Source organism: Schistocerca cancellata, chromosome 9 (genome assembly GCF_023864275.1).
Source record: "Schistocerca cancellata isolate TAMUIC-IGC-003103 chromosome 9, iqSchCanc2.1, whole genome shotgun sequence".
In the NCBI taxonomy this organism is placed as follows: domain Eukaryota; kingdom Metazoa; phylum Arthropoda; class Insecta; order Orthoptera; family Acrididae; genus Schistocerca; species Schistocerca cancellata.
The window spans coordinates 422,003,753-422,147,931 of NC_064634.1; the positions used below are offsets into that span (position 1 = coordinate 422,003,753).

General features: G+C 39.5%; 3 protein-coding genes across 10 annotated transcripts; 1 reads left to right on the forward strand and 2 right to left on the reverse strand.

Annotated features, from left to right (window-relative positions):
- Positions 1-22,394: 22,394 nt before the first annotated feature.
- On the reverse strand, positions 22,395-24,259 carry LOC126100283 (mediator of RNA polymerase II transcription subunit 8). Its single transcript, XM_049910883.1, has one exon. The coding sequence runs from the start codon at positions 24,117-24,119 to the stop codon at positions 23,337-23,339; it is 783 nt and encodes a 260-aa protein (XP_049766840.1). The 5' UTR covers positions 24,120-24,259; the 3' UTR covers positions 22,395-23,336.
- A 39-nt stretch (positions 24,260-24,298) lies between these two features.
- Positions 24,299-87,111, forward strand: LOC126100282 (histidine protein methyltransferase 1 homolog). Its single transcript, XM_049910882.1, has 5 exons — positions 24,299-24,843; positions 39,905-40,077; positions 46,334-46,578; positions 63,560-63,675; positions 86,029-87,111. Exons 1-5 carry the CDS (start codon positions 24,567-24,569, stop codon positions 86,073-86,075), a joined length of 858 nt encoding a protein of 285 aa, XP_049766839.1. The 5' UTR covers positions 24,299-24,566; the 3' UTR covers positions 86,076-87,111.
- Positions 87,112-90,664: 3,553 nt separating this feature from the next.
- Positions 90,665-115,175, reverse strand: LOC126100881 (sodium/bile acid cotransporter 7-like). 8 transcript variants are annotated; one of them, XR_007522223.1, is made up of 8 exons: positions 115,034-115,175; positions 114,720-114,939; positions 114,499-114,646; positions 114,174-114,420; positions 107,320-107,445; positions 106,751-106,838; positions 105,336-105,465; positions 99,916-100,051 (listed from the first exon to the last, which is right to left on the reverse strand). XR_007522223.1 is itself a non-coding variant. In XM_049911549.1 (7 exons), the coding sequence occupies exons 1-6, from the start codon at positions 115,173-115,175 to the stop codon at positions 106,771-106,773; spliced, it is 951 nt and encodes a 316-aa protein (XP_049767506.1). In that variant the 3' UTR covers positions 99,914-100,051; positions 106,751-106,770. The 8 variants fall into 8 exon arrangements, 4 of the variants coding, with proteins under 4 accessions (XP_049767505.1, XP_049767504.1, XP_049767506.1 ...); XR_007522225.1 differs by having other exon boundaries at positions 106,664-106,838; XR_007522222.1 differs by lacking the exons at positions 105,336-105,465; positions 106,751-106,838 and adding an exon at positions 90,665-92,001 and having other exon boundaries at positions 99,778-100,051.
- Positions 115,176-144,179: the final 29,004 nt, after the last annotated feature.

Below are 144,179 nucleotides of genomic sequence, written 5' to 3' on the forward strand. Positions count from 1 at the left end.
CAGAAATGAGGAATGTTGCTTCGTTTGGAAATTAAAATAGTCATTGCCAGCACTTGTGGAGGCCAACAAAGAACATATGAGTGCACACCATTTGGCAGCAATGCTTGGACCAATTGCATTTTGTATCCAAAAATCAGAGAAGTACCTGTGATGTGGAAGTCATTTAAGAACTGTAGTGGCAACAACCCATCACAACTTCGACAATGTCATAATTTACACAGTAGAAATTGGAAGTACGGACTCACCATTATCAGCATTTCACTTAGTACCAGAGCTATGAACATGCATCTCCAGGCTGTTGTTATTGCGCACTGTTGTGAAAATGTGATGGATGCCGTTTCTTTTAGTATTTTCTGCAGCATTCAGGAAAGGTCAATCTCCATTTTTCACCCTCCTCTGTTGACTCATGAACATTACCAAATCTTCTTCAATAATGACAAATGCTGAGGAATCAATTAAAATTTGTGCCACAGCTGGGACTTGAGCCTGGGTCTACTGCTTATTAGGCAGATGTGCTACTAACCATTACACTACCACAGAATTGTGGCCACCGCAACTGCATTGACTACCTTTGTCTAATGCCCTCCCTAACACAAAGTCACGTATCTCCGGGCAAACGTAATTCTATCAGATCAATCAATCACCTATGCTTGAGGTACAGGCAACGTTTCTCCATTATGTACAAGCCTGGAATGTTATTCTAATATTGGAGAGCCTCAGCAATACTGACAACTTAAAAAGGGGAAAATGGGCTGAAGGCATGAATTGAAGTTTGCTTTAGAAAAGGCACTGGAGTAAGATAATCCATGCAGCTGTGAGGACCACAATGATACAGTGAGATAATGGTTAGCACATCTGCCTAGTAAGCAGAAGACCCACCTGTGACACAAATTTTAATTCATTCCTTCAGCTTCTATCCTTATTGAAGATGAGGTTGGGACTCTTATGTTTCCAGGACAATATAGCTCCATCAGATCAGTTGTCAGATTTGTTGTTGGCAGCAGCTGAACATCTGCCTCAAGTGGATACCTTTGCCCAGGTGAAATGTTTTTTGTAGCCACTCAGAAATACCTTGGAAACTGATGTAACTAGGAATAGAAACGTTTTAAGTATGACATTGTACAATATTAGACAACCTTCTGAAATCCCCTTCATTAAGAGTTATCTACAAATAACCTCCACTATCATGAGGACCAAGTGTGTAGCCTTAACACCATTTACAACAATCATCACCTGACTATGTGGATATCATTCACATGAAAAGAGGGACAACAATGAGAATGTGACTGAGGATGTGTATCACATTGATTCTGATCTTCTTGTGGCACTGAGTGTTTTATGACTGTGACCTCTTTAGTCCCACAACAATTGCTCTGCAATGTGACTGTTGCTGTTCATTAGAGGCTTTAATTTGCAGTAATGGCTGCAGCACATCAGCATCTCGGCATCAGTATTGAAAATGTATTAACAAGAGAAAATGATATCCATTTTGCTCTCTGTTAGCAATTCCAGTATTGTGATAACTTCAGTCAAATTAGTATGTCCTCTATCCGATGTATGACTGATGAAAAATGTGCAATGTAATAGATATTTACAGCTTATTCCACACAGCTAGACTATACTGCATCAAAGCAATCAGATAGAATAAAGAATCTTCTTCTTACAACCAACCTCCTTCCTCCATTGGATTTTAAATTTGAATGCATTAGGAAACACATAAATCTTGCTTCCATAGGCAAAAGACTTACATGCTTTAAATGTCAGTTTAGTTTCCCTTTCCATTCAGCTGAATATTGATTTCTTCCTCTTATGAAATAAACGTAGGTAAATCACTTCCATATTTGTTAACAGTTCATAAGATCATGCCAAGCTATTACTCTTAATTACCTTATACACTGATGAGTCAAGACTTTATGAGCACTGCCTACTGCGGAACTGGATGTAGCCTGGTGTCATTGCGGGCATGTGACATGGTAAGGAAAGTATATAAGCAGAGTGGGGACGAGTGGGAAATCAATTTGGTGATGATACTGCCTGCAAATCTGGAAATTCACTGACATAAGTGAGTTTGACGAAAGGCATATTGGTGGCTGGGAATGAGCAACTCAGAAATGATGAAGCTGACCAGTTGTTCACATGCTACTGTTATGAGCATCTATGGAGAGTAGTTGAAGGAGGGTGAAACTATATGTAGGCAACAAGGTCTTAGAGGTAAACAATTTATCATATTTACATGACATGTGCATAGACATCTAATGCCACAAACTACTGGAAACCTACCAACGACTTGTCAAACCCAAATCACTGTTGTATTTCATTCCAAAGAATGATCAGTGTGGTATTATGCAGGGGTCATAATGTATGGCTTGTCAGTGTATAAAAAAAACACAGTTACTTAAATTTCAGACATATAAAATTATTACTTCATATTCAGGTCAATGCTATTAACTTTTAAAAATCTTTAAATTTTAACATGAATAATTAACTTTAGGCCCCAATCATTGTTCCTCTTTAACTCCACAAACAACATTTTACATGAAACTTCCTGGCAGATTAAAACTGTGTGCCGGACCGAGACTCGAACTCGAGACCTTTGCCTTTCGCGGGCAAGTGCTCTACTGACTGAGCAACCCAAGCATTTTAACATGAATAATTAACTTTAGGCCCCAATCATTGTTCCTCTTTAACTGCACAAACAACATTTTACATGAAACTTCCTGGCAGATTAAAACTGTGTACCGGACCGAGACTCGAACTCAAGACCTTTGCCTTTCGCAGGCAAGTGCTCTACTGACTGAGCTACCCAAGCACGACTCATGCCCCATCCTCACAGCTTTACTTCTGCCAGTACCTTGTCTCCTACCTTCCAAACTTTACAGGAGCTCTCCTGCGAACCTTGCAGAACTAGCACTCCTGAAAGAAAGGATATTGTGGAGACATGGCTTAGCCACAGCCTGGGGGATGTTTCCAGAATGAGATTTTCACTCTGCAGCAGAGTGTGTGCTGATATGAAGCTTCCTGGCAGATTAAAACTGTGTGCCGGACCGAGACTCGAACTCGGGACCTTTGCCTTTCGCGGGCAGGTGCTCTACCGACTGAACTACCCAAGCACGACCCACGCCCCGTCCTCACAGCTTTACTTCTGCCAGTACCTCGTATCCTACTTTCCAAACTTTCCAGAAGCTCTCCTGTGAACCTTGCAGAACTAGCACTCCTGAAAGAAAGGATATTGCGGAGACATGGCTTAGCCACAGCCTGGGGGATGTTTCCAGAATGAGATTCTGGAAACATTTTACATGTTTTCATATACCTACCTGCGGCAAAACATAAAACTGAAGTTATTCAAATTCCAATTATAGTTCATTTATTATGTACAATAGTGACACAGCTCTTGGATATACTATTTTCTGTGCTCATGGCCATTGGTATATCACCAAATTTTTTTTGTGAAGAGAAAGCTTTTCTTTAAATTTGTAAAATTTCCATTGACCAAGCTATAATTTCCTTGTGCTAAAAACTGCAGTTAGCATCACTGTTACTGCAATTTTTTCTGCATATCCTTATCAATATATATTGAACTATAGGGACTTGGATGACGACTACTAAACTTTGTTGCTTAAACAGTGAATAATGATTTATCGTGTTAGTCACGGCAATTTAATAGATGATGACATTTCAGTAAAATCTATTTCTAATGAAACAAGATTTATTTATTTATTTACCCGTCCTTAAACAGTATACATTGTATGGATGTCGTTAGTGAGTGTACAAATTATGGTATGAAGTCTAAATATTTTCTTAGCAAATGCCAGTTTACATTGTTTAATAAGCATAGATATTTTGATGTGTAACATACATAAATACAAAGCCCTGCGTACATATTACATTAATGAGAAAAGATAATTTATATTGTTTAAATAAATATACCTACTAGGTCCCCCCCATGAACCATGGACCTAGCCGCTGGTGGGGAGGCTTGTGTGCCTCAGCGATACAGATGGCCATACAGTAGGTGCAACCACAACGGAGGGGTATCTGTTGAGAGGCCAAACAAACGTGTGGTTCCTGAAGAGGGGCAGCAGCCTTTTCAGTAGTTACAGGGGCAACAGTCTGGATGATTGACTGATCTGGCCTTGTAACACTAACCAAAACGGCCTTGCTGTGCTGGTACTGCGAACAGCTGAAAGCAAGGGGAAACTACAGCCGTAATTTTTCCCGAGGGCGTGCAGCTTTACTGTATGGTTAAATGATGATGGCGTCCTCTTGGGTAAAATATTCCGGAGGTAAAATAGTCCCCCATTCCGATCTCCGGGCGAGGACTACTCAAGAGGACATTGTTATCAGGAGAAAGAAAACTGGTGTTCTACGGATCGGAGCGTGGAATGTCAGATCCCTTAATCGGGCAGATAAGTTAGAAAATTTAAAAAGGGAAATGGATAGGTTAAAGTTAGATATAGTGGAAATTAGTGAAGTTCAGTGGCAGGAGGAACAAGACTTTTGGTCAGGTGAATACAGGGTTATAAATACAAAATTAAATAAGGATAATGCAGGAGTAGGTTTAGTAATGTATAAAAAAATAGGAGTGCGGGTAAGCTACTACCAACAGCATAGTGAACGCATTATTGTGGCCAAGATAGACACAAAGCCCACGCTTACTACAGTAGTACAAGTTTATATGCTAACTAGCTCTGCAGATGATGAAGAAATTGATGAAATGTATGATTAAATAAAAGAAATTATTCAGATAGTGAAGGGAGATGAAAATTTAATAGTCATGGGTGACTTGAATTTGAGCGTAGGAAAAGGGAGAGAAGGAAACATAGTAGGTGAATATGGATTGGGGGTAAGAAATGAAAGAGGAAGCCGTCTGTTAGAATTTTGCACAGAGCATAACTTAATCATAGCTAACACTTGGTTCAAGAATACTATAAGAAGGTTGTATACATGGAAGAATCCCGGAGATACTAAAAGGTATCAGATAGATTATACACTCCTGGAAATTGAAATAAGAACACCGTGAATTCATTGTCCCAGGAAGGGGAAACTTTATTGACACATTCCTGGGGTCAGATACATCACATGATCACACTGACAGAACCACAGGCACATAGACACAGGCAACAGAGCATGCACAATGTCGGCACTAGTACAGTGTATATCCACCTTTCGCAGCAATGCAGGCTGCTATTCTCCCATGGAGACGATCGTAGAGATGCTGCATGTAGTCCTATGGAACGGCTTGCCATGCCATTTCCACCTGGCGCCTCAGTTGGACCAGCGTTCGTGCTGGACGTGCAGACCGCGTGAGACGACGCTTCATCCAATCCCAAACATGCTCAATGGGGGACAGATCTGGAGATCTTGCTGGCCAGGGTAGTTGACTTACACCTTCTAGAGCACGTTGGGTGGCACGGGATACATGCGGACGTGCATTGTCCTGTTGGAACAGCAAGTTCCCTTGCCGGTCTAGGAATGGTAGAACGATGGGTTCGATGACGGTTTGGATGTACCGTGCACTATTCAGTGTCCCCTCGATGATCACCAGTGGTGTACGGCCAGTGTAGGAGATCGCTCCCCACACTATGATGCCGGGTGTTGGCCCTGTGTGCCTCGGTCGTATGCAGTCCTGATTGTGGCGCTCACCTGCACGGCGCCAAACACGCATATGACCATCATTGGCACCAAGGCAGGAGCGACTCTCATCGCTGAAGACGACACATCTCCATTCGTCCCTCCATTCACGCCTGTCGCGACACCGCTGGAGGCGGGCTGCACGATGTTGGGGCGTGAGCGGAAGACAGCCTAACGGTGTGCGGGACCGTAGCCCAGCTTCACGGAGACGGTTGCGAATGGTCCTCGCCGATACCTCAGGAGCAACAGTGTCCCTAATTTGCTGGGAAGTGGCGGTGCGGTCCCCTACGGCACTGCGTAGGATCCTACGGTCTTGGCGTGCATCCGTGCGTCGCTGCGGTCCGGTCCCAGGTCGACGGGCACGTGCACCTTCCGCCGACCACTGGCGGCAACATCTATGTACTGTGGAGACCTCACGCCCCACGTGTTGAGCAATTCGGCGGTACGTCCACCCGGCCTCCCGCATGCCCACTATACGCCCTCGCTCAAAGTCAGTCAACTGCACATACAGTTCACGTCCACGCTGTCGCGGCATGCTACCAGTGTTAAAGACTGCGATGGAGCTCCGTATGCCATGGCAAACTGGCTGACACTGACGGCGGCGGTGCACAAATGCTGCGCAGCTAGCGCCATTCGACGGCCAACACCGCGGTTCCTGGTGTGTCCGCTGAGCCGTGCGTGTGATCATTGCTTGTACAGCCCTCTCGCAGTGTCCGGAGCAAGTATGGTGGGTCTGACACACCGGTGTCAATGTGTTCTTTTTTCCATTTCCAGGAGTGTATAATGGTAAGACAGAGACTTAGGAACTAGGTTTTAAATTGTAAGACTACAATCTATTGGTTATCAACTGCAGATTAGAATTGAAGAAACTGCAAAAAGGTAGGAATTTAAGGAGATGGGACCTGGATAAACTGACTAAACCAGAGGTTGTGCAGAGTTTCAGGGAGAGCATAAGGGAACAATTGACAGCAGTGGGGGAAAGAAGTACAGTAGAAGAAGAATGGGTAGCTCTGAGGGATGAAGTAGTGAAGGCAGCAGAGGATCAAGTAGGTAAAAAGACGAGGGCTAGTAGAAATCCTTGGGTAACAGAAGAAATATTGAATTTAATTGATGAAAGGAGGAAACATAAAAACGCAGTAAATGAAGCAGGCAAAAAGGAATACAAACGTCTCAAAAATGAGATCGACAGAAAGGGCAAAATGGCTAAGTAGGGATGGCTAGAGGACAAAGTAAGGATGTAGAGGCTTATCTCACTAGGGGTAAGATAGATACTGCCTACAGGAAAATTAAAGAGACCTTTGGAGAAAAGAGAACCACTTGTATGAATATCAAGTGCTCAGATGGAACCCAGTCCTAACCAAAGAAGGGAAAGCAGAAAGGTGGAAGGAGTATATAGAGGGTCTATACAAGGGCAATGTACTTGAGGACAATATTATAGAAATGGAAGAGAATGTAGATGAAGATGAAATGGGAGATACGATACTGGGTGAAGAGTTTGACAGAGCATTGAAAGACCTGAGCCGAAACAAGGCCCCGGGAGTAGACAACATTCCATTAGAACTACTGACAGCCTTGGGAGAGCCAGTCCTGACAAAACTCTACCATCTGGTGAGCACGATGTATGAGACAGGCGAAATACCCTCAGACTTTAAGAAGAATATAATAATTCCAATCCCAAAGAAAGCAGGTGTTGACAGATGTGAAAATTGCCGAACTATCAGTTTAATAAGTCACAGCTGCAAAATACTAACGCGAATTCTTTACAGACGAATGGAAAAACTGGTAGAAGCTGACCTTGGGGAAGATCAGTTTGGATTCCGTAGAAATACTGGAACACATGAGGCAATACTGACCTTACGACTTATCTTAGAAGAAATATTAAGGAAAGGCAAACCTACGTTTCTAGCATTTGTAGACTTAGAGAAAGCTTTTGACAATGTTGACTGGAATACTCTCTTTCAAATTCTAAAGGTGGCAGGGGTAAAATACAGGGAGTGAAAGGCGATTTACAATTTATACAGAAACCAGATGGCAATTATAAGAGTCGAGGGGCATGAAAGGGAAGCAGTGGTTGGGAAGGGAGTGAGACAGGGTTGTAGCCTCTCCCCAATGTTGTTCAATCTGTATATTGAGCAAGCCATAAAGGAAACAAAAGAAAAATTCGGAGTAGGTATTAAAATCCATGGAGAAGAAATAAAAACTTTGAGGTTCGCCGATGACATTGTAATTCTGTCAGAGACAGCAAAGGACTTGGAAGAGCAGTTAAACGGAATGGACAGTGTCTTGAAAGGAGGATATAAGATGAACCTCAACAAAAGCAAAATGAGGATAATGGAATGTAGTTGAATTAAGTCAGGTGATGCTGAGGGAATTAGATTAGGAAATGAGACACTTAAAGTAGTAAAGGAGTTTTGCTATTTGGGGAGCAAAATAACTGATGATGGTCGAAGTAGAGAAGATATAAAATGTAGACTGGCAATGGCAAGGGAAGCATTTCTGAAGAAGAGAAATTTGTTAACATCGAGTATAGATTTAAGTGTCAGGAAGCCGTTTCTGAAAGTATTTGTATGGAGTGTAGCCATGTATGGAAGTGAAACATGGACAATAAATATTTTGGACAGGAAGAGAATAGAAGCTTTCGAAATGTGGTGCTACAGAAGAATGCTGAAGATTAGATGGACAGATCACATAACTAATGAGGAGGTATTGAATAGAATTGGGGAGAAGAGGAGTTTGTGGCACAACTTGATGAGAAGAAGGGACCAGTTGGTAGGACATGTTCTGAGGCATCAAGGGATCACAAATTTAGCATTGGAGGGCAGCGTGGAGGGTAAAAATCGTAGAGGGAGACCAAGAGATGAATACACTAAGCAGATTGAGAAGGATGTAGGTTGCAGTAGGTACTGGGAGATGAAGAAACTTGCACAGGATAGGGTAGCATGGAGAGCTGCATCAAACCAGTCTCAGGACTGAAGACCACAACAACAACACCTACTAGGTGTGTTGATATGGAACTAGCAGACATAAATACATAATACATGAATGAGAATATATATGATTATTCTTTCTTTATAAATGGAGGCAATGACTCAACCTTGTGTTATGATCATGAATAATGTTATTCAAGCTATAATTGTCAAGATTTTTTCTGATATACATTATGGTCTGAAAAATAGACTCACAAGAACAGTCAGAATGCCCAGGTTTTTAAATAATTCTTTGCAATGAGCCCATTTATTGCATTTTATCATTATTCTTACCACTCTCTTCTGTAATCTGAAAACTCTTTGTAGAGTCTGGGTACTATTTCCCCAAAAGCTTATTTCATAGCTAAGGGTGGCATGCACATAACAGAAATAAGCTGACCTTACACAGATGTCACTCCATACTGATGCAAGAGCTCTAAGCACGCATCATGCCATGGAGACCCTCTTTGAGATAATCATGACATATTCATTCCATTTTAGTTGGCTGTCAATGTACAGTCCTAGGAATTTAGTGTTAGTTACATCTGTTATTGAAGTGTTGTGTAGTTTTAAATTTATGGACTTGTACATCTTGTTTATTCTAAAGTACATGCTGTTTGTTTTCTTAAGGTTGAGAGTTACTCCATTCTCTGTAGACCATTTGTAAACATCTGCTAGTGCTTCATTGGCTTTTTCCAGTAGCAGGTCAGGTGTCTTGCTGGTAATCAGTATATTACTGTCATCAGCAAAAAGTACTTTTTCTCCATGCTCCACACATTGTGGGAAATCATTACTATAAATTGAAAACAATATTGGGCACAGACCACTTCCTTGTGGGACTCCTATATTAACATACTGTGGGTTGGATAAGTAATTTACCACATATTTGGATGTGCTATGTGAAATTTCTACTCTCTGCACTCTGCTGTTTAGGTAAGATTGGAACAATTTATTGACCACTCACCTGATTCCCAGAGACTTCAACTTGTGTAGAAGAATGTCATGATCAACGGTACTGAAGGCCTTTGACAGACCTAGGAAAATTCCACTTATATAATTGTCCTTGGCTAGTGATTCAAGAACAATTTTTGTAAACTGAGCTGCTGTGGTTTCAGAGCTTCTGCCCAGTCTGAAGCCTTGCTGTTTCTTGCAGAGAAGATCATATTTATTTAAGTAGCTCACAAGTTTATTTTTCCTTGAAGTCTCCACTATTTTGGAAAATACTGGAAGTACAGCAATTTGCCTGTAATTTTCTATGTTTTCAACATCACCTTTTTTGTGAAGAGGTGTGATTTTAGCTAGTTTCAGGTAGTCAGGGAAGCAGCCAGTCTTAAAAGACTTATTAATTATGTCATTTAAAGGACATGAGACTGAAAATAAAAAAAAGAGACACTCCAACTTCTGTGCACTCTTTTAACACACAAACTGGGACTTCATCCAGTCCTGTTGAAGATTTGTTCTTTAATAGTTCCATGGTACTGCCTACTTCTCTCTCAGTAGTGGGGAGTAGAACCATTGAATTTTTTATGTAATTTTGCACTGGAATATCAGATCTTTTTGGAAATTTGCTCTGAAGGTCTTTTGCAATACTGGTGAAGTTTGAGTTTATGAAGTTAGTGAGCTCTTTTTGATCACTGATTGTATTGCCTGATTTCTTGATTTTAATGTTTGAGTGTCACTTTTTTTATTTCCAGTCTCATGTTTAACTAAAGTCCAAGCAGCTTTATGTTTGTTATTTGCTTTTTTTATCGGCTTGTCATTAGCTGACTTTTTAGCTGCCTCAAGGAACTTTTGCATATATTCTTTATAGAGATGAGCTGTCTGGAGTTTTGGGCAGATTTTGTAATCTTACTGGTAATACATTTCATTTTGTTCTGTGCTCCAACAGGAAGTACGACTTTGGGAAACAATTCTTCAAATTTGAGCTTAAACAATGGCATGAAATGACAGAACTTTTTGTTGGCATCTGTTTATGCATATACATCACCCCAGGTTTCAACGACTTAACTGTACAGTGATATTTTGCGTGGCTGATTTGGAGTAGATTCTTTTGTGTGCATGTAGCTTGGTTAATTTTCCCATAGCGACATTCATTTGTGCAATTTTACAAAGATAACCTGAAAGTCCCAATTTTTTAGTACTAAGTCACAGTTTTCTGTGCCAGTATCAGTGGCTATATGATCAATAGTAGAGGCTGAGTGTGTCATTATCCTTGTTGCACTGCTGACTAGTGATGTCATTCCAAAGCTACATAAAATGCGCAGAAAAGCATTAGTAACATTACCTATTTTTGCAGTGTTTATGTTAAGATCTCAACATAGCAGGATGTTACTTTTAGTGTTTGGTGCCTGTTCTAGACTCTGTATTAGTTTTGCACAGAATATGTCAAAATCACCACTAGAAGAATGATATACACATAATATGACAAGTTTCTTGGGAACATTTTGAGATGATAGCTCTGTTGCTGACACTTCAAAGGGTTTTTCTTCACTAAGAGAGACAATGTCACTTCTAACCTTATATCGGAGTCCATTCCTAATATAAATACATGACCCTCCCCCTTTAATTGAAACTCTGCAATAAGATGATGCTAGTATATATGAGGGTGAAGTTATATAGGCAATTTCACTTTCCTTACACCAGTGCCCAGTGATGCATATAACAGCTATTTAAGGTTTGCAATTCAACTTCAAGCTGCTGTACTTTGCTTTTGATACACTGAATGTTACACTGTTACACATTTAATTGTGTTTAGCACAGCTACCTGTATGAAGTGTTTCACTGCGGTTACCACTAGACACTAATGCATTGTTTAAGCTTAAGCTACTAGAAGTATCAGCTAAATTACACAAATTAATCTGGATAAGACCATTAGCTGATAAGCCAGTGTTTTCTTCCAGAATGAAATTTTCACTCTGCAGCAGACTGTGTGTTGGTATGAAACTTCCTCGCAGATTAAAATTGTGTGCCAGACCAAGAATCGAATTCGGGATCTCTGCCTTTCGCGGGCAAGTGCTCTACCAGCTGAGCTACTCAAGCACGACTCACACACCATTCATACAGCTTCACTTCCACCGGTACCTTGTCTCCTACCTTCCAAACTTCACAGAAGCTCTCCTGCGATGCTGCAGAACTAGCACTCCTGGAAAAAAGAATACTGCATAGACATGGCTTGCCACAGCCTGGGGGATGTTTCCAGAATGAAATTTTCACTCTGCAGCGCAGTGTGTGCTGGTATGAAACTTCCTTGTAGAGCTCTTGCCCACGACAGGCAAAGATCCCGAGTTCAAGTCTCAGTCTCGCACACTGTTTTAATCTGCCAGGAAGTTTCATATCAGCGCACACTCCACTGCACAGTGAAAACTGTATTCTGGAAACATCTCCCAGGCTGTGGCAAGCATGTTTCCACAATATCCTTTCTTCCTGGAGTGCTAGTTCTGCAGCATTGCAGGAGAGCTTCTGCGAAGTTTGGAAGGTAGGAGACAAAATACTGGTGGAAGTGAAGCTGTGAGGACGGGGTGTGAGTCGTTCTTGGGTAGCCTACTTGGTGGAGCATTTGCTCGCGAAAGGCAAAGGTCTTGAGTTTGAGTCTCGGTCCAGCACACAGTTTAATCTGCCAGGAAGTTTCAGTTTCTTCTTGTTTAGGGCTGCTTGGATGTTGGTCTACGCTACCATTTACTATAAAAAAGCATTCCTAATACCTCTGATATTTAGAATTTTGTTTAAGTCACCTTTTCCTACAGTAATTTTGTTTCTTTTGTCACACAAAAGTTTTTTGCCTTTGGAATTTAGGTGCAACCCATGTTTGGTATGAAGGCATCTGTCCAATTTACCTATATCAACTACTCTATATTTTCCAAATGAAGCACACAACTGTTTCATTTTTATGCTTTTTCTTTAAAAAAAAAAATCTCGTCGTTGACATGCAAATTATATATTAGATCATACCTATGAGGTAGTGTTGTAACTATTGTGTTACGAGATTTATTAACTCCTAAGAAGTTTTTCAGATTTGCTAAGCAATTTTGCGCCTCATTTCTTGTGATGTCATTGGTGCCAGCTATGCACACAACATATTAATTTTCATAAAAGAGATTACTATATCCCATAATGTGGGTAAATTCCTGTATGAACTCTGACTACTTTAACATTGATATTATTTTCATAAGCACGAGAGTGGTTCTAACTATATATTAGCTAGACTAAAAGTAGCTCATGTTGTTAGCAGCAGTTACTGTTTCCACTGCCACACTGGCATTCTGTAATCTTAAGCCTCCACACTATCAAAAGATATACAGTGGCAAAGAAACAAATAAAACAATAAATAAGTATTACTAGTTGCTGGGTAACCAGCGAATGTGCTTCTGCAAGGGGCGAGCAGTGTGGTGCTGAACAGTGATATATCAGTGTGCACAACATATATTAAGTGTATTGACCATTTAGAGGCACAGTGTGCTCTTCAGGGTTTGCTATTGCTGTGGATGTGCTTACGTTCTCAGCGGTCTCATCACTGGGGTATAAATGACAGCTTGGCCTGAGGATTGTTGGTGCTGATATGCCTTCCTGAACTCGAGCCACTAGATGTTCAACAATTTGATGGATGATAACTTGCCCTGTGATTTCTTCTCATCTGAAAACTGTTGGAATCTTTATGGTGAGCATCTACCTCCATCATTGGGTGGTGGTTTGAACTTGTTAAACAGGTGTCTTGAGCCTCCATCAACCTGGTTATTTTGCATCTATCAGTCTGTTTTTGTGTTTTATATACAACTGGGTAGGACTGCACTCAACTATTAATTTTATTAAGCTGTTTGTGACCATTTTGAGCATGCATCATGAATTGCTGCAGGCATGTGTTATTGCTGAATCTTCTTGTTGACTACACCAGGTGACAGGTTGCTGTACTTATTCAAGGGCGTAGCTCATTGTTGCTCACATAAGCTTCATTTGTTCTGTTGTTATTCTTTTAGAGAGTAGTGCTCATAAGAGATCTGTTTTAAAACTTCCTTGTTGGTTTGCACTTTATATCCTTGTCTACATTGTAAAGTTGATTTGCGTATGTGTGTGTGCCTGTTTTAGTATGAACTTTATTAATCTAATTTTTTGTGTTACAGGGGAGCAAAGGATTATTATTGTTGTTGTTGTTATACATAGATGGTATAAAAGCCCAGAAGGGGGGCACACTTTATAGTCCTATGTGCCTGCCATCAGGTGCTTCAGTTGTCAACTAATTCAAAACAAAGAGTCATCTTGTCATATTATTTGATATCTGAATGCAGTGGCTCATAATGATGTGTCTCCTTTTATTAAAGCAGCCAGCCAGCTAGTTAAAACAGTGTATCTATATTGTAATACTGAATGCTTGAGCCACATTTTGTGTGAGCTCAACCTTTTGTGATATTGTTATAACTTTTTGTTGTTACCTATTATTCTACCTCCCACTGCTGCCCCAGTGGGTGAAAGTTAATTTATGGCTTTTATATTTACCGTTCCTGTTTTTTTAATAGTGTTAATTGTTAAATTTCTTTTAAACTGATCATCATAAATTTCCTGTTACTTTTTTAAAAAAGAAATTAATTTGCTTCTTGCCATAGGGAATTTTACCTGATTTATCAATTTGGTGTTGGAAGACGTGTTATGTAAATATCTAGGTTGTAAGATCCCATTAGTGGTTTGTATTTGCTACTCCATTTTTGCTTCTCATTGCTCTAAGGCACTTCTTTTTCTAAGCCAAACTCTATCTGTTCAATGATGGCAGTTCCTTTTGTTTATAGAAACTAAAATAAATCTTTGCTAGTACCATAATGAGGTGGTTTTCAGTCTATTATGTGTTACTTGCCATTGTTGGCAAATTCTGATTTAAAATTATTTTTCGTATCCTCAGTGGGCTTTGACTATATTCCAGTGTGGTGTTCTGTGTCTGTTAAGTACAATTTTGAGTCACCCGACTTACTGTAAACTTATAATTGGCCATTGGCCCCAAATAATATATTTTTCAAAAAATTATTGTTTATCCACTTGGCAGAAGGTTTTCTTCTTTCTTAAAATTTTGGAATTCTGTATTTCTTTATTATTATTGTGAGGTGTTCAAGTAGTTATTGTGCTTGTATTTGTATCTACTACTAAAAGAACAGTAACCAAATTTTCTTCTAAATTACTTTCCCAGTGAAGAATAGTAATATTTATTTATTCAGGCTTGCAAGGCACTTCCTTGAGAACCACATGAGTTTCTGCATTAAGAGCTTGCTATTTCTTTATTTGGTGACTTAGCATTAATAAATTGTTAAAATTACTCCTTACCCTACCACTTCAATGCTTACAAACTGTTTCTACAAATTCCTCTCTCAAACCTGTGATTTCATTTACAGTGTTTAATTATACAAACCTTTAACTTGCTGATACTTGTAATAAAATGCACTGGAAAATATCATATTATCTCCAAAACAAAGTTATACAAGATCAGGGCATGGTGTACCCTGATTCTTATATTCAATTACAATTGTTTCTTAGCTTTCTGTCACTGAAAATGATGTACTTTGAACTACTTTACATATCTTATTTTAACAACTATTTTATTTGTACAATAATATGCAAAGATGTGCATTTGCCATAGCTCTGCATAGTGTTTACCCTACTCTTCAATACCGACATCTGAAAGAGAGTAATATTCCACACTAATGTCACTTTTCCATGCAATACAGACTTCATCTGCATCCATCCTGTAGCTCAAGCATGCTTCTCAATGTCACATACACATTTTCCATTCGGTCCTCATCTTGGCCTTGTTTCAAAGAATGCAGCAAAGAACTTCCCTGGTCCATTTATAATCTGCAGGCCTAACTACATGTCCCTCTAACCTCCATTTCATTTTCATTACAGTAGTCTTCCACTATAGTCATTTCTCTGAGAGATTTGTAATATCTAAACAGCCTACATATTTTGATTAGGCTTTTAGACATTATACATCCACATCCATCATGTGAAGTTTGCCTGACTAAAAAAAGTGAAGTACTCAGAAGAGATGGTCAGATGTCAATGTAACTTTGTACATGTACATACCACCGGTGGATATGTAAGTGATTAAAACTGCAGTGCTTGGTGACAAGACGGACAAATACCAGAGTGTATTAAGTTAGTTATGTTTAACATTGTTACCAGGCCTGAAAGATGGGGCATGGACAGCGTAGAGTGATCATCATGAAGGACTTTGAGAGGCCATATAATCATGTGGATATCAACACCTGACACCAATTTGAAAGTGTCTCATTGTGGGCATCCATATGGCAGCTGATCAGATCATGCCATATCCTGATCTGTGAGGCATGCAGATATGATATTTACCTGATGTGCAACTGCATGAGAACATGGGGGCAGACTTATGCATCATCAAGGTTCCTGTCAACCAAGGCCTTGTCTCAAAGAATGAAGCAAGGAACTTCCTTGGTTGATTTATAATCTACCGGCCTAACTACATGTCCTACCATCCTCCATTTCATTTTAATTACAGCAGTCTTCCACTCTAGACATTTCTCTGAGAGATTTGTTATATCTAAACAGCCACATTGTGCACCAAGCACTTTTTAACTCCCTCTTCACATCTTTGCCTGCCATCCGAGAACAAGTAATGGACCCCATGCAATGTTTTGTGTCATACTGCACCACTGGCAAGAGACTAGCAGCAGCTGGACAAAGGAATTACAGTCTGATGTATAAGCTGCCATTAACACCACAACACAAATGGCTGTGTTTGGAGTGGTGTCATGACTGGGAAATATGGACTGCTGACGAATGGCATTGCACTGTGTTTAGTGATGAATCACAGTTCTGCATTCCCCAAATGACGATCCTCAGCAGACTTGGAAGAGGTCCCATTCTTCCACTGTTTTGGAAAGGCACAGCAGTATTACTGGTGTCATGGTGTGAGTAATCATTGATAATGACTTCAGATCACAGCTGGTACAGACAGAGGAATCTCTGACAGCACAGTGGTACAACACGGACATCCTATGTGAACTCCCATGGCCAGAAAAGCCCCAGATCTGTCCCTTATAGAACATGATTAGGACCAGCTTTGATGCTAACCCTATCCCAATGCCAGTATCCAGGATCAGCTCCAACAGCTTCCCTCGGGAGAAGATACAATGGCTTTATGACTTCATTCTCAACTGAATCATGCATCCAGACCAGAGGGTGTAGAACATATTGCTGATAAGTAGACTCATACTGTAGAGTTCTCTGTAAATTTGACTCAATATTGTAATCACTGACATAACACTAAATGTGTTCTCAACTTCCTCCCCTTCTAGGAGCTTAACGTTTTTTGTTAGACAGTGTATTTTATACTGGCGATGATAACGTATTTACGGGATACATTTTTCATTGGTGTCCACAGACAGAATGGCACATTTAAAACTGATGTCCACGATGGAACTCAAATTCATGACCTCTGTTCTGTGAGACAGCAATGCTGCTCTGAGATTGGGAAAATAAATGACCAAGATTTGAAATATAGAGCTTGTGGCATTTCTCCTATCAGGACATGTGTAGGAATATTTAAGAACTGCCCATCTGCTGACGCTCTCCCAATAATGAATGCTAAAAGATATCAAGTTCCAATGCAGGTGAAACTAGCCGCATCAGGGACCTAATGTTAAAATCTGCCGAAAATGTGCAGTGGAAAATTAAACTGAAATATTCACTGATATATCCTGTATCTGCATCTGACTATGTTAAAATCATTTATTCAATGCACAAATCTAAAATTCAAGTTTCCTCAAAGATCATAGCTTTTTTAAGGAATAAATATACTGCACTATTTGAAAAAAAATTTCTCAAAATGAAATTAACTGTTGCACTGACTATTAATCACCACTGACTAACACACAAATATCTTCAAACTACAAATCAGCATGGATAAATACTATAACATACTTCATATATATTTTCAAATAAATAGTGCATGTAACACACCTTGTATTTCTCTTTCTCTCTCTTAATTATTCAATCATTTCAAACATTAAATTCAGTAAACTGTCTGGCCTGGTGTATCATAAGAATGTTCCATCAGTCAACGAATGATACAGAGTAATAACTGACAGGTAAATTATTTTTATCATCTCTTGATAGCAGCAGCAGCATCCCGATGCTCCATGGCGGCAGGTACTCCATGCCCTGTCAATTCTGGATACCATGTGGCATCATTAGAGTTCCTTTTCTAAAATATTTTTTTCAAACAAATTACCATGTAATTAATCACCAGCTTGTGACTTTCCAAGCACACTCAGAAATTTTTCTCAACACATTCTCCTATCTTTCTTATTTATTAGAGGAGTAAAGCTGACATCATCATAAATGAACTATTACAAGCTGTTTGCTACTATCTATGCTAAATTTGATTGATGTGATTTTTTTTATCACTGAGGGGTAACAGCAATTACAGAATCATGTCAGATTTTATACCCCATTCAGAAGTTATTGATATGAGTGGCACAAATTATTTTGAAGCTGCGGCTTGCAATTATGAAACCTAGGCCGCCTTCAGGAGCAGACCTGCTAGTCCAGGGTGAGGCATATTGCCGTCCAGGGATGAGAAACTAATGTGAACATCTCAGACTTCTCTAATAATTTCACAATGACTGTGGCCTTCTTAGACTCTGCCCATATCCAGCTGGTGGCAGACCTGCCTTTGCACGTGGCAGTGCACAGCGGTGACGATATCATTGTTTCAGTGTCAGCAAAAGTTGCTTCACTTCAGATGGGATAATTCCATTCCAGGAAAGTTGCTGGCTTCAACTTGCACACAAACCATTTACTGAAGTCTGCTGGCGTGGATGCAAGGGTCCTTCCACATGCCAGATGTTTTCCCAATTGTGAGCTACACCATCTGGCAGACATGGCTTTTGTTATTGAGCAGATCTACTATTCAACTTGCATTCTATGTGCCCACAACGACAGCCAGCAGTCTTTTGAATGAAAAAGAAAACAGGCACCATATGCAAAGCCAATAGTAGATCAATTTCAAACAATGTGAATATTTTCCTGTTGCCATGCGTAATCACACCAAGAAGGTAAAGTCAAAAGACAAATTCTTCTGTTACAGACTGGATAATAAGTAGATCTATCAGAATTGCGGTGCAACAGTTCTTCAGATTACTCTCCTGTATGAAACTGTCAATAATGCAGCTTAATTATCTGTTGATAATAACTGTGCTACGTTTATTGGTTCTGGTTTGGTTATTTTTTGGACTGGTTCTGCTATGTAGACACCAGTGCACATGCCATTTAGGATTTGTGCTAGACCGCAGTTTTCCTGCACTTGCCACTGATTTTCTTTTCACATTATTTCTTTGTGTAACTAGTGGAACAATACACAACTATTATTGGTCTTGTCAGTTACTGTCAATACAAATGATTTTCACTCCCACCTAAAGATTTAGAATGAATGCTTGTCTGGGATTCGGTTTTTCTCCATTTAACCTGGAATGTCACACACTGTGTTCATTGCTGGTTTCTAAGACTAAAAGCTAATCAGTACTTCACTTCATGTATCCAAAATCTGACATTTTACCATTCCTGAAAGGCAAGATTCAACTTGCCACCTATATTGGCTTTACCAACATTAAAATTTTTTATTCTCATTTTGCATCATAGCTAATCAGATCTGACAGAAAATAAAATTTATGTTTAACATCCATTTGATGATCAGTGGAGTGCAAGTTCATACCAAACAATGATGAGGAAGGAAGTTGGTTGTTTCATCAAAACAATCATCCCTGCAATTGTCTTAAATGATTTATGGACACTACAATAAATCTAAATTTGGATGGAAGGATAGGGTGGATTTAAACACTGCTCTTATGAGTTTCAGTCCAGTGCCTTCAGCATTGTCTTTCCCCTTGAAGCACTCAAAATATAGTTTACATAAGATCCAGTTATGAGATGCATTTAAGAAAGGCATAATTTCTGCTGTAATTTGTTAATTTTAAGTAGCTTATAAGTTGGCAGATTTGGCTTCAGCTGTTTTTGCACAGAGATGATGAATTCCAGTAAGCCGGAAACCGGTGCAAGGGCCCAGTAGGATGGTATGCGATACGATGCCAAATGAAAAGCTTTGGAGACCAATATTCTGGAGGCAGAAAAAGCTTCCATTTGGAGCTCAGAAAAGTATGGTAATGATGGATATTCATATACAGAATTACTGACAACAACACCACAATGATTTTACTCTGGAACAATTACTTGGAAGCTATGCTATATGAAGTGTACTAACACTTACAAAATTTATATCTTCATTGTTATTAATCTGATTGTGAAAAACAAGATGTCATTGATTAGCTCATGTTAAGGACAGTCAATTTAGCTGTACAGAATATACATGCAATAACTGACATGGGTGCACCAACATGAGACATTACAATATTGCATAGAATTAATTAGTTTATAGACATTTAGAGGTAAGATACAGATAGGTATGCAGTGGCATGTCATTCTGAGGTGACAGTTGCAGTGTAATATCAGATCAAAAGATGCAACTGATGCCTATTTGCATAGGTAAGTTGATCATTAATTGTGATACAGTTACATAGACAAATTAGGAGAATATGATACAAAACACAAATATGAGTATATGATGAGAAAGAGGAGATAATTTTCTTTCAGAACCACACTGAACACTTATGAAGATTTTGTCATTTACACACATTTCTTCTGTACTATAAATCATACAATTCAAGAACAATAATTAATAGGATGTAATGTGAGATTCATATATAAATTAGAAGAGAAAGACAGAGCTATGAAATGCTTGGATCCAAGGGTTGGGGCAGTCAAAATGAGGAAGGTGAAAGTGTTTAATTTCTGCTAAAGGAATGGTTTGTTGGTTGGGAGCTACCGCTTCATGAAAAAGGGAGAGCCACATCATATGGCACAGTAATGACTTGAGTACAAAGTTCGTAGTTGCCTATACCCTCTACAATAGTGAAATGGATAGAAAGATCAGAGACATCTTGGTAATATCATCGGAGGCCTTGGACGTTGACCATCGACTGCTAATAATGAGCTGGGTTTAAGCACAAGTAAGTGGCAAAAAACCAGGATATGAGTAATTGTATAGATAAAAAATCTACTCACCAAGAGGGAGCAGGAGAGCGCACGTATAAAAGGTATAACAATTTGCAAGCTTTCAGAGCCAGTTGCTTCTTCTGGCAGAAGGGTTGAATGGGAAGGAAGAAGGGTGAAGGAAAAGGACTGGTGAGCTCAATGTACTTATATGAGATTAGATTTTAATACTTGTGGTCATTACATGAGATGTATACTGGAGGAAGCAGTGTGGGTTATCGAATTTTGTGAGTCAAACTCCTCCAAAGTACAATATCTTCCTTGTAATGTATCTCACTACAGTTTTTTAAGTAATCCTGTAGCAACCCTCACTCTGACTACACAAACCTGAGATCAGGCAGTGCTGGAAAACACAGCAGGCAAAGTTTCTGAAATGGAGATAAATCATACAAATGCTTTTAAAAAGATAATGATGATACTCGTCTGAATTAAAAGACAGTGATGATTGTACATGAGTGATTAACTTCCTGCCAGTAGCAAAATATCCTGGGCTACAAGTGCTAGGATACTCAAACTGGAAACTATGGAGCTATAATGCTGCACCAATACGTTGCTGTTATTGTAATCTGAAGTGTGTGTTATAACATTCACTTTTAAAATTTCACTATCTGACATACTTGGTATTGCCCAGGTATTCATTTTGCTAATTTTCTCTTAGATTAAAAAACACTAAATGAACTGTGCTTGTAGTGATGTAATGGAAAAATTCATTTTCATGTATTTGTTGAAAACATCTTTGAAATTATCTAACAGTCATACAAAGAACTAAGCATAATGTACAGTATCCACATTAAGAAATATGATCCTGGACAGTTTCTGTATGCAGTACAGTTGCTTCACCTGCCTACATCATGATTTTGCACATGCCTCTTCAGTGTGGCAACTGAGAGAATGAACCACAGATTCAATTATTTTACCTTGTTCAACACTAAGAAAACTCAGTCTTAAAATGCAACATTCATCTTGATTCAAATAAATATCATTTAAAACAAAGAACATCATATCTCTTAAATAATCAACATCCAAGTTACAGCAGCAATCTTACATTGCATACTCACAGGTAAGAGTGATTTGTCATTCCCCCCTCCCCCCCTAACTCTCGGGCCTAATTCATAGGTGATGTACGCTCTTTGTACATAAAGTGCATCCAAATATTCCTTTAAAATTTCTCTTATGATGTTTTACTTTAACTTGACTTTTAGTTGATTATAGAAAATATTGTTTTAAATATAGACCTAGAGCAAAAGTTGGTAACAATGGACTCTATCTGTGTGAACTGAAAAGTAGGGTTTTCACACTTCAAATGATGTGTGTCAAATATGGAGTTAATATTGTCAACAATGATTCTATACTTCTGCTTTTGCTACAAGTCAGCCTCCTCATAACAATCACTTGACCCCTGAATCAACATTGGGGGAGATGGGAGGGAGGGGGAGGAGGAGGAGGAGGAGGAGGAGGAATACAGGTAAGTGTCATCCTTACACTCAGTCCCAGTTCAACAAGAACAAATGAATGTTGTAAACAGGAAGCACAGAGTGACAACACAGTGTGCATGTACAACAATCATCCGAAATCCCAGGGTGAAAGGGTTTGCTGTACTACTCCACTACTCAACATTAATACAAGGATGAACAAATATTTTATCACAAAAAAGCCATGCTTTAAAGTATACGCCATTACAACAGTTTAAAATAGTTGTTTAATGATCAGTTCTGCTCATCAATACTGTACACCCACAAATAGTCTTGTGTACAAGATTTTTTTATATATAATTCATTTTTTATTCATCAGAGCTCACTAAACTCCAAATACCAATTAAATGTCATATCACAATGATAAATTTCTTACTATTAAACAAAATATGCTTTAATTTGAACTTATAAGAATTAAAACTACACACTGGACTATGACTAACAGCTAGGCAACCATTTGCAAGTAATGCTCTTCCAATGAGTAGCTCACACAGATTGGTTAACAGTCAGACTTCAGCTGGAATCTAAGTTGGTTCATCACATGTCTGAAAGGCTCATTGGGAGTAAGTATATGCATACCCTTGAAAGGCAGGTATACATGTCCTACATCTGATTCAGTAAACAATTTTACATTCTCAATAATTTTAAGCTGCCATTTCATTTTAAATATGAATACACTTGCATATCAGCTTTAACACAGGGTTAAAAACAAATTTCATTAATAGAGGGTGGGGGTGGAGGTGGAGAAGAACAACATTCAAGAAATATAAGAATGGATTATGGAAAGGTCTAAAAGGCACTGAACTTTGAACTTGACTTACACTACAACAGTCAGAGAGACTGGATTTCTATGATGTACAATGCGCTGCTGCAATGTTGTACTATCATCATCATATGCAAAACACACAAGAGAAAATTGGTGGCAAGCCATATTCAGTATACAATATAGATTTTCTACAAAGCTTGCAAACCAACCTTTTACACATTCATTTCAACCACATTTATAACTTAAAACACTTTTAAGGATGTTTTGAATCAAAACAATGATATAAAGCAGTATCAATAAATAACACAACAATCAGTCTTTTATTTCAAATATATGTGTGTGGACCATTCTACCATTAATGGTAGGCCTATATGTAAAGGCACTTTATCGTCCATATGGATGAATTTGAGTCGCTGCTTTAATGTTCGTTTTGATTGATGAAGGTGCCTTGCCCATTGGTCCCATAGGTACTGGCTGGTTGGGATTCAGAGGCCCTCCTGGCTGCTGTGCTCCTGCACCTGGTCGACCCACTGGTGCTACCATCATTCCTGGAGGTCCTGCAGCTACTTGTTGTTGAACCATTGGGACTAGACCTTTTCCCATACCCACTGCTGCAACAAGAGTGTGTGTATCTGCCATAGATGACGTCTGGTTTGCACCAGATCGCGATCCTGATTCACTTTCCCATTCCTCTCGTGCCTTACTAACAAGTTCCCAAACTTGTGTCACTACTTTTGTGTATTGACTAACTTGTTTCTGTGCTGTTTCGAAACTTAAGTTTGCTGCTTTGTGTTCCATCTGCATCATTTTATGTTCAACTTCGGGTTCTGGTTTCGTTCGCAAATAATCTGGCACAACATCATAGGAAAACGTGTTAATACGATTTTCGGTAAGACGAACTAGCTCTTCATCTCTTTCAGGGCTCAAAAGCAGGGGAAGAACTGTCAGGCTACGCAACGCCGGTGATTTGTCATGACTGAGCATTTTGGATATTGATGTCAGATGACCTGACATCAGAGCAAAGTTATCCAAGAAAGTTGGCCAGTTAATGGTTTCGTATTCATGTTCTAATTTGAAAAGCATTGAACCGATAGAGGTTTTCAAATCATTCACACGTAATATCAAGGCTTCTAAAGCTGCGTCCAACTGTTTCTCTTCTCTTTGCATCGTTAACGAATTGGACTGTCAATCACCACGCACACAACACACTTCAGACTATAGCAATACATAAACAACATCAATTATTTGCTTTCAGAGATATTAAAACTACCAAGCGCGTAGCACAAAGGTCATCTGTAATGCAGATATCACAGTTAAAGATGATGAACGTGGGAGCGAATGCTAGCAAAACTTGAGCTCTCTACGGCTGTGGAAGGACGTGGGCCGCGGGGACTTTCAACTTTGCCATGTAGATGTCTTTGGTGTGAAGAGCGCTTATTTTGATTTCAAGTGTGTTTGCAAATAGAACTTCCACTGTTTACAAATGCTCTGAGCTATGTGATTCCGTAGAATTCATTTACAGTAAAAACATTTTCTTTGGGTTGGTGAAGTGTTTACGAAGATCATACCTATATTATATGCAAGAAAATTTATCCAGCATATTTGTGAGATACGATGTTTGCTTTTGGGTTTTCAAAAACAGACGATGTGGACCCCGACAAATCAACGCGTGGTGTAATCGCCAATGTGCTAAATTGGGCGCCAGCAGAGGAAGTGAAATTCGAAGCAGACGTTCTGGATGTCAGCATCAAAAGTTCATCAGTTTCATCCATAACAGTTGCCAATATATGTTATATAAACCCTACTTCTGCCCTCCAAGAATTAACATTAGACTCTGACGTTTTGAATGCCGAAGAACAACATACGGACTTAGTACCATCCAAGTATGAAGGTACGTGAGAAATTTTCTGCTTTAGTTAACTTTATCTGTAGTTATATTCTTTGCATATTTACATTTTCTTAGAGTGGATGCACCGTTTTCATTTAACGTAATTGTATTTTCTAAAGAATAAATGCATGTTGTTAAATCAAATTGAATACTATTCATTATGAGTGATAGTCCTATGTTACCTATTCATTTTACAGCTGTTTTATTTTTCTGAAACAATCTTATTATATCTGTGTTACACACTTAATGCGTGAAATCAGATGTGAACCACACAGGAACAGAAGAATACAGATGAGGCCTAATCAAGAGTCAGTAAACCTTTTACATTGCTTTCTGTGATCTCCACTTATTTATTTATTCATCCAGCGATCATCTCACAGTGATGTAGAATTTGTCATCATAATACAATGAAACGAAATACCTCTTGTACACATACACACAAAATACATAAGTATACCCCATGTTTTATGAGAATAGGACAGGTGTCTTGCTGAACAAATCATTCTGGCATTTGCTTGAAATATTTATAAATACTAAATCTGGGTGGATGGGTGGAGCAAACTCCATCCTTTTTAATATGATGTCAGTGCCTCAACAGCTATGCTCTCTCATTCGATCAGTGCCTATTGCCCTTTTGATAATATTTAAACAATTTCCACCAGATAACTTATTAATGGATAGGGATGAAATGATGATGAAGACAGCACAATGCCCAGTCCCTGAGCAGAGAAAATCCCCGACCAGCCAGGAATCGAACCCGGGTGCCTTAAGACGGCAGTTCATCATGCTGACCACTCCCCTTCAGAAGCCTCATTACATGGAGTAGGACTTGGTTTTCTTAGAGGTTACACCTCTCATATGAAGACCTAATGTAGAGTACTATCATATATCACACTGTAATACTTGAAATAGTATTTCTCTCATTCAAGTATAGTAAGATGCTTCTTAGAACTTGTGGAGCCAAAATTGATAATTTGGCTCCTGAGTGTACTGCTATTCACTCTACTTGTTTGCGGGTCAATCCATCTCAAATCACCCAGGCGATGATGCTCAACATTTTTGATTTTCTCGATTTTTTTTATCGTGACTTCCCTATAGACAGACATTCACAAAACACTGTTTTAAAATTTTTATAAGTCTTAGTTTTTTTCTGGCAGCCGTTTTTACAATGGCGGTTGGGCAAATTTTAGTGGAAATTGACGTTTGCGGAAAGTTTAATTGCTATGTTATTTTAAAAGATATCAGAATAATTCAAAAACCAGTGTGCTCAGCATTAAATGAACTTCAGGAATAACTTTTTTTAATTTTTCTATCATGCAAGAGAGTCACTCAAACTCTTTCTGTAAAGACTCTGAAAAAATTTATCAATCTTCACTTTTTAAGGCCTTCAATTTTCATGAAGGAAGAGAGACTCACTAATAATATGTTATCTCTGTGTTGTGTACTTACATCACTACCTGCAGTAAAAGTTGCAGTCCTGAGAATGCACTCCTGTTTTTTCTAGAGCTTTTCAAAAATGGCCAAAACCCTTCTAACATCAATTTTCGCAGGTCAATATCTAAAAAGGGACTCAATGAAAACAAGTGAAAATTTTACAGAATGTTCTTTATTCTCATGGGAATATCTCACAATAAAATTATGACTGAGACTCAACTACATTGAGAGTAATAGAGCAGCAAATTTCAGTAAAAACGCTACCCCTGTACACGCTCATGCAGTGCCAAGCTAGCAAACAAGGGCTTGGAATTATTACAGTTGACATTGGTCAAATGATGTTTAAATCATTACATACAATAAATGATCAAATATTTCTACTTTTAAATAACAATGGGCAGAGATAACAATTGGTAAGAGTTCTAATTCTTAAAATTAATGGTACATTTGTTGTACTACACTTGCGTACAGTATACACATAATAATGTCTGTCCATGTATACAGATTTAAAACTTCAGTTGTAACTACTTGCCAGCTGCAATTTTCATTAGGAAGTTAAACAAACACGATATTTCATTGCATAGTTTATCAGTTATGTTGTGTGTTCTACCAGACACCTTGTGAATTCCATTGGAGTTACTTCTCATATTACTTTCTTTGCAGGACCCAAGACAATAAACAAGTGAATAAGAGTTTTGTAAGTGTAGATCTGAAGTCTCCCATCTTCAACTATTTTCAAGAATAGTAGATTTTTAAAGTATTGAAATGAGTTGTTTTATGGGTGAACTAATAAGTGAACAGTGCCATAAACAACACTACAAGAAGAAAGTGCATCAAGAATTAATAAGAGTGAGTGACTTGCCAGCTGAAGAACAAATTTTTTTAAAATTAAGAATTTTGAAAGAAATTTCTAATATTACCACAAAGATAAATATTTAGACAAATACAACCACATTTTTGGTAAAAAGTGTTGTGAACCATTTGGTACTCATAAAAAGACAGTTAAAAATGGTTTGCGTAAAATACTAGTTGAACACCTAAACAAAAAAAATGTGGATATTAACCTAATTCCTGGACAAGTTCTATGCCCAACTTGCGCATCAAGAATATTTGTAAATAAACCAGCTGAAAAAGTGCAGTTAGTGTTGAGAATGATCCTAAATTTCTTCCTGGGCCTTTTGAATTGGTTGAGGATGATCCTTTGCATCAAGTAGAATCAATCTGTGAAACTTTGGAATTATCTCCTTTACGTAAAATAACAAAGCTCAACAAAGACCAGCGACTATCAGCTTTACAAAGAAAAACTGATAAAATTACAAGTGCTGTCAAGCGAAAATTGGAAGAATCTTTCCATAATGACTTAGATGCTCAGAATGGAAATAGTACAGAAAATGTACAAAGTAAGTATGATATACTTATTTCCAAAATGAAAGAAAAATTCAAAGTTTCCAGTAAAGATGACAAAATTAAGATAATTAGCCTCTTGCCAAGATCATGGTCAAAGAAAAAAATAATCGAGGAATTTGGTGCATCTGAATACATGGTGAACTTAACTAGGCAGCTAGTTATGGATCAAGGTATCTTCCCACATCTTTCGAAAAGACAAGGTGCCAACAAAATAAGTGAAGTTGTTATTAATAGTGTTAAAGAATTTTACGAGGATGATGACAATATTCGCATGTGTCCTGGTACAAAGGAATGTGTTTCAACTGTGATTGACAATGTTAAGGTGCAGAAGCAGAAAAGGTTAATTCTTCTCTCGCTGAATGAGCTCTACAGCCTCTATAAACAAAAATACCCAGATAACAAAATTGGCCGCTCTATGTTTTGTGTTCTATGACCAAAGTGGTGTGTTCTTCCGGGTCCATCAGGAACTCATACTGTATGCGTTTGCAAGCATCATCAAAACGCAAAACTTATGATGGAAGGAGCAAAGCTTAATGCAAATTATAAAGACCTGATAGCTTTCATGGTATGTGATATTGATAATGAAAAATGTATGCTTGACATATGTGCAGGATGTCCTGGGCCAGATATCCTACTTGATATCTTAAAAAATGAACTTGACATCTTGCCTGATGAAGTAGTTTTCAAACAATGGGTACAAACTGATAGAGTTGAGCTTATTACACACATAATGCCCAGTGAGGAATTTTTACAGTCTCTTGTCAATAAGCTGGTGCTTTCAAAATCCCATCACTTTATCTCAAAAGCTCAAGCTCAATATTTTAAGGAAATGAAAGAAAACCTGAAAGAAACCCACTGTTTAGTGATTGGTGATTTTGCAGAAAACTATACATTTACAGTACAGGATGAAATTCAAAGTTTTCACTGGACTAATGCATGAGCGGCACTGCGTCAGTTTGTCATCTACTTTAAAAAGAAGACAATGTGTGTTGCAAATCTATTTGTGTAATTAGTGACTACCTAGAACATAATACCACGACTGTGTATGCATTTCAACATCACCTCATTAGAGAAATTAAGAATATCATACGTAATGTTGAAAAGATAATCTACTTCAGTGATGGCGCAAGCACCCAGTACAAAAATAAGAAAAACTTCATTAATATCTGCCAACACAAAAATGATTTTGGTTTACCAGCAGAGTAGAATTTCTTTGCCTCATCACACGGAAAGAATTCTTGCGATGGGATAGGCGGAACAACAAAAAGAGAAATTATACCAGCTTCCCTTCAAAGACCTTACACAGAACAGACCCTGACTCCATGCGATTTGTTCAAATACTGTCAACAGAATGTTACTGGAATTAGATATATATTTGTTTCTTCAACTGAAATTGAACAAATCAAAACAAAGCTGATTTAATTGTTGTTTACCATTGAAAGGAACAAGAAGCTATCACAGATATGTTCCCATAAGTGACAATCAAATAAGATGTTTTGTTACTTCCAAAGGCTCCAACTTTGATGATCATCAAACTTCAATACTTTTTACAAATGTATCATCTTAAATAACAATTTTGTTGTTTGTATGTATGATGAGAAGTGGTGGCTTGGAAAAATTGAATAGAAAAGTGAAGATAGCAATGATGTTTTAGTACATTTCTTTCACCCTTCTGGTCCAAGAACTGCCTTTCAACTTTCCAAAAATGACACTGCTTGGGTGCCTACAAATAAAATAGTATGAAAGCTGACTCCACTGGAACTCACAACAGTGTCTGGTAGAACACACAACATAACTGATAAACTATGCAATGAAATATCGTGTTTGTTTAACTCCCTAATGAAAATTGCAGCTGGCAAGTAGTTACAACTGAAGTTTTAGATCTGTATACATGGACAGACATTATTATGTGTATACTGTACGCAAGTGTAGTGCAACAAATGTACCATTAATTTTAAGAATTAGAACTCTTACCAATTGTTATCTCTGCCCATTGTTATTTAAAAGTAGAAATATTTGATCATTTATTGTATGTAATGATTTAAACATCATTTGACCAATGTCAACTGTAATAATTCCAAGCCCTTGTTTGCTAGCTTGGCACTGCATGAGCATGTAGAGGGGTAGCGTTTTTACTGAAATTTGCTGGTCTATTACTCTCAATGTAGTTGAGTCTCAGTCATAATTTTTTTGTGAGATATTCCCATGAGAATAAAGAACATTCTGTAAAATTTTCACTTGTTTTCATTGAGTCCCTTTTTAGATATTGACCTGCGAAAATTGACGTTAGAAGGGTTTTGGCCATTTTTGAAAAGCTCTAGGAAAAACAGGAGTGCATTCTCAGGACTGCAACTTTTACTGCAGGTAGTTATGTAAGTACACAACACAGAGATAACATATTATTAGTGAGTCTTTCTTCCTTCATGAAAATTGAAGGCCTTAAAAAGTGAAGATTGACAAATTTTTTCAGAGTCTTTACAGAAAGAGTTTGAGTGACTCTCTTGCATGATAGAAAAATTAAAAAAAGTTATGCCTGAAGTTCATTTCATGCTGAGCACACTGGTTTTTGAATTATTCTGATATCTTTTAAAATAACATGGCAATTAAACTTTCCGCAAATGTGGATTTCCACTAAAATTTGCCAAACCGCCATTGTAAAAATTGCTGCCAGAAAAAAACTATGACTTATAAAAAATTTTAAAACAGTGTTTTGTGAATGCCTGCCTATAGGGAACTCATGATAACAAAAATCAAGAAAATTAAATATGTTGAGCAACAAATTTTATTCATATTGGGTGATTTTAAATGGATAGACCCTTGCCCAGTATCTCTGGTAGGTCCAAGGTTTGCAGTAGGAAACTATGATGCAACCAATCTCACAGATTGCAGTGCTCATATCTATTGCATGTTCTTTTGACTATTTCATGTCAGTAGAAATGAGCCATCTGTTTCCCATTTGGAACACGTCAGACAGTGTTTGGAAGTTTTTTCTAATTACATCATGCTGTAGCCCGTGCAAGCATTTTCTGTCCTCTCCACACTCGGCCATCTTTGTAGAGAGATATTGTTCTGCAATATACAACTCTTCAACAGTGGGCCTATTAAAAAAGTGGACTATAGTCAAGGTGATGTAAGAGGATCTCAGAGAGTTGCAGGGGAGCTGGATACGGCTGCTTTGCATGCCTTCCTCAACCAATCACCCAACAAGATTTTGTAAATGTCTCTAGGGGAATGCGTTAGTGTTGGCACAGCTTTATAGAATATTATTGTTTTGCTTTCAGCCATTTTTCCTCCGCAGTTTAAAGCTGGCAACAACGCTGCCAGCAGTCAGCGATAATCTTATGCCAACTCGACAATAGGATTCACTGTTTCCATGGCTTGCAAGATACACTATGTGATCAAAAGTTTCGAGACACCCCCAGAAAAATATGTTTTTCATATTAGATGTATTGTGCTGGCACCTACTACCAGGTACTCCATATCAGCAACCTCAGTAGTCATTAGACATCATGAGATAGCAGAATGGGGCGCTCTGCAGAACTCATGGACTTCGAACGTGGTTAGGTTATAGGGTGTCACTTGTGTCATACGTCTGCATGCAAGATTTCCACACTCCAAAACATCCCTAGGTCCACTGTTTCCGATGTGACAGTGAAGTGGTAACGTCAAGGGACCTGTACAGCACAAAAGCGTTCAGGCCGAGCTTGTCTGTTGACTGACAGGACCACCAGCAGTTGAAGAGGGTCATAATGTGTAATAGGCAGACATCTGTCCAGACCGTCACACAGGAATTCCGGACTACATCAGGATCAACTGCAAGTACTGTGACAGTTAGGCGTGAGCTGACAAAACTTGGATTTCATGGTCAAGCGGTGAAGGCCAAATGACGCCTCGCTTCGTGTAAGAAGCATAAACATTGGACAATTGAACAGTGGAAAAATGTTGTGTGGAGTGATGAATCATGGTAAACAATGTGGCGATGAGATGGCAGGGTATGGGTGTGATGAATGCCTGATAAACGTCATCTGCCAGTGCATGTAGTGCCACCAGTAAAATTCGGAGGCGGTGGTGTTATGGTGGGGTCATGTTTTTCATGGAGGTGGCTTGCACTACTTGTTGTTTTGTGTGGCACTATCACAGCACAGGTACATTGATGTTTTAAGCACCTTCTTGTTTCCCACTGTTGAAGAGTGATTTGGGGATGGCGATTCCATCTTTCAACACGATTGATCACCTGTTCATACTGCACGGCCTGTGGTGGAATGGTTAGACGACAATAACATCCCTGTAATGGACTGGCCTGTGCCGAATCCTGACCTGAATCCTATAGAACACCTTTGGAAAGTTTTGGAACGCCGGCTTCGTGCCAGGCCTCACCGACTGACATCGATAGCTCTCCTCAGTGCAGCACTCCATGAAGAATGGGCTGCCATTCCCCAAGAAACCTTCCAGGACCTGATTGAACATATGCCTGCTAAGGGTGGGCCAACACAATACTGAATTCTTGCATTACCAATTGAGGGCATGATGAACTTGTAAGTTTCCGCAAAGTGTCCGGATACTTTTGGTCACATAGTGTACTTCTGATATTTTACAGTGCTGCAGCATGTTGTGCTGAATTTCGTTCAAACCAATTAGAGTTTCATGGTGATGCAGATCCAGTCTTTCTCATGGTGGAACAACTTTAAGCTTGAAACTTTCTGGCAGATTAAAACTGTGTGCCCGACCGAGACTCGAACTCGGGACCTTTGCCTTTCGCAGGCAAGTGCTCTACCATCTGAGCTACCGAAGCACGACTCACGCCCGGTACTCACAGCTTTACTTCTGCCAGTACCTCGTCTCCTACCTTCCAAACTTTACAGAAGCTCTCCTGCGAAACTTGCAGAACTAGCACTCCTGAAAGAAAGGATATTGTGGAGACATGGCTTAGCCACAGCCTGGGGGATGTTTCCAGAATGAGATTTTCACTCTGCAGCGGAGTGTGCGCTGATATGAAACTTTCTGGCAGATGAAAACTGTGTGCCCGACCGAGACTCGAACTCGGGACCTTTGCCTTTCACGGGCAAGTGCTCTACCATCTGAGCTACAGAAGCATGACTCACGCCCGGTACTCACAGCTTTACTTCTGCCAGTACCTCGTCTCCTACCTTCCAAACTTTACAGAAGCTCTCCTGCGAAACTTGCAGAACTAGCACCCCCTGAAAGAAAGGATATTGCGGAGACATGGCTTAGCCACAGCCTGGGGGATGTTTCCAGAATGAGATTTTCGCTCTGCAGCGGAGTGTGCGCTGATATGAAACTTTCTGGCAGATTAAAACTGTGTGCCCGACCAAGACTCGAACTCGGGACCTTTGCCTTTCGCGGGCAAGTGCTCTACCATCTGAGCTACCGAAGCACGACTCACGCCCGGTACTCTCAGCTTTACTTCTGCCAGTACCTCGTCTCCTACCTTCCAAACTTTACAGAAGCTCTCCTGCGAAACTTGCAGAACTAGCACCCCTGAAAGAAAGGATATTGCGGAGACATGGCTTAGCCACAGCCTGGGGGATGTTTCCAGAATGAGATTTTCACTCTGCAGCGGAGTGTGCGCTGAGATGAAACTTTCTGGCAGATTAAAACTGTGTGCCCGACTGAGACTCGAACTCGGGACCTTTGCCTTTCGCGGGCAAGTGCTCTACCATCTGAGCTACCAAAGCACGACTCACGCCCGGTACTCACAGCTTTACTTCTGCCACTCTGCTGCAGAGTGAAAATCTCATTCTGGAAACATCCCCCAGGCTGTGGCTAAGCCATGTCTCCGCAATATCCTTTCTTTCAGGGGTGCTAGTTCTGCAAGTTTCGCAGGAGAGCTTCTGTAAAGTTTGGAAGGTAGGAGACGAGGTACTGGCAGAAGTAAAGCTGTGAGTACCGTGCGTGAGTCGTGCTTCGGTAGCTCAGATGGTAGAGCACTTGCCCGCGAAAGGCAAAGGTCCCAAGTTCGAGTCTCGGTCGGGCACACAGTTTTAATCTGCCAGAAAGTTTCATATCAGCGCACACTCCGCTGCAGTGTGAAAATCTCATTCTGGAAACATCCCCCAGGCTGTGGCTAAGCCATGTTTCCGCAATATCCTTTCTTTCAGGGGTGCTAGTTCTGCAAGTTTCGCAGGAGAGCTTCTGTAAAGTTTGGAAGGTAGGAGACGAGGTACTGGCAGAAGTAAAGCTGTGAGTACCGGGCGTGAGTCGTGCTTCGGTAGCTCAGATGGTAGAGCACTTGCCCGCGATTGGCAAAGGTCCCAAGTTCGAGTCTCGGTCGGGCACACAGTTTTAATCTGCCAGAAAGTTTCATATCAGCGCACACTCCACTGCAGAATGAAAATCTCATTCTGGAAACTTTAAGCTTTATTTAATTTGACACAAATTCCCACTATTTCTGTGTGAATGCTTGGTGACAACAGGATGCTGATTATTGGTGGCATAAGCAGTAGTGTTAGCAGAAATCTTCTTTGCAACTATTAAACATTTGAACCATTATAGTGTTACCACCCATTCTATGATTCTATGAATACAAAGTGGAAATTTTGTGTTCTGCTGTCATGAGTACTACGAGGCCTCAACAGAGTGGATTTATATTTATTGATGGAATCATTCACAATCGGTGACATTATTTTGATGCTCAGGCGCAGTCACTTTTCTTTACCATTTCTCATTATGAACACTCTTTGCAATAACTGCTTTGCTAAGAATGATTGAAAATTTTAACAATTAGCTACTGAGCATGCACTTGGAAGGATAGATTGAGAGCAGATGATAAAATTGGGAAGATACTTTTTAGGTGCTCAGTGTTTAGGATACCGACTTCTCAATTTTTTTGTGTGAAATTTGTGATATTGGACCAGACGTTCATTGAATGATCACAATAGACAGTGTCAAATGACAGTTCACACAAGGTTATTGAATGCTGGCTTTATTCCCACCTGTAGACCACAGGATTATTGTGTTGACGTAATATCTGATGTGAGGTTTGAGAAACTTGCAAGTGTAGCACTGCATGGAGGCTGCAGGCTGTATTGGAGTTGCACATCATCTTTTTGGTGAGGTTAGGCCACAAGACCCTTTGCCCTGGAACCATCCCTTCCAAGTGGTAGCATACCAGTCAGTGATGGAACTGTGGGTAAGGGGAAGAAATAGCTGGAAGTATCCCCACTCAGACTGCCAAAATATTATGGTCATTGGATACTACTGAGACCCAGCAAAGTAATTTTTCATCACCTTTGCTAATAAAACTGAGACACCACAAATAAGATGTCATATATGGCATTCATGAATTTTGACTATTACCACAGAAACAGCTATTTCAGTGTAAGACGTTCTGCTTATATGTAGGAAGATGGTTGGGAGTTAAAGAACAGGTAAAGAATTGAGCCCCTGGTATTTCTTCAATAGACATCCCAGCTGCGTTATTGGTCTGTCAAAGTCAGTGATGAGAGTTATTGCCAGAACAGGTACAATTAGCCTTTCTTCATCTTCTGTTTCATTTACTTTTTCTGTATTGAAAGCCAGGTGTGTCCAAGTGAGAATGCTGTGTTTATAGTGTCTGTCCAATGTGGAAAATTGCTAATCTGCTAATGGTTAAGATGTGTCTTTAATGGTGCTGATATGGAAGGGACCAGACTTCCAATTCTGTGGAAGTGCATGTTTGTGCTAGCAATTATTTTTTATATTTTGAGAAATATTAAGTTACTTGGCTGTGTTAGAGCCTTGGTGTATAATTTAGTGACAGAGTGAACATTTAATACATGCATGTATGCACACCAATTTTGCCTTGATATGTGGAGTCCAGGATGTCATTTTTACTTTTCACCCTTGGTTTTAAGTTATTTGTCATTTGAGTGGTGTGATGCCATCCTTCATCATTTCCTGTTTTATGCTGATTGTTTCAATCTGTATACCCACTATGCCCAAAATACACTATAATTTGTGTTTTTTATTCCAGTGTCTGACAACTCCTGTGGTTGTCCCCTCTCCTGGATCGTCAGAAATATCGAAACATCCAATACTGGCTGTCAGTTTTGTCCATCACATCATCAAGATGGTGCCCTTATGGTGACCACATCACACATCAAAGACATCAACAGCCAAAGTTGCACACAATATATTTCAAACAAAAGCGCTGGCAGGTCGATAGACACACAAACAAACACAAACATACACACAAAATTCTAGCTTTCGCAACCAACGGTTGCCTCGTCAGGAAAGAGGGAAGGAGAAGGAAAGACAAAAGGATATGGGTTCTTTCCTGACGAGGCAACCGTTGGTTGCGAAAGCTAGAATTTTGTGTGTATGTTTGTGTTTGTTTGTGTGTCTATCGACCTGCCAGCGCTTTTGTTTGGTAAGTCTCATCATCTTTCTTTTTAAATATATTTTTCCCACGTGGAATGTTTCCCTCTATTATATTCACACAATATATTTCATTTGAAAAAGAACTTGAAACTAGGACAACCATAGGAATTAGGGGGTTTTGGGCTCAGACAAACCAAAATATAAGAGGTTGATAATACTGAAGGCATATCAAAACAAAAACTTAGGCAAAAATCCAGCAAGCAAAGTCCACAAAGCAGCAATATACAAATAAACGCAAATAGAAAAAGTGAACTCTGTAATACCAACGCTTGAATAAATCTCCAAAAAACTGGTATTGGAAATTTCAGTTGACCCATATGGCTCAAATGAACTCCATAAAACCACACGTTGCTCCAAAAGCTTATATTGGGATTTTACTTGATGTATATAACTCAGATGAAATCCATGAAACTGCTGATAGCTCCAAAAGCTGGGTTCAGAAATCTGCTTGTCATATATAGCTTAAATAAATTCTGTGGTAGCAAGAAACAAAAATTTCCTCATCCATCTATTACTGAAAACTTAACCTGGCTGAAATTGTTAAAACAAAGTGCACAATATCCACCAATCGCAGTCAATCATTATTACTAGTGACACAATCCAAAAATTCATAAAATAATGTTAACATCAATTTTAATATACAATTAAAACATAATTATGCACCTAAATACACACGCCATACATACTGCAGTAAAAACATGGAAACATACTTACCAACCAAAGTTATCTGCCACATCCCACACAAACACATACACAAAACAAAATGAAAACCGTTAATGTCACACATTTATCCCAAACCCTATTCTCCCTAAACCACCACCCACTCACCAACTAACCTGTTTTCAACATGATACCCAAACAAAAATATAATTAAGAATAATTAAATCATTTATACCTTTCAAACAAAAGGAAACCACAATCCAGACAAAATTTTCGCAACGCCCCACAGAAACAACACCTACATAATGTCCCCAAAACCGAAACCCAGAATTAACCCCTTACCAAATTACGTGAACCAAATTAAACTCCCCACCCCCATAAATAATTCGACTTACAACCTTTGGCTTATATATCTGCCAATAGCCTTTAACAAACTCTATAATGCAAAAAGTATCTGGAAAACTCTTCCTCCAGCAGTACTTACCCAAATGTACTCATGTAAATGTTACTACTGTGTAGAAGAGTGAATTGTCTCACTCCCTATCATTGATTAAACGCCCCTCCCCCCCCCCCTCTCCAATACTCTTTTATTTTACTTGTGCAAGCCTCCATCAGTAAAGTTTTAAACTCAGACCAATGATTTACAATTAAATGCTGAAGTCTATGGCAGTGTGGGGCACACAACATTAAAAGTCTTCGACAAACGCTGAAACCGCTAGTCCCTAAATCCCTCTAAGACAACAATAAATGAAACAATTGTGGACCCCTCTTCAATATATTCATCAATTAATGCAACCAATATCACTTTTCTCTATATGCTCACCGCATTAAAACATCATCAGAGCGCCCCAGCCTAGGAAATAACAGCCCCTCCCCCTCCATACCCAGGTTCTCACACCACTACCCCTCCCAAACTATATTTTTTACAAGTGTCCATACAGTTTATACTATAATGTCTGAGGAAGTCAGGTTTCCTCCCTTCTGAATCTTCAGTGTAATCTCTATGTTGGTATGTATATAATTCCAATGATTTGTGAACTACTGCATTGCCTCCAAGTCATGAGGACAAATAAAATACACATAATCTGCATAATGAAGAAAAAGAGCAGTTGCAGTTCTCCATTCTTCATGGTAGGGTTGTTACTATTTATTCATCGGGAAGATAATCATCAACAAAAAATTCAAATCATTGTGCAATAAAATTTTACTGTGTGGTTCCAAAGATTTATTCTTCCACATGTGTTTGATCATAGTTATAGTCAGCATCAGTGTTCACAAATTCCATCCATTTATCGTGTCAGTCGTGTTGTCAGCTTGGCAGAACAGTGGCGTGGACCTGAACTTCAAGCCATATGTATCTCAACATCTTTGTAAAACATATGGTCTCATTTCACTAGTTCAGCTATTACAGATACATCATAATCACAGAGACAGAATATTTTTGCAAGAAACAAATTTTTCCACAACAACTGAATAAGCAGGAACAGTAAAAAATCTCCTACAACTACATACCTTGTTCTAAATTTTGACCATAATAAAAATTCCTAAAATTTTGTTAGGAGAGAAGATAATTGTTTATGTATAACATTTTGCTCTGCAAAGCACGAAGAACATGACTGTAAGTAAAACTGGCTCACATCTGTACTAATTGCATGCACCACTGTTATGAGACTTGTGTTACTTCTAAAGATTATTGCAATTATATTTAGCTTGGCTTTTTGTACAGACATTTTTAGTTTTTCCTTTGTCTGCAATACATTGTTTGGTTTTGTTGTTTTCACCAGTATGGTGTATAACTGTACCCTTCATTTTGTTACAAGTAAACTTTTTTCTCCAAGGTATATTTTCTTATTGGATTCCCAGATTTCCATTTACTGCTTAACTTATGATGCGAAATATGTATCTCACCTATTTTTCCTCTTAGTATTGACGTGGATAGACAACGAATGTTTCTCTGTTCTGGTCTAATTCATCAGTAATGGCTTGGTCATCATACATATCATTAATTTTTTACTTCGATGAATTCCTCTGTCAACTTGATTCTGTTTTATATGTTGTGCACTTTTGGCACATCTGTATTTGAAAAAGAAAGTGTACTTTTGACCAGTTTTAGTATGAGCTGTGATCTTTCATGGATATTTCATTTCATTTGATTTTCTGTAATGAAGACGCAGTCACCAGTTTGTCATCTGGTATAGTAACTGACAGAAGATTCACACTTTCTAGTTAGCAGCCACAGAATTACAGGTGAATATATATTTGATGTTTTTCAATTTGTGTTGAGAAAAATACATCACCAATACTGACAAAATAGTGTGGATGTGCAACCACATGTTAGTGTGAATGTTGAATGGGTTTTCTTCTTAGTACTAAAGACAACATCAAATAAAGGAAATTTGAAGTATAATTTTCACTCTGCAGTGGATTGTGCACTGAGTTGAAACTTCCTGGCTGTGTCGGTCATGGGCTAGAACCTGGGACATTTGCCTTTTGTGGGCAAATGCTGTAGCAACTAACCTACCCAAACAGAACTTATGACCTGAATGAGATTTTCACTCTGCAGCGGAGTGTGCGCTGATATGAAACTTGCTGGCAGATTAAAACTGTGTGCCCGACCGAGACTCGAACTTGGGACCTTTGCCTTTCGCGGGCAAGTGCTCTGCCATCTGAGCTACCGAAGCACGACTCACGCCCGGTCCTCACAGCTTTACTTCTGCCAGTATCTTGTCTCCTACCTTCCAAACTTTACAGAAGCAAAGGCCCTGAGTTCGAGTCTTGGTCGGGCACACAGTTTTAATCTGCCAGGAAGTTTCAACTTATGACCTGTCCCCACAGTTTAACTCCCTCAGTACCTCTTCTCCTACCTTCTAAACTTAATGGTTTTGTCCCCATACCTTGTGAGTAAAGCACTTCTGGATAAAAGGATAGTGTATAGAAGTGACTTAGCCACAGCCTGGGGCATTGTTTCCTGAATGAATTTTCACTCTGCAGTGGAGAGCGCGCAGATTTGAAACTTCCTGGTAGGAAGCCAGTGTGAAAGTAGATCAATCAATGTATATATTTTAGGATACAGTCAAAATTCAGAAAATATGACTCTCTTTAGTAGCTGACGTGCTCTTATCTCCAGCTGCAAATGCTAAATTTTACAATGCCTGTATTGCTTGCTTTGTTATTTGTGTTTTAGGTGGACTGAAGGTATGGGAATGTACATTTGATTTAGTCAGATACCTTGAGAATGAAATAAAAGATGCAAAAATTGATTTTGATGGGAAAGATGTTCTGGATCTCGGATGTGGACATGGTATACTGGGCATTTTTGCATTGCAGAAAGGAGCCAGAGTTCACTTTCAAGATTATGTGAGTATGCTGTGTCTGTCTTCATTTTATTTCACTGTTACAGGATGGCAAAAGTAAAACTGGTCCAAAAATTGTTCTGGCATTTCATGAGAATATTAGAAACAGTGATGAATGATTAGAAAGTGGGATGGACCCAACTAGTTGTGGGAGCAGCATTTGGCACATCAGCGTGTGAGAGGGGTGCATATGTAGACATGTGATAGCTACAGGCTGTTCGAATCATAGCTGCAGATGTGTTAGTGATGTGTTGAAATGGACAAAAAATGGTGTTGCTGATAAAACAGTGTGTGCTCATTGTTAAGTTCAAACTGTGGAAGTAATATTGAAGTGTTGTATTTTTATTATAATAACTTTTTAAATGACATTGTGATGCATCAAGTTGTAGGGGCCAGCAGCCAGCCAATGGTAGTTCTTTCTTTCATGCCACATGCTTGCTGTAGACATCGGCCATTTTGTAGGTACATGCAGAGCCTTGTTAAGTGTGGCTGACTGCACACTGATAACACTGTTCCCCGCCAGTGCAATCATAACATTATTTTATTTGTTCATTCACCAAGTTATTGTATTCAAGGTATACCGCGAGAGTTTAAGGGTGGAAGAGCATTGGTAAAAACCTCCATGAAAATCTGCAAGGAAAACTTAGTGGCAAAATGTTACAAAGCAGAACTGAACAAAAGCTGTAGCTAAAACAGATCTGATATCACGAAACATTGGTTAGATGAAATATAGCCTGCAGAAAATCCCACGGAAATCATAATATCGATTAGCTATGCCTATTGGAATTAAAAGATTATCACAGTAGAACAATACTGAAAAGAACCTGTGTCTTCATCGTTGGAAGTTTTCTGTTGACGAAGTATTTAAACTTTCAGACCAACTTGTGCCAGTTCATTCCTGCTATTAGTTTCTGAATGAAGATGTAGTATAGTGTAGTGTATAGTGTTTCTGATTGTTTCACCAAACTATTAATACTAGTGGTATGTTCAGAATCTGCTTTGATCCAGTCAAGGATCAGCTGACTGAAGATGAATGAGACACACTGAAACCCGCAGGACAGGACAGGCAGTTTAAACTGTGGAAAGGGGACAAAATAAGCGGCTGTCAGTTACACTCGAACATAAAACTTTATTTATTTGACCAAACATTAAAAAAAAAAAAAAAAAAAAAAAAAAACGTATTAATTTACCAGCTGAATGCGCCATACAGTCTCATGCCTTAAGGGCAAGACCACTTTAATTTAAAATTGACTGAAAGCCAATAACTTAAGACTCAAACCAAAATCAGAAATTTAAACGGCAGAAGGCCTTATCGTAAATCAGTTCTTTCAATTAGGCTGAAGGCCCAAACAATCTTACGCCTTAGGGGCAAAACAACCTTAATTTAAAAATCGGCTAGAAGCCATACAAATACAAACGACAAGAACAAATAAGAAAAGGCAGTACACCCAACGGCACTCAGAAGTTTCTGAGGGTCGGCCTTGAATTCAAACACTAATGCTCGTTTAAGTGAGACGAGCAGTCGTCCCATCCATTCTTGATCTGATGACAACCCAACCAATAGGCAGTCACCGGACCCACCGACAAGATAACCTCCACTCCACCCAACCAGCACACAACAGGGAGTTCAGTGGAACAACATACAAGGTATTGACGCCACAACCAATTATTCATTTAGTTGTCAAACTACTCACTTGCTGGACAGTGACAACACGATGAGGAAAATGCACTGCCTGAATTTACATCAACGGCCAGGGCAGGTAACCTGAACGTAAACGGCCACAAGGCAGAAGATTCCACTGGTGCACTTCAATTCAAAATAACCAAGCACAGTTAAACTCCATTGGAGGGTGGCTAAAATTTGCCAACTTGAAAACACACGTTGTTGTTTGCGGGAATGTCCCAAATGCCGACAACGAAATCCAAACGACACAATGTGAACAGTCACAACTTGCTGGTAGATTAAGTTAAAACTCAACTTTCGTGTCCTGGATCGGTGAGCCATGGACCTCGTATCAATGGGAACAGCTCCACACACTCTGACCATATGTGGACGCTACCAGCGGCCTCGGCCAAACTACGCACCGCGGAGATTTCCTCGCTGTTCCATACCAACCGACCAACTGCTAGCACACAGCACAGCCGGAAACTATAAGCGCCAGGCCAAAGATAATACAAGGTGCAAATATCAATACACACTGCTGCTGCCAGTTGTGGAGAGAGAGCATAATCGCGATAACCACGGGAGACTAAACACAGAATAGCTATCAAGGTTTAATCCAATGCATAACATGAGCCTGCCACAGATCAGTGAATGCTTGTGTAGATATTTTCAAAAAGATGGAGCAATGGCACACACTGTACATGTGTGAGCCCATGAAGTGTTTGGTGAAGTGAGGACAGTCAGCAAAGACAGTAAAATTACCCTCTCTTCCAATATTGACTGTTCTTTCTTCCTGCAGTTTGTTTCTGTGCAGCAGTTTAAAGGGTCAGATGCACTCCTATAAACCACAAAAACTGGAAGCTACAGAAGAGAAATGAAAATGCTGTTGCTGCCAGCCCTTGGATACAGCTTCTAAAAGCATATCCTATAGTTTGATAAGTTGCACACAACACTACATCAGTGTCAACAGTGAACATTTCCAGCAACTTTTGCAAAGAGCTGTTCTAATTTTAATTAACTGGGGTAATTTATTTTGTGTCACAGTAACAAACATTTTGACCATCCTAAAAATATGATAAGACATCTTTTCCTCCTACAAAACTGCCAAAAATTTGTTACAAATGCTGTAAATTCTCTTTTGTGTTGTTTATGGTATATGGTTTTTAATGATACTTCATATTTGCATTGCTTGAAATTGTTTCAAAATACCAAGCATAGCACACTTAATGAATCCTTTTCCCTCACTGTCATTGCTGTTACAGTTATATGTTCTGTTGACGGTTTGTATCATAGATTGAAGGTATTTATGTGCTATTGTTGTGGCTATTTGAATGGTCCAATTCTCAAAGTTTATTCCTCTCCCCGTCAAGAGTGACATAAGTGTCATGTACTGATTGTCTTGGTGGCACTAGAGTTCATGGGAAGTGTAATAACCTTCGAGGTAGCCATTCAAATGACCAAACAGCACAAAACTCCTCTTATTCGTTACATTTTTAATTTGATAATCAGGGGCAAAAAACTACCATGGTCATATATCAATAAATATTAGTGACTATTGTATTGCTTAAAATGTCAGTTAAGTGATTGTTGCTTAACATAAGCAGGGTAATCAATAAGCCAAAAATTGATTATTTCAGGACACTCCTCAGAGACATTCACTGGACTGATGTTTACAGTGCTCATGGCATGAATGAAAAATATAACACTTTTGCTAATAAAGTGCTTACCTTATTCGAATACTGTTTTCCCACAAAACTTACCAAGGTTAGAGCAAAGTCTACAAAGAAGCCATGGATTACTCAAGGAATAGGGTATCTTGTAAAACAAAAAGAAGACTGTATCTGTCAATCCAAAACAGTTCCGATGTTGATGCTATAGTATATTACAAGAAATACTGCAAAATATTAAAGACTGTAATATGGACGTCAAAGCAAATATATTACAAGGAAAAAAAGATAGTCATATCAGATAACAAAATAAAGACAATATGGGATATAGTGAAGGAGGAGACCGGTAGAACCAGACATGAAGAGGAACAAATAGCATTAAGAGTAAATGATACATTGGTGACAGATGTGTATAGTGTTTCAGAACTTTTTAACAAACATTTTATAACTGTTACTGAAAAGATGGGGTTGTCAGGTTCGGTAGATGCTGCTATGGAATACCTCAGACCAGACATTTCAAGTAACTTCCATAATATGAATTTGACCCTCACTACCCCAACAGAAATAATGTCCATCATAAAATCTGTAAAATCAAAAACATCTAGTGGGCATGATGAAATATCAACAAAGTTAATTAAAGAATGTGATTCTGAGCTAAGTAACATATTAAGCTATCTGTGTAACCAGTCGTTTATCAGTGGAATATTTCCTGAATGGTTGAAATATGCTGAAGTTAAGCCATTGTTTAAGAAGGGAGATGAAGAAATAGTATCAAATTTCTGTCCAATTTCACTGTTGCCAGCATTCTCAAAAATTTTAGAAAAAGTAATGTACGGTCGGCTTTATAACCATCTTATCTCAAATAACATACTGTCAAAGTCACAGTTTGGATTTCTAAAAGGTTCTGATATTGAGAAGGCTACCTACACCTACAATGAAAATGTGCTTAATTCATTCGACAAAAAATTGCAGGCAACTGGTATATTTTGTGATCCGTCAAAGGCATTTGACTGTGTAAATCACAATATCCTTTTAAGTAAATTAGAATACTATAGTGTAACAGGAAATGCTGCAAAATGGTTCAAATCTTATATCTCTGGCAAGAAACAAAGGGTGTTATTAGGAGAGAGACATGTATCAAGCTATGAGGCATTATCCAACTGGGAATTAATTACATGTGGGGTGCCACAAGGTTCCATTTTGGGGCCCTTACTTTTTCTTGTGAATATCAATGACCTTTCAGCAGTAACATTACCAGATGCCAAGTTCGTTTTGTTTGCCGATGATACAAACATTGCAATAAATAGCAAATCAAGTGTAGTCTTAGAAAGATCAGCTAATAAAATATTTGTGGACATTAATCACTGGTTCCTAGCCAATTTCTTGTCACTAAACTTTGAAAAAACACACTACATGCAGTTCAGGACTTGTAAGGGGTATCCCACGAGTATATGTCTAAAATATAATGACAAGAAGATAGAAGAAGTGGACAGTGTTAAATTCTTGGTATTACAGCTAGATAATAAATTCAACTGGGAGGAGCACACCAAAGAACTGCTGAAGCGTCTTAACAAATCTCTGTTTGCAATGTGAATTTTGTCAGACATAGGGGATATAGAAATGAAAAAGCTGGCATATTATGCTTACTTTCATTCCATAATGCCATATGGGATTATTTTTGGGGTAATTAATCAAACCAAGCTAAAGTTTTCCGGGCACAAGAACGTGCAGTAGGAGTTATATGTGGTGTGAACTCAAGAACATCCTGCAGAAGCCTGTTTAGGGAACTAGGGATACTAACTACTGCGTCCCAATATATTTATTCCTTAATGAAATTTGTCATTAAAAATATATCACTTTTTCAAACCAACAGCTCAATTCATGGAATCAATACTAGAAATAAGAATAATCTTCACAAGGATTTAAAGTCACTTAGTCTTGTACAAAAAGGTGTGCATTATTCAGGAACACACATTTTCAATAACTTGCCAGCAGCCATAAAAAGCTTAACAACCAATGAAATTCAGTTTAAGAGAGGCCTAAAGGATTTATTGGTGGCCAACTCCTTCTACTCCATTGATGAATTTCTCAGTAAAACCAACTGATTTGTTCTGCACAATTTCAGTGCAGTAATGTGTCCGTTGTAAATGTGTGTGTGTGTGTGTGTGTGTGTGTGTGTAAGTACAATCTAACTTCTGCACCATTTCAGTGCAGTAATGTGTTCATTGTAAATAAGTATTATAGTAGTTGTATTACATGTTCATTACCTTATAAATAAATAAAAAACTTTTTAATTTTAAATTCAGTGCATTAGTATTTTGTAAAATGACTCTTTCATATAGTGTTCATTATGAAAATGATGATCATTCCACTTGGGACCTGTGGGATGGTACATTAGCTTATTTGTTGTAGTTGTAAATATTTGTCATGTATTGTTGTTTTTCTGACATGTTCCACATCCTGGAGGACCTCCTGACTGCGGATCAATTGGAATGAAAGTAAATCTAATCTAATGTAATCTAGGGCTTGTGCAGCCAAACATTTACAGGAAACATTCTCTTGTAATATCAGAATAAATGTAGTTTCTGCAAATGCCAAAGTTGGATATTATGTCATATCTGGGATAGATTCACAGGAACTTATGTAAGAATAATTGAACCTTTGTGTCCACATTCTTGAATAGTTGACAAACACTAATACTGTATAAAAAAAAAAAAAAAAAAAAAAAAAAAAAAAAAAAAAAAAAATGAAATGAGCAAGATGGGTCTCTGGAGTTTTAAATTGCTGGAACAATATTTTTAATTGATTACTGGACCAGTGTAGAAACAAATAACAAGTGTTATAATTTTAACAATTGTTTACATTTATTTATGTTTGTACTTCCTTGAGTAGTTTGTTCACTGTTCTGCATTTTTTAATTACAATTTCAGAATAAGAGTGTGCTTTCTTCAGTAACAATTCAAAATATCATGTTGAACTTCCCACACAAGGAATGGAAAAATAAACTTAACTTGTGCAGATTCTTCAGTGGAGATTGGGAGTCATTCTTACAGTTGGTTAAGGAAGAAGGACAGAAATATGACATAATTTTGTCATCTGAAACAATATATAATCCACAAAATCAGCAGAAACTATGCTCAGTGTTTAAGAAGACACTGAACAGTAGTGGAACTGTGTATCCTTCAATTTCTAAAATATAATAAATAAAACCTTTAATGTATCAAATTATATTTAATGAAGCATTAGAAATTAGTATATGATTTGTGTGTGTGTGTGTGTGTGTGTGTGTGTGTGTGTGTGTGTGTGTTTATGTAAGGTTCAGTCTGCAGTCAGTTGCATGATTTTTTCTGTTGCTTCTTATTCCTTTCATTTCTGGCATCATTCTTGTATGAATGTTGTTTGGAGTCCTTGTTAAACTGTATTGAAGATCTTTACATAACTGGAATGTCTAGCATATTGATTAGGTTTTAGAACTATTTGTATTGATATCTTTCTGGTTTTTTCCCTTTCATTTTACTGTATGATAACCACAATCATAATTGTTTATGACCAAAGAGGCATCTGGGATAAAACATTACGTCTACATTTATGCTCTGCGAAATACCAAATGGTGTGAAGTGGAGGGTATATTGTGAACAAGTGTCATTATTTCCCCTCTGTTCACAAAAGATGCACAGTCTGTGTATGAACATCAATTACTTTAATTTTAACTTAATTTTCATCTTGTGACATGTATGTGAGGTATAGTAACTTGTTTGTTTCCTCCCCTTTGGGGGGGAGTGTTCTCAGATTTTAAAAATAACTCTTTATCATGATGCACAGTGTCATTATTTTAGCACTCTCACAGGAATTACATGAGCATGTCTATAGCAGTATATCTATAACACACTTACTGTGACTAAATGAACCCAAATTCATCAGTCTTCTCAGAGTAGCCCTTTCACCCAGCTTCATCATTTATTTGTTGGAGACATTTACTCTCTGTCTTACCATACCGTTTTGTCTTCTATGCCTCCCTTTAGTACTATGGAAGTGATTTCCTGATGTCTTAACACATATCTTATCATTGTGTCCCTTTGTCTAGTCATAGTTGCACACAATGCATTGTGTTACTATAGTCTGTAAATGTAAAAAGTAAACAAGAAAAGAAAAAGTTATTCTTGTCATTCACGTGTTTTGCTTTGGTACATAATGTCTGTTGAAAACACATTTATCACCGTTTAACAGAGATTTCAGATTTTTAGTTGTTGCTTTATGTTGTGTCACAGTATGTAATACTTAAACTTAATGTGATCCTTGGCAGCAAAATTACAAAACAGCGTAAGTTTTTTTGTCTTTTTGTTCTGCTGCAACATATCAGAAACTTGTTCCTTATTATGGGATATAGGTTCTTTTATGCAAAACACTGTTTTTTTCTTATTGCTCTAACATGTTTCAGCACCTCTGTGCCATCATAAGTGTGTTTTGTTTATTGGACAACTGCAAAAGTGAACAGATTTTAGATTGTAACTGATCTAACAAAATGAGGCCCAAAGACAATTTTTTTGTTTGTTTTGTTCTTACCTTGATTTTACATTATATAGGTTTGCAGGACTCACTTGTCATCTGCAAACCAAACAATGTAAACATGAATTTTATTGTCGAGTTAACCTATCCCTTGATTAAAAAAAAATCATTTCGGTGTGGCAACATGTTTTGTGTACTTATATGTTATTCACATTTTGTTGTGACTAGTCCTTCTTCTTATTCATTCTGAGGACACTGCATTCACATATTAAATATACTTTGCATATTTTTGGTTTTGTAATTGCCTTTCCATTTTGCGAAATGCAGTGTACACGATGTTGTTGTGTGTCCTAACCCCATTGGCGATCATTTGTTCCCGAGTGAGACTGGTGCAGAATTTTATTTTTGTTTACTTTTTTCTATCCCTTTTGTGTGTATGTGTGTGTAAGCTCCTTTAGCTGCTATTTGTGTTGCCTAAGTTCCTTTAATGCTTTAAATAAGGTGCCTTTACAGAATGTTGTGGCATAGGCTTTGGATGGATTTTAGTATTTTTAAGTCTTTTTGCTATTGTAGATGGATGGTGGTTATGGGCTATTAGGTGGTCAGCAAATGTGCTATGGGTGCTGTTACTTTTTGGGGCTCTGAGGTGTTCTGAGTATCTTGTTTTAAAGTGCCTGCATGTTTGTCCTATGTATACTATTGGCAAGTGTTGCATTTGAGTTCATATATTCCTGATCTGTTGAATTTATTTGTGGCTGTCTGCTGTGTTCTGAGTTTTTTGTGTGTTGTGTTGTCTGTCCTGTATTCTGTTTGAAATCCCTGTTTCTTCAATATTTTGCCTATTCTGTGGACAATTTTGCTATTGTAGGTGAGTATGTGCCATTTTCTTTTTTGTGTGTGGCGTAGTGTTGTGTCTTGTATGTGGTCATTGTTTGTGGTCATTGTTTGTGTATTATGTTGTGTAAGGTTTTGTGTGGGTATGGTGCATTCATTCTTTTTCCGTTTACAAATTTCTTGGTTTAATTTACATGTTGTATTGGTCTTGTAAACATTTTCCTCTGCTATTTGTTTTATTGTGTTTAGCACCCGCGTGTAACTGTTTGCTTATGGGTGTTAAGTTCAGTCTGTCGAGCATGAATCTGAAGCTTGCTTTCTTTGTGTGCCACCAGGAGGTTTGATAGATTGTGAAGAATGGTGGTACTTGTGGTTATTGGTTTTGTGAACCTCATGAAGTCATAGGTTTTGTTTGATTTTTATATGGTGAGATCCAGAAAATTTAGTGTTCTGTCGGTTTCTGTTTATAATATGATTTGAAGTTTTTGGTGTAAGTTGTTTATTTCATTGTGTAGAAGTTCTATGTGTGTTTGTGGTTCATCAGTCAGGCAGTTATGTCATCAATGTAACAGTGCTAGTAGACAACTTTGTACTTTCTTAGTTTTATTATGTGTGTGAACAGAAAGACCAATGTTTACAAAACAGAAGTAGCTTATTGTCATCTGAAGCTAAAAAGCAATGGCAGTTTACAACTTCCACATGTGAATAGTAATTAATTTAAAAGCTCAGGTGATGAGTTTTTAACTAAAGATGTATCAAACCTTGTTTCTTAGCGTTTCCCTTCATGAAAGTTTTCATTTAGTCAGTTAGATTACTTACACTTCAAAAAGATGTCTATTTCTAGCCATAGTGTTTACTCGGTTTCAATATGGTGTCTGATGCAAATCAAAGGAACCACCCTCTGTTTTCCTTACTGTAAACGCTGTATTCTGTGCCCTGATTGTACAAAGTTTATGTTTACAAACCCCCTCTGCCTTTACCAGTGGCCTTGCGAATCTACACCAATGCCCCCATGAAGCAGGGTGGCTTGTGTATCCGAACAAAACAGATAACTGTACTGTAGATACAACCAGAACAGAGGAGTATGTGTAGCCAGACTAACTCGAGGTTCTTGCAGAAGGCAAGCAGCCTTTGCTGTATGCAGGAGCAACAGTTTGAACCTACAGCCACTGCTTTTCCTGAGGTCGTGCAGCTCTACTGCAAGACTTAATACTGATGACATTCTTTTGGATAAAATATTCCATGGTAAAATAGTTCCACATTCAGATCTCTACTCAGGAGTATGTCATTGCCAAAAAACTGGGAACCTATGAGTTGAAGTGTGAATTGGGAGATCCCTTAATTGTGGAGGTATGTTAGAGAATTTAAAAAGGGAAATAGATAGCTTGAACTTAGGTTTAGTGACAATTTTCGAAGTGCAATGGCAGGAAGAACATTACTTTTGGTCAAACAATGGAAAATCCAGGATTGAATGTAACAATATTATGAGAAGGAAAGTTGCCACTCACCATAAAGCAGAGATGCTGAGTCACAGATAGACACAACAAAAAGACTCTCACAATAGCTTTCGGCCCTTAAGGCCTTCGTCAACAGTACACACACGCAGACACTCACTCATGCAAATGCAACTCACACACACAACTGCAGTTGCCTGAGACTGCAGTTGTGTGTGTGAGTTGTGTTTGCATGAGTGCGTGGGTGTGTGTGTATGTCTGTCTATTGTTGACAAAGGCCTTAACAGCCGAAAGCTAAAATTGTGAGAGTCTTTTTGTTGTGCCTATCTGCAACTCAGCATCTCCGTTGTATGGTGAGTGGCAACTTCCCTTCTCATATTATTACTTTTGGTCAGTTGAGTACAGGACCAAAAATACAAGTTCGAATAGGGATAATGAAGGAGTAGGTCTGATAATGAATAACATAATTAATTCATTAGTGAAGGGAAGGAAGACATGAAGCCAACACCCACAGTCGTACAAGTTTATATGCCTACTTGCTCTGCAAATTATGAAGAGACTAAAAGAATGTATTATGAGGTAAAATAAATTATTCAGATAGAGAAGACAAAAATTTGTGATGGGTGACTGGAATTCAATAGTAGGCAAAGGAAGAAGGAAAAATAGTAGGAGAACATGAACTGGGGGAAAGGAATGAAAGAGAAAGCCAGCTGGTAGAATTTTGCATAGAGAATAACTTAATTATTACTAACACTTGGTGTAAAAATCATGTACGAGGTGGAATCCAAAATTTTCAGGACTGTTGCCGTCATATGGAAAGTAGGAGTAGTAGATCTTTGCACTTATAGGTGGTGAGAGCTGCAGGCGAGAGCTGCATATCTGATGAGTCAGTGTGCTGTGTGGCGTTCAGCTGGGAGGACATGTTGCGTGTCCACAGTGATTTCCATAGTACTCTGTGTTTGGTGTGTGGTGATAATACAATGGATCAGTGAACAGAACGGCGTGTGTGTATCAAATTCTGTGCAGATCTCGGGAAAAGTGCTACGGAGACCCTTGCAATGATTCAACTGGATTTACGGTTATGACCCAGACACAAAGCAATAATTGTGCCAGTGGAAGATCCCGGGCTCTCCAAGACCCAAAAAAGCGAGACAGTTGAAGAGCAAAGTGAAGAGCATGATCATCATTTTCTTTGATACCAAGGGAATTGTGCACAAAGAATTCATCCCTCCCAACCAGACAGTGAATTCCGGGTATTACTGTGACTTTTGCGATGGCTCTATGAAAACGTGTGGCGACAACGGCCCGAACTTTGGCGTCAGTGGAACTGGCTGCTGCATCACGACAATGCGCCCTATCACATGTCCTTGCTCGCCAAGACCTTTTTGGCAAAGAACAACATGGCAGTTGTACCCTACCCACTGTACTCACCAGATTTGGCACCTCGCAACTTTGCGCTATTCCCAAAACTGAAACTCAAGTTGAAAGGCCATGGGTTTGACACTCTAGAGAGGATTCAAGAAGCATCGCTGGAGGTGATAAACACCCTCAAAGAACAGGACTTCCAGAAAATGTTTGACCAGTGGCAGAAGTGCTGGGACCAGTGTGTACATGCGGATGGGAACTACTTCGAGGGTGATGGTGACTGTTAGTCCAAAGGTAAGGTTTTCAATAGATGGTAGCACCAGTCCCGAAAATTTTGGATAGCACCTCATAAGAAGGTTGTATATGTGGAAGTTGCCTGATGACCCTGGAAGGTTTCAGATTCATTACATAATGGTAAGACAGAGATTTTGAAACTGGATGCTTAACTGAAGAACTTTTCCAGCGGCAGACGTGGAATCTGACCATAATTCATAGGTTATGAACTGCAGAGTGAAGCTGAAGAAATTATAAAATGTTCGGAAATTAAGAAGTTGGGCCATGGATAAATTGGAGGGGGGACTAGAGGTTGTTAGGAGTTTCAGAGGGAACATTAGGCATCTTTTTTCAGAGGGAACATTAGGCATCTTTTGACTGAAACAGGGGAAAGGAATACCGTAGAAGACAAATGAGTAACTTAGGCAGATGAAATAGTGAAGGCAATAGGAGATTAAATGGGTAAAAACACAAGGCGTAGCAGAAATCATTGGATAACAGAGGGAGTATTGAATTTAATTGGTAAAATTAGAAAATATTAAAATAGATCAAATCAAGTAGGTTCAAGGTAGTACAGATATTTAAAAATGAGATTGACAGAAAATACAAAATGGAAAAACAGGAATGGATAAATAACAAATACAAGGCTGCAGAATCATGCATGATTGGGGAAAGATAAGAGGCCACATATTAGGAAATAAGAGAGAAGAAATTTACAGAAAAGAGAAGCAGCTGTGTGAACATTAAGAACTCTCAATTTTGGTCAAGTTTTGCAAGGCAGATCTATACTGAAAACAAAGAGACACATGTCTCAGCTTTTTCTAGACACTCCCTACTTTTTGAAAAAGTTGATGGCAGGAACTGTATTTTCAGTGATTGTCTAAAAACAAACATTTTTTATTAATATGATGTGGGGTCCAAAATTAATAATGTTCAAGTTATTGACGTTTTTGTGTTTTCATGCTGTAGCTAGGGTACCTGTCATTCTACGTGTCTAGCAGAGCGATATCGGTCGTCGAGCAGTTGAGGCATTAGACTACCAAACCACTGGTCCTTGTTCAATCTTGGTCATGGCTTTCTACCCATCCAATAGCTTTTGCAGTGTCTCTGATAACATTCTGATCATCGGAATACTTTTCTTTGCATTTTTTTGAAGTAAAACATTGGGAGGTGTGATTAATAATGAAATAAATATGTAAAATGTATTGACAGGTATTTTCATCGTGATACATACACCTAAAATATATAATTGCGTAATTCTAACTGATGGTTTATTCAAGAGTGTTCTTGCAATCAGTAGGGTGAATTGTCATAGAAACAGGCAAATCACAAATATTTATTTCACCAAGTGCAATACATGAACGAAATCTTGCCACATTGACATTTTTTCTGGTACAATGTGTGTAGAAAACTTATCTGAATCATGTTGCTAAAAACACATCTATCAGATATCAATTTGTAAGTGTACCAAGCTTATAAAAGCATATCTCGAAAGACAGGCGTGGACAACTGGTTATGGACCACAGCATGAATTTTGATGGCATCTCCCTATCTTGTAATACTCTGATCTGCTGTGATATTGCGTGATTTTGAAGTTGTGCAACAAAATTCTTTGCCTGTTGGAAAAAATAAATATCACAATGTTGAGAAAGAGAGGTACATTTCAGTGGCATCACTTTCACAGTGTAGATGAGTTGAGCATCATCCTGTTGTAGCATGTAATGTCATGTGGTGAAAATAGTTGTCAGTACATTATATACACTTATATGATTATAAATCACACATCCTGATGTTTTATTTAAAAAAAAAGAGGGAATGAAATGTATTCAAATTATCGGAATGTTATCAGATACACTGAAAAAAATATCGAATGGAAAAAAGCTATGACCAAGAATCAAAGATGGAACTTGGCTTAGTAAACTAATGCTTCAGCTGCGCAACCACTGACCTTGCTCTGCTAGACACATAGAATGACAAGTACTCTAGCTTTGACATGAAAACAGAAAAACATTATTAACTTTGAACCTATATTATGTTAATGAAAAATGTTTGTTTTTGGATGATAATTCAATGTATTGCACTGAAAAAACAATTTTCCACCACAATCTTTAACCTATTTTTTTTTTAAACTAGGGAGCATCTAGCTACATGTTTCTCTTTATTTTCAATACAGAAATACAGAACATTCGTGCAAAACTTGATCAGAATTGGTGACCCACGTGTCAGACCCTCCCCTTGTCAGAGAGCAAGCCATTCATAAGCAAAGGAAGACAAGCTGAAAGGTGGAAGGAATATGTAGAAGGACTACACATGGGAAATGAAGGCAGTATTATACAAATGGAAAGAGGAAATAAAAGATGAGATGGGAGATATAATATTGTGTGAAGAATATGACAGAACACGGAAGGACCTAAGTCGCCCATCCAGACAGCTGTGTGCATTAGTGCGCCACTTTTGGCATAGGGGGATGCATGCTAGCCCAGGATCAGATCTTCCAGGTGGATCTACCATGACAGACTGTGTGCCAGCTAGCCTGGATGTCCTTTTTAGGCGATTTCCCGCATCTGAATAGCTGAATACTGGACTGGTACTTATGTCCCTGCCTCAGTTACACAATTAATGAACATTTATACATACTTTCATAGTAGATAATATTCGACAGAGGCAATTGGGGTACCACCCATTCTGCCCCAGGGGGAGGGGGTGTGGAGCCACCCTCTAGCAGTAACATGGCCAAATTCAAAAAATTAACATGCCGACCACAGATGATGGCTAGGAAAAAGAGCACAATGTAAGACCTAAGTGAAAAGAAGGTTCCTGGAGTTGCAGGCAATCCCCCAGAAATACTGAGTTTCTTGGGAGACCAGCCATGATAAAACTATTCCACCTGGTGTGTAAGATATATTGTGACAGACAAAATAGCCTCTGATTTAAAGAAAAATGTAATAATTCCAATTCCAATATGGACACTTGCTGACAGATATGAATATTACTGAACTATCAATTTATCAAGTCGTGCTTGCCAAACCGACACAAATTATTTTCAGAAGAATGGAGAGTCTGGTAGAATCCAACCTCAGGGAAGATTAGGTAGGTTCAGGATAAAAGTAGGAACACATTAGGATACTGAACCTATGACTGACTTTAGAAGATAGGTTGAATAAAATCAAATCTGCATTTGTAGATTTATAGAAAGCTTTTGAAAATGTTGACGGGAAAACATTCTTTGAAATTCTGAACATAGCAGGGATAACATACGGAGAGCAAAAACTTATCTAAAAATTATAAGGAAACAAGACTGCAGTTATAGTTGAAGGAGATGAAAAGGATGGAGTTGTTGTTGATAAGGCATTGAGGCATGGTTGTAGCCTACCCCAATGCTGTTCAATTGGGGCATTCAATGCAGTTAAGAAAACCAAGAAGAAATTTGGGGAGGGAATTAAAGTTAAGAGAGAAGAGCAGTTAAATGAAATGGCAATGTCTTGAAAACAGATTATAAGATGAACATCAATGAAAATAAAACAAGAGTAATGGGATGTAGTGAATTAATTCAAGTGACGCTGAAGGAATTAGATTAGATTAGACACTAAAAACTGTAAATGAGTTTTGCTATTTTGACAGCAAATAACTGATGGTGGCTGAAGTAGAGATGATATAAAATGCAGATTTGCAATAGTAAGAGAAGAAGAAATGGAGACTGTAGCAGGTTTGTCTATGCACGGGGAAGTCAGCGCTCGTGCAGTGGCACGTCCCACCGGCATTCCATACACTACTATTTAGTTGGCGCTGAGGCGTACCCTTCGATGCTATCCGTACAAAATCCATCGGCATCATGAACTGTTACCAGGCAATTTAGTGAAGCGGGGGGGGGGATTTGCAGTGTGGGCATTTCAAAAGAATGTGGATGATGACGATTGGTTGAGTAATGTGTTGTGGACCGACGAAGCTCATTTCACGCTTCGAGGGTCTGTCAACGCCCACAACTGCAGAATTTGGGCTACCGAAAATCCTAGAACTGTCGTGGAAACTCCATTGCATGACGAGAAAGTCACGGTATGGGTTGGATTTACCACGTCTACCGTTATCGGCCTTTTTTCTTCGAGGAAATGCGTGATGCTGGTTTTGTAACTGCTACCGTGACGGGTGAGAGGTTCGCTGATATGTTACAGAATTGCATCATCCCCAGCCTGGCTGATAAACACCTGCTAGAACGTACGATGTTTATGGCAGAATGGCGCTCCACCCCATATTGCTAGATGTGTGAAAGATCTCTTGTGCGCGTCGTTTGGTGATGATCGTGTGCTCAGCCGCCACTTTCATCATGCTTGGCCTCCCAGGTCCCCAGACCTCAGTCTGTGCGATTATTGGCTTTGGGGTTACCTGAAGTCACAAGTGTATCGTGATCGACCGACATCTCTAGGGATGCTGAAAGACAACATCCGACGCCAATGCCTCACCATAACTCCGGACATGCTTTACAGTGCTGTTCACAACATTATTCCTCGACTACAGCTATTGTTGAGGAATGATGGTGGACATATTGAGCATTTCCTGTAAAGAACATCATCTTTGCTTTGTCTTACTTTGTTATATTAATTATTGCTATTCTGATCAGATGAAGTGCCATCTGTCGGACATTTTTTGAACTTTTGTATCTTTTTGGTTATAATAAAACCCCATATCATTCCAAGCATGTGTGTCAATTTGTACCTCTCTATCTACATTATTCCATGATTTATTCAGTTTTCAAATTTATACTGACTTTTTGATCACCCAGTATGTACAATAAGCAATTTAGACAAGGAGCAAATAGAAGCTTTTTAACTGTAGTACTACACAAGTATGCTGAAAGTTAAAAGGGTAGAGAGGAATTGAATCAAATTGATGAAAAAAGAAATTTATGATACAGTTCTATTCAGTACCTCCACATCAGTTATGTGATCTACCCATCTTTTCAGCATTCTTCTGTAGCACCACATTTTGATAGCTTTAATTCTCCTCCTGTCTAAACTATTTATTGTCCATGTTTCACTTCCATACATGCCTACACTCCATACAAATACTTTCAGAACAAACTTCCTGACATCTAAATTGATGTTAACAAATTTCTCTTCTTCAGAAAGCTTTCCTTGCCATTGCCATTCTACATTTTATATCCTCTCTACTTCAACCATTGTCAGTTATTTTGCTCCTCAAATAGCAAAACTCATCTACTACTTGAAGTGTCTCATTTCATAATCTAAATCCTTCGGCATCACCTGATTTAATTAGACTACATTTCATTACCCTTGTTTTTCTTTTGTTGATGTTCATCTTATACCCTCCTTTCAAAACACTGGCCATTCCATTCAACTGCACTTCCAGGTCTCTGTCTCTGGCAGAATTACAATGTCATCAGCAAACCTCAAAGTTTTTATTTCTTCTCAATGGATTTTAATTCCTACTCCAAATTTATTTTTCTTTTGTTTCCTTTACTGCTTGCTCAGTGTATAGACTGAATAACACCGAGGATGGCTACAACCCTGTCTCACTCCCTTCCCAACCACAGCTTCCCTTTCATGCCCCTTGAATCTTATAACTGCCATCTGGTTTCTGTACAAACTGTGAATAGCCTTTCGTTCCCTGTATTTGATCCCTGCCACCTTCAGAATTTGAAAGAGAGTATTCCTGCCAACATTGTCATAAGCTTTCTCTAAGTCTACAAATGCTAGAAATGTAGGTTTGCCTTTCCTTAATCTACCTTCTAAGATAAATCATAGTATAAGAATTGCCTCATGTGTTCCAACATTCCTACGGAATCCAAACTGATCTTCCCCAATGTTGGCTTCTACCGGTTTTTCCATTCATCTGTAAAGAATCCATGATAGTATTTTGCAGCCATGACTTATTAAACTGAAAGTTTGGTAATTTTCACACCTGTAAACACCTGCTGTCTTTGGGGTTGGAATAATTATATTCTTCTTGAAGTCTGAGGGTATTTCACCTTTCTCATACATCTTGTGCACCAGATGGTAGAGTTTTGTCATGGCTAGCTGTCCCAAGGCCAGTAGTTCTAATAGAACGGTGTCTACTCCCGGGGTCTTGTTTTGACTTGGGTATTTCAGTGTTCTGTCAAATTCTTCATGCAGCATCATATCTCCCATCTCATCTTCATCTATGTCCTCTTCCATTTCCATAATATTGCCCCTCAATTACATCGCCCTTGTATAGACCCTCTATATACTTCCACCTTCCTGCTTTCCCTTCTTTGCTTAGAACTGGTTTTCCATCTGAGCTCTTGATATTCATACAAGTGGTTCTCTTTCCTCCGAAGGTCTCTTTAATTTTCCTAAAGGCTGTATCTATCTTACCCCTAGTGATATATGCCTCTATGCCCTTATATTTGTCCTCTAGCCATGCCTATCATAGATAACACTTGGTTTAAAAATCATGATAGAAGGTTGTATACATGGAAGAACCCTGGAGATACTAAAAGGTATCAGATAGATTATATAATGGTAAGACAGAGATTTAGGAACCAGGTTTTAAATTGTAAGACATTTCCAGGGGCAGATGTGGACTCTGACCACAATCTATTGGTTATGACCTGTAGATTAAAACTGAAGAAACTGCAAAAAGGTGGGAATTTAAGGAGATGGGACCTGGATAAACTGAAAGAACCAGAGGTTGTACAGAGTTTCAGGGAGAGCATAAGGGAACAATTGACAGGAATGGGGGAAAGAAATACAGTAGAAGAAGAATGGGTAGCTTTGAGGGATGAAGTAGTGAAGGCAGCAGAGGATCAAGTAGGTAAAAAGACGAGGGCTAGTAGAAATCCTTGGGTAACAGAAGAAATATTGAATTTAATTGATGAAAGGAGAAAATATAAAAATGCAGTAAATGAAGCAGGCAAAAAGGAATACAAACGTCTCAAAAATGAGATTGACAGGAAGTGCAGAATGGCTAAGCAGGCATGGCTAGAGGACAAATGTAAGGATGTAGAGGCTTATCTCAGTAGGGGTAAGATAGATACTGCCTACAGGAAAATTAGAGAGACCTTTGGAGATAAGAGAACCACTTGTATGAACATCAAGAGCTCAGATAGAAACCCAGTTCTAAGCAAAGAAGGGAAAGCAGAAAGGTGGAAGGAGTATATAGAGGGTCTATACAAGGGCGATGTGCTTGAGGACAATATTATGGAAATGGAAGAAGATGTAGATGAAGATGAAATGGGAGATACGATACTGCGTGAAGAGTTTGACAGAGCACTGAAAGACCTGAGTCGAAACAAGTAGAGTAGACAACATTCCAGTAGAACTACTGACGGCCTTGGGAGAGCCAGTCCTGACAAAACTCTACCATCTGGTGAGCAAGATGTATGAAACAGGTTCAGACTTCAAGAAGAATATAATCATTCCAATCCCAAAGAAAGCAGGTGTTGACAGATGTGAAAATTACCGAACAATCAGTTTAATAAGCCACAGCTGCAAAATACTAACACGAATTCTTTACAGACGAATGGAAAAACTAGTAGAAGCCGACCTCGGGGAAGATCAGTTTGGATTCCGTAGAAATACTGGAACACGTGAGGCAATACTGACCTTACGACTTATCTTAGAAGAAAGATTAAGGAAAGGCAAACCTACGTTTCTAGCATTTGTAGACTTAGAGAAAGCTTTTGACAATGTTGACTGGAATACTCTCTTTCAAATTCTAAAGGTGGCAGGGGTAAAATACAGGGAGCGAAAGGCTATTTACAATTTGTACAGAAACCAGATGGCAGTTATAAGAGTCGAGGGACATGAAAGGGAAGCAGTGGTTGGGAAGGGAGTAAGACAGGGTTGTAGCCTCTCCCTGATGTTATTCAATCTGTATATTGAGCAAGCAGTAAAGGAAACAAAAGAAAAATTTGGAGTAGGTAAAATCCATGGAGAAGAAATAAAAACTTTGAGGTTCGCCGATGACATTGTAATTCTGTCAGAGACAGCAAAGGACTTGGAAGAGCAGTTGAACGGAATGGATGGTGTCTTGAAGGGAGGATATAAGATGAACATCAACAAAAGCAAAACGAGGATAATGGAATGTAGTCGAATTAAGTCGGGTGATGCTGAGGGTATTAGATTAGGAAATGAGACACTTAAAGTAGTAAAGGAGTTTTGCTATTTGGGGAGCAAAATAACTGATGATGGTCAAAGTAGAGAGGATATAAAATGTAGACTGGCAATGGCAAGGAATGCGTTTCTGAAGAAGAGAAATTTGTTAACATCGAGTATAGATTTAAGTGTCAGGAAGTCATTTATGAAAGTATTTGTATGGAGTGTAGCCATGTATGGAAGTGAAACATGGACGGTAAATAGTTTGGACAAGAAGAGAATAGAAGCTTTTGAAATGTGGTGCTACAGAAGAATGCTGAAGATTAGATGGGTAGATCACATAACTAATGAGGAAGTATTGAATAGGATTGGGGAGAAGAGAAGTTTGTGGCACAACTTGACCAGAAGAAGGGATCGGTTGGTAGGACATGTTCTGAGGCATCAAGGGATCACCAATTTAGTATTGGAGGGCAGCGTGGAGGGTAAAAATCGTAGGGGGAGACCAAAAGATGAATACACTAAGCAGATTCAGAAGGATGTAGGTTGCAGTAGGTACTGGGAGATGAAGAAGCTTGCACAGGATAGAGTAGCATGGAGAGCTGCATCAAACCAGTCTCAGGACTGAAGACAACAACAACAACAACAGCCATGCCTACTTAGCCATTTTTCACTTCCTGTTGATCTCATTTTTGAGACGTTTGTTTTCCTGTTCACCTGCTTCATTTACTGTAGTTTTATATTTTATCCTTTTATCAAGTAAATTCAATATCTCTTCTGTTACCCAAGGATTTCTACTAGTTCTCATCTTTTTATCTACATGATCCCCTGCTGCCTTCACTATTTCATCCCTCAAAGCTACCCAATCTTCTTCTTCTTCTTCTGTATTTCTTTCCCCCATTCCTGTCAATTGTTCCCTTATGCTCTCCCTGAAACTCTGTACAACCTCTGGTTTAGTCAGTTTATCCAGGTCCCATTTCCTTAAATTCCCACATTTTTACAGTTTCTTCAGTTTCAATCTACAGATCATAACCAAAAAATTGTAGTCAAAGTCCACATCTGCCCCTGGAAACTGAAACCTTCCATTATCTCCAGGCCTCTTCCATGTATACAACCTTTTATGATTCTTAAACCACGTATTAGCTATGACTAAGTTGTACTCTGCGCAAAATTCTACCAGGCAGCTTACTCTTTAATTCCTTACGCCCAGTCCATATTTACCTACTACTTTTCCTTCTCTTCCTTTTCCTACTATCGAATTCCAGGCCCCCATGAGTATTAAATTTTCATCTCCCTTAAGTATCTGAATAATTTCTTTTACACATCATACATTTCTTCAATCTCTTCAACATCTGCGGAGCTAGTTGGCATATAAACTTGTACTACTGTGGTAGATGTGGGCTCCGTGTCGATCTTGGCTACAATAATGTGTTCACTATGCTGTTTGTTGTAGCTTACCCACACTCCTGTTTTTTTATTCATTATTAAATCTACTCTTGCATTACCCATTTTGGATTTTGTATCTTGTTCCTTCTGCCACCAAACTTCACTAATTCCCACTATATATAATGTATCCATTTCCCTTTTTAAATTTTCTAACCTACATGACCTATTAAGGGGTCTGAAATTCCACACTCCAATCCATAGAATGCCAGTTTTCTTTCTCCAGATAACGACATCCTCCTAAGTAGTTCCTGCTTGGAGATCCGAATGGGGGACTATTTTACCCCTGGAATATTTTACCCAAGAGGACACCACCATCATTTAACCATACAGTAAAGCTGCATTCCCTTGGGAAAAATTATGGCTGTAGTTTCCCCTTGTTTTCAGCCGTTCGCAATACCAGCACATTAGGCCCATTTTGGTTAATGTTATAAGGCCAGATCAGTCAATCATCCAGACTATTGCCCCTGCAACTACTGAAAAGGCTGCTGCCCCTCTTCAGGAACCACAAGTTTGTCTTGCCTCTCAACAAATACCCCTCCATTGTAGTTGCACCTATAGTATCACTGAGGCAGGCAAGCCTCCCCACAGCTTAATATGTCTGAAATTAGCTCTCAGGTTGAAACTGTGTGCCAGACTAGATCCTAGACCCTTGCTTTATGAGTGCAGCACTCTCACTAAGCTATTGAACAGTGAGTCACAACCCAAGGGCTGGTGCACTGCCCACAGAAGCCACTGATCTGAATTTAATTTACAGGCCAGCAAGCAATTGTTATGGCAGGAAGATTCATGACAGTTTAAATTCTGGTGCAGAGTGAAGTGTTCCCTCTCATAATACTATGCCATGGGTGGTACTGTACGTACTATACACTTAATGGTAGGTTGTCAGAATACAGTTATGAATAACTTTTAATCACCGTATTGCCACTGTGGAATGCATGCACCATATATTTTGGAGCTGAAAAATCAATGTATTGTTACATCACATGTGCTGTTATAACAACTCTGTGATAAAGTTATTCTTGGAGCCTAAAGATTATCACATACATCTTCTTTCTTTTGAGTCATTTGAAATGTGCTGTAAACATATTGATCATACCACTTGTAGCAGCAAATTCAGTATACTAAGTGCAAGAAATGACCCTTTTTGCCTAATTGATTACAGGAAAATCATTATTCTCCCAACTATATTCTTGAGATCAGAAAGCAAAATATTTTAATAGCCCAATCAATTAATATTCAAAGGAAATGATTGACATAGACAGATGTGCATTGCAATGACTTTTAGATGGAATATTTGCCTCCAGAGCCAAGTGGCTAGTGTCGCTGCCTTCAATGCTGAATGAACCGGTTCTATTCCCAGTATTTACAGGGGTTTTTCTGAGGTAGAGAGGTTTGGAACAGGATCCACTTTGCCAGATGGGGAGCTGCTAGAATAAGGAAGCAGTGGTATCGTAAGTATTCATCTAGTGGCGATAATGACTGAATGGATCGACGATGACATGCTGATCACATATCCCATGAAAATAGATCACTCCTTGTACTGCCTTCTAGATGGCAGTTGGCATGTTGGAACAGGCCTAATGCCTAATCTGTGATAGGTGTTTGCATTTTATATTTGGTTTTGTGTTTAAAATACACATTACTATATTTAATACGCACAATGAACTAAAATCTTTTTAATGTCCAGTATTAGTGATCTTCATATATGTATCACTCACTAGTCAGACATCAGCATTTGTGTTTGTAGCAGCAGTAATCTTATCCATCAACTTTGTCCGCATCAGGTTTGAGTAAACAGTACTACTCTCCCGGCTGATTGAGTGCTATGAAACAAAGGCTGCTCCATTTTATATGTCTATGAAAACTTGACTGGAATTTCTTCAGTAGCAAAAATAAATAAATAACAAAAATTTAAAAAAATGAAATTAGAGGCTATGTTGCTCTTCTAGTTATGCAGTCCATACTCTTTGTGTCTGTATTGTATAGACTTACCAGTTTTATTGTTTTATAAATTATGGATGTATAAATTCTGGGTTCACTGCTAAAATCCACTATTTAACCAGAGCATGGCTTTCAGTGTCGCATATATTTACTTCTGGCAGACAATACATTATGTCTGTGGGCAGAGATAGTTGTTGCTAAGGTTTGTGTATTCCTCTTTGCTTGAAACAGAAAAGAATACGTGTGAATTTCCTTAACATACTTTCAGATATTTAGCAGGAAAAACATATTATTTTGGAGTGGGTGGTAGTCTGAGACATTTTGAAAGTATGTTGTGCTCTGCTGGTGACATAGCTAGTGAAACTTGCTGGAAAAGCTCAGATGGTGAGTACTAATAAATAAAAATAATGACCCAAAAACATTTAAATTAGTTGTAACTGGAATGGCATCTGGTGTAGAGTTCTAGTTTAATGTCCTGTATTTATTCTGATTTTATGAGTCCATTCACTGAGTATGAGATTCAACTCTGCTAGAGTGTGAGTAATGTTAGCAAAAAAATTTCCAATAGAGTAGATACCATTTCTAAATTATTTTCCATGCCTCCTTTTACACTGCTGTATTCAGAGCATTTGATGCACACCAATGAGCTCATAGACGGTGAACACTGTAGCATGGGGAATTATAGTCTTTGTGAGGATATCTTGTTCAGTCATTGAATCTTAGATGATTGATTATAGATGCCTACTGTAGTGTTTGTAGCAACAAAAAGAAACATTGTGTCTAGTGACAGTGACATCACATGGGCAAGAATAACAGGCATCAGTTAAGTTAGACTAATAATCGTATGTTATGCTGACATAGTTGGATCTTTCTGGTTACAAGCAGTCTCATTCTTTTTGAATGTGTTACCAAAGAGACAATGGTCGCCTAAAACAAAAGTTCTGCAAGAAAGTTAAAAGAATAAATGTTTTTTGGAGAACTAATTGTCATTAACATCCTGTGTAAAAGGTGAACTCAGAACACTCAGTTAAACATGATAAATGCAGATGTGTTGTTACAGTTTGCACACATGCTAAATCATATTGTACAAAAACATAAATCAAGTAAAGAAATAAAAGATGACAAACACCAGCCATGGTTTAATTCTAAGATTTGGACACTGTTCTGAAAAGAAAGATTTGCTACACTCTTGCAATGAAAGAGAATGTAGGCAGATGATGAAGAAAATAGCTGATTAAGAAAACAAAATGATAACTTGTGGATCCGTAGGTAAATGGCTGTGCATAGATCCTACAATAATTTTTCACAGTCAGCTCCTATTGAAAGCCCTACCAGAAAATTCTGGAAGTTCTAGTGCTGTGTAAAGTCAGTAAATGAACGCAATGCTTCCTTAGAGTTTCGCAAGAATAGTCTGGTATTAAAACTTAAAATAACAGACACAAAGCTTAGATAATAATATATGATTTTAAAATCTGTTCTCACACTGCTCATGTCTTAGTTTTCTTATTGTCCGCACTGAGTTTCTAAGGTATTGCAAAAGAGTCTACTGGGAGAATGGAAAGAGGGCCATGGCAGCAGTAGTGCTGTTAGAACATATTATGTGAGTAACTGCAGAAACTGAGAAATATTTATCTGAATATGAAAGAATCGAAATTTTGTAATCCCATTATGAACATATAAATTGTTGATTTAATGCACAGGAGACTTGACTATACAGAGTATTAGGGGTACATGTACAGATAGTTTGACCACTGGTATCTTAATGCGTGTCCATTTCAGTGTGTTAATTGTTTTTTATTCCCCTGCATCTATGGTCTTCTCGCAAACACATCACATAATTTGCTACCTTATGATCCTGCACTGTTGTAACTGCACCACATTATGGACTATTCCTGTCAGTATAGACTTCATTTTGCGTCCATATGGCCACACTTCAATACCTGACCTGCTGCCCAGTGGAAAGTAAACATTAATGGCTTGCTTGTGCCACCTGTACTTTGAAGTACTAATCAACATACAAACTGTTATAACTTAAAGTTGAACAAATATATTTCAAGGAAGACGCAATACATGAAAGTCACAGATCAGGTAAACAGAGTAAGCCGTGTGTACACTTTAACAGCCTCTGGCTGGCTGGCCGCTTAGGAGGCGCTGCTGCTGCATGGCTGGCAGACAGTGCCGCATGTAGTGGACGCACGTAACTGCGCTGCGGCACTTTGAAAGATTGGCGAGTCACAACACTTTTCCCCCCTTTGAATTTTTTGCACAGGTCTTGATGGAGGTGGCCTGTAGATTGCTAACGTCCATAGGTGTTGTTTGACTAGCCATAAAGTCTTGAGGAGGAGGCTTCCCGTACGGACGGAAGTGTCCCTGATGATAACGGGTCGAGATGACAGGTGACTTGGGGGTCGAATCTGCTGGGGCCCCGTGCACCAATCAGCCCGTTGCAGCAAGTCCGGTTGTTATAACAGGAGACATGAGTGATGTGTCCGCGTCCGTAGGAGAAGGATGTGAGTAGAGTTGCTCCGACAAATGATGATCATCTGGTTCCTGCATGGGCACGTCTCCTGGTGGTGTCAGTTCTTGTCCTGGCACCGATATGATGGTGAGAGGACTGCGTTGTGAGTAATGAGAGATTCCAGTATCCCGAGCATCAGGTAGAGCCAAAGGTGGTGTAGTGGCATCCGGAACAGGCGTTGCTGGCACACGAGGCCGAAGCTGGTCCGAATGACGCACTGCAACACCTGTGTCCATCTGGATTTCATACAGGGTCAGCCACGGTGTCGTAAGATGCGGCCAGGACACCATTTTGGCCGCCTGCCATATCCCCGTACCCATACAAGGTCGTCGGCGCTGAACTGGCCAAGCGAAGGCACCCGTGGCCGTGAGGTGGAAGGCCGCAGAAGATGAAGTAGTATGCGGGCTGTCGGCTGTGTAAGAGCTCAGCCGGCCTGTGGTCGCCCATGGGGGTGAAACGGTAAGAAGCCAGAAATTTGAGAAGCGCATCATCAGCAGCAGAAGAAGTCAGGAGTTTCCTCATCTGAGCCTTAAATGTGCGGACCAGTCGTTCAGCCTCACCGTTTGACTGTCGATGGAACGGAGGGGCCGTGACATGCATGACGCCATGACGGGCACAAAAATCCGCAAAATATGAAGAGGCAAATTGCGGACCATTATCAGTAACAAGAGTAGAGGAAAGGCCTTCCAAAGAGAAAATGCGAGCTAGAGCAATGGTGGTTGCTGCGGTGGTAGGCGACGTGCAACAGACAATGAAAGGAAAGTTAGAGTAGGTGTCAATAACGAGAAGCCAATAAGTACCTAAAAAAGGTCCCGCGAAGTCAGCAAGAATACACTTCCAGAGCTTCTCAGGCGAAGGTCATGGTGACAAAGATGACTTCGGGGCGGCGGCCTGTGACGCACAAGGGCTGCAGGCAGTGACCATGTGTGCGACTTCAGAGTCGATGCCGGGCCAGTACACATGATGGCGCACCAAAGATTTTGTGCGAGAGACACCCCAGTGCCCTTGGTGAAGGAGGCGCAAGATTGAAGCACGCAAAGTCGCAGGTACCACAACACGCGGCAATGCATTTTCGGTGGAAAGCAGGATAACACCATCCCTAGCCGTGAGGCGGTAATGCAAAGCGTAGTAGTTCTGCAACGGATCAGAAGTCTTAGCAGACGGACGATCTAGCCAACCCTTCTGAATACAGTGTAAAACCCGGGAGACGGTAGGGTCAGAACTCGTAGCAGCTGCCAGCCAGTCCCCGGTCATGGGGAACCTGTCCACAACCTGCTGCTTGGCAATATCCAGGTGGAAACACAAAGGTTCGTCCCTATCGAATGCCAGATCAGGACCCATGGGAAGGCGAGACAGTGCATCAGCATTCGCATGTTGAGCCGTCGGCCGGAAATGAATCTCATAATTGAAACGAGACAAGTAAAGAGCCCAACGCTGGAGGCGGTGTGCAGCCTTGTCGAGAAGTGACGTTGGTGGATGAAACAAGGAAACAAGTGGTTTGTGATCCGTAACAAGATGAAATTTGGATCCATAGACAAAAACACCAAACTTATGAAGAGCATAAATAATGGCCAAAGCTTCTTTTTCAATTTGAGAATACTTTTGTTGGGCATTTTGGGCGTTTTGGAGGCATAAGCAATGGGTTGTTCAGAACCGTCAGAAAAACGGTGTGCAAGGACTGCACCGACCCCGTATTGAGAGGCGTCCGTGGCAATAACAAGATGTTGGCCAGGTTGATAAGTAGCCAGTCACGGGGCCTGTTTCAGCATAGTCTTCAATTTCTGGAAAGCCGCATCGCATGACGTGGACCAGTGAAAAGGCACGTTTTTATGCAACAGGCGATGCAACGGCTGAGCCACCAAAGCAGCAGATGGTAAAAACTTGTGATAGTATGCTATTTTCCCCAAGAAGGCCTGCAGTTCCTTAACAGATGTAGGGCGAGGAAGGGCATCGATCGCAGCGACAGTTTGCTGAAGCAGACGAATACCATCCCGAGAGAGTTGAAACACCAAGTACGTGATAGATGCCTGAAAAAATTTTGATATCTGAAGATTACACTTAAGACCGGCAGTCTGTAACACATGAAAAAGTGTGCGGAGATTTTGAAGATGTTCGTCAGTGGTGGAGTCAGTGACAAAAATGTCATCCTGGTAATTTATACACCCAGGGACAGTGAGCAATAATTGTTCCAAGAATCGCTGAAAGAGAGCAGGGGCACTGGCAACCCTGAATGGCGATCGTTGGTATTGACAGAGGCCAAAAGGCATGTTAAGGACCAGAAACTGCCGGGAAGCAGCGTCGAGAGGAAGTTGATGATAAGCTTCTGACAGGTCAAGTTTAGAAAAATACTGGCCTCCAGCAAGTTTAGTGAACAATTCTTCAGGTTGAGGCATAGGGTAAGTGTCAGTAAGGCATTAAGCATTTACAGTGGCTTTGAAATCGCCACAGAGGCGAATATCACCATTTGGCTTAGCAACGACAATGACAGGAGAGGACCACTCACTGAAAGTGACAGGAAGCAAGACCCCTGAAGCAGTGAGACGATCCAGCTCCCGTTTGACCTGACCATGAAGGGCCACAGGAATGGGCCGAGCCCGAAAAAACTTAGGCCGAGCTGTGGGTTTGAGCGTGATATGAGCTTAAGTCGTTTGCACGGCCTAACCCAGGAGAAAAAAGGGACGAAAATGTCGTCAACAAGGAATCCAATTGAGCATAAGGAATTGCATCCGAGACAATATTGACAGAGTCATCTATGGAGAACCCAAAAACACGAAAGGCATCGAAACCAAAAAAATTCTCCGCGTTACTATGATCGACCACAAATATGGGAACAGTGCGAATAACAGATTTGTAAGATACCTCAGCATCAAATTGTCCCAAGAGAGAAATCTTCTGTTTATTGTAAGTCCGTAATTGCCTAGTGACAGGTGACAGGATTGGAGCACCCAACTGAAGATACATCTGAGAATTGATGATAGTGGCACCAGAACCAGTATCCACCTGCATGCGAACATCTCGGCCAAGTATTTGGACAGTGAGGAATAACTTGCCTGAAATGGAAGAAGTACAATTGACAGACAACACAGAATCAGAATCAGCGTCATGTTCATGAACATCATGTATGTGTTCAGATTTGCAAACAGATGACACATGACCCCTTTTTTTTTTGCATATGTGACACACGGCCCAACATTGTGGACAATCTTTTTGTGAATGTTTCGTAAAACACCGCAGACATGAAGGAAGTTGCCATGGGTTTTGTTGCAGTTTCTTAAAGGTGTGTTTACAGTTAGGCCGAGGCTACGCTTGGGAGCATACGGCGGCCGACGGGGACACGCCACACGCTTCGTCAACATCGCACAGAGGTTGTGTGTCCCCGATGCCGCCCCATGCCTCTATTTGCGCTCCAGCGGTGCAAGAAATTTCAGAAGACTGAGCGATGGATAGGACTTCATCTAGAGTCGGATTTGCCAACTGAAGGGCACGTTGCGTAACTTCTTTGTCGGGTGCCGATCGGATAATAGCATCCCGTACCATGGAATCGACGTAGGATTCTTTGTGAACTTCAGTAACAAATTGACACTTTCTACTGAGGCCGTGAAGTTCAGCAGCCCAAATGTGATAGGATTGATTCGGTTGTTTTTGACAACGATAAAAGGCAACACGAGAGGCTACCTCATGCGTTTGCTTTTGAAAATAGACGGACAGAAGTGAGCAAATTTCAGGAAAGGACAAAGACACAGGATCTTTCAAAGGAGCCAATTGCGACAACAACCGATACATTCGAAGTGAAATCCATTAAAGGAACAGAGACTTACTCGTACATGTTTGTTTGTCCGCGACATGAAATGCAAAGAAGTGCTGTCGAAGACGTTTTTCGTAATCAGACCAGTTTTCCGCCGTCATGTCATAAGGAGGAAAAGTAGATAGAGACAACGACAAGAGATTTGACAAGAGACATTTGATGCCGCGACGAAATCATGAATCGCATTTGTGAGAAGCATTTGCTGTTCTATGAGACCTTGCAATAGTTACTCTAAAGTAGCCATGGAAATATGTGGGTCAATGACAGAAAAGAAAATTCACTACCTCGTCGCCAATTGTTATAACTTCAAGTTGAACAAATATATTTCAAGGAAGATGCAATACATGAAAGTCACAGATCAAGTAAACAGAGTAAGCCGTGTGTACACTTTAACAGTCAAATCATAACTGAATCCAAGTGCAGCGGCCGCTGGCTGGCTGGCCGCTTAGGTGGCGCTGCTGCTGCATGGCTGGCAGACAGTGCCGCATGTGGAGGACGCACGTAACTGCGCGGCGGCACTTTGAAAGATCGGCGAGTCACAACACAAACATACTATTCTTAATAGCTACGGTTATTAGTCTACAAGTTAAGTAAATGGTGATGTGATGTTGCTCAGTAAACTGTCCCTTGTCATCAGTACAAATATCTGCACTTATAGCCCTAACATCATGTATAATTGAGGCATAGAATGTAAAAAAATCTGAAACATAATCTTAATGTACAATTATCAGTACAAGTTTATTACATTAGTATACAAAGAAACTTTATCATCATACAAAATTCTGTGACTGAATAATATTGTTACACAAGGAGAGCAAGTAATTTTCTTTTCAGCAAACCTAATTCCATACTCTGGAAGTTTTTCACTTTTAATTTTCTATAAATTTTCATAGCCAAGCACTGAGGAGACTGGGATTAGAGTTTTAAATCATTAGACAGTAAATTGGAATTATGCTTGTATCTAGCGTCATACATATGTTGAAAAGGGTTCCCTATAAATAACTCAGGATTGTTAAGTATAAATATAAATAAATGGAATAGTTAAAATATTAAGAGTCCAAATAGTGGTCAGTATGAATCGCTAGTCTTAATATTACACGTGTCTCGTAATAAAACAATAGAAACTCCAGGATGGAATATCAACAATATCAGGAAAAGGATATATTGCTAGGAAGTAATCTGTCTTTTTCCTGTTATTGTTGATATTTCTAAGAACAGGATTTTGTAGTAGTAATATCCTGTTTCCACTACGTGCATTCCCCCCCAAAAGATTATTCTGAATCTTACAACAGATTTACAGTAGCTGTGATAAACAATTTTTATAATGTCCATGTCAACTACATATCGTAGGACAGTTTTGTAATTGCAAATGCAAGACTTTAACTTGTTTGACAAGTAGGGTATGTGAGAAGACCACGATAAATTATTATCTAAGATATATCTCCAGCAATTTTACAGAATCCAAGTTCCTGATTTGTACAGGTAATTTGGGAGTTATATGATTTTGATTGTTTAGTTTTAAACTGTGTTTTTTGGGTCTTTGCCATGTTTAATTTTAATCCAATTAGGTCAGACCAATGCTCTAAGCTGTTTAGGGTGTCAATGACTCCTCCTGTGGTCTAACTTCCAGTGAGTGCAGATGTATCATCTGCAAATAAAACTGAGTGGGATACTATATTTTGAGGTAAGCATAGTCTGTCCTCCATACGGATGTCGCAGAGGTGCTCCCCCTTGCATTTGGTGATGACAACTGGAATCCATTTAGGGCAACATCCAAAACCACACATACAGATAGCCACATCCAGCCAGAAGAGCCACGGTGGCTGCACGGGTTGATGTCTAGATGGAGGGTACAGAAGGTGTGTATAGCAGTGCCCTTGGCTGATGCCCATGGGGTAGCTCTGCCCGGGCTCTTCTCGCCAAAAGGTGTGAAGTGGTAGCAGTTAGAGGAGAGAAACCAATCTGAGGCAACATACTCTTTTATTTGAGTTTTGAATGTTTGCACTAGGCGTTGTGCCTCAACATTAGATTCAGGATGGAATGATGGGGTGAGGATGTGATAGATACCACGGGAATCACAAAATGCCGCAAACTCTTGCAATGAAAATTTTAGACCATTATCAGACACTAATGTAGTGGGCAAGCCTTTGAGTGAAAAAATTTTGGACAAGGCTGTGACAGTGGCAGCTGTGGATGTGGAGACACGATGAACAACATGTGGAAAATGAGAATCGACAAACAACAGGCAGTAAGCGTTCAGAAAGTGGTTGGCGAAGTCCGCTTGTATATGGTCCCATGCATTGCACGGTATCAGTCAAGGAGGCAACAATGCCCCGGGAGCTGCTTGGTGTGTCATACACTGTGAACAGGAGGCAACCAGGCGGTAACATCACTGTCCAAGCTGGGCTTGCGCCATAGGGTGGTGGGGTTTCGGGTTCCGCTGGATAGGTCAGGAGTCCACTACACACAGCAGGCAGCTACATGGGTAGCAGGGGTTGTGTGGCGTGGACTGGGCAGTTTTTTAGGTTAGATGGCCTCGGGCAAGTACAGAAAGGGCAACAGCCTCAAAGGGTGAGGGGCAAAGTCAGGACATGTGGGGACCAAGCAGCAATCAGTATTGTAATTGTAAACTGTCGAAGCTGCGTTGGTAAAGTACCAGAACTTCAAGCGCTGATAGAAAGCACCGAAGCTGAAATCGTTATAGGTACGGAAAGCTTGCTGAAGCCAGAGATAAATTCTGCCGAAATTTTTACAAAGGCACAGACGGTGCTTAGAAAGGATAGATTGCATGCAACCGGTGGTGGCGTGTTTGTCGCTGTTAGTAGTAGTTTATCCTGTAGTGAAGTAGAAGTGGATAGTTCCTGTGAATTATTATGGGTGGAGGTTACATTCAAGAACCAAGCTAGGTTAATAATTGGCTCCTTTTACCGACCTCCCGACTCAGCAGCATTAGTGGCAGAACAACTGAGAAAAACTCTGGAATACATTTCACGTAAATTTTCTCAGCATGTTATAGTCTTGGGTGGGGATTTCAATTTACCAGATATAGACTGGGACACTCAGATGTTTAGGATGGGACAGAGCATTGAGTGACATTGTACTGAGTGCACTATCCAAAAATTTATCTCGAGCAATTAAACAGAGAACCGACTCGTGGAGATAACATCTTGGACCTACTGATAACAAACAGACCCGAACTTTCCAACTCTGTAAGCGCAGAACGGAATCAGTGATCATAATGCCATGGCAGCACCCCTGAATATTGAAGTAAATAGGAATATAAAAAAGGGAGGAAGGTTTATCTGTTTAGCAAGAGTTATAGAAGGCAGATTTCAGACTACCTAACAGATCAAAACGAAAATTTCTGTTCCGATACTGACAATGTTGAGTGTTTATGGAAAAAGTTCAAGGCAATCGTAAAATGCGTTTTAGACAGGTACGTGCCCAGTAAAACTGTGAGGGATGGGAAAAACCCACCGTGGTTCAACAATAAAGTTAGGAAACTACTGTGAAAGCAAAGAGAGCTTCACGGCAAGTTTAAACGCAGCCAAAATCTCTCAGACAAACAGAAGCTAAATGATGTCAAAGTTAGCGTAAGGAGGGCTATGCGTGAAGTGTTCACTGAATTCGAAAGTAAAATTCTATGTACTGACTTGACAGAAAATCCTAGGAAGTTCTGGTCTTATGTTAAATCAGTAAGTGGCTCGAAACAGCATATGCAGACACTCCAGGATGATGATGGCATTGAAACAGAGGATGACAGCGTAAAGCTGAAATACTAAACACCTTTTCCCAAAGCTGTTTCACAGAGGAAGACCGCACTGCAGTTCCTTCTCTAAACTCTCGCACAAACGGAAAAATGGCTGACATCGAAATAAGTGTCCAAGGAATAGAAAAGCAACTGAAATCACTCAACAGAGGAAAGTCCACTGGACCTGATGGGATACCAATTCGATTCTACACAGAGTACGCGAAAGAACTTGCCCCCCTTCTAACAGCTGTGTACCGCAAGTCTCTAGAGGAACGGAAGGTTCCAAATGATTGGAAAAGAGCACAGGTAGTCCCAGTCTTCAAGAAGGGTCGTCGAGCAGATGCGCAAAACTATAGACCTATATCTCTGATATCGATCTGTTGTAGAATTTTATAACATGTTTTTTGCTCGCGTATCATGTCATTTCTGGAAACCCAGAATCTACTCTGTAGGAATCAACATGGATTCTGGAAACAGCAATCCTGTGAGACCCAACTCGCTTTATTTTTTCACGAGACCCAGAAAATATTAGATATAGGTTCCCAGGTAGATGCCGTTTTCCTTGACTTCCGGAAGGTGTTCGATACAATTCCACACTGTTGCCTGATAAACAAAGTAAGAGCCTACAGAATATCAGACCAGCTGTGTGGCTGGATTGAAGAATTTTTAGCAAACAGAACACAGCATGTTGTTCTCAATGGAGAGATATCTACAGACGTTAAAGTAACCTCTGGCGTGCCACAGGGGAGTGTTATGAGACCATTGCTTTTCACAATATATATAAATGACCTAGTAGATAGTGTTGGAAGTTCCATGCAGCTTTTCGCGGATGATGCTGTAGTATACAGAGAAGTTGCAGCATTAGAAAATTGCAGCGAAATGCAGGAAGATCTGCAGTGGATAGGCACTTGGTGCAGGGAGTGGCAACTGACCCTTAACATAGACAAATGTAATGTGTTGCGAATACATAGAAAGAAGGATCCTTTATTGTATGATTATATGATAGCGGAACAAACACTGGTAGCAGTTACTTCTGTAAAATATCTGGGAGCATGCGTGCAAAATATCTGGTAGCATGCGTGCGGAACGATTTGAAGTGGAATGATCATATAAAATTAATTGTTGGTAAGGCGGGTGCCAGGTTGAGATTCATTGGGAGAGTCCTTAGAAAACATAGTCCATCAGCATAGGGGGTGGCTTACAAAACACTCGTTCGACCGATATTTGAATATTGCTCATCAGTGTGGGATCCGTACCAGGTCGGGTTGACAGAGGAGATAGAGAAGATCCAAAGAAGAGCAGCGCGTTTCGTCACAGGGTTATTTGGTAAGCGTGATAGCGTTACGGAGATGTTTAGCAAAGTCAAGTGGCAGACTCTGCAAGAGAGGCGCTCTGCATCGCGGTGTAGCTTGCTCTCCAGCTTTCGAGAGGGTGCGTTTCTGGATGAGGTATCGAATGTATTGCTTCCCCCTACTTACACCTCCTGAGGAGATCACGAATGTGAAATAGAGAGATTCGAATGCACACTGAGGCTTTCCGGCAGTCGTTCTTCCCATGAACCATACGCGACTGGAACAGGAAAGGGAGGTAATGACAGTGGCATGTAAAGTGCTCTCCACCACACACCATTGGGTGGCTTGTGGAGTATAAATGTAGATGTAGATGTAGATGTTGACAGGTCAGTGATTTTGTACATGACACACCCCAGTGATCTGCATATAAAAAACGGAGAACCTCCGAACGAAGCATTGGGGGATCACTACCTGAGGGGCTGCGTAATCCATGTCTATAAGCAGAACATCATCCACAACAGAGAATTGATGTCAAAATATGTAACAATTATGGAGGGGGTTGGCTGCACAGGAAGGTGGTGAATCCGGCCAACCACGTTTTTCGAATGTTATGACCTACTACAAAATGGTATACGAAGCTACAACCTTCACAATCCATGTACTAGTTACAGGAAAACCGTCAACCGTCTGCTGTGTGGCACTCCATCAATGTGGAAACAAAGCAATTTCTAATGATCAAATCTCACGTCCGCACTGGCCAGCAGTGGGACAAAGCATCGGCATCCAGGTTGTGATTCATAGGTGGAAATGAATTTCGTAGCTGTAATAGAAAAGGACAAGAGCGGAGTATTGAATGCAATGTGCCACTTTACCTGAATAAGGAAAGCAATGGTTTGTGATCAGTGGCCAGGTGGAATTTGGTATCATAGAGGAAAACATGGAATTTTTTCACAGCATATACAATGGCAAAAGCTTTCTATTTTGAGCAGAAGTCAGCATTTTTTAGGCATAAGCAATAGGCCGCCTGGAGTCATTGGGATATCTGTGAGCCAGTACTGCCCCCAACCTGTACTGTGAAGCCTCTGTCGCAAGGACCAGATGGAGGCATGGTTGGTAAGTAACTAAGCTAGGCGCAGATTATAACATGATCTTAAGAGTAGAAAATGCAGTTTCACAAGCTGGCGACTAGCAAAACTGAGACTCCCTTGTGCAACAACGCATGTAACAGCTGCACGATTGTTGCCGCCCCAGGCTTAAATTTAGGGTAGTAGGCGACTTGCTTGGAAAAATCTGAAGTTCTTTGACTGATATAGGGTGTGGAAGTGATACAACAGCAGAAACTTGTTGACACAGGGATTTTAGACCCTCGTGAGAAACTTCAAACCCAAGAGAAATGATAGAAGGTTGAAAAAAATTGACATTTTCCTAAATTAAACTTCAATCTGGCCACTTGGAGGACAGAAAAAAAGAGTACAGGGATTGTGCAAATGTTCCTCAGTAGAGGTACCGGAAACTACAATGTCATCCAAATCGTTTCCACAACCTGCCAAAGACGCTCCAAGTTGTTCCAAAAAACATTGAAAAATTTGGGAGTGCTAGTGACTACAAAAGACAACAGCAAGTATTGGTACAAGCCAAAAGAGGTATTGACAACTTACATATGTTGTGTATCTAAAGGGAGTTGTAAAAAAGCAATCGACAAGTCAATTTTTGAGAAATATTTACCACCTGATAATTTCGCTAAGAGTTTGTCTGGGCAAATTGGGATGTATCCACTATACACTGTGCTTTCACAGAAACTTTAAAATCATTGCAGGCGTATAACCAGCCCGAAAGTTTCTTTACTATGACTAAGGGGTGGTAAACCATTTACTTGATGCAGTAGGCTGAACAATGCTGTATTCCGTGTGGCGATATAATTCATCTTTGACTTGTTCCCTGAGTGCCACTGGAGCCAAATGGACCCTGAAAAAACAAGACCGAGCAGAATGTTTCGTGTAATGTGCACTTGAAAATTTTTGGCACACCCCATTCCAGGAGAGAACAAAGAGGAAAACTCAGAACACAGTGTGTCTAACTGTGTATATGGCTCTTACTTAGACACTAAATTCACTTCATCTGAAATGGTAAAACCAAACACCTTAAAAGAATCTAATCCAAAAAGATTCTCTATATATGCATTATTTAAAACAAGAAATGTAAATGTTTGGCCGACTGTCTTGTCGGTCACAGGGGTAGGGAATTGGCCAAGAATAGGTTATTAACTTCCGTGACACAGGGAGAAGTGGAGAGGAGCCAAATCCATATAAGTTTATGAGTTTAACAAGGTTACTGCAGCTCCTGTATCTGTATGCATGTGGAGTACTTTACAAAAATCCATCACAGCAATGAAAAGCTTGTTTGGTGCAACAGAATTAGCCAATAAAATGTTTACATACATATCCACATTAGAATTATTGTGTTGAATTTCTGCATTACAAATAGATGCAATGCGACCTTTTTTGTTGCAATTATGGCAGGCAGCCCACTGTTTTGGGCAGTCTGGGCACTCGTTAATGAAACAATAAAGGTAGGATGGGAGAGTGTAAAGTGTCCATTGCTGTTTATTGGCCTGTTTACTATGTTGGTGCGGCTACTCCTGGGAGCGAAGCCAGCCACCTTGACAATGTGATCATGTATTTGAAGTTCAGTGTGGAGGAGAAGGTTGGATTGCTGATACCTCACACCATGACTCAGTTTGGTTACCCAAAGCACCTCGAATGACTGTGCAATAGCTAAAACCTTGGAGAGGGATGGGTTTTCACCCTAGAGGCGTCGCTTTCACAGCTCATGATCCAGAACTAAACAAATGATAGCATCTCGCACCATCTGATCAGCATACAGCTCCTTACGCACATTGGACACAAAACAACGATTAAGACTTAACTCATGGAGTTCAGCCGCCCACGCTCAATAGGACTGATGTGGTTGCTTCCTACGGCGGTAAACTCAGCCCGGGATGCGAAGATATGGGTGGGCTTATAGTAGTATTTTGAAAGAAGTTCACACATTTGTTCAAACATTAAAGAAGAAGGATCCTGCATGAGAAAGTTGACATAGGACTTGATACATTCTTGGCGATACGCATGAAAGGTACAAGGCATGACATAAAATAGCATCAGTAATCCCACAAGCTTGAAGGTGTCGCAGACGTTTCTGGTATGCATCCCATTCCTCAACAGACTAATCATATGTAGATAAAGGAGGCAGATAAAGCATGGGTGCTGTGGAGGGCAAAACAGCAGGTGACACAGACTGAGGAATGTGCCGATTAGATAAAACAGAAGCCAATGATCAAAGTACCTGAGTATGCCATGTTGAATGAGTCTTGTTGTTCGACCAATTGTTAGAATAAATGGAGGACCAAGCAGAGCAGAAATTTGCATGGATCTTGGGACCACACTCATCACCAGTCGTGTTGTAATTAGGTATAAGTGCAACACAACCAGTAGACTGAACCCAACTTTATTCCAGGGAAGCATTAACAACTAAACACAGTATTTAAGTAACATTCAGCAGGAACCAATTGTGTTCATAAAGAGCTGTAGCAATACATGTAGATAACTGAGGTCGAACATAGTTCGGATAGCCTTAAATAGACTGGTGCCCATGGCGGGCTCTGATGGTGGAACACCCACCCATAAACAAAAGTCTGGGCACCTTTTGTGGATGACGTAGCACTGCCTCATGCGCGAGCTTTTTAAAGTATGCGCATGCATCACTGGAGACATAGAATGGAACTTTTGGGGCTCCCCATGAAATAATTTTCCAGTCTGAGAAATAACTTCTTATACCTGATATTACAATACTACTTTGCTTTCTATCTATTGAATATGATTTGACCCATTTCACTTTTGTTAATTCCATATCTTCCTAATTTATGGAGCAGTAGGGACTGGTTTACACAGTCAAAAGCCTTTGTAAGGTCACGGAAAATTCCTGACTTTTTTGGCCTTGTCCAAAGATAAACAAATTTTCTCAGAGAATTTTTTGATGGCTCTTATTGTACTCTTCCCTTTCTGGATTCTGCACAAATTTAATGTGATGATATTAGATTTTCCCATGAAATTTATGATTTCAGTTGCAACAATTTTTTCACATACTTGGAGGAGATTTACTGGTTGGTAGCTCACTGCATCTTCCTTTACGCATAGTATAGAGCATCTGGGACACATTCTGCATCAAATGACTGACTAATTATTACAGATAGGGGTTCTGATTTTAAACTAGGAACTATTTTAATTATTCTAGTGGGTATTGAAATTGAAAGAGGTGGACATTATCTAGGTAACACGTTACATCAACATCTCATTCTGATGTATTTATATAAAAAAAATTTCATTGAAACATTCTGCTCTGTTTCTGAAGGATTTGAAATCATCACTTAATTTAATTTTAGAGATTTGTGGACTTTTTGTATGGTTCAGAATGAATTTCGTGTGTGTGCTGTTTCTTTTGTTGCCTTTACCACCCATCTAATTACAGTTCTATACTGTTTTACATAGTTAATAACCACTTGGCGCTTTTATACCAACAGGTGTTGATTTTATTATGCTTTTAATTTTTTATGGCAGACTCTTTAAAAACACACAGAAAAGCTTTCATGAAATTGTCATAATTTTTAGAACTTATATTACAATGACCCATTGGGCTGTTTAAGTCTGCAATAGAACAAATGTATATTTTATTTACTGAAGTATTGTTTGATGCATGCTTTCCTAATGTATGGTTAATATGTTTTTGGTGGCTCCAGAAACAATGCAGAATGATTAGATTTCTCTAAATCAATGCAGAATTTTACAGACTATTATCTATACAGGTTGCAGTTCTCTCTGTCTTTCTTGTGAATTCCGTGAAGTTTGGCTTGAAATCAGATGCTTGAGTGAGATCAGTGATCACTGGATTCATTCATTATATTTTATATTAAAATCATTAGCTATCATGATCCTTTTAGTTGTAAGTCTGCTTCTTCAACAACACCGATTTTATAAGCGTGAACTGTGTACAGATAAATCACAGAAAGTAAGAGTTCCTGACACGTGGAAATACACATAATGGAAAACTTCTGGAAGTGGATGCTTCTTGGTCAGTACAGTGCTCCAGAAGTTTGTTGAAAAATGCATATGTTAGTGTAAGAGAAACCTTTTTGTAGGTTTGACTGGGAAGCATTTGAATATGAACCACACTCCTAGTACACCCATGTGCCATCAGTTCATTCGCTGAAGACACAAGTGTCAGTTGAATGGTGAGGAAAGACAATACTGCTTTAGGCTGAAAGGCAAGTCCATGTGTTAGCCAAATGCTGAAAGCAGTCCATGGTGATGAGAAGGATCCTCCTTTGCGACTAGTTCTTGGGAGTGGTCAGAGGATTGAGGGGGGGGGGGGGGGGAATTACACAGGAAATATGTCTGCAGACTATGTTTGGGGGGGGGGGGGGATAGTGCAAGTCTATGAAGATCTCAATAAGATCTTCAGCACACTGGGCAATGGATTTCTCAGTACATCATTTCAGGAAAGTATCCCTATCCCTAGTTGAAATCCAGTCCCAAATCCTGTTCCTTAAATGCTGCATATGCTATGGAATTCCCCCCCCCCCCCCCCCTCCCCCACCTCCTCTCCCCGCAATGGTCTAACCATGAAAAAATTCCATCTCTGGATGCCACCTGTCCTTTCACAATAATCTTCAAAACTCCAGATTCTTGTGACCCTCGTGCCCCACTAACCTGTTACTAGGGAAAAGAAATCACAATAACAGCCTCTGTGAACCACTCTGCATGATATTGTTACTGTGCAGTCCCAACTACATATCTCTCAAATTAAATCCTTGTCTTCCAACTCTTGGAGCACTCCACACACCACCTGCAACAGTGTTCAGTTTATTGATATTACTGTATATTGCTGCAACGGAACAACACTACTCATTAGTACCCATCCTACCCTCATAGCATCCAAATACTGCTTGCTGACCTCTTCCTTCTTCTACAGCCCCCAAAACTCCCTCAAAACCCAGAACCTACACAAACCCAAAACACTGCTGTCAAATTATCCATCAAAGATCTCTCAATCTTACAAAAGAATCCAGTCCTATCAAACAAGACCTCACCTTCCACTTCTCACCCATGTCCAATCATGAACTGGACTTGTTAAAGGCCTACACTCCCTCTCCCAATCCATACAGTGGAAACACTTCTTTGCCACCAATCTCTCCAACTCAATACTAGTATTGACCGTTGCCTCACAGTTCATACTGCCATCCAACTACAACCCTCCTCCCTTGCCAGTCCCACCCAACCACTGCTTGGTAACCTTTTAGGAATTCCTCACCTCCCACTTGGCTTCACCATTCTGTTCCAGATCCCTTTCCTGGAACACAAATATCTCAACAGAGGCAATAACATCTTCACAACCTCAACACAGACCCCCAATTTAATCATCCTCCCCGCAGACAGGATGCACCATAGTGATCACATGATAGAAAGCATTTGCCAACTGTTTGACTCCCTCCACCTACAAGCCATGCCATAGTGATATCAACCCAGAAATCCAATAGCATCCAATCCATACTAAAGTCCTTAGGCTCATTCCAGAAGCTCTGTTCCAAATCCATCTGCCTCTTCTTCCCAACCATTCCCTGCACACTCACCTTCTGCATGCTGCCCAAAATCCATACATGTAACAGTCCTGGCACTTCACTGTAGTTGGTGAGTGTTCACACTGAAATATCTCAGCTCTTGTTGACCAACACCTCCAAACAATTCCCCACAGCCTAAGCTCCCTTATAAAAGACACAAACAGTTTCCTTCCCATCCACAACCTATTACCACCTGGATCCCTAATCATCATAGTTCACAATATCTCGCTGCATACTGACATCTCTCATGCTCCTTGCCACTATCGAACACTACCTCTCGTGGTGTCCTGCTGACTCTGAATCCACCATCTCATTCCTTATACCTCTATCTATCTGCAGCCCTATACTTAACTACTTCTCCTTAGAAGATACACAAATAAATTTGTGGACAGACACGGACATTCTGCATGGCACCCACCTATGACGACTTCTTTATGGAACATCTATATAATACCAAACCCCTTGTCTCTTTCAGGTACATTGATTATATCTTTATGATCTGGACACAGGGCCACCAAGACACCCCATCACCTTTCTTCCATTCACTTTGCCTCTTCCTCCTCAGCCCAACATGCCACTTTCCTGGACATTGACATCCCTCTAAACCTGTGACTATGTCAAGCCCACTAACCGCCAACAATACCTGTATTTTAATAGATGCCATCCATTCCGCATCAAAAGAACTTTCTCATTTAGTCTGACTACTCATGGACATCCCATCTGCACTGATGATAAATCCTTGCACAGTCTGTTGAGGTTCTTACAGAGGTCTTCAAAAGCAGGCACTGTCCCCAAAATCTAGTTCACAGACAGTTTTCCTGTGCCATATCCACATACATTCCTAATGCTGTGACTACTCTCAGCTACAAAGTTACACTGCCCTCCCTCTCCCTCATTTCCACTATATCACCAAAGACTGCATCAACCAAAACATACTGTTTGCCAGGAACATCCAACCTACAATCCTGAACCCTCTCCACAGTTCGCTATCATATTAATCTATGCGTGATAACCTAGTCCTTCCTTGTACCACATCATACCACAGTGGACCATCCAGGTGCAAGATCTGTTTCATACACCCAGCCAGTACATCCTACTCCAGTCCTGTCACAGGCTTATCTTGTCAAAGCAGGGCCAGCTGTGAAAACTTTGGCATAATTTCTGCACAAAATTTTATGTCGACATGACTACCAACTAAACTGAATGGGAACCTTCAAACTGTGTCCAAGAGCAGAGTTGATGACATGTGGCAGAGCATGCTGCTGAGAACAGCATGCTTGATTTCAATGGCTGCTTCATGATCCAGGCTATTTGGACCCTTTGCTACAACACCAGTTTCTCTGAAGGTGGGAATTATCCTTTGACATGTTGTTACCTTCACCCTGTTAAATTATTTATGTGAACAAACAGTTATTTTCGAAGCATAATAGTTATGTGCATCCGTAACAACAGAGTCCTGTTTACAACACACTACCATTTGTCTTGCATCTATACAATAAACATTGCTACTTGCCATCAGCTAACATAGCATTTTAGTCCTTTAATCTGGACATTCAGATAATATGTATAAGATATTCTTTATTATCAGCAGTGATAATTATCAAGGAGTATAAGAATTAGAATAACTTAAAGATGCCTCTGCAAGATGTGCAGCTATTTGCTTTATGCATTACTCTTATTGCACCTTTCAGTTGAGTCAGTGCAATGGTGCAGAAGGTAATATCAGGCATAATCAAAAGAGATAGTTTTAAGTGCTAAACATGTTAAAATGAGCTTCCTGAAAGGTTTATTTATGTATCGACTCCATTTTACTTTTTTATCCAGCTCCCACCAAAGATGTTTCACATTTATTATATGACCATAAATGCGTACATCTTGATAGTAGCAGGTCATTGATGTTTGTTTGAAATTGCTTAATGTGAGTCTAACAATATTATGAAAAGGGTAGGTGCTACTCACCATTTAACGGAGATGCTGAGTTGCAGATAGGCAGTCACAAATAAGCTTTTGGTTAACAAGGCCTTTGTCAATAATAGATGACACACACGCAAACACGCATGCACACACACACACACACACACACACGCACCACACACACACACACACACAGTCTCTGGCAGGTGCAGCAGTCCATGATGGGAAAGGCAACTGGGTGGGAGTAAGGAGGAGGCTAGGATGTGAAGGATAGCAGGGTAGGAGTGGGGGATGGTAAAGAGCTGCTGGGGAGCATGCAGGAACGAGGTGGAGAAAGGGTAGGGCAGGTAGGTGCAGTCAGGACATTAGACAGAGGTAGAGGGGGTAGCGGAAAAGGGGAGAAGTAAAAAGACTAGGTGTGTTGGTGGAATAGAGGGCTGTGTAGTGCTGGAATGGGAACAGCGAAGGATCTACATGGTTGAGGACTATGACAAACGAAGGTTGAGGCCAGGAGGGTTATGCGAACGTAGAACATGATGTTGGTGGAAGGGTGAATATGGCACAGATTGTGAAGCAGTCATTGAAATTAAGAATGTCATGTTGGATGGTTTTCTCAGTAACAGGGTGATCCAGTTGTTTCTTGGCCACTGTTTATCAGTGGCCATTCAAGGGGACAGACAGCTTATTGGTTGTCATGCCAACATAGAATGCAGCACAGTGGTAGCAGCTTAGCTTGTAGACCACATAACTGGTTTCACAGGTATCCCTGCCTTTGATGGGAAAGTTGTGATGGTGGGGGAAGGATGTATGGGACAGGTCTTGCATCTAAATCTATTACAAGGATATCAGCCATTAGGTAAGGGACTGGGAGCAGGGGTTGTGTAGGGATGGATGAATATATTTAGTGGGTTGGGTGTATGGCGGAATACCACTATGGGAGGGGTGGGAAGGATAGTGGGCAAGACATTCGTTATTGAAGGGCACAATGAGAGGTAGTCAAATCGTGGTGGGGAACGTAACTCAGTTGCTCCAGTCCTGGGTAATACTGAGTTACGAGGGGAATGCTCCTCAAGGCTGGATGGTGAGACTTTTGGAGGTGGTGGGTAACTGGAAGATCAGGCATGGGAGATTTAATATTGTCATAGCCAGAGAAATTAGCACTTTTCAGTGATCCAATACATTTTGTAATCTCCTGAAGGATTGCATGTTTTAAACTGTGTACTGTTTTGCAGTGTTTGCCGACGTAAATGTAATACAGATGCATGCACAATGATATTTAGTTATAAAAATATGCTACAAACGTGGATTAATTGCAAAATAACCTGCAAGTTTTAGCTATGCTGTTACAAATGCCTTGTGTGTCCACTAGTAGCAGCACGAACAACCTGTAGACGATAGCTAAATTCATCATAAACTTTACACAATGTATCTTTTTTTACAGAAGTTGTAGTGGCTGTTATTTTGTTCTGCACTATTTCTATGTCAGAACGTAAAGGGGAGATGAACATACTTTGCTTCACATATCCCCACAAGAAAATATTACATGGAGTCATGTCTGGTGATCTTGGAGGCCAAGAATGCAGGCCGTGTCTTGGGATCCATGCACCCTGTCCAGCGTTGAGGCAGAGTGTCATTGATAAAATGATGTATGTTGTAGTGGGAGCTTGGAGGAGGTCCATCCTGTTGGAAAATGAGTTCATCGTAGTCCTCCTGAAGTTGTGAAAAACACAGTTCTGCAGCATTTGAAGATAGCTTATTCAAATCACTGTGTTTTCCTAAAAGAAGGAGGGACCATACATCTTTCACAGGAAATACCACAAAAAACATTCACTTTATTTGAGTCTCTTCCATGCTCAGTAATGTCATGAGGGTTTCGGAGTTCCCACATGCACACATTATGTCAGTTTACTTTACTGCTAACACAAGATGATGATTCATCACTGAAAATTAACCATGGTAAAAATGTATCATATTCCATATCCTCTAGCATAGCACTGCTTAAGTCAAATTGTTTCTTTTTTATCAGCAAACTGACGAGTTTGCGCTTATTATAGTCTGTGTGGTTTATAGACCAAACCACACTTTAACATTCACCAGACAAGTCATATCTCTGTTTGCGTGGTGAGTAGACTTTCGTAAACTCTGTTCAAACATTTTGCAAATTCTTTCCACCATGTCATCAGAAGTGTGAGGCCAACCTGGATTCGTACCTTTGCACAAGCATGCTGTTTCTTGAATGTAGCCTGTCACTGTGAGGGAGTAATCACTGAATAATTTCAGTACATTATATTTATTTTCTGGGAACCCAGTTTCATTTACATTATGATTTTTTTGACAGACTGGACAATTTCAAAGTACTGGTGATAATAGAATTTCAACTTTTGGCTGCAGTTTGTCCAAGGTACAGCTGTCTCTTACTGGCACATGGCTACTTTAATCCTATGAGTTAAAAACATGCAGTACAGAGATTATGTACATTTCTGTAATCTTAATCATCAGTGAATCACTGAGTAGCTAATTTGTGGTAAAAATTCATTTTTAGTTGTGTATAACCTACATGGTGTTACAGCTTTCTCAAGTCTTAAGTGTATGTAGTACATCTTTATTTGCATTTTTTTTTTGTGTGTGGTTAATTGACTTGTCATTGCAATTTTTTATTTTTTGCTCTTTCTTTAATATAGGGAAATGAATTTCAATTAATGTTTCTTTACTAGCTGCCTTTTAATGACAGCATCACCCTTAGCATAAAGAAACTTTAAAAATTATACATTTTCTGATTGATTACAGGTGTGCAACGAGAAATATTAAAAATTACCTTCAAAAAAGATAGATAAAACCAGCTTATGTGCATCATCTCTACAGGAAAATCTTCATAATAACTGTACATGTTGTCTCCTGCATCAGAACCAGTTATGAAAAATGAGTATTGTATATAATTTAATTTTTGATGAACTTTTGACATAACTAGTGAATAAAATGAATTTTTATTTGCAACACTTTGGACTTCATTAATGCTGTAAATAGGTATGGTATGCATATATAAAGTTGTGAAAGCAGCAGTGGAGTAAACCAACGATCTTGGTGATTTTCTTTTTTCTCCTCTACTTCCAATGAATACTTGACAATGGCTGACACTGCAGCACTTTGGCATAAGACACGATTCATTTATATAGATGTGTATGTAGCAAATGAAACAGTTACATTGCATAAAATGTTCATCAAAGAATATGGGGACAATTATGGTGCAGTAAGCATATTGGGAAGGTCTTGTAACAAGAGTTTTAATGTCCTGTTCAACAGTCCTCTCCCAGGAAACAAGAACTGCATTTGAGGTAAGATGAATTGTGCCATACAGTATACAGCAGAAAATGCTGTCTTTACTAAATAAAAACCCGATGAACTTGTAGTATAACTTTTTATCTGATGAAAATTCTTCCAACCCCGGTGTTATCTACTGGAATGTGTTACTTTAGGTGGCAAATTACCACTTCATCAAAAATTATGTACTTAAAGAAAAGTTAATTACATGCTAAGTTTAGGACAGGTGAGACTCAAAATATTAAACTTTCCCTAATGTGTAATTTTTTGTATGAAATCCAGTTTTTGCCATTACCAAAATTAGCTTTAAGTTGTTTCATAATAGCCGTTCATACCTACCTTGCAATCAGGATTTGGACTTGTATAACAGAAAAAGTTTGTAATGCACAATGTTCCTAATGACTGAGTTCACATGGGAAAATTGCAAGAACAAGTTAGTCATCTTATGGCGCCAATGTGGAAAACATTATTACTTTCTTTCAAAGCAAGTACGAGAGGATAACATTAGTAATCAAATGTAGTAATTGAAATCAACATGCTGGATGTATTCAAAAGTATCTCAATTTCAATAACTAATAAAATTTTGCATAAATTGTATACCATATCACGCCTATCAATTGATGTACTCTTAATATTCCATTATTTTTAAATTTTTATTCAATAAAAATTTAAAAATAATGGATGGAATAAACAATGATGCAAATTTAAAATCAGAATGCATTATTCAGAAGCAAAGTCCAAAGTACAATATATTTCACTTTAAAAATTTTAAAATTATTGTGTGATGTGAGAGAGCAGAATAAATTTTACAATATTTCATTTACTGCAATAGTCATACATTTGGGGTTAGGAGAAATCACTTATGACCCGCTACTTGCTATCTAGAATAAGTGGAAACAGAATAATAAAAAGCAAAAGGATATATAAAGAGAAATAGTCTTCCAATGTACAACTAATATCTTGATAAATTATGAATACAGGACAACATGGTGTACTTCATTTAATTCTTTTTTTGTAGCGAAATACCAAACTACTGTGAGAAACGCTCCAAGAAAGACATTTTGCATTGATTAGAGCCTTATTCGCAAAATTCTGAGATCCAACACTACAATATTTGTCTGACTGCATAATGACATCCTTAATAGTAAAATGACACAAATTCACACTTGTACAAACAGTTCTGAGAATTGTTCTTCCTATGTAACATCCATGAATGGAGTAAGGTGAAGGAAAAATCATTCTGGTGCTGCTGCGCATGGTCTGTCACACGCCATGTTATGGCTTGTGATGTACAAGTTTAAATCTACTTTCCCAAGGAGACAGATCTTTCTGTTCAAGCTTTCACTTGTTCACATAACATATTCTGTAAAATCCATTATGAAGAATATCCTTCTGGGTTATCGAACATGTCAAACTATACATCAATTGGGAGCAGCTACTTCTGTAAAGTACAGGGTGATTCAAAAAGAATACCACAACTTTAAAAATGTGTATTTAATGAAAGAAACATAATATAACCTTCTGTTATACATCATTACAAAGAGTATTTAAAAAGGTTTTTTTTTCACTCAAAAACAAGTTCAGAGATGTTCAATATGACCCCCTCCAGACACTCGAGCAATATCAACCCGATACTCCAACTCGTTCCACACTCTCTGTAACATATCAGGCTAACAGTCTGGATAGCTGCTGTTATTTCTCATTTCAAATCATCAATGGTGGCTGGGAGAGGTGGCCGAAACACCATATCCTCTGCTAGCTCTGCGAGTCGATTTTCCTGGGCTGCGAACAAATGCTTGCTGGATGCGTGCTACATTTTCATCACTCGTTCTCGGCCGCCCAGAACTTTTCCCTTTGCACAAACACCCATTCTCTGTAAACTGTTTATACCAACGTTTAATACACCACCTATGAGGAGGGTTAACACCATACTTCGTTCGAAATGCACGCTGAACAACTGTCGTCTTTTCACTTCTGCCATACTCAATAACACAAAAAGCTTTCTGTTGAGCGGTCGCCATCTTAGCATCAACTGACGCTGACGCCTAGTCAAGAGCGCCTCAAGCGAACAAATGTACAACTAAATGAAACTTTATAGCTTCCTTAATTCGCCGACAGATAGTGCTTAGCTCTGCCTTTTGTCGTTGCAGAGTTTTAAATTCCTAAAGTTGTGGTATTCTTTTTGAATCACCCTGTATATTAACAGCCAATTGAAACTCGGGCTAATCTGCTCACCTTCATAATCATGATAAATTTTCTTAATCAGCCATTCCTGGATGCAAGCTCTGGTTGAACACAGGAGCTATGTCCTTTTCACGAGAGCCACCCTGGCCTTAAGCAACTAAAGAAACCACAGAAATCATAAACCAGAATGGTTGGTCAGTGGTTACAACCCAATTTCACCAGTCTCTTAACTATTGTGCCACTTCGCTTGGAAGCATTATATCATTTTCTCCATCAGCCCTCTCAAAACTACAACCGCTGGAAAACTTCGCAGGGCCTGAAATTTACAACGGTTGTACTTACAATACTGGGAAACTTATAACACGTTCTCATCTTTTCAAAGTATTCACCAACATGTACGCACTAGTGTATACTCACTTGTGAAGATTCCACGAGATGGCGAGATCCATCCCCCCCCCCCCCCCCTTTTGGGTACACAAAAAAAGAAAAAGTCACATTAGGATTTATGTGGTCTCTAAGCTGAATTCAGAATAGCATGTATTTGGAACTTTTAAAAAATAATATTTTGGCCACCCTATAAAGTGGATACTTTGTCATAGAGCGATAAAATCCCATGCATATCCAGCTTTGTTCAATTAGCAGTTACTGGCTTATCTTCTTCAAGTACAATCATGCTGATATATCCACTTGCATCAAAGGAAATGCTAATTGTTCTTGCTGAGACAGTTGGTAGTGTGGTATCACATATCGATACCACACCACGGGTGTCGTGAAGTTCGTAACAGAATGGCATGTTTCCATCTGACGCCGATAGCAGTTACACAGGATTCGGCAGCCACAATGGTGTGCACCCGCTCAGTACTATGAGCGTCCTCTGTCACCACAATGGCAGCCACTCAATCCACTAGTACTTGGAGCCTCCTAACTACAATACCACTGTTCATGCTCAGCAAGCCTCTTCCTTCTGGACACTGATAGCTGGACTTTATTTCTTGCTTTATTTCTTGCTACAATATTTGTAATGAGTCTTCCTTCACTTGGAGAAATACAAGTTAAATAAATTTTCTGTTTGCTGTGTTAACTTGCTTGCTAATCATTTCTGCTCTTGTCCAGCTTTCCTACAATGACAATTGCTGCATCACTGTGTAGCCCACCTCTCCTTATTGTTGTGCACAAAGTTGTACAAAACAGGTAGAGTGATTATGACTGATCAAGGTTGCACAGTGGTATGACACTGGACTATTATTCAGTATGACAGCAGTTCAAATCCCCATCTAACAACGTAGGTTTAGGTTTTCTGCAATTTACCTAACTTTCTTAAGCCAATGCCAAGGTGGTTCTTTCGAAAGAGCATGGCCAGTTTCCATTGTCCATCCTTTCCAATTTGATGATGTGTTCCAACACTAATGTATTCATTGTTGATGGGACATTAAACCATAATATTTGTTCTTCCTCACAGCAGCTGAGGCATTGGACTTACATTCACAAAGACCAGGGTTAAATTTTCTACCTGGTAATCTTGCTTGTGGTTTTCCACAGTTTCCCTAAATTGTATAAGGACACAGCTAGCCAGTATACTTCCCCATTCTGATTGTGGCTGCATCTCTAATGACTTTGTTGCTGACAGGACATTTAACCTTCTTTGACTTCCATTTAGACTGAGCCCCTGTTGCTAGAGCTAAAAACGTTGACTACTTCTCTACAGGCTGTGGGCAGGGATTGAGGGTGGGATGGGGGAGGGAGGAGGAGGGGGGAGGGAGGGAGGGAGAGAGATAGAGAGAGAGAGAGAGAGAGACGGAGGGAGGGAGGGTGGATGGGTGTATGATACACACAGAGCCTTTTACATAATATCTAAAATAAGATATATATCACTGTTCCAATTCTACAGCATTGCTTTTACAAACAGCAGTAATATGTAATAGTTCTTATTTATGCTTTGCATCTATTTACTTACACTAATGTCCACTTGGATCTACTGTTTGTAGCCTTGCCACTACTATGCTTGCACTACTTATAACAAGCTATTAAAACTAACCTGTTAAAAATCTCCTTCTATATAGGTGAGGTTGGGAGACAACTGAAACCTCTTACTGTCCCTAAACTTGATCTGTTATTTAATGCTACTGAATATAGTCTCCAGTTATTCCAAAACTCATGCTCCATCAATTTTATTGTTCAACTTCCTTGCCATTAATTTTAATGCTGTTCTACTGATAGTGTGTCAGTTTGACAAGTCTCCAGCTTGTCATCGTTAATTAGCCACCAAGTACTACAAAGTAACATTCAGCTACACTGGTACCAATCTGCTTGCTTTTGTCACAAAATATGGTGATCCATACTTCAGTCCACATATATTTGTGCCATGGACCCACCTCCAAATATTTTGATTTCAGTCTTGAAGATTATACAAATTTTCCTTTCTGAAACACGTGACTACTATGCTGTCTCACAGAAAAATTCAACAATGTATAATTACATTAGACTACTCATTTACAGGTCACTGAATTCTTGCATCAATTTTCTGTTGACATTATATTTTTTCCCCATTAGTATTTTACTTCAATAATTTTTGTAAATGCAAAGGAAGTGTTACTTCATTTGAACCTACACTGAAGGCTTTCACAGGTGATGTTTTCTTCCTTTTTGACACCTGGCAATAAGTTTAAGTGCAGCTTCCTGTAGAGCAGTGAGATGTATCATTATATCAAACTTGAAACAAAAAATCTGCTTCTTTTTCTGCGGTTGTGCTGCATTACGTAACTACTCTGTAGCCACATTAGGAATTATACAGCACAAAAATCTTAATTATTGAAATCATCTTATTTCTCACAAAATAATACAGATCCTTTTTTCAATTTGAAGCTTGTGTGCAGTGAAATGATTTTTTCTTCTCCTATCAGCTATATGTTCTACAATGCAAATGGGATTTCTAAGTCTAAATCTTCAATGCTACATGCACAGAATGCAACAAAGAATTGATCAAACAATTTCATCCCTAATATCTACAGCTTAATTCAAGTCACATTTCATACTGCCAAACAGGATGTGCTCACCAAACTGGGTACTCCATTTGGGCTTCTCTACATAATGTATCCTCTCCAAATATGTTGCATTATTCTCTTCATCATATTAACCAAAAAATTTCAATGTTTTATAGCACCATACATTATACTGGGAAAATTTAACCTCACAAATTCCTTTTGGAATTAAATTTCAAACCAGTTGAGATAGGTTGAAGAAGCTGTAATCGAAGTACACCTATGAAAGGATAATGGTATTATAAAGACTTACAGTTTCAATCTGCTTTACTTACCTTATTTTTACTATTGATGATAAACAAGGAAGAAAGTGGAAGTTAAAAAAAAAAAAAAAAAAAAAAAAAAAAACATAATTCAGAAAAAGGGTTAAGGAACATCCTAGCTCAATGAGAAAAGAAATCAAATATTCATAGTTTAAAGCAACAGCAACACATGTATGTATTTCCAGTCAGAGCAACTTTATCTCTCTCTCTCTCTCTCTCTCTCTCTCTCTCTCTCTCTCTCTCTCTGTCTCTGTCTGTCTCTCTCTCTCATGTTGAGGCAAATCTTTGTCATTTACCAGTATGAACCCTTGCAGTATCTATTTTCTAAGTTTAAAAACTGGACAATATAACAGTGTCAAACATACCATTGTTACAAAATATGCTAATATAATGCTCAAATTCATGTATAATTGCATGATGATCATGTACGTTCATTATACAAATCAATGAAGAAGACTCGGTTATGGATTCAGTTTTGTTTGTCACTGTGATATATACATTCATTTTTTTCTATCCACATATGAGGAGGAGACTTATTACTTTTCAAAGTTGTTTCATTACCAATTGTAAATCTTATGACTGGCAGAAGATCTGTCATTTTCCACTTTTTATCTGTGATAATGGTCTTTGTTTTTAAATTTGATTGATTATTAATGATAAATGAATTTTAAATTTACATACAATGGACTTTCCGTGAGTGCACTATGTCACACTCAGTTTTGCTGAGATTCCTGGGAGAGCTAGCCACAACAAAACTATTTCAGCCGATATGAAAGATATGCACAACAAGCAAAATGAATGTTTTGTTTTGTTTTAGGGTGCAAAGACAACTAGATTCATATGTGCCCATGTCAGACTGTAGAACACAAAGACAAAGAGAGGAGATAAAAACAAATACACGTTAATGCCAAATGATGGAAGAGAAAATGGCTGAAAACAGGGATGTGGAGGAAGGTTTAGAAAATATGCCCTAGAGAAACGGAGGTCCTGAACTAAAAATGAAATGGCCTTTGCCATACTGCTATGACGGATAAAAAGTAAAATGCGGTCAACAGCCCACACATCGTTTGCTTAAACGGCCAATAACTCAGACGGCAAACACAAATGAGAATGTAAGGAGTTAAAAAAAAAAGGGGCATTCCATCAGGAAATGGCGGCCTGTCAAAGGTTGAGCACCGTGAGTACAAAGTGGTGGGGGAGCACCACTTAACAAATAGCGATGACTAAATAGACAGTACTCAGTATGCAACCTAGCTGAAATGATCTCCTCACGGCGAGAGGCCGAGAGGAGGTCGTCCAAGCCACTGGGAGAAGATTAATATCCTGGAATTTGTTCCCATGAAGGGAGCACCAGTGGTGATGCCAAAGCGTCATCACTTGCTGATACAGAGAGCATTAGAGGGAATGTAAGAACTAGCGAGCCAAGGTACGAGGACTGCAGCCTTGGCAGCAGCTTCATTTCCTGTCAGACCGATGTGACCAGGAACCCATATAAACATCACAGCGGCTCCATCAAGAGCGAACAAGTGACAGCTCTCCTGGACCTGCTGCACTAAGGGATGGACGGTGTACAGCACACAGAGGCTTTGAAGGGCAAGAGAGTTGAAGCAACTGAAAAGCCTGTGTTGCCAGATGTACTGCATGGCCTGATACAGGGCAAAAATCTCTGCTGTAAATGCTGAGCAGTGTTCTGGAAGCCGATGCCAAAAAACGTCGGTGTGATTGACGAAGGCACACCCGACACCATGTTTAGTCTGACAGCCATCAGTGTACACAAAGGTACTATTGTGAAGTTCCATGTTAAGGTTGTGAAAGTGAAGGCAATAGAGCGAGACTGGAGTAGTGTCCTTAGCAAATGAATGAAGGACAAGATGAACATGGACCACCGTACTTAGTCAAGATGGTGAAGGGTTTACACCAACTGGGGAAGTTAAGCTGCTGGAGCAAGAGCCGTAAGTGAACCCCAGGAGGTTACAGAGAAGAGGGACACACCCCATACTGGCAATCAAAGGAGTCATCAAAGAAGGAGGCATATGATGGGTAGCCACGCATGGCAGACAAACTGAGGAGAAAGTCAAAGCGTTAGGACAGCGGTAGTTTGGCAGCTCCTGTAAACAGACTCCAACTGGGCTAGTGAAAAAGGCACCAGTGGCCAAACAGATGCCACAATGGTGTATAGTATTAAGATGGCATAAGAGGGACGCACATGTAGATATGTAAACAAAACATCCATAATCTAGTTTCAAACAGACATGGGGCCAGTACAAACAGAGGAGGGGTGGTACGATCTGCTCCCCAGGAAGTACCACTGAGGATATGAAGGACATTGAGGGACTGCATACAGAAGGCTGCCAGGTAAAACATGTGGGAGTACCAAAAAAGTTTCATAATGAGCATGAGACTCAGGAATTTCATAGTTACAATGAACAGAAGAGCAACAGGCCCAAGATGTAAAGGCAGCAGAAGAAACCAACTGCACTGCCAGAAATTCATACAGATGGTTTTGTCAGCGGAAAAACGAAAACCATTGTTGACGCTGCACGAATGAAAGTGATTGAGACATTGCTGAAGATACCGCTCAATAAGACAAGTCCGTGGAGAAGTGCAATAGATGGCAAAATCATCAACAAACAGGGAGCCTGAGATGCCTAGCGGGAGACAGGCCATGATAGTGTTAATGGAGATAGCAAAGAGGACGATGCTCAGACAGAACCCTGAGGCTCGCTGTTTTCCTGGATAAAGTTTTCTGGCAAGGCATAAAACCCACACATACCTTGAAAACTCAGTCTTCTAAAAATTCATGAAGTAAATGGGGTAGGCGGCCACAGAAGTGCCAGGTCTGCAGAGTATGGAGTCCTCCAACAGGTGTCCTGGGCTTTTTCCAAACTGAAACACACGGCCAGTCTGGGATTTCCCCCAGAAAACTATTCGTGATGTGGGTGGATAAAGTGACAAGATGGTCAACTACAGAACAGTGCTCTTGAAATCCGCACTGTGCAGTGGTTAGTACATTGCAAGACTCAAGTCACCATACTAGCCGGGCATGAATCATACATTCCATCACTTTGCAAACACAACTGGTGAGAGAAATGGGGCGGTAATTAGAAGGAAGGTGTTTGTCCTTACCAGGCTTAAGTACGGGTATGACAGTGGCTTCATGCCAGTGTCTGAGAGACGTGCCCGCTGCCCAGATGCGGTTGTACATATGAAGCAGAAAGTGCTTGCCCGCAAGAGAAAGATGCTGCAATATCTGAATGTGAACATCGTCTAGGCCTGGGGCAGAGGATTGGGATGAAGTGATAATATGATCTTGCTCCCTCATAGTAAAGGTGCCATTGTAGCACTCACAATTCTGATAAGCAAAGGGTATTGCCCAAGGCTCATCCACTCATTGCCGATGGCGGAAGGAAGGATGATGGTAGGAGGAGCTCAAAATGTCCGCAAAACGGCAGCCCATGGTGTTGGAGATGGCAATAGGGTTCACTATGACACTGTCTGCTGCTATCAGGCCGGAAACTATCTATCTTACCCCTAGTGATATATGCCTCTACGTCCTTACATTTGTCCTTTAGCCATGCCTACTTAGCCATTTTTCACTTCCTGTTGATCTCATTTTTGAGACATTAGTTTTCCTTTTCACCTGCTTCATTTACTGCATTTTTTATATTTCAACTACCATGGGAAGAGTTCAGAGTTCTATGGGCCTCAGCACGAACAGGATAGTCGTGGAAAAGCGAAGTGGCAAACAGTTGTGCTTGAGAATAAGTAGTAATCTCCAAAAGCAAAGTACCATTGTGTAAATGGGAGCAGGATTTCACAGGGCCGGCAACTACATCAACGCCTTTTTCAATTACAAATGGATTTACTGTTGCAAAGAACTGATCATCTTCAATATCTGAAACCACGAGGAAGCATGGTGCAACTGGGAGGGTCTCTGGATTGACACCTTCATTCCGTTTACCTTTGGTAGACATGGACTACAAAGATGGTGATTGGCTCATTACAGGAAAATCCCCCATGATTGCCAACATCTCCGTTGGTGTGCTCCTTCCTACTGGGGGCCCCCTCAGAGGGGGGGGGCTCACCCGCCTTAGGTGATTACTCACATCTCAGGTCACAACTCCCGAGCACCTAACAGAGGAACCACTGGAAATAAAAAACGGCAAAGCAGGCATGGCTAGAGGACAAATGAGAGGACATAGAGGCATATATCACTAGTGGTAAGATAGACAGTTTCCGGCCTGATAGTAGCAGACAGATAGTGAGCCCTATTGCTGTCTCCAACATCATGGGCTGCCATTTTGCAGATATTTCGAGCTCCTCTCACCATCATCCTTCCTTCCTCCATCGGCAATGAGTGGAGGAGGCTCGGGCAATACCTTTCACTTCTCAGAATTGTGAGTGCTACAGTGCCACCTTTACTATGAGGGAGCAAGATCATACTCTCACTTCAACCCGATCCGCCCCAGGCCAAGGAGATGTTCACATTCAGGAGTGCACAGGGAGGAAGAAGAAAAAGAGGAGCCTTAAATGCCAAAGTGGAGGAAGGATACAAGGTGAATGACTAAAGGAAAAGAAAGGAACGAAAAAGATTGGTGAGACTGTTCTTACGTCGGCTACGGAAAACTCCCAAAAACACCCCAGACATGTTCCCCACAGGAGGTGAAAGAGAATAGCAAGAGGACAGACATGCAGCACAGAAGGGAAAAGATGCTGCAAAGACTGGGTCCCTGGAGTAGCCAAACACGAACCCACCAAAGAGTGGCAAGCCCATTGGGGGGGGGGGGGGGGGGGGGGGGGGGGAGCGAGCGTGGGGGGCGTCACAGACATAGTAAATAGTTCCAAGCATCAGTTTAAGAAGTCATGGTTGCAAACTACCGACACAAATTATTAAAAAAAGAACACGCTGGTGTAAGCCAACATAAGGGAAGATCATTTTGCATTTTGGGCTCTGGGGAAATGTAGGGATGACAAACTTACCTTACAAGATATGTTGATTGAAGGAAGGTAAACCTAAATAGCATTTGTAGATTTAGAGAAAGCTTTTGACAGTGTTGATTGTAACGCTTTCTTTGAAATTCTGAAGTTAAGGTAGGATACAATACACAGATCAAAAACTCATCTATAACTTGTAAAGAAGCCAAACTCCAGTTATAAAGAATGAAAGAATGTGAAAGAGAAGCAGTGCCTGAGAAGGGATGAGGCAGGGTTGGTGCCTTTGGCCAACATTATTTAATTTGTACAATGAGCAAGCAGTAAAGGAATACAAGGAGAAATTTGGAAAGGAATTCAAGTTCATGGAGGGGAAAAGAAAAAAAAAAAGAGTTTTTGAGGTTGTAACTCCGTCAGAGAAAGCAAAAAGAATCTGGAAGAACAGCTGAATAGAACAGAATGGATAATACCTAGAAATAAAGGTTGTAATATGTACATTTGTATGGATGTCTTGCCAAAAGTCATTTTACTGTGCAGACTGTTTTATTCTGAAATAATCACTTTATTTCGTTATTTAGTGATTAGCTAATTTTGCCTCCTTGATGCATTACTCTGTGGAGTACTGGGTACAGTGCTCAAGTATCAAAAAGCAAAAGTCAAAATGAGGCAGCTGAGAGAGAACATTCTTCTTGGTAAAATGTGTATAAGTGACTAACTTGTTCCTTACACAATTGCAGTTAAGGTAAATGCTACCTGGTAGCAGCCAATGAGGTGAAAGTAACTAATTGCTAAATAATGAAATAAAGTGATTATTTCATAAAACAAAGTATGCTGGAAAATGACTTCTCTCAAGAAATTCATGTGGTTGTGGACCAATCGATATGAAAGACTATTTGTGGTTTTCTACAGAAGTGAAACATCGATGAAACAGTGCAAACTGTGTATGTAATTGCAGCTAGCAAAGAAAGCACTCTGAATGCATGCATACATTGGTAAAAGTAAGTACCTCAAAAAAAGTATTCAAAAATAGCAACTCTTTTAGAAAATTCTTCTGACTACTCTGCCCCGATGACATGCTGTCAAGCCAGAAAGATATAAAAACAACCCAACTTGAACAGAGTACTTTTAAGTGAGCGCTTGAAACAGAACCAAAAAATGCACATTAGGCCCAAAATAGAAAAACAACTATGAACACGTTATAATATTTTTACAGAAATAAATTGAGAGCCCACAGAAGATAACATGGGTGGCAGTTCTTCAGGAAAACTAAGTATTCTCAGGAAGTTACAAATATCAGGGGAATCTCAGGGAATTCCAGATTTTTAACCTAGCATGAAATTGAATGTTGTAAATCACAAATTTTAAAATACTTAATATCTCACAGTGTGATAATTATATGGATATTATTCAATAGAAAATTCATTATTATGGTAGGCTTCCGCCGCCCCCCCCCCCCCTCCCCCCTCCACCTGCTGCTATCCATTAATTTATCAGGAACTTCTTGACACCATTTTCCTCATCACACCTACAATTCTCAAGAAAAATTTTTTTCCAAGTTTGAGTAGCCACCCTCCTAAGGTCAATAGGGACATGTTTGAGTAAACCGGGAAAAGAAATACATTGTATTTTGCAGAAGATAGAGTTTAAAAAACCAAATTTAATTCTTAAAAATGGAAAAAAAATCGAGAGGATCATACAAACCCAGCAAGAAGATTTTGAATTATTTGTTGCTCTTAGTGTTTTGGCTAAATATATTACTTACTACTAGTGTTTCACAATTTAGATGCACAACATACTCTTACGACCTGATCTTTCCACTTTCACTTCCTTGTTAGTAGTGTATATTACACTTGCATTTTCCTATCTCAAAGAAACTAACCATAATTCCAATTTCATTTCTCATCTAATTAACCACAACTATTACCTTCTTTTGAAAAACTGAGATTTGTCCCATAGGTGTGTGTGTGTCACTTTATTGCAAAGTACTGTGAAAATCGAGATTTTTTTGAAAATATTTAGAAGCTGCAAATCACTGCTTCCTAAAAATAAAGTAGGTTATCACTCATTTCCCCCTCCAGAGTGTGTGGTACTTTCTTCCTTGTTTACCATTCACTCCTCAGGAAACTGTTCAAGCTACGAAGTTCTACATCAGTGTTCTAATACAATGATTGCTATCACACACACACACACACACACACACACACACACACACACACACACACACCATTTCTGGGAACTGAGAATCCACTGAGCACCTGTGCCTGGAGATGACATAGGACTTATCCCACAGATAAAAGTAGCCAACAGTCTACTTTGAAATAGGCTTGACTGCTGTTCAGCACACCCTTCTGTGGTGGTAGCAACTTATCCTAATTCAGATAGTTAGTTTGCTTGTTTAAGCAGTTTATAATGCCCATATCAAACCTTTCATTGTGGAAAGACTATGTGCAAGTAAAGGACCCTTATGCCGTTTTAAACCTGTATACTTAACGGCTACTCAACTCTAAACGTCTGGATTTCATGGCCATGGTTCTAGCATTGAACTCTCTTAGGTTGTAATACTACGAAAGAAATACTGTACTGATTCACCGTGAGTGTAGATAGCTCAGGTTATAGAACCATAGCCACAAAAACCAGAGATCTAGATTTGAATCAAAGTCTGGCATATAGTTTTAATCTACCATGAAGTACTTGGGACATTAAGCAGTTTATTATGTTTTTTAAGTTCTCTGAATTATGTACAGTGACCAATATGAGCAACTAATTAGGTAATGTGGGAAAAAAGTTCAAAATTACTCAACTGAAACAACATTCTTATGATTAATCAGTTCTCCTGGGTCTTTCTGCATGATGACAGACGTAAATTTGCATCTTCATTGAATATATTCATCCAGATGCACCATGAGACTTAATTTTGTTACTTATCATGTCCAGAATCCCAATTCACCCAGTTTTTCATGTGCTGTCCAAGCAGTTCTCCCAGTATGATTTGACTTGGATAGTACAGCAACAATGGCAGTGATGCACTATAAAGATGCCCATAACCAGAGTACATCGTCCTTAGAATCGGAATTCCTGTAAAGAAGCATTTCAATGTACAATTATTACATTTATAACACTATGAAAAACTAGTAAGTATTTTGTTAAAAAGGTTTACTGTATGACTAGAAAGGAAGATTAGGAATTAGCTTCTGGTCAGTGAAGCCAATTAGAGGCAGAGCACAGGCTCAGAATAGATAAGGATGGCAAAGGTAATCAGCCATACTCTTTCAAAGGAACCATCCCAGCATTTGCCTTAAGCAACCACAGAAAACATAAATCAAAATCACTGGAGAGGGATGTGAAATTATGTTCAGTGACTTACCTGTTTATTTCTTCAGTAACAGCTCAACTGAAACTGGGTTGTAACTCTATGACTAGCTTTTTTTAGTATATCCAGCCTCTTCTCTCTTTTATCTGAATGTTCCAGCGTACATCACTTTCATTTCTCTGTGTACAATACCTGCTAAACAGTAGCTTCTCTTGCTCACCTGACATTTTTCCACTTGGGCTACTGCCACAATATCACGCCTTTCATTCTATTCCCTCATATTAAATGAGTACTGTTTAGATGAATACTAACCTTGCCATCTCCCAGCTACTACATACTTTTTTAATAGGTCCTTTCTCTCATGAAAATGGTCGCTATTTGTGTAGGTTCTAAATATGCTCTCCTCCTACATTTCCAATGCCTACTGCTTCAACGCCTTCTGTTCCAAAAGCTGAGACAGATTGTTTCCATTAACAGGTATATGAGATCCTGTTCAAAAAATTCTGGAACATTCATTATTTCGCAACCTATGGTGTGTTGGAGCAAAATTCAGTTGGCATTCCTGCACAAACCTGTGTTTAATGTGTAACTGTTTGCGAATTTCGAGATGGCAGAGTGAGAGGAGCAACGCATCTGCATTAAATTTTGTGTGAAACTCAAGAAAACCTTTACAGAGACACAACAAATGATGCAGGAAGCCTATGGTGATGAGTGCTTAAAACATACTCGATGTTACGAAAGGTTCATACAGCTTAAAAATGACCAGATGGAAGTTAAAGATAATCCTCATTCGGAACACCCTTTGACATCTACTGACAATGCTCATTTCAAGAATGTCAATGAAATTGTGCATGCCAATCGAAGACTGCCTGTCCAGCAGATTGCAGAAGAACATAACACTTCAGCTGGATCATGTCACGAAATCGAGACACAGTATCTTGGAATGCATTGTGTTGCCACCAACTTCACCCACGGCTCATGAGTCAAGGCCAGAAACACCTTCACCTCACAATCTGTGAAGACCTTTTGGACTGTGCAAATTAGAATGAGATGCTCCTTAAGAGAATCATAACTGGTGATGAGATGTGGGTCTATGTTATGATGTTGAGAACAAGGTTCAGTCTTCACAATGGGTTGGGAAAGGTTCTCCAAGACCCAAAAAGATTGTCAGATCTGGTCAAATGTCAAAGCCATGCTGACAGTTTTATTTTACTTTGAAGGATTCGTTCTTCATGAATTCGTGCCGCAGGGACAAACTGTTTATCAATTGTATTATCGGGAGATGTTACGACACCTGCGAGAAAATGTGGCAAGGAAACAGCCTGAAATGTGGTGAGACAGTTCATGGCTCTTGCATCACAATAATGCACCTGCACATTCATCCCTGTTGGTGCGCGACTAATGCAACATAAAACGAAATAACTGTGCTGCCTCCTCCTCCTCCGTACTCTCCACACTTGGCAGCTGCAGGCTTTTTTTTTTAATTTCCATTGTTGAAAACACCATTGAAAGGATGAAGATTTGCAACAATAGAAGAGATAAAGGAGATTTCGCAGATGGCGTTTTGTGCGATCCAGCGAGAGGCATACCACAACTGCGTATGGAAGTGGAACAGTGTTGGGAGCAGTGTGTCAGTTGTGGAGGAGAGTATTTCGTAGGAGGCCATACACAATAAGTGAAAGATAACTGTAGAAAAATTTTGTAGACAAAGTTTTGGAATTTTTTGAACAGGCATCATATCTGCTGGTGTCACTCTGACTTCTCTTCTACTTGGTGGGTGTGCTATCTTGTCTGTTATTATCATGGGAAAAAGAGCATTTTGCATTGAAGCAAGACTTTTTCTGAACTAATTCTGGTATTCTAATTTCCAATCTGAAGTTGGTATTTTTCTCTATGCTGTAGTTTGTTTGTGTTGCAACATTCAAGGTTGCCTTTCCTTGGTAATTTTTCAGAAGTGTGTTCAATAGTTCAACTTCAACACTTCATTGTACAACATCTCAACATATTTTTTCTTTTATTAAAAAGTATAAGCAGTTCCACAATATACTCACTCAATAGAAAACAATTATTTCAAGAGTGGAATACCAATATAAATCTACTGAATATTATGAGAAGGAAATACAAGCTGATACATCACGACCACTACCCATCACGAGACAGAATGCTGCCATCTGGTTACTGTGCCCCCACTGAGAGAATCTCTGCTCTCGTAGACCAGCACCTTCAATCTATTACCCGGAACCTATCCTCCTATATAAAAGATACCAACCATTTACTCGACCGACTCTCCACAGTTCCTGCCCTTTACCACACGGTGCCCTGCTCGTCACTATTGATGCCACCTCCCTGTACACTAACATTCCTAATGCCCATGACCTTACTACTATCGAACACTGCCTTTCCAGATGCCCTATGGATTCCAAACCAACAACCTTCTTCCTAGTCTCCATGACCAACTATATCCTCACCCACAATTACTTCTCCTTTGAAGGCATTACCTACAAACAAATCTGTGGTACGGCTATGGGCACCCACATGGCACCATTTCTATGCTAACCTATTCATGGGCCACCTAGAGGAATCCTTCCTAAAAACACAGAATCCTAAACCCCTCACCAGGTTCAGATTTATTGATGACATATTTGCTATCTGGATTGAAGGTGAGGACACCTTATTCACATTCCTCCAGAACTTCAACTACTTCTCCCCCATTTGCAAAGCTACCTTCCTAGATGTTGACCTCCATCTCAGAGATGGCTACATCAGTACCTCCGTCCATATCAAACATACTAACCACCAGCAATACCTCCACTTCGACAGCTGCCACCCATTCCATACCAAGAAGTCCTTTCTGTACAGCCTAGCCACCCATGGTCGTCGCATCCGCAGTGACGAGTAGTCCCTCTCAAAATATACTGAGGGTCTCACTGAAGCCTTCACTGACTGTAATTATCCTCTCACCACCTCTCAAAGTCCCACAGTCCAGCCTCAGAGGAGCATTCCCCTTGTAACTCAGTACCATCTGGGACTGGAGCAACTGAATTAATTCCCCGCCAGGGTTTCAATTACCTCTCGTCATGTCCTAAATGAGAAATGTCCTGCCCAATGTCCTTCCCACCCCTCCTACCATGGTATTCTGCCGTCGACCAAACATACACAATATACTCGACCATCCTTACACAACCCCAGCTCCCAATCCCTTACCTCATGGCTCATACCTCTGCAATAGACCTAGATGCAAGACCTGTCCCATACATCCTCCTACCACCACCTACTCCAGTCCGGTCACTAACATCACCTATCCCATCAAAGACAGGGCTACCTGTGAAACCAGTCATGCGATTTACAAGCTAAGCTGCAACCACTGTGCTGCATTCTATGTAGGCATGACAAAGAACAAGCTATCTGTCCCCATAAATAGCCACCAACACACTGTGGCCAACAAACAAGTGGACCACCCTGTTGCTGAACACGCTGCCAAACATGATATCCCTCATCTCAATGACTGGTTCACAGCCTGTGCCATATGGATCCTTCCCACCAACGCCAGCTTTTCTGAATTGCACAGTGGGAAATTTCCCTGCAATACATCCTACATTCACGTAACTCTCCTGGCCTCAACCTTCATTAGTCACTGCCCTCACCCATCCAGCCGCCTCCCTGTTCCCATTCCAGCACTACACAGCCATCATTTCACCACCACACCCAGTCTTTTAATTTCTTTATCTTTTTATTTCCCTCCCACCTCCATCTAAACTGCAATGCTGCACTGTGTGCCACTCCCACCATACTATCCCTCCCCCTCCCCGCCCCAGTCTCCTCCTTACCCCCACCCACTCGCCACTCCCATCATGCACTGGTGCTGCTGCTCACAGTGTGGTTTCAGTTCTCTGAGACTGCAGACATGTGTGCAAGTTGTGTTTGCGTGAGTGTGTGTGTGCGCGCGCGAGTGTGTATGTGTGTCTACTGCTGACAAAGGCCTTAATGGCCGAAAGCTATAATTGTGGGAATCTTTTTGTTGTGCCTATCGCAACTCCGCTATATGGTGAGTGGCAACTTTCCTTTTCTGGTATTGTTATATCTGTAAAGGAGGATTCATCCAAAAGCTAAAACATTCTCAGTATTGTTTATGCACCAGCCAAAGAATTAATTAGCAGCTCAACTATTCACTTTGTTCATCCATGAGACTTACAAACCACTAGATACAGGCAGAGTCGCACAAGTAGATTGCTTGTTCCTTGACTTCTGGAAGGCATAAGAGCATTACTTTTCACAATATGTATACATGACCTAGCAGATAATGTCAGTTTGCAGATGATGCTGTTGTATACAGAGACAACATAAACCTAAAAAATTGTAGCATATGCAGGACAACCTGCAGAGGATCAACACTTGGTGCAGGGAGTGGCAATTGGCCCTGAACATGAACAAATGTAACATCCTGTGAATATATACACAGGAAACCCTTTATTGTATGATTACAAAACTGCATAAGAATTGATGGAAGGAGTATGCATAGGGAGTGATCTGAAGTGGAACAACCACACAAAATTAACTGCAGGTAAAGCAAATGCCAGACTGAGATTCACTGGAAGAATCCTCAGGAAATATAGACCATCAATAAAGCAAGTAGCTTATAAAACACTAGTTCAACCAATACTTGAATACTGTTTATCAGTATGGGATCCATACCAGACAAGACTGATAATACAGAAGATTCAAAGAAGACCAGTACGTTTCATTACAAATTTATTTAGTAAGAGTGAAAAATGTCACAGAGATGCTCAGCCAACCCCAGTGACAGGTGCTGCAAAAGAGGCATTCTGCATTGCAGTATGGTCTACTGTTAAAGTTCTGAGAGTGTATGTTTCTAGAAGTCGCCCAATATATTGCTTCCTCCTATGTATATCTCATGAAAAGGGCGATCAAGATAAAATTAGAGAGATTCAAGCCCACATGGAGGCTTACCAGCAACCTTTCATCTCACAAACAATACGCAACTGGATCAGGAAAAGAGGTAAGTCACAGTGGTATACAAAGTAAACTCACCACATGCCATAAGGTGCCTTTCAGAATACAGATGTAGATTCTGTGATTTGTTACCATTAGCAGTCGTGGTTATAATGTTCTAGTAAATCAGTCACTACTTTTATATTCATCACTTCAAATGTACATTTTCCTGTTGAGAGAGGGAACATACTTAGGACTGTGCTTGGAGCTGTCACGAAACAATCACAATTTATATGGACTATTAAGAATCTCTTGCCAATTTGCTAGTGCCTTTATTTTCATGGCAATAAACAAAGTGATTTTCTTCAGAAGAAAATCTAAAACATCTGTTTCCACTTTAGAAAATATGAAACCTAGCAGAGTTGTAGAGTTTCTCTTGCAGGCTTGAGGCCAATAACACAGTTGTTTGCCTGGAGACAGTCTGTTCACTTTATTCTGTGGATAGGCAAAACCATTACAAACTGGAACTGGCAGTTCCTCAGAGTGTGGGATGGTTCATATTGCAGATGCATTACTGTAATAAGAGAGAAAATGATAGTTTGTCTTGCTAACACTTATAGAACTAACAAGCCAAAAGTAAAAGTCATTTATATGATCCTGGGAACAGCTGAGTGGATATAGTTGTATCCTCCTTTTGTCCGGTCATGAAGCATTTTCTCGTAGCTGTGACACACAGTATGCTAAAGTACAGTGACACACAATACACTAAAGTCCATTGTCTTGGTCACCAAGAGCAACTGCAAAATAAGATTTATAGGTACACTTTATATTCACCTTTTGCAGATAGTCACCAAAATCCAAGCATTCCAGAAGGCATCAGACATTTACATAGTTATTTATCTCTCAGAATTCATAATCATGGATGTTTATTTTCCTCTGACAACACAATCAAAGGACAATGATACACGAAAACAGTTTAAAGCGGTATAAAATTCAGATTTTGCTGTACTTCAGGTGGCTAACTTGATCATATTCATCATGTTTTAAGAATGAATGCAAATCAAGGCACCTTTTGAAACATTATATATCAAACAACTTACACTAAAATACATTTTCAATAAAGTGACACTGTACAGGCTGTGAAGGAAAACCTATGAATCATTCCACAGCATTATACGCAACAACTGAAAGTTTCACGCTTCATCACAATTACAGCAAATAAACATAGCCAGTGACACATTTGATATCAGTGCTAAAGCAATTTCTAGAAGTATTTCACAAATCTCATGCAACGGGAAATGAAGGAACAAATTAGTCAGTGCTATACTTGATAGTACATAACAATAAAGTTGCACACTGAAAATGCATGAAATATTGTTTGGGTAAATACCTCCTGTAATAAGTAAATTGCAGAAGCTTCACATTACCTTTGTCTGGAACAACATAACCATGCATCCATGCATAATTCAGAATTTGAATAATTTTTACACCTCGCTCACAAACATGCCTCTTACCATAAGCTGACATTATTTCTTTATTGCATATACTGCCCTTCATCAACACCAAACCAAAAATACTTTGGTACTTTATTTAAAGCTTGCCCTATGTAATAACAGAAAAAAATGTGGATTAACAACAAGAAAATCAAATAAAAAAATATCTGACATCGAGATATGACACATATGATGTCTCCACATGCCACAGTTATGAAAATTATGTCAAGGCTGACAGAAACACATAAATGAATATTACAGTAGATCTTGATTTTCTGGAAAACAAATGCATGAGTACTTGAAAGTAAGGCTATACAAAGAAATTACTGTTCATTTCACAGATTAAAAAAAATGTCACGGGAAATGCCTTCTCAAATGCTTCTTTCTTCCAAGACACTGTTTCCCTCTATTACTCTTTAGAGTGAACAGAAATTTGACTTAGCAATGCTTGAAATATTTCAGTCAGCCTTTGCATTTTTTAAGCAGATACGTGGAGCAAAATATGTAAAAAAGAAAAACTGAGTAATATTTACAAAACGTTTTTAAGAGTGCCTTCATGCGTCAAATTAAACGTAACTAGAATGGCTCACCAAGGGAGAGAGACTTGTGTGTTGAACAGAACATAATTGCCTTTGTGTCCTGTAGTGAAAACTTTGATGGCAGATATCTGGTTGTCCAAAAAATGAGAAGTAGCAATGTCATTTGTAGAATTACCACTGCAACAGCATGAAACTAATTTAATGTGCTCTATTAGTAGGAAACATATCAATTTCAACATTTTGCACGTACATCAAAATAAATTTCAAAATACCATATGAGCATTATAATACGCACATGGCTGAAGGAAAGACTTATACCAATTCATTTTATTTATTTGTTTATAACAACAAAAACAATCTATTTTTGATAAAATTATTTAATTGGATAGATAAAAAAAATCTACTCACCAAGCGGCGGCAGAATGTACGCATTAAAGACTGTTGTGATTGTCAAGCTTTCAGAGTCAGTGGCTCCTTCTTCAGGGTTGAAGGTGAAGGAAGAGGAAGAAGGATGAAGCAGAAGGACTGGAGAGATCTAGGAAAAGGGGTAGATTTTGGAAAGCTGCCCACAACCGCAGGTCAAGGGAGACTTACCATACAGGATGAGAAGTACAGTAAGTCTCCCATGATCTGCTGTTCTGGATGACTTTCCCAAAATCTACCCATTTTCCTAGACCTCTCCAGTCCTTTTCCTTCACTCTTCTTCCTTCCCCTTCAACCCTTCTGCCTGAAGAAGGAGCCACTGGCTCTGAAAGCTTGCCAGTCACAACAGTTTATGTGTGTGTTCTACCACCGCTTGGTGAGTAGATTTTTTTTTTATCTATCCAATTAAATAAGTTTATTTATTTGTTTGTTTTCAAGAATATAAGAGTTCAAGAAATGCCTTAATTGCAGTCTGTAAACACTTACTGAAGGAAGTGATACATAAAACAACTTGATGCACACAAAAAGTTACTGTGAGTGTTTAATAAATAAATAAATAAATAAATAAATAAAAACTTCTGCTGTTGATACATGTGAGCACTTCACAAAATTGGTGATATCTAACAAGAAAGCATACCCAATACTTCCTTACAGGCAATTTGTCATATGGAATAATGGTAACAGTTAGCCCATTTAGTCACACACAAGAAACATGGTGTTTGCAGAGAGCAGTTGGATGTCTGCGGTGTGTGTGTCGCATCTATGAACCATTCAAATGACATACTCCCTTGGTATTGATAATGAACTACTGAAACTATTGACAGCATATAGATTTCAGAATCATTTTGTTTCTAGCACCACAGTACAGCACTAGGAGTATGTATTCCATCTTCAGCCAAAATTAAAGGATGCATCATACAGACATGCGCACACACTTGAAAGTGCTGACAGAAACCCACAAAGGCTACCGCCAGGTGATGCAGTGTAAAACAATGTGCAGAAATGTTTGTTTTGCCAAGTTACAATAGTACGTAAGGAATGCCTACAGTGTGAAATTCCAGGAATGTAGCCATTAAAATCTTCAGAGAATTGATAATATGCCTTCCGTAGACATACAGCGTTTTGTATTGCATATACATTTTTGTATCTCTTGCTTATACACTGTCCCATTTAATTCTGTTTTATTTTATTTTCAGTCTGCATAGTGTACCCTGTTTCAATGCTAGCCCACAGTCACACTTTAGTGCAGAATACTAATTTGCAGAATACTAATTTGCTACACTGACCAATGACTGTCACTTGGTGCATGAATGTAAGTTGATTTACTTTGTAAACCAGTTTGTATTAAAGAACAGTCCACAGCACAGTCACCAATAATTCAAGGCAAAATCATCTGCAAAGTTCAAGTAATGTCACTAAGTTTTGCACCACAGAAACAGTCCAATAGCTCTAGTAGACAGATACAAGCAGCAAAAATACCATGAGCAACAAATAATTCTGTGTTGATATGTCTTACCTGTGGTAAGACGTGACTGGCCATCCCCTTGTGGCTTACAAAATGTTCATCTCATTTGCTGTTGGCAGCATGCAACCTCTTGGGCGAGTGACTGCCCCTCCCCACCCCGCAGCTGCATATATATTTCTGGTGCCGTAGTATTTATAATGGTGCCAGATACTTAATTTCCCCTCCCCCTCTGGATTCAGCATAAAGAGCTACACTGACAGTTTCAACACACACAAAATGATGGTTAGCTCAGGATAATGGCATAGAGGTGGTTTGGTGATAAGTTTCAAAGCTGACAGGAGTCACTGTAGCACCTATGTGTAGCAGAAAGACACTAGTTGCTGATATTATAACTGGTTTATCAGAATCTGGATAACAAAATAGTTTCCAGTGTGTTAATGTCAATTTGACTATCTGAATCTTCTGAGAAATACTATGCTTGCTTGCTACTGCATACAGCTGCTAAATGGCTTCCTTTGGCACAACACTGGTGGTTTGCACTATGGAAACATCTCTTATGTTGGTCATCCGAAAGAAAAAACATTAAGTGCACAAACTGCTGGCTGCCTATGATGTGTCCTGCTACATGGCAAGTTCCAGTTTGCTGCCAAGATGGTAGTAATGTTTGCTTGGTAGGTGCTTATAGCTGGCTGAAAACAGTCATTGCCTTCACACTGTACTATTATTTGAAATGCCCACAAATGACAAACTTTTTGATGCATAATATTTTTCTAATTTTTGAGATTGCTCTGTTTGTGCCTCAACCTGTTAAATGAGTTACAATGCCTGAGCTTTTTGCAACATTTATTTGAGCAAAGGGTCTAGTAATCTGAATTCCTTGTGGTGGAGTTCTCTATCTGGCACATGGTGTACTATGATATTCCACTTAGAGAATCCATATATGATGTCTGACATCTATCGCACTGAAATGAGAATTTGTGATCCAAACTGTGAAGATCCATTAACCAGCTTTTGTAGTATAAATTGCCTTTTTCGAATACAAATAATGTACAAGACTCCATACTGATTGTCACTTGGTATAGCAATGAGACTCTTTTCGCTTTGGAAACTAGTTCACAAGCAAGAGTTGTCATCAACACAATCACCAATAAGGTAAGTAAAGACCCTGAATGAAGCAGAGGAAGCGTAGCACAGTTTGTCATTGTAGAAGCACTCCAATTGACCTATTACGTACGCAGCGTGCAGGTGTAGTATCATAAGTGACATTATGCCCTGGCAACATTTTTTATTCACAGTAAAAGTTGACTGACCATGTCCATGGGGCAGTCCATGGTCTACTAAATCACCACATGACTTCCTTCATGACTGTAGGGTGTGGGTAACAGTGGTTTTCTTGTTTATCAAAACTAGTGTTAACGGTATTTTTTAAGAAAGTTTGGACTGTGATGTTAGTTGCTGGTGATAATGTTGGTCTGTGATTGGTAGGTATCATGGAGTTTGTTTTACCTGAGGTTAGGTTTTTTGTATTAGTCATATAAGCAAGTTTTGGCTTTGTGGTACTGCAGACAGGTCAACTAATAATGTTGATACTGCCTTTGTTAATTTTCACAATTTTTGGTAGAGTGTATTGGTCTCGCCTTTTGATTTTGCTTGTGCTGTTTTACTATTTTGGTATCAGTTTGTTCAGTTGAGCTACAAAAGTCAACTGATGTTGAAGAAACAGCCTTTCATTAGTTTTCATGAATTTTTGTGTGTACTGGTCCCATATTTTGGCTTTTTGTACTGTTATACGTTGTACAATTTTTATATCGTAATGGTCTTTCAAGATGTGCTATATAGGACAACTGATGTCAAAACCACCTTTTGTTATTTTTTACTATGTGTATCGGTCTTAATTTTTGTATTTTGATCAGTTTTAGTATTTTTGTAGTGGTACTGATCTTAAAGGTTGAGCTATACAGCTCAACTAGTGTTGTTACCAGTTATAGGTTTCTTGGTCTCATTGTGAATTTTTTGAAATTATTATTTTGTTTATGTCAATGTTGCATTATGTATATTTTACTGTGTATGTGTACTCTTTTGTGGCTTTGTATGATGCCATTGGTTAAAGGCGAAGTGTGGTAACGAATGCCTGTTTATCCGTAAACATATCAGCAGTGAAGTAATTAGAAGTAGATCTGCCTCCCCCCCCCCCCCCCCCGACAAAGTGGAGGAAGAATGAGATATTCACTCTGCAGCGGAGTGTGTGCTGATATGAAACTTCCTGGCAGATTAAAACTGTGTGCCGGACCGAGACTCGAACTCGGGACCTTTGTCTTTCGCAGGCAAGTACTCTACCAACTGAGCTACCCAAGCACGACTCACGCCCCGTCCTCACAGCTTTACTTCTGCCAGTACCTCGTCTCCTACCTTCCAAACTTTACAGAAGCTCTCCTGCTAACCTTGCAGAACTAGCACTCCTGACAGAAAGGATATTGCGGAGACATGGCTTAGCCACAGCCTGGGGGATGTTTCCAGAATGAGATATTCACTCGGCAGCAGAGTGTGTGCTGATATGAAACTTCCTGGCAGATTAAAACTGTGTGGAGCAAACTTGCCTATTACAGCCTCTACAAACCAGACATCTTGTCAGTCTTGGGCAACAAATTAAGCAAAGATTTCCCATGTTTTTCAGCAACGAACCTTCAGTAACTTCCTCATAGTTCTAAATAATGAAACTGGATTTGCTACTCACACCTTAAGTTAGGCAGAGTCGAAAGTGGCTTTCTATTTTGTTGCAGTTTACTTTTATTTTAAATGGACTTCACCATAAATGACTGTGTTTGGATGGGGAGAAATATAAAAAGTATATATTCTGACATTGCTCTCAGAATCTTCATATTCAGAAGGGCCTTTGATGGTTCAACGTAATGTATAATTAGCCAAATATTGGGGAGCACAACTCATAATGTAAGGACATTACAGTGGAAGCAGGAAGTATATGAAAAAACTATTGTTTGAGTGGAGTCGAATTATTGCTGTAGAGAATGAAGAAGGGCAGGAATACTTCTACAAAAGTCAAAATTTCGCCATTATATGTACAAAACTTTCTTTATTATCTAAATTTTTAAATAAACTAAGAGAATCAATAAGATTTTAGGGCCAGACTAACTTTTCTGTCTACTTTACCCATTTAAAACATGTAACCTACATATAGGGCATAGCTTTGACTAAATTAGAAGAATCCCTCAATATTTTTTCCCATTTGGTGCTGGAATCCTAAGACTGAAAGTGCTTTAAGAATAAGAATTTGCTTCAATATTTGACCTTACAAAAGACGCCAAAAAAAAAAATAATCATATGGCTCACTGCCATGTATAAGACATTTGACATTATGCCACTTACCCATAACTGGTATCAACAATACCAGTTGAGCTATATAGCTCAACTTCGTGGACCAATTTGGTATTGTCATAGTGTGTGTAAACAGGAAATTCTGTATGTAGCATACCATTGGAGACCTTATAATTGTAATTAACTGTTGCATGAACTATAGATTATGACATCCATTGAACAAAATATGAAACAGTAAAATTTATGTCAGTTAGGTAACAACGTAGTAACACACTTCCCCCCCCCCCCCCCTCCCCCTTTAGTGTTCTATGGTTAAGCAGTTTGTATATCAGTGTTTAGTAGATTCTGGTGTGGTCACACTCCACCTTTAACACTAACGAAAGACTAGGGTCAATGGAAGCGTGTGATTCCACCTGACTGCTTTGACCCATGACGTAAGGGTGTTGTGGTGTGTGACATCATTAAGGCACGGTGTCTGAGAGTTGGTTGTGTTTGTAGAAGTTGCCCTCTGGTGGTGGTTTGTGTGTGTGTGTGTGTGTGTGTGTGTGTGTGTGTGTGTGTGTGGGTGTGTGCGTGTGCACGCTGAGTATAATGTGTTGTATTTGGTTCGCTTGAGCCTTGGTGCTAGATGTGTGAAGTTGTTGGTAGTGCTTGTAATTCCAAACGGAAGGTTTGGAAGTTTTTTCAATGAGTTATCAATTTTTTTTGTTTATGTGTGTGGCGTTTTTGTTAGGTGTTATTGGTTTGTTGTTTGTAGTGTGGTAAGATGTTCAATTTGTGCCTGTGTGAGTTGGGGAGGGAGTTATGCTGGCCAACCTAGTTTGCAGTGCCGGAGTTTGTTGGTAGCAAGTATTTTTTTTTCTCTTGTTGTGATGTTTTGTGTATTTATGGTGTACTGAATGTTTTTTAATTGATATAGGGATGTTTGATTTGTGGATTTTTGAGGTTATGGTTTTGGTTTTATTTTTCATAGTTGTAGGTGTTGGTGCTTTAGCGTCAGTAGTTGTGGTTGACCTATATAGGTCACCGGAAATGCCCGATTCCCATTTTCGTAGTTGTAGGTGTTGGTGTTTCGGTATCGTCATCTGTGGTTGACCTATGTAAGTCAAGGGAAGTGTCCGATTCCTGCAGATTATGTTGGTGTAGCAGAATGTTTTTTTTTGTTTGTTTTTTTAACTATTATATTTAGCTTATCCTCGCCCTAAGACCCCCAAGACGCCTAAAAATTACTGTTTCCGCCATAGTGATGAAGTCAGGGTCAAAGCAGACTGGTGGAATCGGACACTTCCGTGATCCCAAAGATTATGACTCAAGAATGTAGACAGCATGACATATGGAAGATTTTATTGGTCTGTGGTGCATGCTCGGATAGCCTAGGTGATATGGCAACTGTTCACGATAAGTGGGAACTCCAGGTGCAGGTAAAAATTACTTACTGGAATCCCCTTTTAATTTTTTTCATCACAGCACGGACATGAAATTTAGGCTTGGCTACTGGTCAATTTGTTACCAAAACCAGATCTGCTTTCGCATTCATTGGCTTAGACAACTCAAAACCAAACTGCCACCTTCCAACCTAACCTAGAACTCTGTTGTGCTCAATCAGAATCGGCGTGGAGGGGGTGGGGGCATCTAATACTTAACTTTAGCCTTAGGTTTGCACCTTTTGTGCAGTGCAGCTTACCTGAGAAAACTGAAACTAGTACATTAATGGGCTGTAATTCTACATCTAGATGTGACATAAATATGTCACAAAATGTTATAAACACAGTCATCAGTAACGCCAACTGTCTAATCTTCAATGCAATACTGTGTTGCAGTCTCATTCCAGTTACTTTGCGAACAATTTGTCCAACAAGCAGTGGTATGCCCACAGTGAGAATTAGGTCATGCAATGATTTGACAGGTGAAACCACTGCTGCTGATCTTATCTGTAACAATGAAATAAGAATAACACAAACGATTGTTATACAAAAAGAAGGTATGAATGGCCACCGAAGAAAACATACCAGTATTAACAATATAAGTGGCGTCGTTATCATTCCAAGAAGTGCACCTACAATACAGTTTACTATTGCAGCTGCCTCGTTGCCGTCTGCACAAATAGTAGCCACGACGGATGACGATGAGACAGGCATACTGCTAGAAATGATAAAACTTCACTGGAAACATTAAGCTGCCTCGAGCGGCCTCTGTATACTCCATTACAGGAAATACAAATGCAAAGTACCCTTTCATAATCCAATCATCCACACCAGTTGGCGCAAGAATAACAGTCAAAAGTTTGACGAAGAGTGGAGTAAATACAAGTGAAAAACACTGGGTGACGAAATGTAAATCATACTGTTTAGCAGCAGTCATCAGATTATCGGTTGGAAGAGTTAAGCCACTTAAAAGAAATACGACTGGTACTGTCCCATACTTCGCACTGGTGTCGGGCCACGGTAAACCTTTAAAAAAACATAATAATAACGAACAAACAGCACTATAATTTCTGGCAATCTCAAGAACACAGCATGTTAGCTAATAGAAATATTAACCAACCGCCATCAGCAGTTAAATGGGGTACGATTTCAGCAATGAAAATAACTACTAAAACAGCGATAAGAAACCAGTATTTCAAAATTTTTCTGCTTCTTGCCATCACCATACAGTAAGTAAATATAAACACATCAACGATACACATAACGAGCTTCGGTCAAAGACGTATGAAGTATCGATGTGATATCGATATTAAGCGAGCTGTACACACGACTGGCGATGATTCCACATTGTTTCCGCAAAGTAAGCGGGCATTCTGTTACTTTTTATAGTTACCCGTCCACAACGACGATGTTATTAAGTCGCAACGTCGCTAGACAGTACAGTTAGAGAAGCAAAGGCAGACATTGAAACTTTTAATCCGTCTTGATTGCAAAATGTTTATTCATATGACCGGTTTCGGTTCCTCTAGAACCATCTTCAGATCTGTAACGATAATGATTGTAATTTACCATTTCACGAATGCAAGCCTTTTTCACCCTATCTAATCAACATCAAATGTACCACAACATACCTCATATTTCGGTTACAGGAGTAACCCATCCAAATACAGAACTTCCACATTCTGCGTCACATAAAATTGGTTGGCAGAATGCACGCCATTTACATTAATTATAACACTATTACCGACAGGTGGCGTCTGTTGCATTTGTTACATTGTATATGCACATACTGTATTCAGTAGATTTTTGTAATTAACTTTTATCTCTAAAAATACTTAATTAAAGCAGACCATGGAGGAAATCAAGTCTACACCAGCGCCATAGATATAGATATCGCTCTTTGTTTTTAGATCATATAAAAATGATAATTTTATTGTGGTTTTAATTTTGATGAATACAGATTTTAATCCTGACATCTACAGATTTTTAGTAAGTATTTTTAGAGATAAAAGTTAATTACAAAAATCTACTGAATACAGAATGTGCATATACTATGTAACAAATGTACCACATGCCACCTGTCAGTAATAGTGTTATAATTAATATAAATGATGTGCATTCTGCCAACCAATTTTATGTGACACAGCATGTGAAAGTTGCTGTATTTGGACGGGTTACTCCTGTAACCGAAATATCAGGTACATTCTGGTATATTTCCTGTTCATTAGGTAGAGTGAAAGAGGCTTGCATTCTTGAAATGGTAAATTAGTACCATTATCGTTACAGATCTGAAGATGGTTCTAGAGGAACCGAAACCGGTCATAAGAATAAACATTTTGCAATCAAGCCAGATTAAAAGTTACATTGTAAAATCATTGATTGCGGCTATCCTATCAGACCTTATGTCTGTTTTTGCAAAGGCAGACATATTAGCAGTGATTATACTAACAGAACAACGCACACCATAGGTAATATTCAGTCGTGGGATGCCAATCCACACTAGACATAACAGAATGGAACGAACTCTCAGGTGACGTTCACACTGGATGGAACATCTAAATGAAGTCAATTCATTTAGCCCAATCCCCAAGGGGAAAGCGAGGTTATGAGATACCATCTGTGACGTAAAAAGTAGAAATATATTGTCGGAATTAAGGGACTAGCAACTGTAAAGTTAATTAATGACCAAAGCAAACTTCATAACAGATGTTGTGGGCCAATTTTATATGCTAAATTGCTGAAAAGGGAAATAAAGTTACAAAAATATCAGCATTTATTTACTAGCAAAAAAATAGACTCATGAGTACATGATGAGAGGCACCCAATTGCCTTGCTCATACTGTGGCATCAAGCAGTCAGGCCTGCAAGATGTGTGGTCTGCCAAGCGAGTGGATTCATTCTTATTTATCGAGTAACATGAACTCTCGTACTCACAATTAAGTTACAAATTATCCTCCTGTATGGATAATACGCAACGGAAACGCACATCTGACTATCGGTAATTTACAGAACTCTAACTGTTCACTACGCACTGGCAATACCACATTTTCTTTTTTTATATAACGGCTTTTATCAACACGTGGCCATCGCACTGAATATGAGTGGCGCACACATTATAAATTCTGGATATCATGACAACATACAATTCGAAGGAAAAGGCCACCAATCTTTTTCTTTTCACTATCTTATTTATTCCAACAAATTCTATAACCTAAACACACAAATTTTATAACCTACAATAATAACACATGAGAAATTCCGCCCAGTGGGCATGGCTTTACATTGGTGATTCTCTACCTTATGGTCTCATAATTATTTAACGCTACAGTGCACTTTCTGGATAGGATGGTGGATCTTTCATTATATCTCACACTTCGACTCTCACAATCATCATCACGAAACTTTCCTCCAGATCGAGCGGTACTGAAGGAACAAGCATAACCCACTAATCTTTTGAAACTACCTTGCTACTCTCCCATGCAAACCACACATACCCAAATTACGTGACATACACAATTACAACATGGAATACAACACAATAAATAGTCACAACACTATCACTTTCAGCTTTCCCACTTCAATTAGTATTTATCCCAGTTTCACACAACACTGCCCCACTTCGTAATTCTTCTTTCCTACTATGAACTCTGGAGATATATGCACGTCTTCCTGTGCAATGCAAGACAAGTGGCGTTGCTGGATAGACGGCTGACTCACCTTGCTTCTCTCTCAGAGTATTATAGTTTGAATCAAGCGTCACATGGAAACATAACATGCAAAGTAATATTAAGAGCATATTCATCACACACGCGAGTCCTCAACTGATACCATGGACGAGTGCTTCTCTTTATCCTTTGTCTCATACACAGATTGAGACTCACACAGTACTCACCACGTGGAATTACTCGTCTCTAATTTCAAGTCCTGCACACGCCATTTCTTAAATATTTCAACTTATAGTACACATACTAGTAATTCAGCCTAACTTAAGCACATGGAAGTATTTCAACTTATTGCTACACGTGGTTTCATTGTGACCGTTGGTCACTTCCGAAGATTACTACGATCCCATTAATATTACCTGCCTGACATTTAATTCACCCCACAAAAGTACCTGAAATAGAGAAATTATTATTTCAAACTACTCTTAAGTATTCCATATGCATACCATGTCTCCACTCTTTTGTCTTTATGGAGCACACCTAAGACAGGTCTTAACAGCACAAGATCCAGCGGCAGAGTGCTGAAACATGGCCGTTCTTCAGGTCCTCTCGCACCTCTGCCGAAGTGGGGGAGCATCTTGCTACCGTATTGGTCAGCCACATTTCAGGCGCTCAAAGCTCAGGCAAATTTCATCTCTTTGGTCCCACCAAAGGTGGCCAAAGGATCGTCTCAAAGATGATCATATATTCACATTCACTATCTGCGGTTAGCAGACGACCATACATTCATTCATTTCACAGATCTCACCAAACTGGATGTAGGGATTTATTTTGTGGGAGTGCACATGTGATCAATTAAATAAATAAATTGTCATTCTTTCCCACACTAGTATCCGGCTTCACTGTATTAATTGAAATTGAGTTATTTTACAAAAAAATATGTTGTTCTGACAAAAATAATGAAGTATGTTGTACCTATTTTCAATGTCAGGCCGTACTGTACCCTTTCAATGAAACAGTACAGTATTTATAGGGGATTATGTAAAGTCTGCTTACCTGATTCATTACTTTCTTTTGCCAAACACGTTTTTCTCCTTCAATAAATCTGGCCTTTTGACCTAATAAAATGTTATTTACAAAAAATTGCTTAATAATTTTGTGTTTTTATTTACACACTGTGTAGTTGTCAGTTCTGTTCAGATATTGTAAAATCTAGATCATTTATCGTTTTCAGAGGAATTTTATCTCAACAATCGCAATTTCTCACAAAGTCTGGTAATAACTACAACTTGCCTGAGCTGGGCGAAAATAGGTTAACTTCCGAAGTCAGCAGACAACGACTTAGTTCTCTGCAGTAACACCAACAACAACATTTTCTTCCTGAGAAACCATCACAGAAAAGCCCTGTTTGTACCATTCTGTCCAATTGATGAGCTGTGTGGATTTCGCCATTTGTAATGCTTTGTGGAATATTTTGACATGATATTCTGTTTCGATCCATCAAGTATCAATGAGGCTTAACATCCCATGTGTTTCCAATGACCACTCATACTGGTGATTCTCCAGTGCTCATACTATAAACTAACGAAAAATATACCAAAATTTAAATCAAGTGCAGTATTTAATTAATATAAATTAAAAATGTTATTGTATTATTACATCAAGTTTTTATTGAGATAATTTCAAGTAGTATCCTGTACAGTTCATTACTGAGTAGTCAATAAAAGTGGAGTTAACAGGCTTATCCTTAGATAATTGCAGCTATAAGAATTGTAAGATAGCATCATACTTGAATTAAAGATTTCGAAACAGATAATCTTATTTCGATTTGAATGTCTGTAATTTTTACTTTTGTGTAGGACTATACAAATTATTAGTTAAGTGGTGTGTCTTCATCCTGCAAACCGACTGCAAGAAAAGAAATGATGTGAAGAAAATAATGCAGAATGGGCTCCAGTTAAACAGGACTTGTACTTTATGATTCATACCAAACATGGAAAGCTGAAATGACACACACAAGTTATGAACGCATAAATGTTATGTATAATCGAAACTGGAATGGTCTTATCATTAACACTGGAAAGTGTTGTGACAACTTAGAACCTGCACTTTAGATTACTACACTCATGCTCATAAATTAAGGATAATGCTGATACATGGTGAAACAATGCTCTGGTGGGCGGTATGCGGGTTTAAATCACCTCGGAGTATGGCCATGCGGTGCATTTGTCCTGTGGTCGTTGCACGGTGGCGCTGACAGCAGTCCACATATGCATGGTTGGTGCATGTCAGAGTACAGTGCAATGAGTAAGTGTGCAGACTTTTTAAGATGTGCTAAAGGTGGCTGTGTGTTGTAAATGGCTCAAAGAACACATATTGATGACATTATGAGGGGTACAATACTAGGGCGAGAGCGACTGGAAGCTGGTCAAACACAGCAGGTTGTACCACAGGCTGTCCGTGTGCCACAAAGATTATGGCAACAATCCCAGCAGACAGGAAACGTGTCCAGGCGCTACAGTATGGGATGTCCACACTATACAAAACCACAAGAAGACCAATATCTCACCATCAGTGCCTGCAGACGGCCACGTAGTACTGCAGGTAGCCTTGCTTGGGACCCTACTGCTGCCTCTGGAACAGTTGTCTCCAGACACACAGCCTACAGACGACTGAACAGATATGGTGTATTCTCCCGGAGACCTGCAAGGTGCATTCCACTGACCCCTGGTCACAGGAGAGCCCATAAAGGCTGGTTTCAAGAACACAGTCACTGGGACAGTGGTCGCAGGTTATGTTCGCAGACGAGTCCAGGTATAGTCTGAACAGTGATTCTCGCTGGGTTTTCATCTGGCGTGAACCAGGAACCATATACGAACCCCTTAATGTCCTTGAAAGGGACCTGTATGGAGGTCATGGTTTGATGGTGTGGGGTGGGATTATGATTGGTGCACGTACATCCCTGCATGTCTTTGACAGACGAACTGTAACAGGTTTATGAGGACGTCATTTTGCACCAGTATGTCCGCCTTTTCAGGGTTGCAATGGGTACCACCTACCTCCTGATGGATGATAACGCACGGCCCCACCGAGCTACCATCATGGAGGAGTACCTTGAAACAGAAGATATCAGGCGAATGGAGTGGCCTGCCTGTTCTCCAGACCTAAACCCCATCGTCTGGGATGCTCTCGGTCGACGTATTGCTGCACATCTTCAAACCCCTATGACACTTCAGGAGCTCGACAGGCACTGGTGCAAGAATGGGCTGCTGTACCCCAGTAGCTGCTCTACCACCTGATCCAGAGTATGCCAACCTGTTGTGCGGCCTGTGTACATGTGCATGGTGATCATATCCCATATTGATGTTGGGGTACATGCGCAGGAAACAGTGGCGTTTTGTAGCACATGTGTTTTGGGACTGTTGTCTCAACTGATTACCAATACCGTGGGCTTACGGATCTGTGTCGTGTGTGTTCCCTATGTGCCTATGCTATTAGCGCCAGTTTTGTGTAGTTCCACGTTGTGTGGCACCACATTCTGCAATTATCATTAATTTATGAGCATGAGTGTATTCACGAAAAATTTCCTTTCACTTCAAATTACAATACAGCAGTTGCAGATAGTTATCTAACAACAGTACTGTGCCTTGCACTATGTATGGTCTACTCCCCATGCACTGAAAGGTGAGCTTAATATTCTTGTAGATTCTGAGGTTAATTTTCAGGAGAAGTATATGCAAAGGTTTTGTATGACTCATATCCTTAAGTAAGACTGACGTAAAAAATATCTAAATATATTTGGAAGAATTATTTGCCCAAATTCTAATGCTGTAAAATAGAGTTTGAGGAATAGCCTTTCAGATACTGTGCATCAAATTGAACAAAAAACTTAAAACAACATCACATCACACTGCATATCAATAATAATTTGAACAGCACAGATTAGTAGTAGGTAAGTTCAACAATGAGATCCAGATCAATATATAATACATAGTACTAAAATTATTACTTTTCAACTACTTTGCAATACAGCCACAATGCTGTTTTACTGAATAGGTTCATAGTGACCCAAGAAAAACCACTTTCAACACAAAGTATTTGTACTTCTACTGACTGAGGTGATCATGAAGCAAAGTGACAAAGAAAAAGTGTGTATATTAGTCGCAGACTGCTAGATTTTTGACCAGATTGTACTGAATTGATTGATGCACATTTATAAAGAAGGTGCTCTTAAAACAAATCTTTCAATCTACAGCAGAATAGGTGCTATTTTGAAACTATCAATTGTATTAAAACTTTGTGCTGTACTAAGACTGGTACTTAGAACCTTGGTGTCTGCAAGTAATTCTCTTTCTGACAGATACCATGGACGACTCACAACCAACTTTACTGCTTGAATCCATCAGCACCTTTCTCCTACTTTCCGTACTTCACAGAAGCTGTCCTGCATACCCTCGCTGGACCAACAGACCTTGAAGAGATGGTGTTGTGGAATAAGTGGCTTACTCACAGTCTCAGTGAAGAGGCTAGAGTGTTTTTAGCGTGAATTGGTCATTTTGTTACAGAACATGTGCTGTTTTGGAACTTCCCAACAGATTAAAATTATGCAGTGGCCCAAGATCTAAACCCAGAAACTTCTTTTTGTGGCAGTGCTCTTATTGACTGAGCTGTCCAGGTGTGACTCATGAGCTTCACTTGTACCAGTACAAAGGTTGTTATTATGGCCAGCTCTTTGCTATTAATTCCTGTAATCACATTGTTAATATTTTTTAAGAATCTGAAGGTTTTAAACAGGTCTTTTATCGCCTATCATACAGAATGCTATATTTTTCAGAAAACTGGTATGACATATAATTTTCCAGGTTAGATATTCAGTTTAACCATGTTTGCATATACATAACTGCTTACTCAATGGAATAAACAATGTATATAACTACGTGCAGCAAGTATTTGCCACTTATAATACCCAGAAACTTATGTATAATGCGATATTCAGTATAGAAGTTCATAATCTCGTGAAATATGTCACTCATTTTATTTTGAATTCTATATTTAGTATTTTTAATGACCTCTTTCAAAATTTAACCTTTTACCAAAATCTAGTTGGTTCAATTGTTATCATGCAGATGCCCAATATCATGATATCATCAGAAAAAAGAATAACACCAGAATTTATCTCATGAACTGTATATTTTATATGTTACAAGAAGGGTATCAAATCAAATATTGAATTTAAAAGAAGTTGCTCTCTTCCAGACCAGTGAACAAGTAATTACTTTAGATATATCTTTTAACTTCTGTTGGTTATGCAAGATGGCATCCATCTCAAACGTTTTTCATGGAAATCCCAGACTTACAGTGAAGACATTTTTTCAGATAGATTGAAATATGACATTGTTAAACCCCTCTATAATAAAGGTCTTAGAAGAGATACCAATAACTACCGACTTTATTCACTACTGAAAAACTGCAAAAGTGCTGTGTTCTAGAATAGCATTCCACCTGAGCAACAATAATATCCACAGTAAATCACAGTTTGGACTTCAGAAAAGTTGCTCTACTGAGAATGCAATTTACACATTCACTCAACTAATTTTACAAGCTTTAAATAATAAAGTATCACCAGCTGTAATTCTCTGTGACCTATCTGAGGCATTCTACTGTGTTAATCTCAATATTCTCCCAGAAAAACTGAGTTATTATGAAATTAATGTTGCAGAAAATGCCCTCATAAACTTAAGGCCACAGCACAGCTTTAATGACATCACACATTGAGTTGTCAGTAAGGTAGCGGATTTGAACACATTCATAAAACAAATTCAACTTGTGTGATTGCATTTTCTCATATAAAACTAATTACAACTCATATGGGTTTGAACTTCTGATACATTACAATACTGTTAAATGATTTATATTGGAAATTGTCTACATGAACATACTGTGGCAGACATTATACCACGCTCTGTTTGTGATAGACAGGATACATTCGAATGACATTATACTACTTCTTGTAATTAATTTTCACGTTAGTATGTTATTTAATATTGCATATGTTTACGTACATACATTAAGAAGAAATGGTAAAACACACATGGCAAAATAGGGTATACAGTTTACAGAACAGTTGTTAACAATTATAGGCTGTCAGGTAAAATACGAACTAGTCAAATATGCTGATACAAGGAAAGGCTAGTAAGTATCTAGTTGTATCATTATGTGACAAACTGATATGAATGACCGCTTGCTAACAGGACTGAGTTTATCTTTTAATATGTGTACTCTTCAGATTGCAAGGCGATATTTTAACATAAACAAAATTCATTAGCAAATGACATGTATAGACCCACATCTACTGCGAACAAATATAATGTAAGTGCAAAGCAAAGATGTACCATCAGAAAGCTGCATTCCAAATCAGTATTCGTACCTATATAATAAACACAAACTTTCTTCAACTCCTGGGTGTGTGTGTTGAGAAATATCAGGAGAGGTGAAATATGTAGGGAAATTTGTCAGTAAGACAGAACAGCACCACTTTCCTAAACCAAAATTTTGCAAAAGACTACTAGCATAAAACCTAAAAAAAAAGCCTATCTTCAATACCAGTCTCCTTGCTTGTTGTACACTGTAAGTTTTTAGTAACTTCTATATTATTTGTAACTTTCACATTTTCTTCTCAGATTTTTTTATCCACATGTTTCTCCTTCCTTAACTTGAAAAAAAGAAAAAATGTTGCCATATATTCCGCTTCATAATAATTTGATTCGCAGATAAGGACACAACAGCTTCCAGGAATTCTATCGACGTTAAATAACATGAAACTTGACAGAAACACACGTTTCTCTGCATAGCCTACTGACTCAGTGAAACACCTGATTGTGTTCCTACCAGTTCTGCACTAAGGCTATTATTTATCACAAAGGTAGAGCTTCAGCCAATCAACGGATAATTTTATATGTAACAAAAAGAACACATAAAGTTATCCTTAGTAATTCAATCAGTCTAGTCTGGGGACATTATTCTGACTGGATATAAATCAGACATGGCGCTCTTTGAGGATAAATCTTTGGTCTATTTCTCATACATTCAAATGATCTTCCATCAAATGTATATAACAAGCAGAAGTAGTTTTTTGTGTATGACACTAGCATTGTAATCAATCCAAGCATACTTAATGAAACAGAAGAAATCACAAACAATGTTCTTGACATATCATTGACTAGTTTTCTGTGAATGTTCTGACTCTCAGTTTTAAAAAAGACGCAACATATTTAGTTCTGCGCATATAGGGGTACTACACCAATGTATAAGACTTATGAGGAAATAACAAATAGTGTGGAAACTTCAAAATTTTTGGATGTTAATATCAACAAGAATTTAAACTGGAGGAAGCACATTTTGGAACTTGTAAAGCAACATACTTCAGCAGCATTTGTACTTAGAATCATTACAAATCTTGGGGAGAGGAAATTGGTAACCATACCTATTTTTTATATTTTCATTCAGTAATGTCATGTGGAATAATATTGTGGGAAAATCCCTCTTCAAGAAAGACAATCCTTGCTGCTCCAGCTGTAAGAATAATGTATGGTGCTCAACTGAGCTGATCTTGTAAGCATCTATTTAAAGAGTTGGGCATTTTGATTACTGATTCAGAGTATATCTATTGGTTGGGCATTTTGACCACTACTTCACAGTATATCTATTCCCTCTTGAAGTTGGTTCTAAATAATTCACTACAGTTCAACAGAAACAATGATGTACATAATTATGATACAGAAGAAGAAATGACATTCATTACTCCAAATTAAGAGTGTATTTACTGCAAAAAAGGTTGCACAATCCTGTAGCTAAAATTTTTGATCATTTACCAGAGACAGCAAAATAAAATTTGAAAACAAATTGAAAATGTTTCTCCCTTATAACTCCTACTCTGTTAAAGAATTTGTATTATTGTAATCTGTAAAAAGTTGTGAGTGTATTAAAAAGACCTTACAAATGATCAGTATTTAGTCACATTTACAAATCAATTTGTGATGTGTATGTAAAATGATTTTCTCCATGTAGTTAGTATTTATCATACAAATGATTTTATGCAAGACAGTGGAGCTGTTTGGTTCATGCCAAACACAAGAATGATGTTGGTTCAAATAAGGTTGCTAATAGCCTACTATCAAAGTGTTTGTTTACTGTTATGCCAACTTCATATGTGGTACGAAAATGATAACATACTTTTCGTAAAACAATTATCTGTTAGACACCATATAATTATTGAGGAATGCTGGTAAAGATACTTGATCATTATTCCTCATTTAATTCTTTTTGTTTTTTTCTACGCTATTTTATGGAAGTTATACACTTCAGTGTATCTCATTTATCAGCTTAACAATTTCGCCCAAAGCATTTAATGGTTAGGAAAAGGCTGTAGGTTATCCTGTAACTTTATAGTTTGTTATTTCATGACTTTATAAAAAAAGGAATTGTGTACCAAAATGAAAAAATATCATTTGTATATAAGAAAAAGTTAAGTTACTTTTACACGGAACAGCTCCAGCACTGTACCTCCTACAGGTAGATACCACAGATAGAGCAGGAAAGAATATTAATTAGTACTTATACTCACATTTAAAATTCCATGAATGGTGCCATGTCTTTATGCAAGAGGATAAGAACGTTAGAAAACAGCACCTCTACTCAACTGGTATTACAGAAGCGTCCAATTCCACCCATCTGCTTTGACCTATGATGTCGTCAGTATGGAGGAAATGGCTACTTCCAGCGAAAATGACGTCACTACATACATACACCAATAAACATGAACAAAAATAATAACTGACACAATAACATCTCACTCCAAAAATAAAATGAAACTAACAGAACAACTATGGAAAAGTGTGGGCTTAGGGTGGGGACAAGTTAAATATACAGCAATAAAAAATCACTGCACCATCCAAAAACAAATAACATTCAGAAAAATTCAATTTACATTCTGATAAACCAAGAAAACTGCAGGAATTGGACATTTCCCTAGACTTATGCAGCTCAACTGCGACTATCAGTACTAAAAAAACAACACCTACAACCACAAAAAATAGAACTGCACATTTCCCTTGACCTATACAGCTCAACCACAGCTGTCAATACCAGAGACCAACATCTACAACTTCGAAAAGTGGAATGAAAACTCCAACAACGTTAAAACCCAAATACCCCACATTCAACCACCTGCCCAGCCACCCATCCACCCACCAACTCCCACTCCCCCCCCCCCCCACACACTTACACTTACACACTCACACATGCTCTCTCTCTCTCTCTCTCTCTCTCTCTCTCTCTCTCTCTCACACACACACACACACACACATACACACACACACACACACACACACACACACACACACACACCAAAAATAAAATGTGTCCTACATCTACTTGTGAACTTCACTGTCATATCCTTGCCTAAGAGAAAAACAATAAAAATGTTAGACTTCTTTCCCCACAACAAACATCAAACTAATCATACATAACGAAAACGCCAAACACATAAGCAAAAAAAAAAAACCTTAGCAACTCATTGAAAAGACATCCACTTCCCATGTTGCCACACTAACTACCTAAGCCCAAAACCATATTAGCACAATGACAACCAAAACTTAAATGAACCCAATAGCACAAATTAAACTCAGCAGCATCAAATACAATAATATGACATTTACAAATACAACCAACTCAGAAACACATTGCATTGTAGTGACATCTCACACTATAACACCATTATGTCATGTGTCGAAGCAGACGGGTGAAATCGGATACTATCATTGAATCCAGTAAAATTAGATACATCACCATTTTCACCTAGGAAGGATATGAGCCATTGTTGCGCCATTCAGTGAAGTGTGAGTATATTAACTGACTTTTCAACCATGCCATTGGAGATTACAGCCCAGTACCACAAAGATATATGTCTTTACATTCCACCTCAACAACCAGTTAGCTAACAGAGAACACAGTATGTATTTTGAGAACAAATTGTTATCCCACTATTTACAATAAATATCTGGATGTCACCCTGGATAGATCACTGACGTTCAAGAATTATCTGTCAACCATGCTACATGCTACAGGCATTGTTCGTTGTAGGTCTTGGCTGATGGGCATGACACTGAGTTGCAGTAATGTTTGAGAATTCAGTATTGTCTGTGGATGTGGGTTTGTGAAACTTGAAAGTTGCAAGCGGTCAGGGAGTAGTCTTAATGTGGTGTCTTATGCTGCATATGACAATAGAAATAGGCATAGGCTGGTCTCTAGCGACTGTGGCCTGTGACATTTGGGATGTACATGCAAGCTGGCATTTAGCATTCCTATAATGTCTTCATTTAGGCTTTTGCAGCATCCAGCTTTTTAGAATCAACACAAATTTTGGAATGTAACACTTTCTTATCAGTAACAATGTTCGTTTTTTTTTTCTTCCCTTGTGGATGAAATGAAATGACATGTGGCGAGGGCCTCCCACTGGGTAGACAGGTTGCCTGGTGCAGGTCTTGTTTGTTGACGTCTCTCCAGAGACTTGTGTGTCATTGAGCATGAAATGATAATCAAGACAACACAATACCCAGAATGAGATTTTCACTCTGCAGTGGAGTGTGCACTGACATGAAACTTCCTGACAGATTAAAACTGTGTGCCCGACCGAGACTCGAACTCGGGACCTTTGCCTTTCACGGGCAAGTGCTCTACCATCTGAGCTACCGAAGTACGACTCACACCCGGTACTCACAGCTTTACTTCTGCCAGTACCTCGTCACCTACCTTCCAAACTTTACAGAAGCTCTAGACGAGGTGCTGGCAGAAGTAAAGCTGTGAGTACCGGGCGTGAGTCGTGCTTCGGTAGCTCAGATGGTAGAGCACTTGCCCGTGAAAGGCAAAGGTCCAGAGTTCGAGTCTCGGTCGGGCACACAGTTTTAATCTGTCAGGAAGTTTCAACACAATACCCATTCCCCAAGTGGAGAAAATCTCTAACTCAAGTGGGAATCGAACCCTGGCCCCTCACTTGGCATTCTGCCATGCTGGCCACTCAGCTACAGAGGTGGATCCCTTGTGGATGATAATTTGTTTTTGAAATAATGGCAAGCACTCCATAAATATTATAATCCTTTAGCATATAGTTACAGGTATGAGAAATGGAACCATTAAATATAAATTGGTCATCATGGCATCTAATATAGAAATGCCATGGACACCACTCATTGGGGTACACCATGTGGCAGGGTGTGAGTGGTGTATATTTTGCCAAGATATCCATGAATAGTTTCAAAACTTATGCGGATATGTGCCTTGCACAAGGAAATAGCAGTGTTATAGTGATGCTGGAAACTGGCATGTAGAATGGACTCTGTAACATTAGCTAGTAGAAAACTCCACTGTAATGATTCCTTGAAGCCTAGGTTCACAACCACAGTTAGTTTAGCAAATGTACGAATTCTGGAGTTTGAGCAGCTGTAAGGCAAAAGTTAGCTAAATATGATTTGTCCTGATTCATGAGGAGTACACTGACATCTGATCCTGAAACAATGAGATATGTGTGTGAAACACAAGTGCCTGTGACATATAACTGGAATGGTCCACAAAAAGTACCTAGGGTGTTATGTTACTCTGGTGCTTCCTTTGCCAATACTGTACTTGAAGACAGATGAATTAGCGATGATCTTTTGTTGCTCAGATGTGTTGGTGAAAGCACTGGAAATATATGGAGAACTATAAACATCAGTTCTACTATTGCTGGTGTCAGGGAGCTTCTTCTTGGAGTAGCAACTGAACCCAGTTGCTGTTGTTGCCTGTAAGCGCAAGGAGAAATGCACTTCATTGCTGGAGTTTGGTAATGGGTATGGTACCATCACCAATCCGGAGTTTGCGTGGAGGTTCTACAGCATCTGTTGTGGTAGGCGTTGTCTTCCGAGCAGGTGTGAGTCAGCAATCTGTTCGTAATTTCATTGATAGTAACCTAACCGAATGTAACCTAAGCTGCCACTGGAGACTACTCAACATTGCTATACCACACGGATCTGGTCCACTAGTGGAAGTTGCCACCCTCTAGTAATGCTGGGTGAGACTATTGCTATGACACTATTGCCAGTTTGAGGGGTCACACCAGCATTGTCATTTTGCAAAATACTTTAAATAATATCAGCGATGGTCAACTGCGAAGACATGCCTTTTAACTGTGAAAATTAACTGATTAAACCACACATGCCATAATGCTGCATGTTCGAAGGTGAAGCCAAACTGATGACGGTGATTTGTCACCAATAACCTTACCTCTATGGGATGTGTTGTATGTGTTGTGGATTGGCAAGACAGCCAACCCACTATGACAGGAAGCCGAAAGGCACGCGTTTTAGCTCACGCAGGATGGCATGAGGACTGGAACAGTTAAAGGAATTGAGACTAGTAAAAGAAGTACGTAGCTGCTGGAATACTTAACTTTAATCCATAATTGGTGAACATCGCTCTTGACGGTACATGTTTTACAGCATCAATAGTAACTGGTAATGGCGCCTTGCTAGGTCGTAGTAAATGACGTAGCTGAAGGCTATGCTAACTATCGTTTCGGCAAATGAGAGCGTAATTTGTCAGTGAACCATCGCTAGCAAAGTCGGCTGTACAACTGGGTCGAGTGCTAGGACTTGTCTCTAGACCTGCCGTGTGGCAGCGCTCGGTCCGCAATCACTGATAGTGGCGACACGGAGGTCCGACGTATACTAACTGACCGCGGCCGATTTAAAGGCTACCACCTAGCAAGTGTGGTGTCTGGCGGTGACACCACACTATGCATTGTTCCCTGTATTTATGTACGCATTGAATTACACTGTCCTTGAGGTGTTCGTATTTGTCTACAGTGCAGGTGGCATGAAAAACATCTGAATGTGTAGTAGAGTCTGAATCTCCAACGTGCTAATGGCAAATATAAACTGTATGTTGTTATGCACGCCATATGTGGCAAACGAAAGTTCCAGCATTTGAATCACAGGTTTGGATGGTGTGGCATACTCAGTAGAAATACGACCTTGTTACGCAGTGTGGGAAGATGCAGTGTAGCTGTAGGTGAAATGCACAAAACCCAAAACTGCTGGCGAACATCCGTCGGTCGGAAGTATTTGAGAATAAGAATACTGGTAGTCAATTAATTCGATTCACTCATTAAGTCACAGTGAATGGCGTCTAAGTAACTGGTGTTGTAGGTTTATACATTATGGTCTTCCCATTTTCCCTAGCTCTTGTGAGGATACCATTAGTGGGAACACTATCCACAATAAAAACACAATGTAACTACTACAGATGAAATACTGCAGTTTATTATTCTGCACTAGAAAAGTATGTAACACAAGATAAGGTAAAACATTAACCATATGGAAGTAAGCGAAATGGCGGGAAGGCAAAGACAATAGTATAGAAAATATTACACATTATTTTCCTTCAGCAACTATCTTTAGCGTTCGATTAATTGTGTCGTCACATGCAGGCCCGGATCTAGGGAGATGGAGGGGGGGGGGGGGGGGAGCAAACCGGGCTATTTGCCCTGGGGGGCCATTTCAGGGAGAGCCATATTCATAGTCTTGAAGAAAGACCTTGTTTCACAAAGCATCTAGCATCCATCACACATTGGTGTATCGATTATTCATACGATTTAGAAACGCATCCAAGCTGGTTTTTTAATATTTTTGAACACATTCTAAGTTGATTTCTGAACGAATCGTAAGTCGATTTTTGAATGCGTGAATAGTGTATGTGATGTCTCTGTCAGGGAAATCCCCGTCGCATCTAGAAATGAAAAACTTTCTCACAGACAAAAGCGGATGGGCCTATGCTAGATGAGGAATGACAGGTAAGAAAGATTACCTTCTCCGTGTATCTAAGAAAATGAAATTTTGACAGACAATGTTTTGCGAGATCTCTACATTACTAAGGGGCAATTGTAGTCCCCCGTTAGCAGCCACTTAAGTTCTGTTCTTGGAATAGCGCGGAAAACGAGTTGTACGGACATGTAATAACACCTAACAGGAGAATAAACGAGGGATAACTGTACTTGTGACTGGAAGGATTAGTGAAGTTAACCAGAGGATAAGTTTTGGCAATGGCAGGAATAGTTACACAATTAGTGATGAAAGATTGTTAGAAGGAGGAAGAAGAAGAAGAAATGGGGACATCACAGAAATTATATCTGAGAATACGACGATTCAAATTTTATACAAAACGTTCGTACTGCTACTTTTCGATCTCATGCTTGAGAAACTGGAGCGTATAAATGAAATGTGAAACCATTTCCTAACGTAAAACTCTTTTTCAGAATTAGATAACGAGATTTTGATTTTTCATGTAGCAAAACGTTTGACGAACTTTGGTGAGGTAAAAGCTTCTTTCGCAGAAAGGAAACCATGCCATGTATAACTGTAGCAAGATTACAGGGAGAAAAATGCTGGGATCTAAGGATTGAAGAAATGTGTACTGCCTTTCTTGTTTGTCTCTTGTCTTCACTGGTTTTATGTTTCCTATATTTAATTTTATGTCACACAGAAGAGAAAGTTATTACCTAATAGGCAATAAAGAGTACAAATTTTCTGAAGAATTTTTATTCTGCCAGTCACAAATAATCCCACCCAGTATTCAAATGGTTCAAATGGCTCTGAGCACTATGGGACTCAACTGCTGAGGTCATTAGTCCCCTAGAACTTAGAACTAGTTAAACCTAACTAACCTAAGGACATCACAAACAGCCATGCCCGAGGCAGGATTCGAACCTGCGACCGTAGCGGTCTTGCGGTTCCAGACTGCAGCGCCTTTAACCGCATGGCCACTTCGGCCGGCCACCCAGTATTAATTGTGTTTTTTTAAGAGGGTAGGACGTCAAACCGGCCGACTGGGAGCACTAAGGACATTTTAATTTTCACTGCCCTGAATATAGGCTTGATGGCGTCAATTACAAAATATACACGTCTTAGGAAATACAGTGACGTGCGATAGAAGAATGCTGTTGAAGGGTCTCTGCATGAGCCTCTTCATCATTTTGCCATACCAGACAGCTTCATTTGTTTGCCTCTGGCACCTCAGTTGTTGGTGCAAATTGTCTATTGCCCTAGATGCAAAGAAGAAAGGGGAAAAGACTGAGCAGCTGAGTGTGCTTGTGGTGGCCACGGTATACTATCCACATTTCGTTTAAACATTTCATTAGGTTATTGGTACTTGTCGGAGCCCCACACGTATGTTTGATACATTTAAGTGCCATATTTCAATGTATCTTTTCTTTCCTCTTCTTGTCCAATCAGTTGAATGTGTGAATGAGAGTGTGCAAATATTTCAGTGTGTAGATCCGTGGGAGTGTAGTAGTGTGTCACTGCGTCAGAATAGTCAAGTGTAGCAAACACGTACAAGGTAGCAAAGAGATTTCTGTTTGCCTTGGACGAACCTTTTGTATAGGTTGGCACCACAACAGGGGTTCCGCTGGCCACTTCCGTAGGTACGGGGAGCGGTTTTGGGTGGAGAGCGAATGCTCGTGGAGTGTTCCGGGGACCTAATGGTGGTAAGTGTGCCTTTTCGATGATAAGTTAATGTTGTGTTTTATGTAAGTTTTTCAATGCTAGTCAAAGTAAATGATTCCATTCATCATTCATTGTTTATTATCATGTGTGATAAATTTTACTTGCTAATGCGCGAGTGTTAAATGCGTTAAAATCCAGGGACGGTGTAAGCTATTGTTCACTTGAACCGTTAATCAAACATGTGGAGCCGTGTTGAGTTTATTGTGATTCAGTTCATTTTTAGTATCCCCTTCGCGGGACCACGTATGATTTCCGTCATTTTATGACTGACTTTTGTGCAATTCGTCTCACTTGATAACTCTCTTTGGGCACACTTTTGTTTGTGAGGACCACATGGTCGTGATCTAATGAGAAAGTCTACAGTGCCAAGGCCACAGTTATCTTCCGCTGTAGAATATCTGAATTAACTGTGATTCCTATTTATGTTTTATGTTTATAGCAATCCACTTTAATAGAAACTTTATTCATTCATCTCACATGATAAAATCAATGGAACAGCCCCTCTTGCTACCCACGTGTGCTGCGGTGAAGGTTTTCACTCCTTTTCCCTCCTGTTAGTCTCTCAAGTGCGTGCGAATGTAAGTGTTCGTGGTTAAACCATCCTCTGATCATTCCTCTTCCACAGATCATAGACCTTGCAGGGGACTCCGAAGTAAAGTTCTAGGTTTAATTAATATGCGACTTAATAGATTGCAGGCAACAGCAACCATCATATTACTCACTATACATATTCATGTGTGCAATTGATTGTAGCGATCAATTAAATGTTCTTTTGCCACAATTTTTGTTTACGCTCTCACTGCTAAAATTCCACTCCTGCTTCATCCAACTCTGATGTACGGCACATCCTACTGCATTCCGTTTACGCTACAGTTGTATTGAGGTCATACTCCCCCTCCCCCCGCCCCCCGTATTCAGATTAATTGTAAAGATACCCCTTAGTTGTGAAGATACCTTTCACTGTGTGAAGAGGCGTGGCTCTGCACTTTTAGCGCAGTTAAGACCGAACAACGTGTCCCACATTTCCTCAACCGAGCGAGGTGGAGCAGTGGTTAGCACACTGGTCTCGCGTAGGGAGAACGGCGGTTCAAACCCGCGTCCAGCCATCCTGATTTAGGTTTTCCGTGATTTCCCTAAATCGCTTCACGCAAATGCCGGGATGGTTCATTTGAAGTGGCATAGCCGACTTCCTTGCCCTTCCTTCCATAATCTGATGGGACCGATGACCTCGCTGTTTGGTCTCCTCCCTCCCCCCAAAATAACCAACCAACCAACATTTCCTCGAACAAATATGTTTTGCATAACATTCTCGTCAGAAATATGTACGCTATAAAACGAACATTTTTGAAAAATCGATTTTTTAAATTTCTGACGTCCTATCTCCAACCCTCGAGGGGAAGAGGGTGGGTTGGGGTGGGGAGGATGCCACTATGAAGTTCTTGCGCCGGTTCGGAAATATTGAAGATCCGAGCCTGAGAACAAAACTGCGCTCTAGACGTCTTCCCTTATAGAATAGAACAATTCCGGTTAAAATTCTGCTTAATTGATCGGTGAAAAGAGGAGTCGACCAAACAGACACCCCCTGGTTTTTATAATACATTGCCTCACCACCACGCAACTTGTATTCGAGAAGTCGACATTGTATCTGTACCTCGATGAAGGAATGTTTAAAGCTCTTCCTTATACTGTGTGAGTCACGAACTGTTGCCACCAAAAATAACTCCGAAAGTATGATAGGAGCTGAAACGTTTGTGGGACAAAAGTTGCATTGGACAATGGGGGCCTTAATATGACGTTGGTTCATTGTTGCTAGGTGGGGTCGCTTCAGAGATATGGTCAACTTCGTTTTTTTTTTTTTTTAAGTGGGATGCTCTAGTTTTTTACTTATTTTCTGATAGCGGCTGTCGAGACGAACCCAATGATGTGTAAGGACTTTGAAGTTCAACGAAGGTCACAAAGGTGGCATGAACGTCCATTTACAGAAGGTGTTTGACGTGTGGCCATTGGTATCAATGCAGTGCTGCAATCTTATTATCATGAACTGAGTGGTATTCCTTATAACTTCACCAGTTATCGAAGCACATGCTCTGACAATTCTCTCTTGCATATCTTCAGGTGTAGTTGGAACTTCTTTATAAGCAATGTCTTTTACGAATCCTCACAAGAAAAAATCCGTAGTCGTTAAGTCTGGCGAAATGCTTTTGTGAAGATGCGGTAGACGAGAGATCCTTCACAATAATCATTTTGGCCCTGTAAAACTAAAGGAAATTGTTACTAAATGTGATGTAGGAAATTTGGTTAAAGTCTTTGAAAGAGAAATGAACACATTTTACACTGTTGTTTGCAGTTATACTGTGTAAATCTGTATTTAAGTGGTTAGCTATGGGAGAAGAGCCAGAGTGGCATGCGGTGGAAAAAACTGTTATTTTTAAAAGGTCTTAATGTTTTTATTGATGAATCTGTGCTCTTTGATGAAATAAGTACTTTAAGGACATACTACACGTTGAACTGAACAACACTGGTTGGGGAAGGTACCAAACAGCGAGGTGGAATGATGGACAAGGAAGTCGGCCGTGCCCTTTCAAAGGAACCATCTCGTCATTTGCCTGAAGCGATTTAGGGAAATCACGCATCACTGGTAGCGAAAACTTTTTCTAAGTAACGGTACTAGTAAATGAGTAGAAGTGATGATTGCAACGAAACTCTGAAAGTGGTACAACACTATTTTGCGATACCTGCATTCAATGAAGCTAAAGAGAGAATATTTTCTGTCGTAGACGTTCAGTGGACTGTTGAACGGAATAAGCTCAGTGCTGAAAATGTGGAGGTGTTGTTGGAGCGGTTCTAGGTGCTACAGTCTGGAACCGCGCGACCGCTACGGTCGCAGGTTCGAATCCTGCCTCAGGCGTGGATGTGTGTGATGTCCTTAGGTTAGTTAGGTTTAAGTAGTTCTAAGTTCTAGGAGACTGATGACTTCAGAAGTTAGGTCCCGTAGTGCTCAGAGCCATTTGAACCATTTGGAGGTGGTGTTGTTTGTACTGCACAACATGAAAAATGTTACATGGGTTCGATACTATGGCAGAATTATCCGTAAAAAATATATGGGAAAAAACGTGCAAGGGAATGAAAAATATATGAAATAAAACAAATTATCTGAGTTTGCCCAGTTTTCGAACATTAAAGTAAGGTAACTATGACAGACTGCAGTGGCTGATTTTCGATCTAGTCAAATGATACTCAGAAAGTTAGACTTTTAAACAATAAGGTCCTTATTGAGAGATGTTCCATGAGGAACGTCTGGCAACGTCTCTGTATTACGAATAAAGTATTGAATTTCGTTTTCTTTGAAGCCTTCTGTCCAACGTACCTGTTCGACTGCCCGCTAGTTATCTGAATAAAGTCTTTTTTCGTGCCTTGAAGCGGAGCCGTTAGATGGTGTTGGGTTGGCAGGCCCGGGCAGCAGCTCGTGACGTCACAGAGAGGAGCGCTGCGAGCGGCACGGCCGCAAATTAATAGTGGTTATCGTTCGGTCGTTAGGGGCGTGGCGGGGCGGCTTGTTTACCCAGGCCTGGTGGGACGTCGTAATTCACCGCCTCTCATCCCGCGCTCATTCACCAAAATAAAGACGACGCCGCCGCTAAAGTGTTAATTGCCGCTCCATTCTACTCCGTTTAGCCCTCCTGATGGCCCGCCCAGATTGTCCCTCTAAAACGGGAAGGTAATTGTTAGGGGGGAAATGTTCACACCCGTAAATCTGCCTCGCTGGCAACATTGTTTAGCGGTCAGTCAGTGGTCGAACTGGCTTGCAGCCACGCTGCATGACTATCTACTACCATCAGTTAGGATGCTCAGTGTGTGTTCGTGCGCGTACATGCTTATGTGTGAGTATACTTGGTTTGTTGTAGCGTTGCATAACATTATATTAGTTTTTTTTCTCAAAAGACAAATAAACTTTTATTTATATATTTAGTTTTAAAGTAATTGGACCTATGGGCCAATGTTACTATGCCATGGGTATTATAGGACTAATTAAAAGAAAGAATCGGATTAATAAATCGTTGAAAAATGAAATTCCGAAATGAAACTAACATAGGAAAAAGCAGGCCCGGATCTGGGCGGGGGAGGAGGGGGGAGGAGGGGCGAGTGCGGGTTGCGGTGGGCAGACCGTGGTATATGACCTGGAAGGCAATTTCAGGGGGCGCTGTATCCATATTCTTCAAGTAAAACACCTTGTTTCAAAAAGCGCCTAGCAACCAGCGCACGTTGGTCTATCGGTTGTTTTCATATGATTCTGAAACGCACCCCTGTTGGTTTTCGAACATTTTTGACACATTCCGAGTTTATGTCTGTAAGAATCGTTAGTTGATTTTTGAATGCGTGCATAGAGTACATGAGGTGTCTCTGCCAGGGGAATCCCCGTCGCATCAAGTAATAAAAAACTTTCCCGCAGACAAAAGGGGACGGGGCTATACGAGCTGAGCCGAATAAATCTGAAAGGGCGAAAGCCAATCGCTGTTTGTTTATGTGGTTGATTGGGGTGCGAATGTTAAGCGTTATTGTAATTATTAGCGAAATCTATAGATTAGGACTACCAGAGTGGAAATAAACGACGAACAGGAATAACAGGTAAGAAAGATTACATATTATCTTCTCGGTGTATCCAAGAAAATGAAATTTCGAGAGAAAATTTTTTGCCAGTTCAGTACAAAGGGCTAGTTGTACAGTCCCTGGTTAGCAACCGCTTAATTCTATTCTCGGAATAGCGCGGTAAAGGCGTTGTATGAACATGTAATAACGACTAACAGGAGAATAAACGTGGGATAACTAAATAGGTGATTCTGGCAGGATTAGTGAACTTAACTGGAGAATATGTATTGACAATGGCATGAATAGTTACAGAATTAGAGATGACAATATTGTTTGTTAGAAAGAGGAAGGAGATTAAACGGGGATATCACACAAATTATATGAAAGAATATGACGATTCCAAAATTATATAAAAATTTCACACTATTACTACTACTACTTCTACTTTTCTATCTCATGCTTTAGAAAATGGAGCACATGAATGAAATGTGAAACTATTTCCTAACATAAAACTTTATGCTTGTAGTAGCCCTAATAGGCATTTGATATTCGTACATCATTAATTATGTTCTGTTGTGTTATTTATCTAAGTGAGGTAATTAAAAAAGACCATTTGTGCCAAAGCAGTCTCTCTTATTTAGCGTGTGCTACAATGGTTGCAATATTAGAAAGGCCTATTTCGTTTTATCTATCAGACAGCGACAAAATAGACATCATCAAATCGAAAAACCACACCAGTCATGGGTACTATTCATATTAACAGCTTTTTCAGTATTAGACTGCGACATTTTGGTTTTTCAAGTAGAAAAACGTCTGAAGAACTTTGATGAGGCAATAGATTCTTTCGCAGAAAGGAAAGCACGCTGTTTAAAGTTGTAGCAAGAAAATGCTGGGACCTAAGGATTGAAGAAATATATATTGTCTTGCTTGTCTCTTGTCTTTACTGCTATTATGTTTCCTATATTTAATTTTGTGTCACACAAAAGAGAAAGTTATTAGCTAATAGGCAACAAAGAGTGCAAATTTTCTGAAGAGTTGTTCTCCCGGTCACCAGTAATCCCAACCAGTAATAACTGTGAGTTTTTTTTAAACGGGGTAGAAGTCAAACCGGCCGACTGGGAGCGGGAGAGGCAGCACAAGACATTTTAGTTTCCACTGTCCTGATTATAGATTTTATGGCTTGAATTAAAGAATATACACATTTGATCTCCACAGAGTGAAATACAGCGACATGCGATAGAAGAATGCTGTGTGTAGAGGAGTGACATTGCACTTTGGCACACTTAAGACTTTGAACATGTCTTAAACATTTGGTGGAACATATATGTTTTATATATCAAGCTCTTTAGAAAGATGTGCGCTACGAAATGAACATAAATTTTTTTTTAATTTTTGACGTCCTTTCTCAAACGCTCGTCCTTGACATTGAAGATCACTGGAAAATGATAAAAACAGATGTGGAAGAAGCGGCACTAGAAGTTTAGGAAAAAAGAAAAAGAACGAGGAAAAATTCATGGTTTTCAGAAGAATGTGAACAAAAAGTGAAAGAAAGAAGAGCAGCGAAGGTAAAACGCTTACAAGAGAATTCCACCGAAAGTAAAGAAGCTTATGAAAATGTTAATAGAGAAACGAAAAATCTTCTCAGAAGGAAAAAGAGAGAACATGTGGATAGCTTAATCAAAAGAGCAGAGGAGGATAGGAAATGCAAGAGAGTTTTACAGTTCAGTCAGATGTTTCAGAAAAAGATATATACTACTGAGGTATTGCATTAAAGATGAAAGTGGTAATTCAGTTCTGGAAAGATCCAAAGGCATGGAAATTTGGAGGGAATATTTTGAGGAACTTCTAAATGTTGAAGACAGAAGTGCAGAAATGGAGCAACAACATGATTATCAAAATGTGGATCCCTTCGTGGAACCGCCGACAGTGAAAGAGACAATAGACTCAATCAAAATATTAAAAAAACAACAAAGCTCCAGGGAGAGAGGGCCAAACAGCTGAACTGTTTAAGAAATGAGGAATAAAAATTGCAAAACAAATACACAAACTTGTTACGAACATATGGAATGAAGAAAGAATGTCAGAGAAGTGGACAGAAGCAATAATAATACCAATTCATAACAAGAGCGACAAACAACAATGTAGGAACTACGGAGACTTTTCATTAATTAGCACCACCTGTAATGTTCTCCAAGATCCTCCAGAAAAAATCCGAACCATATTCAAAAGAGATAATAAATGAGGAACAAGCGGGATTTGTGAGGAATCGTTCAACTACTGACCACGTATTCATACTAAAAGAAGCCATATCCAAATTTTGGACTATAACAAAATAGTGTGAATACTATTTGTTGATTTTAAGAAAGCCTATGAAAGTATATCCAGAGATGATAAGTTGCCGGGCAAAATTCAGAAATTCGGAATACCGAAAAAAATTATAAATCCTGTGACACTGAAAGGCTCAAAAGGGGTATCAAAAATAGATGGAGAATATTTCAAGGCGTTTGACATAAAAGCAAGAGTCAGGCAAGGAGATGGAATATCACCCCTCCTGTCCAACATTGTAATACAGGAAGCGCTGGTCGCAAGTGAAGCAGAAGTGGGAATTAACATAACAACAAAAATAAATGTACTGGTATTTGCAGATGACGTAGCACTAATCACTGAAAATCCGGATGACCATAAAATACTGGCAAAAAGACTCCTTCAAAAAGCAAAGGAAGCTGGATTAGAAGTAAATGATGAGAAAACGAAATCTATGAGTGTAGAAAGATTTAAAGAGCAAAGAGATGGGAAACTCTGCAGATCAACAACCACTTGTTGGAAGAAGTAGCTGGGGTAGAAGTAAGCAACAAAAACGATGAGAAGCAAGAAACAGAGGCGAGGATCAAAGCTGCATCCAGAGCATCATACACACTCAAAAAACTATTGTCATCTAAAATTTTTTCAAGAGGAACCAAAGCAAGAATATACAAAACTATAATCAGACCAGTATTACTATATGGGGCAGATATATGGAGAATAGATAAACACACGGAGAGAAAGATGAAAGTGTTTGAAAATAAAATCCTGTGAAAGCTATCTGGATCAAACTAAGAGGGAGCAGAATGGCAAAGAAGAAATAACAATGAACCAGACGTAGTTGCGGAAGCCGAGATTATTATTCTTTTTTTTAAATAAGGCCACTTTCCTTGAGATGATGTCAACAACATTCATAACTCACATCTGTGATCTGACGAAAACTCATGGGCCAGTGACGTCTATAGAGGAGGACAGGGATACTTATTGAGAGAAGTCTCAGAGAATAAAGCTGAAGGACGAAGACCTTTAGGCAGGCCGAAAATGAGATGGAGATACCAGGTTGCCAAGGGTATCCAGGTACTGGGAGCAAGGAAAGAAGACGCCGACGACAGAATATTGTGGCACAGATTACTTGATGAGACCAAAAGCCGACTGCGTTTTGCGGGGCCAGGAGAGTAAAGTAAGTAAGTATCTCAAACACTTGAGGGTGGGCAGGGGGGAGGGCAATATCAAGTTTTTGCCCCGGTTCGGAAATGTAGATCCGGGGCTGGGAAAAAGTAATAATAGTAAAGACACATAGTAAGTGCTCACTTCGTTTTATATCTAATCTTAACATGTAATTAGTACAGTGAAGTTTTTGTTGCACTACTGTTAATGGGGCGTCATCAAGAATCTTAGTTTTTATTTCATAATTAGCGAATGAAAATAAACAAATTCGTAAAATCAGTTTAATCTTGATAGTTATTACTGTATTGCCAACGGCCTTGCTGCAGTGGTAACACCATTTCCCATCATATCACTGAATTTAAACGCTGTCGGGTTTGGCTGGTAGTTGAATGGGTCGCTGTACGACTGTTGGCAAGCGGGGTGCATTCAGCCCTTGTGAGGCCAACTGAGGAGCTGCTTGACTGAGAAGTAGCGGCTCCTGTTACGAAAGCTGACAATGACCGGGAGGGCGGTGTGCTGACCACATGCCACTCTATATCGGCAACCAGTGACGTCATTGGCTAAGGATGACACGGCGGTCGGTCAGTACCGTTGGGCCTTCTCAGACCTGTTCGTACGGGGTAGCAGTTAAGCTATTAATACCTTAAGGCAAACGTACTTTAGATATATGGAATGTTACAATTTACTTGTTAAAGTAACACAAAATCAGTGTCTGACGAATTGGTGTGTTTTACTATCACAAAATGGCTTATTCTCAAAAATTAAAAAATGTTAGTGGATTATAACAACAGGAACTTAAGCAATCAAATAATGTAAACTGTAAACTTCTTGAAGCAGGAAATAAGCAAAAGCACATAATGGCTTTATACACCATACTTACAAACACTATGCACAGTTTCTGCATATTGGTGCGCTACAAGTAATACGGCAAACTTTTCTTTTCCTGCTTTTTCATCTAGTTGTTTCTAACACCTTTTCATTTTCCACCTCATTTTCATTTTCCTGTTTCTCTGAATCACTGCTATGTTTGCTCCTATAATCTGCATCAAGATCTCAGTCATCGTTCCAACTCAACTCACTCTCTACTTCATCAAGGATCGACAGTATTTATTCATCGAGCTTAGGGTCAATGCCATTCAGTCTAGGTTGGCAGAAAATAAAATGTTAGAAAAATCTCATACTCAGTATGATGTGGACAGTCTGACCCCAACTCAGCAGGAAAATTGGTCTAGGTCGTAAAATGACCTTGTGTAAATACAACCACACTGCTCGACAGCTCAGAGCAAACTGTCTGAAAGGTAATGAGATCTGAAGGACTACCGTGTTGCAAACGTTCACAATAAAAAAATCCCTATTGTCAGCACGACCCCACCATACAAGTTGCGTGTTAATAGAGTGTAATAGGAGGGGAGGGGATGGTAGTGGATAATTAGTACTGTAGGACCTCGTTTATTTGGTCCTCACTAATCAGGATCTCCGGTTCGAGTCCTTCAGTGCACTGTACAATATCTGATAATCGACTACGTTAACCATTACATTTAAATGTAGTCAATCGCCGTAAATGGATCCAGGCACAGTGAAGATGATAAAATTGAGCTGTACGGTACTGCACTGCCCCCATTTTCTGCGAAGATGAAATGACATCAAAGAGAAAGAAACGCATTGTGCCCACGGACAAAATTTTGGATGCAACGCACGGAAGGGATAAAGGACAATATTGCTGTTTAGTTTGGTGATCGAACTTCAACGACTCCAGATTCAAGGAAAATCCAGAAAATATTATTTACTTGTATTTTCTACTATCAGTCACTTTTATTTGTATTATGTTTAATTTAACATATTGGTTCGTGTTTCGAGCATTTTCTGCACATATTCAGGCGTTTATACACGAAGGAAATTATTACTTAAAAATAAAATGTCTGAAACTAAATTAACATATGGCTGTCTGTTTATTGTTCACTACTGGTGTGGCTGTTGGAATATTTGGAGGAGTGGGTGTTAGGTGGGGGGAGGAGGGGGCGGTGGACACAGTTGGTCTGAAACTGATGTTCAGTGACGTCTTCTGCTGGTGCAGAACAGTGCTTCGTTGTCTAATACGACTGGCACCACAACCTCTATGGGATGCAGATACTTTTGCATCAGTTGTTATGGTGCGAAAATCGAGTGATACACTTTTTTATTTGACATTTGTTCACACCCGATTTTGGCGTCCGAAAGCTTCGTTTGACACTGGTGAAGCTGTAGTGAGACATTACACTATTGGTCTATTTATTTTGGCACTGTTTGCCAATGTAATTCACTGCATAAAACTTTCACTGTTGAACCACTACCTATTCCCCTCCCTTTAAACACTCCAACAGCCGCACTAGCAGCGAACAGTAACAAAATGTCCTACGTTAATTTCATTTAACACATTTTACTTTTAAGTAACACTTTTGTGCATACACAAACGCCTGAAGATAAACAGACCCAAATGTAGCCAGTACGGTCACAAGTAATCCGGAAACAAACTGAAAGTTTTTTTTCGTCAAACGATGATTTATGATGATGAAATCATCACCGTTTGTTCGTCTACAGGAGTGATAATAGCGATGATGATCTAGTTCATGGAACTGCCGCTCGATCTCAGGACATTATGACACGTACAGAGGCATCAACGCAACTGGACGAAATAATAATTTATTTTGAACACCAAACCCAAACAACTTTGGCCGATCTATTGCTAGCGAGAAGCCTGCGTGAGAGTGCTGAGCATATGCCACATATTAATTCGGCTCAAAAGAAACTTACTGATTATTTCAATATATAAAAAAACTACTGTGTTTTTTTATATAACCGAGCTTTATTTTTTTAATTTTATTAAAAACTTTACAAATTATTGGTCCTTGCCCCCTTCAAAGTACTTCACTCCTCTGTTCATACACGTTTCCCAGCGGTGTTTCCGTTTCTAGAAGCA

Bases quoted from the DNA above. Each gene is read 5' to 3' on its own strand.
- LOC126100881 (XM_049911547.1), bottom strand. From the start codon at position 115,175: ATGTGTATCGTTGATGTGTTTATATTTACTTACTGTATGGTGATGGCA. The intron at 114,421-114,498 runs GTATGTTTTCTT...TCATTGTTACAG, and splicing joins CACTTATATTGTTAATACTG to ATAAGATCAGCAGCAGTGGT. The intron at 107,446-114,173 runs GTAAGCTGCACT...ATGCTGTTGCAG, and splicing joins ACTAGTTTCAGTTTTCTCAG to TGGTAATTCTACAAATGACA.
- LOC126100282 (XM_049910882.1), top strand. From the start codon at position 24,567: ATGTTTGCTTTTGGGTTTTCAAAAACAGACGATGTGGACCCCGACAAA. The intron at 46,579-63,559 runs GTATCCTTCAAT...ACATACTTTCAG, and splicing joins CTGAACAGTAGTGGAACTGT to ATATTTAGCAGGAAAAACAT. The intron at 63,676-86,028 runs GTGAGTACTAAT...GATTGATTACAG, and splicing joins TTGCTGGAAAAGCTCAGATG to GTGTGCAACGAGAAATATTA.
- LOC126100283 (XM_049910883.1), bottom strand. From the start codon at position 24,119: ATGCAAAGAGAAGAGAAACAGTTGGACGCAGCTTTAGAAGCCTTGATA.